General features: G+C 45.1%; 7 protein-coding genes and 2 pseudogenes across 7 annotated transcripts; 2 read left to right on the forward strand and 7 right to left on the reverse strand.

Moving 5' to 3' along the window:
* Window positions 1–56,317: 56,317 nt before the first annotated feature.
* Window positions 56,318–56,406, reverse strand: LOC123423923 (annotated as a pseudogene).
* A 971-nt stretch (window positions 56,407–57,377) lies between these two features.
* On the reverse strand, window positions 57,378–59,466 carry LOC123450647 (eukaryotic translation initiation factor 3 subunit D-like). Its single transcript, XM_045127794.1, has one exon. The coding sequence runs from the start codon at window positions 59,359–59,361 to the stop codon at window positions 57,595–57,597; it is 1,767 nt and encodes a 588-aa protein (XP_044983729.1). The 5' UTR covers window positions 59,362–59,466; the 3' UTR covers window positions 57,378–57,594.
* Window positions 59,467–60,025: 559 nt separating this feature from the next.
* On the reverse strand, window positions 60,026–63,141 carry LOC123450668. The gene is made up of 7 exons (XM_045127809.1): window positions 62,909–63,141; window positions 61,586–61,734; window positions 61,378–61,440; window positions 61,196–61,243; window positions 61,041–61,100; window positions 60,468–60,525; window positions 60,026–60,384 (listed from the first exon to the last, which is right to left on the reverse strand). The coding sequence occupies exons 2-7, from the start codon at window positions 61,706–61,708 to the stop codon at window positions 60,293–60,295; spliced, it is 444 nt and encodes a 147-aa protein (XP_044983744.1). The 5' UTR covers window positions 61,709–61,734; window positions 62,909–63,141; the 3' UTR covers window positions 60,026–60,292.
* Window positions 63,142–64,443: 1,302 nt separating this feature from the next.
* On the reverse strand, window positions 64,444–65,812 carry LOC123450678 (cold-regulated 413 inner membrane protein 1, chloroplastic-like). The gene is made up of 5 exons (XM_045127815.1): window positions 65,667–65,812; window positions 65,407–65,471; window positions 65,238–65,307; window positions 64,849–65,124; window positions 64,444–64,753 (listed from the first exon to the last, which is right to left on the reverse strand). The coding sequence occupies exons 1-4, from the start codon at window positions 65,807–65,809 to the stop codon at window positions 64,959–64,961; spliced, it is 444 nt and encodes a 147-aa protein (XP_044983750.1). The 5' UTR covers window positions 65,810–65,812; the 3' UTR covers window positions 64,444–64,753; window positions 64,849–64,958.
* A 64-nt stretch (window positions 65,813–65,876) lies between these two features.
* Window positions 65,877–68,247, reverse strand: LOC123450657 (cold-regulated 413 inner membrane protein 2, chloroplastic-like). The gene is made up of 6 exons (XM_045127802.1): window positions 68,022–68,247; window positions 67,807–67,947; window positions 66,773–66,868; window positions 66,562–66,626; window positions 66,383–66,452; window positions 65,877–66,241 (listed from the first exon to the last, which is right to left on the reverse strand). Exons 1-6 carry the CDS (start codon window positions 68,129–68,131, stop codon window positions 66,076–66,078), a joined length of 648 nt encoding a protein of 215 aa, XP_044983737.1. The 5' UTR covers window positions 68,132–68,247; the 3' UTR covers window positions 65,877–66,075.
* A 4,204-nt stretch (window positions 68,248–72,451) lies between these two features.
* On the reverse strand, window positions 72,452–72,976 carry LOC123419988. Its single transcript, XM_045107246.1, has one exon. The coding sequence runs from the start codon at window positions 72,800–72,802 to the stop codon at window positions 72,593–72,595; it is 210 nt and encodes a 69-aa protein (XP_044963181.1). The 5' UTR covers window positions 72,803–72,976; the 3' UTR covers window positions 72,452–72,592.
* An 877-nt stretch (window positions 72,977–73,853) lies between these two features.
* LOC123402322 lies at window positions 73,854–76,895 on the forward strand (annotated as a pseudogene).
* A 1,825-nt stretch (window positions 76,896–78,720) lies between these two features.
* Window positions 78,721–82,707, reverse strand: LOC123450688 (FRIGIDA-like protein 3). The gene is made up of 4 exons (XM_045127821.1): window positions 82,455–82,707; window positions 80,508–81,592; window positions 80,149–80,318; window positions 78,721–79,596 (listed from the first exon to the last, which is right to left on the reverse strand). Exons 2-4 carry the CDS (start codon window positions 81,568–81,570, stop codon window positions 78,958–78,960), a joined length of 1,872 nt encoding a protein of 623 aa, XP_044983756.1. The 5' UTR covers window positions 81,571–81,592; window positions 82,455–82,707; the 3' UTR covers window positions 78,721–78,957.
* A 20,829-nt stretch (window positions 82,708–103,536) lies between these two features.
* Window positions 103,537–104,794, forward strand: LOC123402330. Its single transcript, XM_045096235.1, has 2 exons — window positions 103,537–103,542; window positions 103,631–104,794. The coding sequence occupies exons 1-2, from the start codon at window positions 103,537–103,539 to the stop codon at window positions 104,198–104,200; spliced, it is 576 nt and encodes a 191-aa protein (XP_044952170.1). The 3' UTR covers window positions 104,201–104,794.
* Window positions 104,795–144,179: the final 39,385 nt, after the last annotated feature.

A 144,179-nucleotide genomic window follows, 5' to 3' on the forward strand; every position in this document is an offset into this window, starting at 1 on the left:
CATGCGCTGGCTATCTAAATGCATGTGTGTACGGTTTCTACACATGTCACCGCATCCTTTGTTAAGTAGTCAGATGCGTCAGCACATGGACGCGTCGGGTGGATCGCGTGTGCGTACTCGGCTTTGATGAATAGTGTAGCTACACTATCTAGTATTTATAAAAACTTCATGGTGCCCGAGAAGTAGCAAAAGCATCATTTTGTGACATTCCTTAGTAAACTCCCCTCCGAATTCAACCCGGTGAGGACCTTTCCCTAATTCCTAGAACCATAGAATCCCACATAGGCCAGCTCGTTAATCTCATACCATATCATTCATATGGGTACCATGGCTGGTTCAGATACATCCCCACCCGTCTCCCCCCCTTCCACGTAGACTGACTTGGACTAAGGTCGTACCTTGTGTTGTATGTTCCCGCCGCCCTCCTTCCCCTCTTCTTCGCCGATGTTGGCTACCACAATGGGGGTGGAAGGGGGAATTGCTCGTGCGTAGTGGTAGGTTTCTTGTTTCTTTGCTTCGCCCAAACAAATAGTGAGGCATTTGGATCCAGGCATGATGACTCTAGTCCTTTTCTTCTCCCTCGAGTTCCCGTTGAGGGAAACGAGGCGAAGGAAGTATCCTGAGTGATGGCGTTCCCATGTCTTCGTGTCCCTTCCAAATCCATGGCGTTGTGAAACTTCGGTTGCCAACGCTCCCATGTACCCCTTTGTTCTATGTTATAGGTGTTGGAATTATGCCCTAGAGGCAATAATAAATGTATAGTTATTATTATAATTCCTGTATCAAGATAATAGTTTATTATCCATGCTATAATTGTATTGAATGAAGACTCATTTACATGTGTGGATACATAGACAAAACACCGTACCTAGCATGCCTCTAGTTGGCTAGCCAGTTGATCGATGATAATCAGTGTCTTCTGATTATGAACAAAGTGTTGTTGCTTGATAACTGGATCACGTCATTGGGAGAATCACGTGATGGACTAGACCCAAACTAATAGACGTAGCATGTTGATCGTGTCATTTTGTTGCTACTGTTTTCTGCGTGTCAAGTATTTATTCCTATGACCATGAGATCATATAACTCACTGACACCGGAGGAATGCCTTGTGTGTATCAAACGTCGCAACGTAACTGGGTGACTATAAAGATGCTCTACAGGTATCTCCGAAGGTGTTAGTTGAGTTAGTATGGATCAAGACTGGGATTTGTCACTCCGTATGACGGAGAGGTATCTCGGGGCCCACTCGGTAATACAACATCACACACAAGCCTTGCAAGCAATGTAACTTAGTGTAAGTTGCGGGATCTTGTATTGCGGAACGAGTAAAGAGACTTGCCCGTAAACGAGATTGAAATAGGTATGCGGATACTGACGATCGAATCTCGGGCAAGTAACATACCGAAGGACAAAGGGAATGACATACGGGATTATACGAATCCTTGGCACTGAGGTTCAAACGATAAGATCTTCGTAGAATATGTAGGATCCAATATGGGCATCCAGGTCCCGCTATTGGATATTGACCGAGGAGTCTCTCGGGTCATGTCTACATAGTTCTCGAACCCGCAGGGTGTGCACACTTAAGGTTCAACGTTGTTTTATGCGTATTTGAGTTATATGGTTGGTTACCGAATGTTGTTCGGAGTCCCGGATGAGATCACGGACGTCACGAGGGTTTCCGGAATGGTCCGGAAACGAAGATTGATATATAGGATGACCTCATTTGATTACCGGAAGGTTTTCGGAGTTACCGGGAATGTACCGGGAATGACGAATGGGTTCCGGGAGTTCACCGGAGGGGGCAACCCACTCCGGGGAAGCCCATAGGCATTTGGGGGGGGTCACACCAGCCCTTAGTGGGCTGGTGGGACAGCCCACCAATTCCCTATGCGCCAAGAGAGAAAAAATCAAAGGAAAGGAAAAAAAAGGAAGAAGTGGGAAGGGGGAAGGACTCCCTCCCACCAAACCAAGTAGGACTCGGTTTGGGGGGGGGAGAGTCCTCCCCCCTGGCTCGGCCGACCCCTTGGGGATCCCTTGGACCCCAAGGCAAGGTCCCCCTCCCTCCTCCTATATATATGGGGCTTTTAGGACAGATTTGAGACGACTTTCTCACGGCTGCCCGACCACATACCTCCATAGTTTTTCCTCTAGATCGCGTTTCTGCGAAGCTCGGGCGGAGCCCTGCTGAGACGAGATCATCACCAACCTCCGGAGCGCCGTCACGCTGCCGGAGAACTCTTCTACCTCTTCGTCTCTCTTGCTGGATCAAGAAGGCCGAGATCATCGTCGAGCTGTACGTGTGCTGAACGCGGAGGTGCCGTCCGTTCGGTACTAGATCGTGGGACCGATCGCGGGATTGTTCGCGGGGCGGATCGAGGGACGTGAGGACGTTCCACTACATCAACCGCGTTCTCTAAACGCTTCTGCTGTACGATCTACAAGGGTACGTGGATCACTCATCCCCTCTCGTAGATGGACATCACCATGATAGGTCTTCGTGCGCGTAGGAAAATTTTTGTTTCCCATGCGACGTTCTCCAACAATAGGTCGAGAGGTGTGGTGGCGCTTGTCAGCTACGTCTGCTCCTCGTCTTCCCCCTCTACTTGGTATTCTCTAAGGTGGATGGTATCACTGTGTGGAGGATCTAGCGACAACCTATCTAATAATAAGATCTATGGGACCTCGAACCATGAGGGGCATGCTCCGTGTTGGCTCTCTCTTATTTGCATTCGTGGAAGCGGGGGAGGGGAAAGCGGCAGTTCTGCATTCCTGGTCTTTCGAACTTGGCATCAACATCGATTCCTACTGGCATCAGTGCATCTGCTTATTCTTCTTCAACCTATAGATCGAACTTCGTATTGGAGCTGCAGATCAACCATGGTAATGTTTCTAGCGTATGATTTAGGCGGCTGGGTGGTTCGTCGGTTGTTCCTTGCTTTGTTGCCTTTTTCGATACCCCCTTGTTCAACCTCAACTCTGGAGGTCGTGTTCTTCTTACCCAGAGCTGGCAACTGCTACCGGGGAAGGTAGTATTTGCATTTCCGGCGAGATCGCCATGGTGATCGAAACCGAATTGTGGTTTTGCTTTTTCTTATGGGGTTTTAATTGTAGACTGGAGGACCAATGTGCAATTCTCACTTTCTCCAGGGTCCATTGTGAGGAGCTGTAACATTTTTGTTACTCCAAGGCAGACCATGCCCATTCACCCACACTTTAAAATCTATAGAGATCATGTTAAAAAACAAAAATAAAGAAAATATCTATGGAGATCCAAGAGGATCCTACCCAGCTATAGTGTCACCTTCATGCGGTCACTGCATGCTAGGTGGGCCAAAGTATATATCAATGAATGGTAGCACGCACGTCACTAGCAGATCGACCATGCATACGTGTTACACACTTCTTTTTAGGGGCGTGTTACACACTTTTGATTTAACGTTGTAATTCGCCTGGGAGATCGATCACAGAATTCTGGGATTTGCATGTGGCAAGAGCTGCTGCAATGCGCTGGCATGGGCAACTTGGAAAACTCGTAATAGAGCGTGTGTTTTAGCTGAAACGTATATATCCCATATTCCCATGTGCTTGGCCAAAGTGGTCCTTGATGTGTGATGTTTTGTTGTTGTTGCTGCGGGAATCGATCTGTGATATTTATGGGTATGACCATATTTTAGAAAACTGAACCGGTTGCGAGGCCGCCAGTTCAAGTTTGTATCGGTCGGACCGTCAGTTCATTGATTTGATGTCTGGTTTTTTATAACATAAACAATACATCATGTGTACTAGGATCATACTAAATAGTTGTAAAATACAAATATTTGTTTAAATTTGGTAAGAAATTTGGCTAGCCAAGATGGTTATTGGGTCAATGATGTAACTTACACACATATATCTAGCATATTCGGTTTGAATTCCCTTTGACGCGGATTACTTTTATATTTTTGTGTGTGGCATAAGTTGAACCGTCGGTTTTATACCTCCAATTCATGAAAACACCTGTCGGTTTACATGATTTTTCGGTCCAATTGCAGGTTGGTCTTTTTAACTTCAAAAATCGGAATGGGCACTGGTTTTGGATTTTTTCCGGTCCAACCGTCGGTTTGATCCGGTTTTTGAAACTATGGCTATGACAGATCGCTAGCTTTATGGTTGTGTATATTTTCGAGGTTGGAAAATCTTGAATGTGAGATACTATATGGCGCATGCATGCAGTAAATGGTGTAGAGGAAGAAAAGAAAAAGAAGGAGCAATAATGGAAGAATCTATCGTCTTATCCTCACCGGACCATCTTCCTCCGCTGGCTCTTGGAGGCACCGGACTAGCCTTTCATATCTCCATTATTCGTTGCTTGGACGTCGGTCGACGCGTGCCACCCCACGTGTTCAAATCGATGCATGTGTATGCGCTCACTAGCTAGCCGAACACCCGGTACCCGGGTCCAAATTATCAATAAACGGTAGCACGTACGTACGAGCTAGAAGATCATGCATATCCGTGTCACACTCAGTTGGATATATATATGCTGGCCGGAGTATATACCATACGGATACGTACGTATGCCGCGAGGCAGGAACGAGCTGGCTAGCCAGGTCCCAGTGCCTCCATTGATGCATGGCAAAGATAATGTGACAATTGAAAGCCCTATGAGGGACCAATTCGCTTTTTCATACTCGACTAGGTGCAAACCACAAGTAAAAATACAAATTGAAGCATGGGGAGAAATAAACAAGGATCGCAAGCCACAAGTTGGAGACTGTTGGATCTGTTTGCTTCATCATGAAGACATAGGTGTTATTCTGTTTTATGATATTTTACCTAGGAGAGAGGACTAGGTCCTATGAGATAGGAGTTTTTCTGGTTTATATGAACTTGGCATTATCAATTAGGATGATGATGGCATTTTTCTGTTATATGACATTTTAACTTGGTATGATTAAGATGATGATGAGCTCTTAGATGATTAAGAGGATGATGAGTTATTAGATAATTAAAGTGGATGGATGCAAGTGACCAAGTTGAATTAGAGGAAAATATTATTTTGCAATTCGCAACATCATATTCTCCCTCTAACCCAACTTGATCACTTGCACCCATCCACTTTAATCTCATTGTTGTTTTTTGCACACTTATTTTTGTTCTTGTATATTAATACTTATAATCGTGCATAAATACAATATAACTATAAAAAAGTGTGGTTACTAGTGGTGTTGGTCAGAAAAAAGAGCGATGCTACTAACGCAGTTAGCAGTAGCGCTTGGACATAGGTGCTACTACTAAAATGCAGTTGTAGCGTCGTAGCAGTCGTGCAGCTACCCGCGCTACTGCGCTTCTGACTCGCGCTACTGCTAGGGTTTTCCCTAGTAGTGAGGCATTCATATGGAGTTATGTTGTTCTAGGTTTATTGAGTTGTAAGTAAATAAAAGTGTGATGCTCATCATCATTAGAGCATTGTCCCAATGAGGTAAAAGAATGTTGGACACTAATGATTTCTCCAAATAATGAGGATGAGGTTACACTAATGATTTCTCCAAAAAATGAGGATGAGCAGTGTTACAATCCTTTTACCACACTTGTGCTTCAAAGTAGCATCATGTTCTTCATATGGAGAGTCTCCTGATTTTTCACTTTCATATAATAGTGGGAATTCTTCATTATGGAACTTGGCTTGTATATTTCGATGATGGGGTTCCTCAATTGCCCGAGGTCTTCTTGAGCAATCAAGTTGGATGCACACCCACTTAGTTTCAGTTTGAGCTTTCATATACTTTTAGCTCTAGTGCATCTGTTCCATGGCAATCTCAACTCTTCACATTCATATCGATTGATGGGCGTTGATACGTCTCTGTCGTATCTACTTTTCCAAACTCTTTTGCCCTTGTTTTGGACTCTAATTTGCATAATTTGAATGGAACTAACCCTGACTAACGTTGTTTTCGGCAGAATTGCCATGGTGTTATTTTTGCGCAGAAATAAAAGTTCTCGGAATGACCTGGAAATTTACGAGGATTTTTTGTGGAATATATAAAAAATACTGGCGCAAGAATCAACCGGAGGGGTGGAGCGTGGAGCCCAGAAGGCCACCAGGCGCTGCCCCCCTGGCCACTCCTGGCAGGCTTGTGAGGCCCACGTTGCTCCACCGCCTCCAAATCCAGCTCTATTTAGTCCCTTTCGTCCGAAAAAAATCAAGGAGAAGAGTTCATCGCGTTTTACGATATGGAGGTGCCGCCACCTCCTCTTCTTCCTCTGGAGGGTAGATCTGGAGTCCGTTCTGGGCTCCGGAGAGGGGAGATCGTCGCCATCGTCATCACCAACCTTCCTTCATCGCCAATTCCATGATGCTCTTCACCGTTCGTGAGTAATATCATTGTAGGCTTGCTGGATGGTGATGAGTTGTATGAGATCTATCATGTAATCGAGTTAGTTTTGACGGGGATTGATCCCTAGTATCCACTGAAATCATGTAATCGAGTTAGTGTCATGCCTCTCTCTCTCTCTTTATCATAGACTTGAACTGGATAAGTTGACACCCACTGAGATCTCTCTGCAAATGGCCGACAAATCAACTGCTTTCCCTATCGGCATTTGCAAGGATGTGTGTGTTGTGGTTGCTAACTTCACTATCTTAACAGACTTTGTTATTCTAGATATTCCCGAGGATGATGCCATGGCGGTCATCCTTGGAAGACCCTTTTTAAACACTGCACGGGCTGTTATTGATTGCAACAAAGGCAATGTCACTTTCCATGTCAGCGGTAATGAGCATACGGTGCACTTTCCGAAGAAACAATATCGAGTACATTGCATCAATGCTATCGAAAAAACTTCATCGATTCTTATTGAGAGCTTTGAATGCCCTATACCTACTGTCAAGATGAAGTATGATTTGCTTGTTGGGGATATGCACATCCCCATTGAGGTAACCTAGTGGCTATTCGAAAATTCTTCGTTTCCTTTTGCGATTCGAAAAAGTTTGTCAAGGAGACTTGATGAACCTCATTGATGGATTTCTTTCTATGACCATGAGATGGATGAATCGAGGAGTCACAAACCTCTATTCCAAGTTTTCACCTCCGGTTGCTTAGAATAAAATGGTAGTTTTAGCTTTAGTTTTCCCTGTTTTCTGCTTTTTGCATCTCGTAGAAAAGTACCCCGAAAATAAAAGTTCTCCGAATGCCGTGAAAATCAAGTATGATTTTTTCTGGAATTTTTTAAAAATTCTGAGACGGAGAGTTAGTCAGGGGGCCGCACCAGTGGGCCACAATCCCTGGAGGCGCGGGCACCCCCCTAGCCGCGCCTACCAGGCTTGTGGGGCCCACGTGTACCCCCTCCGCTTATTCTAGCTTCCATCTGCTTCTCCTACCTCCAGAAAAAATCGTTTTGCAGCTCAAACCTGTGTTCTTGCTCTTCTTGCTGCGATTTTCGATCTCATTGTGCAAAGCCCCATTCACAAAACTGTTTTGGGGAAATTGCTCCTTGGTATGTGACTCCTCCGTTGGTCCAATTAGTTTTTGCTCTAGTGCCTTATTCGTTACATATTTTTGCTGCCTTGGTGACCCTGTTCTTGAGCTTTGCATGCTAATTTTAGCTGGTCCCAAGTGGTTTTGATGCGTGATATGGCCTCTAGGCACTTGTCGGAGTAGTTGTTATGAGTTTAGTTGAGCCTTGTTCACTTTTCCTTTGTGTCACTGAAAATTTCAGAAAAGGAAGATGTTTAGGAGAAACTATCATGGTGGTTCCTCAAGCAAGAAGGGTCCCCGTCTTGCTATTTGGGAGCCCGATCCTTACCAACAGAGGAACGCACAGGTACAACCATGTGAATGGCCTTCTGATGAATTCATGATTGGGGCAGGTTTCAAAGACGAGTTTGATACACTTCTTCACAACGTCAGACTCGAAGAATTCATCTCTGATAAATGTGAACAGTATGTTACTCTCACTGCCTCTTTTGTTCGTAGATTCAAATTTTCAGCTAGTCGTGATACATCTGTACTGTTTGATCTCTATGACAAATCGTATACCATGGATTTAGAGGATTTCAATAGAACTTGCAAGATACCTGGTTAGGGTAGTCTAAATGATCCTCCTAAATCTTCGGTTAGAGATTTTTTTCTCTAGTATAACTGTTGGAGAAACTAGAGATATTATGCAGGCTACCATGGGGAGCATTCATTTTCCTGCCTTGCATTACTTTGCCCTCTTCATAGTTAGATGTATTAACGGCAAGATCGAGCATTGTCACCTCTGCGCACCTGACCTTAGTATTCTTAAGAGCGCAGTAACGGGTGATAGAAGTTTCAACATGGGAGCTATAATAGCAAGGAGGCTGAATAATAATGCTAATGAAGGGGATTTCTTTGGTGGGATCTATGCCACTCGCATAGCAAATTTTCTTGGAGTACCATCCGCGAAGGAGATCCCCCGCTCCATACAGCTTTCCTTGATCGCGCCGCTATGACACGCTATCAGTTCCTTGAGAGGGATAATGAATCCCTCCTATACCGGTTAATAATTAACCGACATCATGTTTTCCATATTACCCTTCCTCCTCCTGCCTTCTTTGACTTTCAGGTAAAACAGAGATATTACATAACCACAGGAGAGGCAGAGTATGAAAGGGAGGCAAAGGCTGCTCACCTCCGTGAGGCAGCTATTCAGGCAATGGCTACCGCGTTCCCGTACAACCCGCATTATGATTTTGGGTATCGCCCGGACCATCCTTGGGAGTAAACCAACTTAGGCCAAAAGCCTAAGCTTGGGGGAGTACGTGTTTCTCACCGACTTTATATTCTTGCTTACGCTTTCACTTTGTTAGTCAGTGTTCACACTTTGCCATTGTATCATCCATGTTAGTTTATTTCTTTTTCTCGCTTTGTTCTCGTGTGTTTGTCTAGTTTGAGAAAACCCAAAAAGATTTTCCGTTCTTCTTTTGCTTGTTGGGAGCTTTCCCGTGTAAATAGTTTTTTTCTTTGGGTCAAGGTAGAAGACCATGGTTACAATGTTTAGTGGCTCTCGCATGCATATCTGTTTATCTGTCAAAAGAGCCATATTACTTTGTCTTCTCCTTTGTGTTTGCTTGCAGATTCCAGCTTAGAGCATCTCCAACAGCCGCGCTTCGCGCCGCGCCCAAAAAATGTATTTACAGCGCGCGCGCCGGCTGGTTTAGCGCAGGGATAGGCGCTGGCTCCAACAGCCGCGCTATAATGCAGCGTGCGCGCGCCGCTCCAGCACTGCCCAAAAATGCAGCGCACGCAGTAGGCACAAACCACATATACATTTCAAAAAATAGGAGAAAAATGATCAAACAAATAAAATAAATCAACAATAAATAGTTATTACTACTCAAACAAATAGTTTATCGTTCAGTACAACAAATAATGCAATAAACACAACCAATAGTTCATGAACAATACAATACAAGTAATGCAATCAAATCATGCTCTTTGTCGTCCATGCCATGCCCACCACTCTTCAATCAGATCCTTCTGAAGATCATTGTGTGTTGCGGGACGCCGAATGGCATGATACGAGGCAACAAAACGGGCTACCCTTTCAGCCCTCCGTCGCACTCGCACGGGATGTCCCAAGAGCTCATACTGTGAGTAGCCTACATCTTGGCCACCCTCATTCTTGATGATCATGTTGTGCATGATGTACCAAAGCATTTTTTGATCCCAAAATCTAGCCGGTCCTCTCACAATAGCAAATTGGGCTTGCAAAATACCAAATGCTCTCTCCACATCTTTTCTAGCAGCCGCCTGAGCATTGTGAAAATCAAGATTTTTCTTACCTTCTGGCTTTTTCAACGGCTTCACGAAGGTTTTCCACTTTGGATAGATGCCATCCGCTAGATAATAGCCATAGTTGTACGTACGGCCATTTGCTACAAACTGCACCGGTGGCAACTCACCATTCGCAATCTTATTCATCAGTGGTGACCGGTTGACAACATTGATGTCATTCAAAGATCCAGTCATTCCAAAGAATGCATGCCAAATCCAAGTCTCATGATCGGCCACCGCTTCAAGGATTATAGTGGAACCCTTTTTTTTGGCCGTGGAATTGCCCATGCCATGCCTTTGGACAATTCTTCCAACTTCAATGCATGCAATCTATTGAGCCAAGCATGCCAGGAAAGCCGCGAGATTTGTTCATCGCCAGTAGCCTTGCAGCGTCTTCAGCAGTGGGAGATCTCAAATACTCCTCGCCAAACACTTGCACAATTCCCACTGCAAAGCGCTTGACACACATGATGGCTTGGCTCTCACCCATAGCCAAGTGATCATCAACTAAATCAGCCGGGATACCGTATGCCAACATACGCAAAGCGGCTGTCACATTCAGAAAGGTGCTATGCCCGAGCTCTCCGGCGGCATTCCTCCTTTGCTGGAAAAACCGGTCATGGCTCGCTAGTTTCTCTGCAATGCGCTTGAACAAGTCTGTGCTCATCCTAAACCGGCGACGAAAATACGACTCCGGGTATGTGGGATTCTCCACGAAATAGTTCTTCATCAATCTGTTATGGGCATCAATCCTATCTCTCCAAAAAATTTCCCGACCCATAACGGAACCACCGTGCTTTGGTTTTTTATTGATATGCATAGCTATGATCATTGCAAGATCCTCCTCCTCTTCCATATCAAATTCTTCTTCAGAAGAATCATACGATGAACTCGTCTACAATGTTCAATACTATACTATAAAACTACAGTTCAAAACATGCACCAAATTCATAAGTTTGAAGCAATACATACCTTGTAGGCGTTTTGTCGAACACCTTGCGGGCGCGGCGCGGCAGCGAGCGCTCGGGCGCTGTTCCTCGGACGTCGGAGGCGCGCGAGGGCCGGCCGGACTAGGAGGGGGTGGGGCGGAAGCGCGGCGGCGCGGGGAGGCCGGGGAAGCGCCTGAACGGTCGCCGGGGGGCGCGGGCGGCGGCCGCAGCGGAGACAGGCCGGGGAAGCGCTTGAGTGGTCACCGGCGGGCGCGTGCGGCGACGGCGGCGCGGGGATAGGCCGGGGAAGCGCCGAACGGTGGCTCGAGCGGCGGCAGCGGCAGGTCGGATGGGGGCGGCGGAGGGAGCGCAGGAGAGTGTAGAACGAGCGCAGGAGAGTGCAGAGCGAGCGTAGGAGAGAGCAGGAGCGAGCGCGGGAGAGTCGCGCGCGCGGGAGCCGGCGCAGCAAATAATGGGCGCGGGATTGCATTTCGGCCAGCGCGCTGAATTGGAAATGGCGTGCGCGCCGTTTTTGCGTGCCCGCTGGAGCTGCCGCCGCGTTGCGCGCGCGCTAAAAACTGCCTTTTTTACGGCGCGGCGCTTGTATAGCGCGCATGTTGGAGATGCTCTTAGTCCAATCCACGAGCACTCTTATTATTGTTCACATCGTTCGGTTGTGCAAGTGAAAGGCAATAATGACGATATATGATGAAGTGACTGAGCGTGGAAAAGCTGGTATGAACTCAATCTATTTTGTTTTTGTAAATGTGACTAGTTCATCGTTCCTGATTCAGCTTTGTTGTGAGAGAAACATGTTTGCAATGACAACTTAGAGATCATAGTTTCTGATGCCATGCTTAATTAGCTAGGAGCTTATAATGGTTTGTCTTGGATGCCAACATGAATTTTGAGATGACTATGATGTAGTATGATAGGATGGTATCCTCCTTTGAATGATTCAAGTGGCTTGACTTGGCGCATGGTCACGATGTAGTTGAAACAAATCAACATACCCTCTATGATATTCATGTTCACGATGATTTATATCCTACTCATGCTTGCACTCAATGTTGGTTAGTCTCAAAGCATTTTGATAACTGTTGTTGCTCTCTAGTTGGTCGCTTCCCAGTCTTTTGCTAGCCTTCACTTGTACTAAGCGGGAGTACTGCTTGTGCATCCACTTCCATAAACCCAAAGCTGTTCCATATGAGTCCACCATACCTACCTATATGCGGTATCTACCTGCCGTTCCAAGTAAATTTGCATGTGCCACTCTCTACACCTTCAAGAAATAATCTGTTTTGCATCCCGAACCGCTCATGTGGTGACAAGGGGCGATCAGTATCTTCCATGCTAGGCGTGTTATCCTCGATATGTGTTTATTCACTATCATTCATGATAAAGGGGCCGGTAATTGGAATGCCTAGTTCCATGCTCAAATCGAAAAGATAATTGCAAACAAACCCCCCCTGGATTAATGTTGGTATGGACGGCACCCGAGTATTCGGCTAGTCGTGGAGTGTGATTGATCGGTGGTGGGGGAGTCAAAACTTTACTTTTCTGTTTGGGAATCGCCTATAGCATGTGTAGCGTGGAAGATGGTGAAAACTCTTAGTCATTGCGTTGACAATGAAAGCATGCCACCCAAAATTATTATCTGTGTTTACAAAGCTTGAGCTCTGGCACCTCTGCAAATCAATGCTTCCCTCTGCGAAGGGCCTGTCTATTTATGTTTCTATTGAGTCATCCTCTTCTTATAAAAGCACCAATTAGAGAGCACCTCTATCATTTTTATGCTTTGCTTTTGACTGATGTTGAGTATGACTGTGACTGAATCTTCTTTGCCATGAATTACAATGTTTAGTCAGCCCTTGGTCTTTGAAGGTGCTCTGGATTTATGTTTTGCGGTCTCAGAAAGAGCCAGCGAGATACCATCTATTCGTACTGCTTCATGATTGTTTTGATTGAAGTGTTGACGTTTGAAACTTATTATTATTGCTTGCTAGTTGATTATGCCATTGATATGAGTTTATCGTGAGACCTAGATGTCATTTGCTTATGTGGTTAGCTTGTGATCTTGCTGAAATTCTGGATATGAGTTAGACATAGTTGCGACAACAAGATCAAACAGAGTTCATAAAAGTTTTTCTTTTGTCTCTTTCAGTTTGTCAACTGAATTGCTTGAGGACAAGCAAGGTTTTAAGCTTGGGAGAGTTTATACGTCTCCGTCGTGTCTAGTTTTCCAAACTCTTTTGCCCTTGTTTTGGACTCTAATTTGCATGATTTGAATGGAATTAACCCGGACTAACGCTGTTTTCAGCAGAATTGCCATGGTGTTGTTTTTGTGCAGAAATAAAAGTTCTCGGAATGACCTGGAAATTTATGGGGATTTTTTGTGGAATATATAAAAAATACCGGCGCAAGAATCAACCGGAGGGGTGGAGCATGGAGCCAGCAAGCCCACGAGGCGCCCCCCTGGCTGCGTTTGGCAGGCTTGTGGGGCCCATGTTGCTCCACCACCTCCAAATCCAGCTCTCTTTAGTCCCTTTCGTCCGAAAAAAATGAAGGACAAGATTTCATCGCGTTTTATGATACGGAGGCGCCGCCACCTCCTGTTCTTCCTTTGGAGGGCAGATCTGGAGTCCGTTCTGGGCTCCGGAGAGGGGAGATCGTCGCCATCGTCATCACCAACCTTCCTTCATCGCCAATTCCATGATGCTCTTCACCGTTCGTGAGTAATCCCATCGTAGGCTTGCTGGACGGTGATGAGTTGGATGAGATCTATCATGTAATCGAGTTAGTTTTGACGGGGATTGATCCCTAGTATCCACTATGTTCTGAGATTGATGTTGCTACTACTTTGCCATGCTTAATGCTTGTCACTAGGGCCCGAGTGCCATGATTTCAGATCTGAACCTATTATGTTCTTGCCAATATATGTGTGTTGTTGATCCTATCTTGCAACTTGTAGTCACCTACTATGTGTTATGACACGGCAACCTCGGAGTGACAATAGCCGGAACCACTCCCGGAGATGACCATAGTATGAGGAGTTCATGTATTCACTAAGTGTTAATGCGTCGGTCCGGTCTTTATTAAAAGAATAACCTTAATATCCCGTAGTTTCCATTAGGACCCCGCTGCCACGGGAGGGATGGACAATATATGTCATTTAAGTATTTTCCCTAAGCACGTATGACTACATACGGAATACATGCCTACATTACATTGACGAACTCGAGCTAGTTACATATCTCTCCGTGTTATAACTATTGCATGATGAATACCATCCGGCATAATCATGTTGGGGTAACGTAGCATAAATTCAAAAAACATCCTACGCATATTCAGATCTTCCTATGGAGAGACCAGCAACGAGAGAAGGGTGAGAGCATCTTCATACCTTTGAAGATCGCTAAGCGGAAGCGTTGCTAGAACGTGGTTGATGGAGTCGTACTCGCGGCGATTCCAATCGCGGTGTGATTCCGATCTAGTGCCGAACCACGGCACCTCCGCGTTCAACACACGTGCAGCCCGATGACGTCTCCCGCACCTTGATCCAGCAAGGAGGAGGGAGAGGTTGGGGAAGATCTCCGGCAACACGACGGCATGGTGTCGATGGAGAGACGAGATCTCCCGGCAGGGCTTCGCCAAGCACCGCCAGAGAGGAGGAGAAGGAAGTGCAGGGTTGCACCGAGGGAGAGGAAGATTGGTGTCTCCAACAGCCCAAAGTGCCCACTATATATAGGGGGAGGGAGGGGCTGCGCCCCCTTGAGGGTTTCCCTCTCCTGGGAGGGGCGGCATCCCTAGATGGGGGGAGGTGCGGCGACCAGGAGGGGAAGAGGGGTGGCGCACCCTTCTCGTGGGCCTTAGGCCCACCTGCGCTAGGGTCCCCCCCTCTCCCCTCTTCTTGCGCCATGGGCTGAGTGTGGGGGGCGCACCAACCCACCTAGGGGCTGGTTCCCTCCCGCACTTGGCCCATCTAGCCTCCCGGGGTGGTGTCCCCTTCTGGTGGACCCTCGGGGCCACTTCCGGTGGTCCCGGTTGTCCCGGTACGTTACCGGCGACGCCCGAAACACTTCCAGTGTCCAAAACCATCCGTCCTATATATCAATCTTTACCTCCGGACCATTCCGGAGCTCCTCGTGACGTCCGAGATCTCATCCGGGACTCCGAAAAACTTTCGATAACCTCGTATACCAATGCCCTATAACCCTAGCGTCATCGAACCTTAAGTGTGTAGACCCTACGGGTTCGGGAGACAGGCAGACATGACTGAGACACCTCTCCGGCAAATAACCATCAGCGGGGTCTGGATACCCATGGTGGATCCCACTTGCTCCACGATGATCTCATCGGATGAACCACGATGTCAAGGATTCAATCAATCCCGTATACAATTCCCTTTGTTTGTCGGTATAGACTTGCCCGAGATTCGATCGTCGGTATACCTATACCTTGTTCAATCTCGTTACGGGTAAGTCTCTTTACTCGTTCCGTAGCACGTCATCGTGTGACTAACTCCTTAGTCACATTGAGCTCATGATGATGTTCTACCGAGTGGGCCCAGAGATACCTCTCCGTCATGCGGAGTGACAAATCTCGATCTCGATTCGTACCAACCCAAGAGACACTTTCAGAGCTACCCGTAGTGCACCTTTATAGTCACCCAGTTATGTTGTGACATTTGATACACCCAAAGCACTCCTACGGTATCCGGGATTTGCACAATCTCACGGTCGAAGGAAAGACACTTGACATTAGAAAAGCTTTAGCATACGAACAATACGATCTAGTGCTATGCTTAGGATTGGGTCTTGTCCATCATATCATTCTCCCGATGATGTGATCCCATTATCAATGACATCTAATGCCCATGACCAGGAAACCATGATCATCTATTGACTAACGAGCTAGCCAACTAGAGGCTTGCTAGGGACGCATTGCGATCTATTTATTCACACATGTATTATTGTTTGCTGTTAATACAATTATAGCATGAACAATAGACGATTATCATGAACAAGGAAATATGATAATAACCATTTTATTATTGCCTCTAGGGCATATTTCCAACAGTCTCCCACTTGCACTAGAGTCAATAATCTAGTTACATTGTGATGTATCGAACACCCATAGCATTATGGTGTTGATCATGTTTTGCTCGTGGAAGAGGTTTAGTCAACGGGTCTGCAACATTCAGATCCGTGTGTACTTTACGAATCTCTATTACTCCACTCTGGACATGGTCCTGGATGGAGTTGTAGCGGCGTTTGATGTGCTTCGTCTTCCGGTGAAACCTGGGCTCCTTGGCTATGGCAATAGCCCCAGTGTTATCACAGAAGAGTGTCATTGGACCCGAAGCGCTTGGAACCACTCCAAGGTCGGTGATGAGCTCCTTCATCCAAATTCCTTCATGAGCCGCTTCTAAAGCATCTATGTACTCCACTTCACATGTAGATGCTGCCACGACTTCTTGCTTGCTGCTACACCAGCTCACTGCACCACCATTCAAAACATATACTTATCCGGTCTATGACTTAGAGTCATCCGGATCTGTGTCGAAGCTAGCGTCGACGTAACCCTTTACGACGAGCTCTTCGTCACCTCCATAAATGAGAAACATTTCCTTAGTCCTCTTCAGGTACTTAAGGATATTCTTGACCGTTGTCCAGTGTTCCATACCGGGATCACTTTGGTACCTCCCTACCAAACTTATGGCAAGGTTTATATCAGGCCTGGTACACAGCATGACATACATTAGAGAGCCTACGGCTGAAGCGTAGGGGAAAGTACTCATCTTCTCTCTATCTGCTGCCGTGGTCAGTGTCTGAGTCTTACTCAATCTCATACCTTGCAAAACTGGCAAGAACCCTTTCTTTGAGTTTTCCATATTGTACTTCTTCAATATCTTGTCAAGGTATGTACTTTGCGAAAGACCTATGAGGCGCCTCGATCTATCTCTATAGATCTTGATGCCTAATATGTATGCAGCTTCTCCAAGGTCCTTCATTGAAAAACTCTTGTTCAAATAGGCCTTTATGCTCTCCAACATCTCTATATTATTCCCCATCAATAATATGTCATCCACATACAGTATGAGGAAAGCTACAGAGCTCCCACTCACTTTCTTGTACAGACAGGATTCTCCGTAAACCTGTATGAACCCAAACGCTTTAATCACCTCATTAAAGCGAATGTTCCAACTTCGAGATGCTTGCGCCAGCCCATAGATGGAGCGTTGGAGCTTGCACACTTTGTTCGCACCCTTAGGGTCGACAAAACCTTCTGGTTTTATCATATACAACTCTTCCTTAAGGTTCCCGTTAAGAAACGCTGTTTTGACGTCCATTTGCCAAATTTCATAATCATAAAAGGCGGCAATTGCTAACATGATTCGGAGTGATTTCAGCTTCGCTACGGGAGAGAAAGTCTCTTTGTAGTCAATTCCTTGAATTTGTCTAAAACCCTTTGCGACAAGTCGAGCTTTATAAACGGTTACATTACCGTTTGCATCAGTCTTCTTCTTGAAGATCCATTTATTTTCTATGGCTCGCCGGTCATCGGGCAAGTCCACCAAAGTCAACACTTTGTTCTCATACATGGATCCTATCTCGGATTTCATAGCTTCAAGCCATTTGTTGGAATCCGGGTCCGCCATCGCTTCTTCATAGTTCGAAGGTTCACCATTGTCTAACAACATGATTTCCATCACACGGTTACCGTACCACTCTGGTGCGGAGCGTGCCCTTGTGGACCTTCGCGGTTCAGTAGTAACTTGATCCGAAGCTTCATGATCATTATCATTAACTTCCTCTTTAGTTGGTGCAGGCACCACAAGAACAATTTCCCGCGTTGCGCTACTTTCCTGTTCGAGAGGGGGTGTAATTACCTCATCAAGTTCTACCTTCCTCCCACTTACTTCTTTCGAGAGAAACTCTTCCTATAGAAAGGATCCGTTCTTGGAAACAAAGGTTTTACCTTCGGATCAAACATAGAAGGTATACGCAATAGTTTCCTTAGGGTATCCTATGAATACACATTTCTCCGCTTTGGGTTCGAGCTTTTCTCGTTGAAGTTTCTTCACATAAGCATCGCAGCCCCAAACTTTAAGAAATGACAACTTAGGTGTCATGCCCAAGATGCGACCCTATCCTCAATTTGGTACGGGGGCCTCATCAGGGATAGAAGCGCATCTCGTCGTATCGCAAGAATGGATATCGTCATAAGTACATGTACTGAAAAGAAGAGATATATAATAGAATTGGCTTACACTCGCCACAAGCTACATCAGAGTCACATCAGTACATTACATAATCATCAAGAGTAAGAGCAGGGTCCTACTACGGACGAAAACAAACGACAAAACAAGAACGACGTCCATCCTTGCTATCCCAGGCTGCCGGCCTGGGACCCATCCTAGATCGATGAAGAAGAATAAGAAGAAGCAACTCCAAATGAACAATCAACACGCTCGCGTCAAGCAACCTTTACCTGTACCTGCAACTGGTGTTGTAGTAATCTGTGAGCCACAGGGGACTCAACAATCTCATTTCCAAAGGTATAAAGACTAGCAAAGCTTAATGGGTGAGGCATGGTTAAGTGGTGAGGTTGCAGCAGCGGCTAAGCATATATTTAGTGGCTAACTTACGAATACCAGAAATAAGAGGGGGAAGATCTACGCAAAACGGACGTGACTACTGATGATCAAATGAATGATCCTGAACACCTAACTACGTCAGACATAACCCCACCGTGTCCTCGATCGGAGTAAGAACTCACGAAAGAGACAGCCACGGTTACGCACACAGTTGGCATGTTTTAATTAAGTTAACTTCAAGTTATCTAGATCCAGTGTTAAACAAAGTTTCCACGTTGCCACATAACCGCGGGCACGGCTTTCCGAAAGATTTAACACTGCAGGGGTGCTCCAACTAGTCCATCACAAATTACCACAAGCCGCATGGAAATCCTCAATCACGAAGCTCGCGATCTCGTCTGATTCCCTAGTGGAAAACCTCAACTCTGAGATAACCCAAAGCATCACCGGAATCCCGATGCACAAGATATCTCGTCAAAGGTAAAACTAATCCAACAAGGCCGCCCGACGTGTCGACGATCCCGATAGGAGTCGCGTACCTCGTTCTCAGGACACGACGGATAAGCGACGTGTACAAGTGCCAAACCTTGAGTTTCCTCGCGGTGGACCCGCACAGTGCTCTGTTTTGGACCAACACTCATGAGGAGCACTGGCCCGGGGGTTGATTAAAATAGTCCGCGGGTGCCGGCGGGTCCCTATGCATTAGTATTAGGTTATTAGGCAAATGTAGTACCAAAGTTGGGCCTTGCCAGACCAGCTTTAATCTAAAACGAATTATCAAGGGGGTCCCCATAACAACCCCGATCGTGTTAGGAGCGCTCAATTATGGAACATAACACCGGTAGCCGGTAACTAAAGGGGGCACAGGTGGAACAAAACACCAGGCTAGAAAGGCCGATCCTTCCACCTTTTACCAAGTATATAGGTCCATTAAATTAAATAGCATTAATATGGTGATATAACAAGGAACCCATGTTTCACATGGAAGCAACTGCACCTGCAACTAGTAACGCTATCATCAGGGTTAAGCAAGCAGTAACATGGCCAATCAGTGGTTTGCTAGGTTGAACAGGTTGAAGGTTATCATGGCATTGTTGAGAGGCTGATATTTAACAGGTGGTAGGCAACGAGACGTAATCGACAGAAGCGATAAAACTAGCATGGCAATGATAGTAATGGTATCTGGGGAAATGATCATCTTGCCTGAGATCCCGCTTGGAAGAAGTATGCCTCCGTGAAGCAGACGAACCGACGTAGTCGAACGGGTCCTCACAATCCGGCACGCGTGCGGAGCTCTATTGAGACGAAGCAAACCGGAAACACAAATCATCACACGGAATTCACCACACGATGCACAACACAAATGATGCATGAGCAGCTGAAAACATGCAAGTCACGGCATGACAAATCACACAATCAAACACTACACATTAAGTGAAGTTCAATATGCAACGAGTTGCATATTGACGAAACTCCACATATGAATTATTTAGTTCACTCCCGGTTATTTACACGGCAATATTAATGTTGTCAAACATGCAAGAGGTGAAGCGGAAATTAAAGTACCTATCTAGACATTTTAAATGAGGTCGGAAACGACATATAGCATCTCCGAAATGACCCCACGTGTTAAAACTTAATTCTGTCAAGATTTTTCCTAATCACATTTTAAGTTTGTTAAACATCAAAACAAAGTGGTTCACGTGATTCTACGCGATGTGCTGGTCCATTTACATATATGGCACAACTCCAACGGAACTACGGACAAATAGTTACGTCGTAAACCGTTTTCAACACGTCGAGGCACAAACCGATGCACACATCATACTAAACAGATCTAATTATGCATGAGAGTTGGTTTTTGTGAAACTACATAAAATTCTAAGCAACTTATATGTTAAAATCATTTTAATCCGATGCACGGTTTAGAAACTACTCTCGTTTGAAAAACAACCCTTTTTCTGAAATTAACAAAATCCCTGAGAATTGGAAAAATCACACGACGTTTTAAAAAAACATAATGGGCCGAATTGCACCATAGTGCAGTGGCCCAGGGATGAAATAGGCCCAAGAAAGCTGTGTGCAAGACAGAAAAAAATAAACCCACAGCCAGCAAAAATTTTGGCACTCATGGGATTTGATCCCACGACCTCCTGGACCAGGGAAAAATAGTCCAACCACTGGCTCGGATTCGAACCCCAGATCGCTTGGTTTAGGTGTGGATCGGCTACCAGCTAGGCTAGCAATCTACTTGTGAAACAAAGCAGTAGTATCCTAACAACACATGACACCGAACGGCTCTGAAAACTAACACACGAGGTTCAGATACGGGAATCTCACAGCACGGGAAGATGCCGGCGGCCATGGCAGGGGAACAGCGACCACAAGCCAGCCCGGCGTCGAGGAGGGGGCCTGCGCAGGCTGGAATGGCTGGATCCAGGGCAAGGGACTCCATTCCCAGCGGATCTGGTGCTGGTGGCAGAGCGGTTAGTCCCTGCAGAGAGATGAAGAAGAAAGCATGAGAGAGAGAGAACGATTTACAGGAGGGAGAGGGGCGAGGTCCCAGAGGGAAGCGGAGGCCTTGGACTCGCCGGATCCGGACGAGGCATAGCCAGATCCCGCGATGTGTGGACGACTTCAGAGGCCCTGAGGTTGAGGCAGCCATGGGCGAGCTCCACCTCCTGCAGGTGCTGCTGCTGCAAGACAGAGAGAGAAATGAAACAAGGGAGAGAGAGACCTGAGAAGAGGATACGGAGGGTAGGAGGAAAACAGGGGCGCGGACATGACCTCGTGGTGCTACTGCTGTTGTTGACCTACATGGCTTGGACGCGGATGAGATTTATCGAGGCCGACGAGGAGCTCGGGCTCCTGGCTGCTGCTACTGCGCACGGACGAAGGGAGCTACGGGCATCCGCACACGTTCAGGAGGCAAGGGAGGAGGTTGGCTCGACGACTAGCGAGGGGTTGGACGCGAACTGGATCTTGGGGATCCCGAGGAAGGAGGAGGTTGGTCGGGTGGCGGCTACGAGGGAATGGGTGGATGGGACCGGGGTAGGATTAGGGTTTGACTGCTTAAATAAATAGGTGGATTTAGATAAGGCTGATCCGGACCCTCCGATTCGATCGGACGGTCGAGAAAAAAAATAAGTTAGGGTATCTAATTATAAAACCGATGACGGTTTGCGGTAAAACGGGGTTGATCCGGACCCAATGATTACGACTGTGTGTTTCGGGTACCGGCAGGTTTTCGGACTGGATTGCGCGCAGGTCGGTGCACTGTGCGGAGAGGCTAGCCGGAGATGAGAGGGAAAACGGGCAGCCCGGCATCAGGGTTTCAAACACCGAAAGACGCCCGACGATAGACCGAATACGGTGCCGCTATGGTCGACCGTTCGGGTACCAGACGGACTTCGATTGCGACGAAACTCAACAGGCGGTCTACCTATATTAAAATAAGATCGCACGTCAAATTCCAGCTCAATCGGAGAAAGTTCTATACACGCTTTAAAAACAGAGTTACGACGGTGCCGCGGGCGCGTGCGTGTGCGGTTAGGCTCGGAACGAACAACGACGTTAACCGGCAACTAACAACGGATGCAAGTTTTGAAAACGGGCGGCAACGGAGATGCCGATGCAATGCAGATGATGTGCATGATGCGATGATGACGCGACAAAAGAAAATAGACACACGACGAAAACGGAAAGAGAGGGGAATCTTCTGGAACGTCGACATCGGGCTATCACATTAGGCTTCTTGCCAAACCATAGTTCATACGGTGTCGTCTCAACGGATTTAGACGGTGCCCTATTTAAAGTGAATGCTGCAGTTTCTAATGCGTATCCCCAAAATGATAGCGGTAAGTCGGTAAGAGACATCATAGATCGTACCATATCTAATAAAGTGCGATTACGACATTCAGACACTCCGTTGCGTTGCGGTGTGCCAGGCGGCGTTAGTTGTGAAATGATTTCACACTTCCTTAGGTGTGTGCCAAACTTGTGACTCAATTATTCTCCTCCACGATCAGATCGTAGACACTTAATTTTTCTATCACGTTGATTCTCGACCTCACTCTGAAATTCCTTGAACTTTTCAAACGTCTCAAATTTGTGCTTCATCAAGTAGATATAACCATACCTACTCAAATCATCGGTGAGAGTGAGAACATAACGATAGGCACCGCGAGCTTCAACGTTCATTGGACCACACACATCAGTATATGTATTATTTCCAATAAGTCAGTCAATCTCTCCATTATTCCTGAAAATGGATTCTTAGCCATCTTGCCCATGAGGCACGGTTCGCATGTGTCAAATTATTCAAAGTCAAGAGACTCTAATAGTCCATCTGTATGGAGCTTCTTCATGCGCTTAACACCGATATGACCAAGGCGGCAGCGCCACAAGTATGTGGGACTATCATTGTCAACCTTACGTCTTTTGGTATTCACACTATGAATATGTGTAACATCACGATCGAGATTCATCAAGAATAAGCCATTCACCAGCGGAGCTTGACCATAAAACATATCACTCATATAAATAGAACAACCATTATTCTCTGACTTAAATGAGTAGCCGTCTCGCATTAAGCAAGACCCTGATACAATATTCATGCTCAAAGCTGGTATTAAATAACAATTATTAAGGTTTAAAACTAATCCCGATGGTAGATGTAGAGGTAGCGTGCCTATGGCAATCACATCGACTTTGGAGCCATTCCCGACGCGCATTGTCACCTCGTCCTTGGCCAGTCTCCGCTTATTCCGCAGTTCCTGCTTTGAGTTGCAAATGTGAGCAACAGCACCGGTATCAAATACCCAGGAGCTACTACGAGCGCTGGTAAGGTACACATCAATATCATGTATATCACATATACCTTTAACGTTGTCGGCCTTCTTTTCCGCTAAGTATTTGGGGCAGTTCCGATTCCAGTGACCTTTTCCCTTGCAATAGAAGCACTCAGTCTCAGGCTTGGGTCCATTCTTTTTCTTCTTCCCGGCATCTGGCTTACCGGGCGCGGCAACGGTTTTGCCTTCTTTCTTGAAGTTCTTCTTACCCTTGCCCTTCTTGAAACTAGTGGTCTTGTTGACCATCAACACTTGATGCTCTTTCTTGATTTCTACTTCTGCAGACTTGAGCATCGAGTACAACTCGGGAATGGTCTTCTCCATCCCTTGCATGTTGTAGTTCAGCAGAAAACCTTTGTAGCTTGGTGGGAGAGACTGGAGGATTCTGTCGATTATAGCATCATCCGGAAGTTCGACTCCAAGTGAAGTCAGACGAACGTGTAACCCAGACATTTTGAGTATGTGCTCACTGACACAACTGTTCTCCTCCATCTTACAACTAAAGAACTTGTCGGAGACTTCATATCTCTCGACACGGGCATGAGCTTGAAAAACTAGTTTCAGCTCTTGGAACATCTCATATGCACCGTGTTGCTCAAAACGCCTTTGGAGCCCCGTTTCCAAACTGTATAACATGCCACACCTAACCAGAGAGTAGTCATCACTCCGCGTTTGCCAGACGTTCAGAATGTCCTGGGCTGCTGCGGGAGCGGGAGGGTCACCTAGCGGCGCATCAAGGACATAAGCCTTTTTAGCTGCTTCAAGGATGAGCTTCAAGTTGCGAACCCAGTCCGCATAGTTGCTACCATCATCTTTCAGCTTGTTTTTCTCTAGGAATGCGTTGAAATTGAGGTTGACGTTGGCCATCTACAATATTTATAAAGACAACTTTTAGACTAATTTCATGACAATTAAGTTCATTTAATCAAATTAAGTATGAACTCCCACTTAAATCGACATCCCTCTAGTCATCTAAGTGATACATGATCCATGTTGACTAACCTGTGTCTGATCATCACGTGAGACGGACTAGTCACCATGGTGAGCAACTTCATGCTGATCGTATTCAACCATACGACTCATGTTCGACCTTTCGGTCTCTTGTATTCGAGGTCATGTATGTACATGCTAAGCTCGTCGAGTCAACCTAGGTGTTTCGCGTGTGTAAATCTGGCTTACACCCGTTGTATGCGAACGTTAGAATTTATCACACCCGATCATCACGTGGTGCTTCGAGACAACGATCCTTCGCAACGGTGCACACTTAGGGGAATACGTTCTCGAAATTTTAAGAGGGATCATCTTATTATGCTACCGTCGTTCTAAGCAATAAGATGAAAAACATGATAAACATCACAATGCAATCATATAGTGGCATGATATGGTCATTATCATCTTTGCTCTTTCGATCTCCATCTTCAGGCATCGCATGATCATCATTGTCACCGGCGTTTCACCATGATCTCCATCATCGTGTCTCCGTGAAGTCGTCACGCCAACTACTACTATCACTACTACTATAGCTAACCGTTAGCAATGAAGTAAAAGTAGTAAGCACATGGCGTTGCATCTCATACAATAAATTAAGACAACTCCTATGGCTCCTGCCGGTTGTCATACTCATCGACATGCAAGTCGTGAAACCTATTACAATAACATGATCATCTCATACATCATACATGCAACATCACAACTTTGGCCATATCACATCACATATCAAACCCTGCAAAAAAAGGTTAGACGTCCTCTAATTGTTGTTGAAAGTTTTACGTGGTTGATTTGGGCTTCTAGCAAGAACGCTTTCTGTTGGGGAACGTCGCAAGGGAAACAAAAATTTTCCTACGCGCACGAAGACCTATCATGGTGATGTCCATCTACGAGAGGGGATGAGTGATCTACGTACCCTTGTAGATCGTACAGTAGAAGCGTTAGTGAACGCGGTTGATGTAGTGGAACGTCCTCACGTCCCTCGATCCGCCCCGCGAACAATCCCGCGATCAGTCCCACGATCTAGTACCGAACGGACGGCACCTCCGCGTTCAGCACACGTACAACTCGACGATGATCTCGGCCTTCTTGATCCAGCAAGAGAGACGGAGAGGTAGAAGAGTTCTCCGGCAGCGTGACGGCGCTCCGGAGGTTGGTGATGATCTTGTCTCAGCAGGGCTCCGCCCGAGCTCCGCAGAAACGCGATCTAGAGGAAAAACTATGGAGGTATGTGGTCGGGCAGCCGTGAGAAAGTCGTCTCAAATCAGCCCTAAAACCTCCGTATATATAGGTGGGAGGGAGGGGAGGAGGCAGCCTCAAAACCTAAAGGTTTGGCCGAAATTGGAGGTGGAGGAGTCCTACTCCAATCCTACTTGGAGTAGGATTCCACCTTCCCACTTGGAAACTCTTTCCACCTTGTGTTTTTTTCCTTCTCAAACCTTATGGGCCTTAGTGGGAACTTATTCCAGCCCACTAGGGGCTGGTTTATCTCCTCCCATAGCCCATGAGACCCCTTGGGGCGTGACACCCCTCCCGATGGTCCCCGGCACCCCTCCCGGCACTCCCGGTACACTACCGATGAGCCCGAAACCTTTCCGGTAATGCACGAAAACCTTCCGGTAACCAAATGAGGTCATCCTATATATCAATCTTCGTTTCCGGACCATTCCGGAAACCCTCGTGACGTCCGTGATCTCATTCGGGACTCCGAACAACATTCGGTAACCAACCATATAACTCAAATACGCATAAAACAACGTCGAACCTTAAGTGTGCAGACCCTGCGGGTTCGAGAACTATGTAGACATGACCCGAGAGACTCCTCGGTCAATATCCAATAGCGGGACCTGGATGCCCATATTGGATCCTACATATTCTATGAAGATCTTATCGTTTGAACCTCAGTGCCAAGGATTCATATAATCCCGTATGTCATTCCCTTTGTCCTTCGGTATGTTACTTGCCCGAGATTCGATCGTCAGTATCCGTATACCTATTTCAATCTCGTTTACTGGCAAGTCTCTTTACTCGTTCCGTAATACAAGATCCCGCAACTTACACTAAGTTACATTTCTTGCAAGGCTTGTGTGTGATGTTGTATTACCGAGTGGGCCCCGAGATACCTCTCCGTTCACACGGAGTGACAAATCCCAGTCTTGATCCATACTAACTCAACTAACACCTTCGGAGATACCTGTAGAGCATCTTTATAGTCACCCAGTTACGTTGCGACATTTGATACACACAAAGCATTCCTCCGGTGTCAGTGAGTTATATGATCTCATGGTCATAGGAATAAATACTTGACACGCAGAAAACAGTAGCAACAAAATGACACGATCAACATGCTACGTCTATTAGTTTGGGTCTAGTCCATCACATGATTCTCCTAATGATGTGATCCCGTTATCAAGTGACAACACTTGCCTATGGCCAGGAAACCTTGACCATCTTTGATCAACGAGCTAGTCAACTAGAGGCTTACTAGGGACAGTGTTTTGTCTATGTATCCACACAAGTATTGTGTTTCCAATCAATACAATTATAGCATGGATAATAAACGATTATCATGAACTAAGAAATATAATAATAACTAATTTATTATTGCCTCTAGGGCATATTTCCAACAGTCTCCCACTTGCACTAGAGTCAATAATCTAGTTCACGTCACCATGTGATTCCAACGAATCCAACACCCATATAGTTATGGGGTCTGATCATGTCTTGCTTGTGAGAGAGGTTTTAGTCAACGGTTCTGAAACTTTCAGATCCGTGCGTTCTTTACAAATCTTTATGTCATCTTATAGATGCTCCTACTACGTGCTATTCAGAAATGCTCCAAATATCCACTCTACTATATGAATCCGTTTCACTACTCATAGTTATTCAGATTAGTGTCAAAGCTTGCATCGACGTTACCCTTTACGACGAACTCTTTAACCACCTCCATAATCGAGAAAAATTCCTTAGTCCATTTGTTACTAAGGATAAATTTTGACCGCTGCTAGTGATTCAAACATGGATCACTCTCTGTACCTCTCAACATACTTTGAGTCAAGGCACACTTCAGGTGCGGTACACAGCATGGCATACTTTAGATTCTACGGCTAAGGCATAGAAGACGACCTTCATCTATTCTCTTTATTCTGCCGTGGTCGGGTTTTGAGTCTTACTCAAATTCACACCTCACAACGCAACCAAGAACTCCTTCTTTGCTGGTCTATTTTGAACTCTTTCAAAAACTTGTCAAGGCATGCATCTTGTTGAAACTTCTATTAAGCGCTTTCGATCTATCTCCATAGATCTTTGATGCTCAACCTTCAAGTAGCGTAATCCAGGTACTCCTTTGAAAACTTCTTTCAAACAACCTTGTATGCTTTACAGAAATTCTACATTACTTCTGATCCACAATATGTCAACCACATATACCTATCAGAAATTCTATAGTGCTCCCACTCACTTCTTTGGAAATACAAGTTTCTCATAAACCTTGTACACACCCAAAATCTTTGATCATCTCATCAAAGTGCTTATTCCAACTCCGAGATGCTTGCACCAGTCCATTGAAGGATCACTGGAGCTTGCATACTTGCTAGTATCTTTAGGATCGACAAAACCTTCTGGTTGTATCACATACAATGTTTGCTCAAGGAAACCGTCGAGGAAACAATGTTTTGACATCCTACGTGCAATATTTCATAAATAATGCAGCAACTACTAACATAATTCTAACAGACCTTTAGCATCGCTACGAGTGAGAAAGACTCATCATAGTCAACTGTTTGATCTTGTCGAAAACATCTTTGCGACAAGTCGAGCTTTTCTTAATAGTGACTTATCACCATCATCGTCTGTCTTCTTTTAAAGATCCATTTTACCCAATAGTCCCATGACCATCAAGTAGTTATACCAAAGTCTACACTTTGTTTTCACACATGGATCCTCTCTTGGATTTTATGGCTTCCAGCCATTTGTCGGAATCTGGGCCCACCATCGCTTTCTCCATAACTCGTAGGTTCACTGTTGCTCAACAAAATGACCTCCAAGACAGGGTTACCGTACTACTCTGCAGCAGTACGCGACCTTGTCGACCTACGAGGTTTGTAGTAACTTGATTCGAAGCTCAATGATCATCATCATCAGCTTCCACTTCAATTGGTGTAGTCGCCACATGAACAACTTCCTGCGCCCTGCTACACACTGGTTGAAGTGATGGTTCAATAACCTCATCAAGTTCTACTACCCTCCCACTCAATTCTTTCGAGAGAAACCTTTCCTCGAGAAAGGATCCGTTTCTAGAAACAAACACTTTGCTTTCGGATCTGAGATAGGAGATGTACCCAACTGTTTTGGATATCCTGTGAAGATGCATTTATCCGCTTTGGGTTCGAGCTTATCAGACTGAAACTTTTTCACATAAGTGTCGAAGCCCCAAACTTTCAAGAAACGACAGTTTAGATTTCTCTAAACCTCAGTCTATACTGTGTCATCTCAACAGAAATACGCGGTGCCCTATTTAAAGTGAGTGCGGTTGTCTCTAATGCATAACCCATAAACGATAGTGGTAATTTGATAAGAGACATCATAGTATGCACCATGCCAAATAGTGCGTGGCTATGACGTTCAGACACATCATCACACTATGATGTTCCAGGTGGCATGAACTTGCGAAACAATTTTCACATTGTCTTAACTGTGTACCAAAACTCGTAAGTCAGATATTCATTTCCATGATCATATCGTAGACAGTTTATCCTCTTGTTACGACGAACCTCACTCTGAAACGGAATTGAACTTTTCAACATTTCAGACTTGTGATTCATTAAGTAAATACTCCTGTATCTACTCAAATCGTCAGTGAAGTAAGAACATAATGATATCCACTGCGTGCCTCAGCACCCATTGGACTGCATACATCAAAATGTATCACTTCCAACAAGTTACTGTCTTGTTTCATCTCAATGAAAACAAGGCCTTGCTCATGTGGTATGATTTGCATGTCACTAGTGATTCGAAATCAGGTGAGTACAAAGATCCATCAGCATGGAGCCTCTTCATGCAATTTATACTAACATGACTCAAGCGGCAGTGCCACAAGTAAGTGGTACTATCATCATTAGCTCGTATCTTTTGGCACAAATATCATGAACATGTGTAACACTACGATCGAGATTCAATAAACCATTGAAGGTGATTATTCAAGCAAATAGAGTAACCATTATTCTCTTTAAATGAATAATCGTATTGCAATAAACACGATCCTATCATGTTCATGCTTAACGCAAGCACCAAGTAACGATTATTTAGGTTTAACACCAATCCCGATGGTAGAGGGAGCGTGCGACGTTTGATCATATCAACCTTGGAAACACTTCCAACACGTATCGTCACCTCGCCTTTAGCTAGTCTCCGTTTATGCCGTAGCTTTCATTTCGCGTTACTAATCACTTAGCAACCGAACCAGTATCCAATACCCTCGTGCTACTAGGAGTACTAGTAAAGTACACATCAACATTATGTATATCAAATATACTTCTCTCGACTTTTGCCAGCCTTCTTATCTACCAAGTATCTAGAGTTGCTCCGCCTCAGTGACTGTTCCCCTTATTACAGAAGCACTTAGTCTCGGGTTTGGGTTTAATCTTGGGTCTCTTCATTAGTGCAGCAACTGTTTTGCCGTTTCACGAAGTATCCCTTCTAGCCCTCGCCTTTCTTGAAACTTAGTGGTTTTTCAAACCATCAACTATTGATGCTCCTTCTTGATTTCTACTTTCGCAGTGTCAAACGTCGCGAATCTCTCAAAGATCATTGTATCTATCCTTGATATGTTATAGTTCATCACGAAGCTCTCAAAGCTTGGTGGCAGTGACTTTTGGAGAACCATCACTATCTCATCTGGAAGATTAGCTCCCACTTGATTCAAGTGATTGTCGTACTCAGACAATCTGAGCACACGCTCAACGATTGAGCCTTTCTCCTTTACTTTGTGGACAAAGAATCTTGTCGGAGGTCTTGTACCTCTTAACAAGGGCACAAGCATGAAATCACAATTTCATCTCTTTAGAACATCACTCATGTTCCGTGACGTTTTAAAACGTTTTTCGGCGCCTTGCTTCTAAGCCATTTAAGTATTTTGCACTGAACTATCGTGTAGTCATCAGAAACGTGTATGTCGGATGTTCACAGCATCCACAGACGACGCTCGAGGTGCAGCGCACCGAGTGGTGCATTAAGGACATAAGCCTTCTGTGCAGCAACGAGGACAATCCTCGGTTTTACAGACTCAGTCTGCAAAGTTTGCTACTATCAACTTTCAACTAAATTTTCTCTAGGAACATAAAAAAACAGTAGAGCTATAGCGCAAGCTACATCGTAATTCGCAAAGACCATTAGACTATGTTCATGACAATTAGTTCAATTAATCATATTACTTAAGAACTCCCACTCAAAAAGTACATCTCTCTAGTCATTTGAGTGGTACATGATCCAAATCCACTATCTCAAGTCCGATCATCACGTGAGTCGAGAATAGTTTAAGTGGTAAGCATCCCTATGCTAATCATATCAACTATACGATTCATGCTCGACCTTTCGGTCTCATGTGTTCCGAGGCCATGTCTGCACATGCTAGGCTCGTCAAGCTTAACCCGAGTGTTCTGCGTGTGCAACTGTTTTGCACCCGTTGTATGTGAACGTTGAGTCTATCACACCCGATCATCACGTGGTGTCTCGAAACGAAGAACTGTCGCAACGGTGCACAGTCGGGGAGAACACAATTTCGTCTTGAAATTTTAGTGAGAGATCACCTCATAATGCTACCGTCGTTCTAAGCAAAATAAGGTGCATAAAAGGATTAACATCACATGCAATTCATAAGTGACATGATATGGCCATCATCACGTGCTTCTTGATCTCCATCACCAAAGCACCGACACGATCTTCTTGTCACCGGCGCCACACCATGATCATCCATCAACGTGTTGCCATCGGGGTTGTCGTGCTACTTATGCTATTACTACTAAAGCTACATCCTAGCAAAATAGTAAACGCATCTGCAAGCAAAAACGTTAGTATAAAGACAACCCTATGGCTCCTGCCGGTTGCCGTACCATCGACGTGCAAGTCGATATTTCTATTACAACATGATCATCTCATACATCCAATATATCACATCACATCGTTGGCCATATCACATCACAATCATACCCTGCAAAAACAAGTTAGACGTCCTCCAATTTTGTTGTTGCATGTTTTACGTGGTGACCGAGGGTATCTAGTAGGATCGCATCTTACTTACGCAAACACCACAACGGAGATATATGAGTTGCTATTTAACCTCATCCAAGGACCTCCTCGGTCAAATCCGATTCAACTAAAGTTGGAGAAACAGTCACTTGCCAGTCATCTTTGAGCAAAGGGGGTTACTCGTAACGATGAAACCAGTCTCTCGTAAGCGTACGAGTAATGTCGGTCCAAGCCGCTTCAATCCAACAATACCGCGGAATCAAGAAAAGACTAAGGAGGGCAGCAAAACGCACATCACCGCCCACAAAAACTTTTGTGTTCTACTCGAGAAGACATCTACGCATGAACCTAGCTCATGATGCCACTGTTGGGGAACGTCGCAAGGGAAACAAAAAATTTCCTACGCGCACGAAGACCTATCATGGTGATGTCCATCTACGAGAGGGGATGAGTGATCTACGTACCCTTGTAGATCGTACAGCAGAAGCGTTAGTGAACGCGGTTGATGTAGTGGAACGTCCTCACGTCCCTCGATCCGCCCCGCGAACAATCCCGCGATCAGTCCCACGATCTAGTACCGAACGGACGGCACCTCCGCGTTCAGCACACGTACAACTCGACGATGATCTCGGCCTTCTTGATCCAGCAAGAGAGACGGAGAGGTAGAAGAGTTCTCCGGCAGCGTGACGGCGCTCCAGAGGTTGGTGATGATCTTGTCTCAGCAGGGCTCCGCCCGAGCTCCGCAGAAACGCGATCTAGAGGAAAAACTATGGAGGTATGTGGTCGGGCAGCCGTGAGAAAGTCGTCTCAAATCAGCCCTAAAACCTCCGTATATATAGGTGGGAGGGAGGGGAGGAGGCAGCCACAAAACCTAAAGGTTTGGCCGAAATTGGAGGTGGAGGAGTCCTACTCCAATCCTACTTGGAGTAGGATTCCACCTTCCCACTTGGAAACTCTTTCCACCTTGTGTTTTTTCCTTCTCAAACCTTATGGGCCTTAGTGGGAACTTATTCCAGCCCACTAGGGGCTGGTTTATCTCCTCCCATAGCCCATGAGACCCCTTGGGGCGTGACACCCCTCCCGATGGTCCCCGGCACCCCTCCCGGCACTCCCGGTACACTACCGATGAGCCCGAAACCTTTCCGGTAATGCACGAAAACCTTCCGGTAACCAAATGAGGTCATCCTATATATCAATCTTCGTTTCCGGACCATTCCGGAAACCCTCGTGACGTCCGTGATCTCCTCCGGGACTCCGAACAACATTCGGTAACCAACCATATAACTCAAATACGCATAAAAAAACGTCGAACCTTAAGTGTGCAGACCCTGCGGGTTCGAGAACTATGTAGACATGACCCGAGAGACTCCTCGGTCAATATCCAATAGCGGGACCTGGATGCCCATATTGGATCCTACATATTCTATGAAGATCTTATCGTTTGAACCTCAGTGCCAAGGATTCATATAATCCCGTATGTCATTCCCTTTGTCCTTCGGTATGTTACTTGCCCGAGATTCGATCGTCAGTATCCGTATACCTATTTCAATCTCGTTTACTGGCAAGTCTCTTTACTCGTTCCGTAATACAAGATCCCGCAACTTACATTAAGTTACATTGCTTGCAAGGCTTGTGTGTGATGTTGTATTACCGAGTGGGCCCCGAGATACCTCTCCGTTCACACGGAGTGACAAATCCCAGTCTTGATCCATACTAACTCAACTAACACCTTCGGAGATACCTATAGAGCATCTTTATAGTCACCCAGTTACGTTGCGACGTTTGATACACACAAAGCATTCCTCCGGTGTCAGTGAGTTATATGATCTCATGGTCATAGGAATAAATACTTGACACGCAGAAAACAGTAGCAACAAAATGACACGATCAACATGCTACGTCTATTAGTTTGGGTCTAGTCCATCACATGATTCTCCTAATGATGTGATCCCGTTATCAAGTGACAACACTTGCCTATGGCCAGGAAACCTTGACCATCTTTGATCAACGAGCTAGTCAACTAGAGGCTTACTAGGGACAGTGTTTTGTCTATGTATCCACACAAGTATTGTGTTTCCAATCAATACAATTATAGCATGGATAATAAACGATTATCATGAACTAAGAAATATAATAATAACTAATTTATTATTGCCTCTAGGGCATATTTCCAACACTTTCTTACCTACGTGACAGCCACAAAGATGATATGCCAAAGCTATTTACCCTTCATAAGGACCATTTTCATCAAATCCAATCCGACTAGAGTAGGAGAGACAGACACCCGCTAGCCACCTTTATGCATGGTGTGCATGTCTATCGGTCGAACCAGTCTCACGTAAGCGTACGTGTGATGTCGGTCCGAGCCGCTTCATCCCACAATACCACCGGAAAAGAATAAGACTAGTAGCGGCAAGCAATTGACAAATCATCGCCCACAACCTTTTGTGTTCTACTCGTGCATAGAATCTATGCATAGAAAACCTGGCTCGGATGCCACTATTGGGGTAACGTAGCATAAACTCAAAAAAATTCCTACGCATATTCAGATCTTCCTATGGAGAGACCAGCAACGAGAGAAGGGTGAGAGCATCTTCATACCTTTGAAGATCGCTAAGCGGAAGCATTGCTAGAACGCGGTTGATGGAGTCGTATTCGCGGCGATTCAGATCGCGGTGTGATTCCGATCTAGTGCTGAACCACGGCACCTCCGCGTTCAACACACGTGCAGCCCGGTGACGTCTCCCGCACCTTGATCCAGCAAGGAGGAGGCACCGGCAGAGAGGAGGAGAAGGAAGAGCAGGGCTGCACCGAGGGAGAGGAAGATTGATGTCTCCAACAGCCCAAAGTGCCCACTATATATAGGGGGAGGGAGGGGTTGCGCCCCCTTGAGGGTTTCCCTCTCCTGGGAGGGGCGGCAGCCCTAGATGGGGGGGAGGTGCGGCGGCCAGGAGGGGAGGAGCGGTGGCGCACCCTTCTGGTGGGCCTTAGGCCCACCTGCACTAGGGTCCCCCCTCTCCCCTCTTCTTGCGCCATGGGCTGAGTGTGGTGTTGGGGAACGTCGCATGGGAAACAAAAAATTTCCTACGCGCACGAAGACCTATCATGGTCATGTCCATCTACGAGAGGGGATTTCCGATCTACGTACCCTTGTAGATCACACAGCATAAGCGTTAATGAACGCGGTTGATGTAGTGGAACGTCCTCATGTCCCTCGATCCGCCTCGCGAACCGTCCCACGAACCATCCCGCGATCCGTCCCACGATCAAGTGCCGAACGGACGGCACCTCCGCGTTCAGCACACGTACAGCTCGACGATGATTTCAGCCTTCTTGATCCAACAAGAGAGACGGAGAGGTAGATGAGTTCTCCGGCAGCGTGACGGTGCTCCGGAGGTTGGTGGTGATCTAATCTCAGCAGGGCTCCGCCCGAGCTCCGCAGAAACGCGATCTAGAGGTAAAACCGTGGAGGTATGTGGTCGGGCTGCCTTGAAAAGTTGTCTCAAATCAGCCCTAATAGCTCCATATATATAGGAGGAGGGGAGGGGAGGCTTGCTTTGAGGCTCAAGGAGCGCCAAGGGCTGCACCACCAAAGAGTAGTTGGAGTCCTCCTCCAATCCTGGTCCAACTAGGATTGGAAGGTGGAGTCCTTCTCTTCTTTCCCACCTTTCCCTTTTTTTTCCTTTCTCTTCTTTTATTTTTTCTTTCTCTCTTCCGCGAGACAGCCTTGGCCTCACCCCACCTACCTGGTGCGCCACCCCCAAGGTCCTTGGGGCCTCCCGGGTGGGTGGCCCCCCCTCCCGATGAAGATCCAGAACCCATTCGTCATTCCCGGTACATTACCGGTAATGCCCGAAAACCTTCCGGTAACCAAATGAAGTCATCCTATATATCAATCTTCGTTTCCGGACCATTCCGGAAACCCTCGTGACGTCCGTGATCTCATCCAGGACTCCGAACAACATTGGGTAACCAACCATATAACTCAAATACGCATAAAAAAACGTCGAACCTTAAGTGTGCAGACCCTGCGGGTTCGAGAACTATGTAGACATGACCCGAGTGACTCCTCGGTCAATATCCAATAGCAGGACCTGGATGCCCATATTGGATCCTACATATTCTACGAAGATCTTATCGTTTGAACCTCAGTGCCAAGGATTCATGTAATCCCGTATGTCATTCCCTTTGTCCTTCGGTATGTTACTTGCCCGAGATTCGATCGTCAGTATCCGTATACCTATTTCAATCTCGTTTACCGGCAAGGCTCTTTACTTGTTCCGTAATACAAGATCTCGCAACTTACACTAAGTCACATTGCTTAAAGGCTTGTGTGTGATGTTGTATTATCGAGTGGGCCCCGAGATACCTCTCCGTCACACGGAGTGACAAATCCCAGTCTCGATCCATACTAACTCAACGAAAACCTTCGGAGATACCTTTAGAGTATCTTTATAGTCACCCAGTTACGTTGCGACGTTTGATACACACAAAGCATTCCTCCGGTGTCAGTGAGTTATATGATCTCATGGTCATAGGAACAAATACTTGACACGCAGAAAACAGTAGCAACAAAATGACACGATCAACATGCTACGTCTATTAGTTTGGGTCTAGTCCATCACATGATTCTCCTAATGATGTGATCCCGTTATCAAGTGACAACACTTGCCTATGGTCAGGAAACCTTGATCGTCTTTGATCAACGAGCTAGTCAACTAGAGGCTTACTAGGGACAGTGTTTTGTCTATGTATCCACACATGCACTGTGTTTCCAATCAATACAATTATAGCATGGATAATAAACGATTATCATGAACAAAGAAATATAATAATAACTAATTTATTATTGCCTCTATGGCATATTTCCAACAGTCTCCCACTTGCACTAGAGTCAATAATCTAGTTCACATCACCATGTGATTCCAACGAATCCAACACCCATATAGTTATGGGGTGTGATCACGTCTTGCTCGTGAGAGAGGTTTTAGTCAACGGTTCTGAAACTTTCAGATCCGTGTGTTCTTTACAAATCTTTATGTCATCTTATAGATGCTCCTACTATGTGCTATTCAGAAATACTCCAAATATCGGCTCTACTATATGAATCCGTTTCACTACTCATAGTTATTCAGATTAGTGTCAAAGCTTGCATCGACGTAACCCTTTACGAGAACTCTTTAACCACCTCCATAATCGAGAAAATTCCTTAGTCCATCAGTTACTAAGGATAAATTTTGACCGCTGCTAGTGATTCAATCATGGATCAATCTCTGTACCTCTCAACAGACTTTGAGTCAAGGCACACATCAGGTGCGGTACCCAGCATGGCATACTTCAGATTCTACGGCCAAGGCATAGAAGACGACCTTCATCTATTCTCTTTATTCTGCCGGGGTCGGGTTTTGAGTCTTACTAAAAATTCACACCTTACAACGCAACCAAGAACTCCTTCTTTGCTGATCTATTCTGAACTCCATCAAAAACTTGTCAAGGCATGCATCTTGTTGAAACTTCTATTAAGCATTTCGATCTATCTCCATAGATCTTGATGCTCAACGTTCAAGTAGCGCAAACCAGGTATTCCTTTGAAAAACTCCTTTCAAACAACCTTGTATGCTTTACAGAAATTCTACATTACTTCTGATCCACAATATGTCAACCACATATACTTATCAGAAATTCTATAGTGCTCCCACTCACTTCTTTGGAAATACAAGTTTCTCATAAACCTTGTACAAACCCAAAATCTTTGATCATCTCATCAAAGTGTATATTCCAACTCCGAGATGCTTGCACCAGTCCATTGAAGGATCGCTGGAGCTTGCGTACTTGCTAGTATCTTTAGGATCGACAAAACCTCCTGGTAGTATCACAAACAATGTTTGCTCAAGGAAACCGTCGAGGAAACAATGTTTTGACATCCTGTGTGCAATATTTCATAAATAATGCAGCAACTACTAACATAATTCTAACAGACTTTTAGCATCGCTACGAGTGAGAAAGTCTCATCATAGTCAACTGTTTGATCTTGTCGGAAACATCTTTGTGACAAGTCGAGCTTTTCTTAATAGTGACTTATCACCATCATCGTCTGTCTTCCTTTTAAAGATCCATCTTTACTCAACAGTCCTATGACATTCAAGTAGTTCTTCCAAAGTCTACACTTTGTTTTCATACATGGATCCTCTCTCGGATTTCATGGCCTCCAGCCATTTGTCGGAATCCAGGCCCACCATTGCTTTCTCCATAACTCGTAGGTTCACTGTTGCTCAACAACATGACCTCCAAGACAAGGTTACTGTACCACTCTGCAGTAGTACGCGACCTTGTCAACCTACGAGGTTTGTAGTAACTTGATCCGATGCTCGATGATCACCATCATCAGCTTTCACTTCAATTGGTGTAGGCGCTACAGGAACAACTTCCTGCGCCCTGCTACACACTGGTTGAAGTGATGGTTCAGTAACCTCATCAAGTTCTACCACCCTCCCACTCAATTCTTTCGAGAGAAACCTTTCCTTGAGAAAGGATCCGTTTCTAGAAACAAACACTTTGCTTTCGGATCTGAGATAGGAGATGTACCCAACTGTTTTGGATATCCTATGAAGATGCATTTATCTGCTTTGGGTTCGAGCTTATCAGACTAAAACTTTTTCACATAAGTGTCGAAGCGCCAAACTTTCAAGAAACGATAGTTTAGATTTCTCTAAACCTCAGTCTATACTGTGTCATCTCAACGGAAATACGCGGTGCCCTATTTAAAGTGAAAGCGGTTGTCTCTAATGCGTAACCCATAAACGATAGTGGTAATTCGATAAGAGACATCATAGCATGCACCATACAAAATAGTGCGTGGCTATGACGTTCAGACACATCATCACACTATGATGTTCCAGGTGGCATGAACTGTGAAACAATTTCCACATTGTCTTAACTGCGTACCAAAACTCGTAACTCAGATATTCATTTATGTGTTCATATCGTAGACAGTTTATCCTCTTGTTACGACGAACTTCACTTCGAAACAGAATTGAACTTTTCAATATTTCAGTCTTGTGATTCATTAAGTAAATACTCTTGTATCTACTCAAATCGTCATTGAAGTAAGAACATAATGATATCCACTGCGTGCCTCAGCACCCATTGGTCTGCATACATCAAAATGTATCACTTCCAACAAGTTACTATCTTGTTTCATCTCAATGAAAACAAGGCCTTGCTCATGTGGTATGATTTGCATGTCACTAGTGATTCAAAATCAAGTGAATATAAAGATCCATCAGCATGGAGCCTCTTCATGCAATTCATACCAACATGACTCAAGCGGCAGTGCCACAAGTGAGTGGTACTATCATCATTACCTCGTATCTTTTGGCACCAATATCATGAACATGTGTAACACTACGATCGAGATTCAATAAACCATTGAAGATGATTATTCAAGCAAATAGAGTAACCATTATTCTCTTTAAATGAATATTCGTATTGCAATAAACACGATTCAATCATGTTCATGCTTAACGCAAGCACCAAATAACAATTATTTAGGTTTAACACCAATCCGAATGGTAGAGGGAGCGTGCGATGTTTGATCATATCAACCTTGGAAACACTTCCAACACGTATCGTCACCTCGCCTTTAGCTAGTCTCCGTTTATGCCGTAGCTTTCATTTCGTGTTACTAATCACTTAGCAACCGAACCGGTATCCAATACCCTCGTGCTACTAGGAGTACTAGTAAAGTACACATCAACATCATGTATATCAAATATACTTCTTTCGACTTTTGCCAGCCTTCTTATCTACCAAGTATCTAGAGTTGCTCCGCCTCAGTGACCGTTCCCCTCATAACAGAAGCACTTAGTCCCAGGCTTGGGTTTAATCTGGGGTCTCTTCATTAGTGCAGCAACTGCTTTGCCGTTTCACGAAGTATCCCTTCTAGCCCTTGCCTTTCTCGAAACTTAGTGGTTTTACTAACAATCAACTATTGATGCTCCTTCTTGATTTCTACTTTCGCAGTGTCAAACATCGCGAATCGCTCAAGGATCATTGTATCTATCCTTTATATGTTATAGTTCATCACGAAGCTCTCACAGCTTGGTGGCAGTGACTTTGGAGAACCATCACTATCTTATCTGGAAGATCAACTCCCACTCGATTCAAGCGATTGTCGTACTCAGATAATCTGAGCACACGCTCAACGATTGAGCTTTTCTCTCCTTTACTTCATGGACAAAGAATCTTGTCGGAGGTCTCATACCTCTTAACAAGGGCACAAGCATGAAATCACAATTTCATCTCTTTAGAACATCTCTTATGTTCCGTGACGTTTCAAAACGTCTTCGTCCCCTTGCTTCTAAGCCATTAAGTATTTTGTACTAAACTATCGTTTAGTCATCAGAAACGTGTAAGTCGGATGTTCACAACATCTATAAACGATGCTCGAGGTGCAGCACACCGAGTGGTGCATTCAGGACATAAGCCTTCTGCGTAGCAACGAGGACAATCCTCGGTTTTACAGACTCAGTCTGCAAAGTTTGCTACTATAAACTTTCAACTAAATTTTCTCTAAGAACATATAAAAACAGTAGAGCTATAGCGTAAGCTACATCGTAATTCGCAAAGACCATTAGACTATGTTCATGACAATTATTTCAATTAATCATATTACTTAAGAACTCCCACTCAAAAAGTACATCTCTCTAGTCATTTGAGTGGTCCATGATCCAAATCCACTATCTCAAGTCCGATCATCACGTGAATCGAGAATAGTTTCAGTGGTAAGCATCTCTATGCTAATCATATCAACTACACGATTCATGCTCGACCTTTCGGTCTCATGTGTTCCGATGCCATGTCTCCACATGCTAGGCTCGTCAAGCTTAACCCGAGTGTTTCGCATGTGCAACTGTTTTGCATCCGTTGTATGTGAACGTTGAGTCTATCACACCTGATCATCACGTGGTGTCTCGAAACGAAGAACTGTCGCAACGGTGCACAGTCGGGGAGAACACAATTTCGTCTTGAAATTTTAGTGAGAGATCACCTAATAATGCTATTGTCGTTCTAAGCAAAATAAGGTGCATAAAGGATTAACATCACATGCAATTCATAAGTGACATGATATGGCCATCATCATGTGCTTCTTGATCTCCTTCACCAAAACACCGGCACGATCTTCTTGTCACCGGCGTCACACCATGATCTCCATCATCATGATCTCCATCAACGTGTCGCCATCGGGTTGTCGTGCTACTCATGCTATTACTACTAAAGCTACGTCCTAGCAATACTACTAAAGCTACGTCCTAGCAATATAGTAAACGCATCTGCAAGCACAAACGTTAGTTTAAAGACAACCCTATGGCTCCTGCCGGTTGCCGTACCATCGACATGCAAGTCGATATTAACTATTACAACATGATCATCTCATACATCCAATATATCACATCACATCGTTGGCCATATCACATCACAAGCATACCCTGCAAAAACAAGTTAGACGTCCTCTAATTGTTGTTGCATGTTTTACATGGTGACCATGGGTATCTAGTAGGATCGCATCTTACTTACGCAAACACCACAACGGAGATATATGAATTGCTATTTAACCTCAACCAAGGACCTCCTCTGTCAATTCCGATTCAACTAAAGTTGGAGAAACCGACACCCGCCAGTCATCTTTGAGCAATGGAGTTACTCGTAGCGATGAAACCAGTGTCTCGTAAGCGTACGAGTAATGTCGGTCCGAGCCGCTTCGATCCAACAATACCGTGGAATCAAGAAAAGACTAAGGAGGGCAGCAAGACGCACATCACCGCCCACAAAAACTTTTGTGTTCTACTCGAGATTACATCTATGCATGAACCTAGCTCATGATGCCACTGATGGGGAACGTCGCATGGGAAACAAAAAATTTCCTAAGCGCACGAAGACCTATCATGGTGATGTCCATCTACGAGAGGGGATTTCCGATCTACGTACCCTTGTAGATCGCACATCAGAAGCGTTAATGAACGCGGTTGATGTAGTGGAACGTCCTCACGTCCCTCGAACCGTCCCACGAACCGTCCCGCGAACCGTCCCATGAACCGTCCCACGAACCGTCCCGCGAACCGTCCCACGAACCGTCCCGCAATCCGTCCCACGATCAAGTGCCGAACGGACGGCACCTCCGCGTTCAGCACACGTACAGCTCGACGATGATCTCGGCCTTCTTGATCCAGCAAGAGAGACGGAGAGGTACATGAGTTCTCCGGCAGCGTGACGGTGCTCCGGAGGTTGGTGGTGATCTAATCTCAGCAGCGCCCCGCCCGAGCTCCGCAGAAACGCGATCTAGAGGTAAAACCGTGGAGGTATGTGGTCGGGCTGCCTTGAAAAGTTGTCTCAAATCAGCCCTAATAGCTCCATATATATAGGAGGAGGGGAGGGGAGGCTTGCCTTGAGGCTCAAGGAGCCCCAAAGGCTGCGCCACCAAGGAGGAGTTGGAGTCCTCCTCCAATCCTAGTACAACTAGGATTGGAAGGTGGAGTCCTTCTCTTCTTTCCCACCTTTCCCTTTTTTTCTCTTCTTTTGCTTTTTCTTTCTCTCTTGTGCAAGACAGCCTTGGGCTAACCCCACCTACCTGGTGCGCCACCCCCAAGGTCCTTGGGCCCTCCCGGGTGGGTGGTCCCCCCTCCCGGTGAAGATCCGGAACCCATTCGTCATTCCCGGTACATTACCGGTAATGCCCGAAAACCTTCCGGTAACCAAATGAAGTCATCCTATATATCAATCTTCGTTTCCGGACCATTCCGGAAACCCTCGTGACGTCCGTGATCTCATCCGGGACTCCGAACAACATTCGGTAACCAACCATATAACTCTAATACGCATAAAACAACGTCGAACCTTAAGTGTGCAGACCTTGCGGGTTCGATAACTATGTAGACATGACCCGAGAGACTCCTCGGTCAATATCCAATAGCGGGACCTGGATGCCCATATTGGATCCTACATATTCTACGAAGATCTTATCGTTTGAACCTCAGTGCCAAGGATTCATATAATCCCGTATGTCATTCCCTTTGTCCTTCGGTATGTTACTTGCCCGAGATTCGATCGTCACTATCCGCATACCTATTTCAATCTCGTTTACCGACAAGTCTCTTTACTCGTTCCGTAATACAAGATCCCGCAACTTACACTAAGTCACATTGCTTGCAAGGCTTGTGTGTGATGTTGTATTACCGAGTGGGCCCCGAGATACCTCTCCGTCACACGGAGTGACAAATCCCAGTCTCGATCCATACTAACTCAACGAACACCTTCGGAGATACCTGTAGAGTATCTTTATAGTCACCCAGTTACGTTGCGACGTTTGATACACACAAAGCATTCCTCCAGTGTCAGTGAGTTATATGATCTCATGGTCATAGGAACAAATACTTGACACGCAGAAAACAGTAGCAACAAAATGACACTATCAACATGCTACGTCTATTAGTTTGGGTCTAGTCCATCACATGATTCTGCTAATGATGTGATCCCGTTATCAAGTGACAACACTTGCCTATGGTCAGGAAACCTTGACCATCTTTGATCAACGAGCTAGCCAACTAGAGGCTTACTAGGGACAGTGTTTTGTCTATGTATCCACACATGCATTGTGTTTCCAATCAATACAACTATAGCATGGATAATAAACGATTATCATGAACAAAGAAATATAATAATAACTAATTTATTATTGCCTCTAGGGCATATTTCCAACATGTGGGGGCGCACCAGCCCACCTAGGGGCTGGTTCCCTCTCGCACTTGGCCCATCTAGCCTCCCGGGGTGGTGCCCCCCTTCCGGTGGACCCCGGGGGCCACTTCCGGTGGTCCCGGTACGTTACCGGCGACGCCCGAAACACTTCCGGTGTCCAAAACCATCCGTCCTATATATCAATCTTTACCTCCGGACCATTCCGGAGCTCCTCATGACGTACGAAATCTCATCCGGGACTCCGAACAACTTTCGATAACCTCGTATATCAATGCCCTATAACCCTAGCGTCATCGAACCTTAAGTGTGTAGACCCTACGGGTTCGGGAGACACGCAGACATGACCGAGACACCTCTCCGGCCAATAACCATCAGCGGGGTCTGGATACCCATGGTGGCTCCCACTTGCTCCACGATGATCTCATCGGATGAACCACGATGTCAAGGATTCAATCAATCCCGTAAACAATTCCCTTTGTCTGTAGGTATAGAACTTGCCCGAGATTCGTTCGTCGGTATACCTATACCTTGTTCAATCTCGTTACCGGTAAGTCTATTTACTCGTTCCGTAGCACGTCATCGTGTGACTAACTCCTTAGTCACATTGAGCTCATGATGCTGTTCTACTGAGTGGGCCCAGAGATACCTCTCCGTCACGCGGAGTGACAAATCCCGATCTCGATTCGTACCAACCCAACAGACACTTTCAGAGGTACCCGTAGTGCACCTTTATAGTCACCCAGTTACGTTGTGACAACTGATACACCCAAAGCACTCCTACGGTATCCGGGAGTTGCCCAATCTCACGGTCGAAGGAAAGACACTTGACATTAGAAAAGCTTTAGCATACGAACAATACGATATAGTGCTATGCTTAGGATTGGGTCTTGTCCATCACATCATTCTCCCAATGATGTGAGCCCGTTATCAATGATATCTAATGCCCATGACCAGGAAACCATGATCATCTATTGACTAACGGGCTAGCCAACTAGAGGCTTGCTAGGGACACATTGCGATCTATTTATTCACACATGTATTACTGTTTCGTGTTAATACAATTATAGCATGAACAATAGACGATTATCATGAACAAGGAAATATGATAATAACCATTTTATTATTGCCTCTAGGGCATGTTTCCAACAAATCATCCATCACCGATCCAATGCCTACGAGTCTTTTCCTACTGGTCCTTGCTACGTTACTTTACCGCTACTGCTGTCACTTTGTTGCTAGTGGTTACTGTTGCTACTGTTGCTATCACACTACTCTGCTACTGATACTTTTCTGTAGATACTAAGTCTTTCAGGTGTGGTTGAATTGACAACTCAACTGCTAATACTCGAGAGTATTCTTTGATTTCCCCTTGTGTCGAATCAATAAATTTGGGTTGAATACTCTACCCTCAAAAACTGTTGCGATCCCCTATACTTGTGGGTTATCAGGCGTCTCCATTTCCCATAGATCTAGTACTTGCGATCTGTGTTGGTTTTTCCCAGAAGAGGAGGGGGATGATGTAGCACTGTACAAATAAGTATTTCCCTCGGTGAGAACCAAGGTTATCGAACCAATAGGAGGACCATGCTACTGAAAATATTCCCTAGAGGCAATAATAATGTGGTTATTATTATATTTCCTTGTTCATGATAATCTCTTATTATCCATTCTATAATTGTATTGATTGGAAACTCAAATACATGTGTGGATGCATAGACAACACAGTGTCCCTAGTAAGCCTCTACTCGACTAGCTCGTTGATCAAAGATTGCTAAGATTTCCTAGCCATAAACATGAGTTGTTATTTCATAACAGGAACACATCATTAGGAGAATGATGTGATGGACAAGACCCAAACCGTAAGCATAACATTTGATTGTATCACTTAGTTTATTGCTATTGCTTTCTACATGTCAATGTGTCTGTTCCTAAGACTATGAGATCATGCAACTCCGTGACACCTGAGGAATGCCTTGTGTGTATCAAACGTCACAACGTAACTTCATGATTATAAAGAATCTCTACACATGTCTCCGAGGGTGTTTGTTGAGTTGGCATGGATCAAGACTGGGATTTGTCACTCCGTATGACGAAGGGTATCTATGGGACCACTCGGTAATACAACATCACAAGAAGCTTGCAAGCAATGTGACTAAGGAGTTAGTCACATGATCTTGTATTACAAAACAAATAAAGAGGCTTGTCAGTAATGAGATAGAATTAGGTATGGGGATACCAAAGATTGAATCTTGAGCACGTAATATACCTATGGACAAAGAGAACTCCATACGGGATTGACTGAATCTTTGATCATGGTTTGATCGATATAGATCTTTATAGAATATGTAGTAACCAATATGGGCATCTAGGTCCCGCTATTTGTTATTGACCAGAGAGGTGTCTCGGTCATGCTTCATAGTTCTCGAACTCGCAGGGTTTGCACACTTAACGTTTGGTGAAGATATAGTATTGTTTAGTTGTTATGTTGGTGACCGAAGGTTGTTTGGAGTCATGGATGAGATCCCAGACATGACGAGGAGCATCAGACTGGTCCGGAGGTAAAGATTGATATATGGGAAGTTGGTATTCGAGTTTCGGAAGAGTTTTGGAAAGTTGCCGGTTTTGTGATGGAGGTTTTCGGAAGTGTTTCGGGAGTCCATCGGGAGGGTCCACCTGCCTCGTAGGGCCCCATGGACTATGACACGTGGCGCACGAGCCCCTGGTGGGTTGACCGCCTCTCGCACCTAAGGCCCATGCGGACAAGGAGGTGGGTTGGCCCAAAGGTGGTCGCCGCCCGACTCTCCTTGGGGGCCATGGCACCTTGGCCGCCGCCCCACCCCAGGGGAAACCCTAGGGCGCCACCCCTCCTCCCTTCCCCCTATATATACACTAGAGGGGAGGGAGGGTAGCCGCACCCAAGTGCCATCGTACAACTATCTCTCTATCTATCTATCTGTCTATCTATCTATCTATCCCTCCCTCCCCCCTCTCTCTCTCTCAGCATTTCTCCCTCATGGCAACACTTGAATAACTCCCCATGCGAGGGCTTGAGGTATTGACGGAATTATTCTCACATAAATCTCAACTATATGTTGAGAGGCCAATGATGTATGTCGGGTGGTGATATCGGTATGCAACCGAATTATCGTAGATGGGAAATACTTCATAGATTTCCATGTATCAAAGATAGAAGGGAATAATATTATGCAGTTATGTCATGAGCGTGTAAAATTGCATGACTCTAACGTAAAGTTGGTAAGTTGCAATTCCAAAGTAAAGATAATGCAATGAGCTTGACTCTTTGGATAAAGGATTCTACCAAACCATTTTGATTCTAGAAATTAGGACAAATTGCTAAACTTCAATCCGAGGGCCATAGAGAAGGCACTCAAGGAGAATTATGCAATGTTATCCATTCGATTTGCTTGAAATCGGTGCCAGGATAATGAGCCAATGGTTTCGTGTGAATAAAGCGCACACTTAAGACCATCATGTAGATATGTCTTTTAAAACCATGGAATACCTGAATAGACTACTCAAATGGTTGGGAAGAGCCACTTACCTCGACTTAATGCATTCAAGGAGTCTGAGTGGTTCAACATAGACTTTAAAGTGTGCGGACCTTAAAATTAGCTTTCGTGTGTCACATGTAGTGCACACAAAATCCAAATATTGTTAGAATTTAGCATCATCATAAAGCAGTGGAATTGATGATAGTTTCAATTTCAACCCAATGTCTCAATGACCAAGGCAAATATGCCAAGTTTCTCATGTACACGACACTCTGGAAAACTATCTTGTACGCAACATGTGCTACGACTTGTGTTGTATGTGTAGTACAAACCAGATGATACATAGAGAATGTGTTTGCCATATGTGTTGCATATGGTAAAGAGAAGGTATTTCACTTTGTTGTCATCATAAGTTTCTCTATGAAAACTATTTTGACGGGTACCTCTATAGTTTAGTAGGGTACGAGTTAAACCTGGGAAGCAATAAAGCATCCCGACGCTACTCGAGTATCCACCGGGATAGTAAATATGACTCGAGTTGATCCAGCAAATACCTCATCACGTCTAACGATTTTAAAATATCTCCTTTCTATCAACGAGTGTGAAAACATTGGACATGCCTGCGTACAGAGTTTGTGGTGCATATGTCGACAAGGCACATACCATCTTTCATCAGATTGACTCTCGCAGAAATCTATATATAGACATGCAGATTCTCAATATGAAAATCACTGTCAAAAATACAAAGTGTTGATACAATGTATTGTGATATACAATATATGATGACAACAATATTTATATTGTTAATGCAACATCATAAATGGACATAAATAAATATTAACCACTCAAGAGATTGATAGACTATTCATAGTCTCCAAACATGACGGTTGAGGCATATTCAACCATCACGTTCTCTGTGCCCATAGTGTCCCATCATCACTCGTGATGTAGGGTTGAAGGTTGAAGTGAGCTTCAAACCTTTGCCCTTGAGGTTCATTGTGTCCCAGGAATTGCTGATACGGAATAATCAGATGCTGAGATATGAATCAATATAGTGTCTTATTATGTATAAGACAACATTTTTCTGTTAGCGATGTAATCCTGACTAGAGATGAATCATACGGTCTTCGATTTCACACATTGTCCCACGAGACACAAGAGTGGTCATGTTGTCCTTGGCCTAGGAAAGGCAGTGGTGACGACCATTGAGGACGAATGCCTCAAATTCTCTATCCATCGGTTACCAGAGATAATTAATTTATGGTTAGTAAATTAAAGATCGTCATGGTTGATGTTGTAATGAACTTAGCAAAATTAATGGGTATTTCAAGAAGTTATCTTGAAACCATTAATGTGGATCTCATATTGCTAAGTATGACACCTTGAAGATAATCTTTAAAATGGAGTCGATCTTGGAGCACTAGAGAGTATAATCTGATGAAATCAATAGATACCCACTCATAATGCCTTATGTCATGACTTAGAAAAATGTGTGGGAGAGCACTTCGTAAAGTAATCATAATGTGAAACAATAAAATGCAAGTTTTATCAGTAGTAATCGATAATCTGCGTACGCAATAGATCCATATGACTACCTTGTGATCCCAAGCATCAATTTAAAGAAATCTTTACCTATTAATAAAGCAATTAGTGCTTCTGTCATCCGTCATTAATATTACCCTTAAAGTTGACATAAATTACCCATTGTGCCACCCATAAATAAAGAAAACGCTTCGTTTTTCTTTTTTAAATTCGCCGTCCAGTGGCTTTGGTTCATCTAGCGCTCGGCCCCTTTATATACAAAAGATTGACAGTAGCCCGAGTGGCTTGAGCCTTCAACTCCCACCAAGGATACCCAAGTTTGACCCCCACCGCCACCCAGTTTTCTTTTTCTTTTCTCTACTTGATTTCAGGCTGGTGTAAGTTAGAGCTGCATTGTTGCAACTTCGGCTTAATTTTTTTAATGTTTCTATTTTTTGCATATTCAAATATATTTTTAAATATTCATATCTTTAAAACTCTAACTGTAAATTTCAAAAAGTTATATATGAAATAGCTTAAAATATGTAGACCTCAAATATAATATTATCTTTCATGATAATTATTTCTGAAATTGTCTTTACATCCTTAACTAATACCTTTTTATATGGGGCATTTTAAAAACTTTGGCCCAAGTATTTTTTTTAACGTTTCTATTTTTTGCAGTGTTTCGAGAAAATGTTAGTCAAATACAAATCTTCACAATTTTGAAAAAATGATCGATGTATTCAAAAAACATTTGGTAATTTGAAATAAAATGTCCATCAAATTCTTTAAAATGTTGACAAAAATTAAAGCGGATACGTAAATAACAAACAAAACAAATTGTCTCTTACGTACAGATTATATTAGAAGATTTGTAGATTTCGTTTTATACTTTTATTAAGTCCCTCACGCGCCGCGTAAGAAAAAAGTTTTCATGTTTTGTACGACGTTGTGCCTCAAAAAATTGACACAACTTTCTATGGGTTAGTTTTTGTAAGTTATATGAAGATGACTAAAGGTTTATTTCGCCTCCATAGACAACTATGTTTATTCTGATGTCATCGTTTTTATTGGTTATGAAGAACACCACTACGCTAGGTCAAAGCGACATATCATTCATTAATCTAGCTCACACATGGTTCATTAATGCAGTTTGCTCAGCTAAAATATATTTTGTTGTGGTTAAGAAAATGTTCGTGAATTGAGTTCACGATTTCAAATATGTTCATGATTTTCAAAAATTGTTCATGATTTTATGAACATGAAAGTGATAGTGTATCTGGATGATGCAGTAAAATATGGTCATTGCCATTAGAGAATAGGATTGTTTTCTCCCGTTGCAATGCACGGGCCGTTTTGCTAGTCACTTTATATTTTGTATGTGCATTTGCAAGAAATTGAAAATCTCAATTCATAATCAATACCTACATCAATTTTCTTCTCGAAACAGAATTGAGAACAACAAGGTAATGAAACACAGAGCAAGTATTGTAGCACAAGGGTTTACGCAGATACCCAACTATTCTCGAGAGGTGAAATCGGTTTCCGATAACTTATATCATTTGGGAGTACAAGAGCCGACCGCCTGAGGGGCAGGTCGACGCGATCGCAGTCGTGGGCTCTGCCACGCCGGGGCCGTGCCACGGCCACCGGTGGGATGCGAGTGCTACCTCGCTGCCCCGCCGCTGGTCGGAGGAAGGAGCGCCGCGTCAAGAGGCGCCACTTCCGTTAGCCATGTGCCCTCGACCGATGGAATGGGAAGCACCGACCGACTGTCTGATCGTTGTCCCGATCAACAACGACGAAGAAAAATATGCAGTACATCAGTTCATCCGCCGATGACGGGAGCCGATAAGGCTACATGTTGTCGCTGTTCAGGCAGACACCGCTAGGAGATGCGGTGTAGCATGACTGCCGCTACCGTGTACAGTCAGCGGACCTCACGTAGAGACGACTCAAAGGGGCGCCGGTGTTATCACTGAGGATCGAATGAAACTAAGTCCGATGAACTAATCGATCAGTGGACAGTGGTTTTTGTGTTGCCTGAACTGCAACTTTTCTGTCTGTCTATTCCATCATCTTATTCACAGTACAAAAAACAGGAGCTGAGCTCCACGATCCGTAACTCTCGTGCCATCCCACGAGTGGGTCGTGTGCCCGCTGGAATCGGTCCTGGTTTGTTAGGCAAAGACCAGGACAACTAACCCTATCGCTAATTAACTAACCTGGCCGAGAAATGAGGATCTGAACTGACTGCAGTCCAGCAGCGACAACAGCCTGAAACGCTACAGTAAAGTTCAGAGAAAGGAAACTAACTATCTAGCAGCAAGAGATGCACTAGGATTTATTCAACATTCACTCCCTAAACCTTGTGCATTCTTGTGATCTCCACCATGCCGATCTTCGTGCGCTGCTCCTGGAGCTTCCCACGACCGAGTGCCTTGGTGAGCAAGTCGGCCATCTGCTCTTTGGTCCTCAAAAATTCGATCTGCATCTTCCCGTTCTCCACACACTCTCTGATATAATGATACTTAATATCGATGTGCTTGCTTCGCTCATGGAAAACGGGGTTCTTGCACAATGACATTGCTGATTTGTTGTCCATGTTGAGCACCACCGGTTTCACTGCCTCCACCTTGATCTCACTGAGAAGGCGTGCTAGCCACACGCCCTGGCAAGCTGCTGTTGCTGCTGCAACATACTCAGCCTGGCAAGAAGAAAGGGTCACAATGCTCTGTTTCTTCGATTGCCAGCTCACCAGGTTGCTTCCATAGAAGTACATGAGCCCTGTGGTGCTTCTGCGCGTGTCCATACATCCACCATGATCACTGTCACTGTATCCTATCAGGGGAGCATCGACTGCGCCACGGGAGTAATGCACTCCCCAATTCAGAGTTCCTGCAATATAACGCAGGATGTGCTTCAGTGCAGCCAGATGTCCCTGGGTAGGTGCCTCCATGAACCTTGACACGAAGCCAACTGAGAAAGTGAGATCAGGCCTTGTGTGAATGAGATAGCGCAGCATACCTACTACACTTCTGAATTCTGTTGTATCAACTGGTTGCGCAGTGTTGTCTTTGCTTAACTTGAACCTCGGCGGCATAGGAACAGGGCAAGAGTTGCAACCTGTCATATCTGCCCTTTCAAGAATCTTGGCAGCATAACCAGCTTGGCAGAGATCAATTCCCCCACTGTGCTGGTAAACTTCTATCCCCACGTAGTAGTTCAGATGCCCAAGATCACTCATTTTGAACAGCTTCTGCATCTCACCCTTGAACCTTCTGATCTCTTCCTCATCTGATCCAGTGATGATCAGATCATCTACGTAGACCCCAACTACCAGCCGAGATCTAGCACTTCCTCTTGCATAAATCCCATGCTCAGAGGGACACCTTTTGAACTCTAACCCAATGAGACAGGTGTCTAACTTGGTGCTCCATGCCCGTGGGGCCTGTTTCAACCCGTACAGTGCCTTGTCGAGCTTCAGCACTTTGCTAGTTTGTCCAAAGATGATGAACCCTGGTGGTTGTGTCACATACACTTCTTCTCTGAGCTCACCGTTTAGGAATGCGGACTTTACATCCATATGATGCACTGTCCAACCTGCTCTGGCTGCCATGGCGAGAAGCAAGCGCACTGACTCCATCCTTGCCACAGGTGCAAACATTTCTTCGTAGTCGACACCATGCTTCTACACATATCCCTTTGCTACCAAACGAGCTTTGTGTTTTACTATCTCACCATCTGCATCTTTCTTCACCTTGTAAACCCATTTCAAACCGATCGGTCGATGCCCTCGAGGGAGGTCAACCAGGGCCCAAGTGTGGTTGGCCTCGATCGATGCCATCGCCAGCTACCAGCACTCGTGTTGTTGTGCTTCTTCAAACGAGCTTGGCTCTTCTCCTTGCAGCAGGCCCAGCTCGTAGTCTGGGTCCTCCTCGTTGTCGTCTACCTCTGGTGACTGGGGTGATGAAGAAAGTGTAGGTGACTTGACACTGTCATTGTATTTAGGGTTTGGAAGGAAGATATCGTCTTGTGCCCGAGTCCTCATCGCGTGTACTCGTGTGACGGGTACTGGCGAAGTGTGCTCCCTTCCCGGGCTTGGAGGAGCGCTAGGTGCAGCGGCAGGTGGTGATGTAGAGCCGTCGCGGCCTGCACTCCCTGCTCCTGGCGTCATGGATGTGGTGGGCGAAAGCGATCGCCCCGGGGCCGTGCTGGGCGAGGCTGATGTCGTCGTCACGGGGAGGCAACCGGAGAGGGTCGACAAAGGGTCTATCGAGAAGCTCACAGCTTGCACCGCCGGCTGGGTCTGCTCCCAGTCCCACGCCCTCTCTTCCTCGAACACGACATCCCGGGACACGACGATCTTCTCTGCATCTGGATCATACAAACGTAGGCTTTGCTCCCGCTCTCATAGCCGAAGAACACCAAGCGCTTGCTGCGGTCTTCTAGCTTGCTCAGATGAGGCCGTGTGCTCTTTGCGTGCGCGACACACCCGAACACACGGAGGATGTCGACGTTCGGCTTCCTCCCGTGCCATGCCTCGAACGAGGTCTTCCCCTGCACGCTCCTAGTGTATGCGCGATTCAGCACAAACACAGCTGTGGTCACTGCTTCTCCCCAGAACCGGGCAGGAACGCTCATGGCCTTCATCATGCATCTCGCTGCTCCTACCACTGTCTGATTCCGTCGCTCCACTACGCCATTTTGCTCTGGCGTGTAGGGAGAGGTGAGGTGTCGTTCGACCCCAAGATCAGCAAGGTAGCCCGTGAGGTCATTCGATGTGAATTCCCCTCCCCGATCTGTCTGAAGCGTCTTGATCTTGCGTCCTGTCTCGCGCTCCACCTTTGCCTGGAATCTGCGGATACACTCCGCAGCTTCGTCTTTGCCGTGCAGTAGGGATAGCCACATGTATCTGCTGTAATCATCCACCAGGAGGACGAAATACCTTCTTCCACTCGGCGTCGCCGGTGAGATCGGTCCGCACAGATGTCCGTGGATCAGCTCCAACGGTTCTGACGCGCGAAACCTTGCCTGCTTCGGGAAGGGAAATCGACGCTGCTTTCCGACAAGGCAGGCGTCACAGACCTGCTCATGGTGCTCGATCAGTGGCAGCCCGTGCACCATGTTCTGACGCGCCAGACGTGCAAGCCCATCGAAGTGCTGGTGGCCATAGCGAGCGTGCCAACGCCATGCATCCTCAGTGACGTGCGCCGTCAGACACACAGGCCTGACCAGGTGGAGATGGAGGACGTAGAGCCTGTTGCGCGCACGAGGCACCTTGGCGAGGATGCGTTGCTGATGATCCCGAACAGTCATGAAACCGTCCTGGACAAGTGTCGGGCACCCGATCTCGTCCAGTTGGCCGATGGAGATGATGTTGGTCTTCAGCCGGGGAATCCAATACACCTGCGTCAGGGCCCTGTGATCTTCTCCGCCGACGGTGAACAGAACAGTTCCGCGGCCGTGGATCTCCACGAGGGAGCCGTGACCGAATTTCACGGTGCCAGCCACTCCCCTGTCCAGCTCGGCGAAGGAGGCCTCGTCGCCCATCATATGGTTGGACGCGCCAGTATCCAGGTACCAGGCCAAGTCGACGTCGTCAGAGGAGCGTCGGAGGACCGCGGCAACTCGCTCTTCGTTGAGGAAGACGTGCTCGCCCGTGCCCGCGGCCGACAGCGATACCTCCTGTATCATGAACATGGTGGGGTCTCCGTCGGTCTCATCGGGTGCGGCCTGCACGAGATTGGCCTCTTCCCGCTTCCCCTGGTCGTTGCGCTCGCGCTTCGCCTTGCGGCACTCGCGCGCCCAGTGGCCTTCGTAGCCACAATAGTTGCACTTCCCTTTGCGATGCGGTGGGTTCCCGCCGCCGTCAGTCTTGCCTGCGCCATCCTTGCTCTCCGGATGGCCTTGTGGCTTCTTCCCTTTGCCTCCGGATGTGCCGCTGCCGCCGTGGTGATTTGCGTCGCGGGCTCGCCACTCCTCCGCGGTGAGGAGCAGCCGCCCACTTGCATCTTGTTCCGGCGCGCCACGCCCTTCTGACGCCGCAAGGCGCCCGCTCAGCTCGTCGATGGAGAGGTCCTTGAGGTCCAGTAGCGTCTCTATGGAGCACGCCATCTGGGAGTACCTCGGTGGCACGACGCGCAGAATCTTCTGCACGCCGTCGAGCTCGGAGGTGGTGTCCCCAAGGGATTGCAGCTCTGTGACTACGCTCGAAACACGGAGAGAGAAGTCCTCGACGTTCTCTCCTGCTTTGAACGCGAGCACGTCGAAGCCCTTCCGAAGCCTCTGCCGGCGCGCTTCTCGGACGCGATCCACGCCGACGCGAAGTGTCTTGATGGTGTCCCAGGCCACCTTGGCGTCATCCTTGGCGGCCAGGATCTGGACCATCTCAGGTGGCACCGAGCTCAGGATGGCCCCTAGGGCCTGTCTCTCCTGTCGCTCCGGAGCGTCGCCGGTCTCGATCGCCTCCCAGAGGCCTGCACCTTGCATCTTGACGCGCATCAGGATGGCCCACTCGGTGTAGTTCGTCTTCGTGAGGAGAGGCCACGAGACGGCACCCCCGCCGCCGGTCTCCCTTACGATGGTTTCCCGAACCACCACTTCACCGCCGCCAGTTCTCCGAGTCCTGCTCCGCCCGCGGCTCGGCGAGCGCACACGACGTCCCCGCCTGCAGGCGACCTCGATCTGGCGACCGCCGCCGGTGGTTGCGTCCCGACCATCGTGATTTCAAGAGGCTCTGATGCCAATTGTTATCACTGAGGATCGAATGAAACTAAGTCCGATGAACTAATCGATCAGTGGACAGTGGTTTTTGTGTTGCCTGAACTGCCACTTTTCTGTCTGTCTATTCCATCATCTTATTCAGAGTACAAAAAACAGGAGCTGAGCTCCACGATCCGTAACTCTCGTGCCATCCCACGAGTGGGTCGTGTGCCCGCTGGAATCGGTCCTGGTTTGTTAGACAAAGACCAGGACAACTAACCCTATCGCTAATTAACTAACCTGGCCGAAAAATGAGGATCTAAACTGACTGCAGTCCAGCAGCGACAACAGCCTGAAACGCTACAGTAAAGTTCAGAGAAAGGAAACTAACTATCTAGCAGCAAGAGATGCACTAGGATTTATTCAACAGCCGGCGCATGAGCGGCAGAGATAGCCGCTACGGGGCCTTCAGTCCATGCGGTAGCAGGGGCCGAGTCAAGAGCCGAGAGCGGCCGGACCAGCACCACCGCTCGGCAGATCCGATCAAGAAGACAACCAAAGTTAGCATCTGATGATTAATATCCTATACGAATGGATGTTGTTAATATCCTATACGAATGGATGTTGCCGCCGCCAACATCACCGTTACTTAATGGCGTTGCGTTACCGCACCAGAAGAAGAGGTGTTGTGGCCGAGCGTCTCCACGGCCACGCGATGTTTCCCAATTGCTTAGGACGGATTTTATGTGCTGATAACGTATTCAAAGTAAAACGAAAGACCATAGAAAAGATGTGAAGTGAATCGTTGTCTTTTATTGATGATTGAGTATAAATACATATAGCTCCAAGGGGATGCATCCACCAGATGCAAACAGTCGCAGCCCTCACGCATGGTGGTTAGGGATAATAAAGATTTTCTTAATTAACACATGTGTCAATTAAATCTCAACAGAAGCAAGGGCAAAGGCTGAAAAAGAAACGTTTTCTTTTGCAACTTCCGGTTTGGCTTGGGTCGTAGTTCATTTTCTAGAACTGATTCTGCAAGCTATGTAAGAATCTGATATGTTTGTTTGAGATTCTGAATTTAGAAGGTCTAGAATCTGAGAATCAGCTAGCTGGAGCCCAAACAAAGCCCACTCTCACTGATGCTCTTCTTTTCTCAGGGGTTAGAAGAGACCGCCTGGCAGCGTGCAGATCGGGGACTAGCCAGCGCGTACAATTCATGGACAGACGGCGGCACGCATGCTAAGGAGACAGGGCGCGGTCCGCGGCGCGCATGTTTAGGACGGCTCCGAACAGAGCAATGGTATCTTTACCCTGGACGAACCAAACAGAACAATGTTAACGTTGCCTTTACCATTCCTGTAGCCAAACAGATTAAGAAACGAGCAAGATCACTGGCCTCATAGAGAAGATTAGATCGTTCCCTGGACTCAGGTCGTAATATAACAGAATGGTCGGCAGGGAAAGAAGATGCCAGTTACGACGAACGGGATCAAACATCATTTCTCACCGTGCTCAAACCCGATGCAAAATTGCCCAAGAAGAATGAACAAATGACAGGTTGACAAACAAGCACACAGAATTGCAGCATGCTCCAGACAAAATCCTGCAGTTCCTAGTGAAAGCAAGCATGCTTTGTACACTGGAATGAGGTAGTCTCAACTACAACAAACCACAATGTCCAGAACTTGAGAAATGCATAATTGACAATATGGAATGACTGATTCCCTCCTCTTGCAGAATTCACACACAAAAAAAATGGTGATAAGAGATGTAGGAAAGATGGTAAGTTGGTTGCCCATTAGCAATGGGTAGGCCGACCAGATTTCCTTCACTGGTACTTTGACTACAGCCGAATCTGGCAAGCAAGAGGATTGTACAAAGAACACAGGACTTGGTACAATGCAGCCCTGATGCTCATGCTTTAATAGATGAACAAATGGCTCTGGAGTGCAATGGTGAGCGATCAGACAATGCTTTCTAGGCAAATGCATCTCCATCAAATATTAACTAGCACAAACCATGCTAGTCCTGCACGCAGAGCTCAAAAGACGCAGAAATCTTAAGGCGGAGAATAAGCTTCCAGGCATCACATAGTTTCCTAAATTTTCATCAAAAGAAAAGCATGCAGATACCAAAGGCATAAAAATAACAATGAGATGCATTTGAAATGAGAGGAAAATGATTGTTGGCGAAAGAGATTATCAAGCTCAACCCAATTGCCCACTTTCCAATTGTTGTTCTAAGTGGATACTGGGTATACAGGTTTAAAAGCGCTCTCAACCCATATACAATTGCAACAAAGACAGAACAAACAGCAACAAGCCTAGCCATTGCGGCACAGCATGGAAATTGCAAGACAACTCAGGGTACTCTCAAGTTACTAAGTGCCACAAGGTTTTCATGATGCATTTGGCGGCAAGGCTTAAAAAACAGATGTGCATACACAATGGACAAAACATACACAGCAGATCAACCACATAGAATAAATATTCAACTACCAGCATAGTCATTAATCCAAAGCAGTGCGTGCTAAGCTTAGCACATCCAAGCACAAAATTTAAGAGTAACAAGTTTTCTCATGGACCAAAATAAGACCACTGTATCAAGACAAGGCAGATCAACTCTTTAATCCACAAAAACAGATCATAAAACAGAAAAGACACATTATCTAGATAAAAGCAAGATGACCCATTATACCCTTCAAGCAGCGGCAGCATCTGCAGTCTTCTCACCGTCACCACCCTGGGTAGTTGCTTTATTAGCCTCTGCCTCAGCAGCAGCATCCATCTCCTGTGCAGTAGCATCGACATCATCTGTAGCCGGGCGAACCTGCTCCTCCTCTGGAAGTGGCTCTTCAACATAATCGTTCTCAAACGCATCATTAGGAACCTGATAGATCCTCATCTGTGGCTTGGCAGGATCTTTCACAAGCACATACTTGCCCTCTTCAAACTTCATGCATATGTCCACAATCGACTTGACAATTCCCCACATGTTTGCAGTGTTGAGGTTGATCTGGGTAGCAAAATCTCTTGGCTTGTAGCCCATGACAGTGAGTATGGAGTGGTTGAAGTGGTCGCGGGGGTGCACACGAGACACATAACCCAACTTCATCATGTCCGCGCCAGATAGTAAAGCCTGGGCAGTCCAGCGAGCGAGCTTGTTGGCATTGTTCTTGAGCTCTGTAGCAAGCACGGCACCGCGCTGGGACTCGAGCTTCTGCTTCCAGTCAACACCAGTAATCTTAGGATCAAACTCATTAAGTGCATTAAGAGTGAGGAACTGGCGAGCACCACTCGGATCAACACCAGCAGCATGCACTTCACAGCGAGCAATGATGCTAATATCATCATCCAGCTTCCAGCGGCGATAACGGTAGCAAACAGGCGCCGCCTCCTCATTCTCAGAGGCAAACGGGTTAGGCTCATCAAAGGTAACCTTCTCGCCATCACGTACCAGCACCTGCTGCGAGAAGTTCTGGTTGATGTAGGTGGCCTCAACAGCAAGAGCCGGCGCCGAGTTGATGTCATCCTTGTTCTCAGGGAGCTGCTCCTGCGCAGTCTCGTTGACAGTGAGCAGATCGAGCTGAGAGCCCTCGCGCTTGTCGAAGAAGAGCTTGTTGCCGACCCGCTGCACGACAATGTCCCAGGAGAGGATGCTGCGGGGCGTGCACATGAGGGCGGCGAGGATGGCGTCGGTGGCGAAGACGGTGGCCTTGTCCTCCTCGGCGAGGCGGCGGATGATGGGGTCGTCGGTGGTGGTGATCTTGAAGAACTGGCGGTTCTTGAAGCGCTCGAGGCGGCGGGCCGTCTTGGGGTTGACGCGGTCGTAGGCGCGGTCGTACGAGTCGACGGCGCCGCAGACGAGGAGGTCCTCGGGCTGGTCGTTGACGGCGAAGGAGAGCTTGGTGAAGTTGGCGAAGGGGATCTGCTCGAGGATGGTCCAGTCGGGCTGGATGTCGACCGAGGGCTTGGCCGAGGACTGCTGGTTGCCGCGGAAGCCCTGGTGGTGGTGGGAGCGGTGGTTCTGGTAGTGGCGCTCGCGGCGGGCGCGCTCCTTCTCGGCCTCGCGGCGCTTGGCCTCGACCTCCTCGTCGCGGCGCTGGGGCAGCTGGGGGCGCTGGTTGAAGCGCCACTTGGGGCCGAAGCGCGGGTGCTTGGGCGGCGGCTTGGCGTCCACGAGGCTGAAGGACGAGTCCTCGGCGGCGGCGGCGAGCGAGTCGTCGGCGGACGAGAAGTCGAAGACCGAGTCGCGGGACGCGGCGGCCGCGTGGTGGCCGTGCGCGCCAGGGTGGCCCGGGTTGCGCGTCCAGTCGGCGATGCGGCCCAGCTTGTCGGAGCGGGAGAAGGGCGCGAAGGGGATGGAGGCCGTGGCGACGGCCCCGCCCAGGAGCGGCGCCGCGCCCGGCGCGTCGGGAGGGCCCCAGCCATCGGGGTTGAAGGGGACGACGCCCACGTCGAAGCCCATGATCGCGGCGGCAGCGGCGCGTGTGGATCCGGAGGGAGGTGGCGGCGCGAGGGGCTGGGTGGGTTAGGGTTGCGTGGGACGCGATGGAGGAGGACGGGACGATGGGGCTTTAGGGATTGTGTAAGCGAATATTTATTTTCTAAGGGGCCTCTACCGGGCCTATGGCCTGAGCGTGTGCTCCGTGGACTCACGTGTCAGCGTCCGATCCCGGCCCGTTAAGAACCTATCAGATCTCTGTTATATAGGAGTACTGTATAAGAATTAAGAAAGAAATCAGATCTCTCAACGTTGGGCTATGATCTTTAAAAAAACATATTTGAAGTGATTGGCAGTGCTTGGATTTCCTATAAGTTCAGAAGAAACGTTCTCCAGTTAATATCGTATACGCTAGTTCAGAACATTTTTTGAAATCATGTCATCAACACATTTGGAATTCAGCAATTTCAAACGAAGCCGCTAGGGTTCCAAGGCACCATAGACTAACACACCAAACCGGACTACAGGACTCCATGAAACCACGCAGAATTCAAACAGACAATCTTACATAGAGGAGAAAACATCACAGGTTTCAGACAGCAGGGAGCAGACGGTTCAGCACGGTACCATCAGCGCTGCACCGCACTGCAGGAAGGAGAAACTAGCACAGCACAGCACAGCACCAGCATAAATTTCAGGCTCTCACGCTTTTATTCTGTCCGACTCTGGACAACACTCGGTGCGACACCATAATGTTCCCGGTCCCATATACCGAATTCGTTACAGGCATCGACAGCCATGGAATGGCATAGCACGGTGGATAACGGCATGTCTGCGACACTTCAGTTCAAAATTCAGCAGGCGTTACACGACGTCCGGAATACTTATTGCTAGAGCAATGAGGCGGCATGGGCATAGCAAATGGCAGAGTTCCGTTCAAAAAAGGACATGGGAGCTACTCGGTGGATTCCTTGTTCTCGGCTGCCTTGGCCTCCTCGGTGGACTCCTGGTTCGGGGTCGTAGCCTCCGTGGGCGAGTTGGCGCCCTCTGGAATGGCAAAGCGATGCTTGTGAGGATGGCAAGATAAATGTTCAGGATTGCTTGCTTGGTATCTTGTAATATTAAATTACCTTCGCTGTCAGTAGATGCATGAAGGAATCGGCGTGAACGGGCTTGCTGCTGGGTAGGCTGCAAGAAGATCCGAGAAAGATGTAAGCGACCAAGTAAATTCAGTGTAGCATGCAAGTTAATTTCATAATTATTACCAGTCAGCTCCACAAGCAAAGACTTGCTAACAAGAATGAGGTGACAAAACGTGCAATTGACACTGAATCCAGTTTAAATACTGGGCCAAAAAACTGGATATGTGATCTATTGGATTGCTAGAAAGACCCCCAAATGCGCAAATGGAACAAATATCAGCTGGTGCCAAACAGAGAAAATATCAACAGTAGTAGTGTCGTACGTTTGATAGCAAAATCAGCTCCACGAGCAAAGAATTACTAACAGAACTATGGGGGGCCGGTACCTTAAACTGAGTTCAGTTTAAATACTAGGCCAAAAGATGGATATGTGATCTATTGGGTTATTAGAAAGACCATCAATGAAACAGCTAGCAGCTGATGCTAAACAGATAGAGTATCAACAGTGGTATAATACAAGGTAAGCACATTCTTGCAAACAATGACTGTCAGTTTTAGCACCTGTAATTTCGGTCGAAGTGCTTCAAGCGGCCCTTTAGGCTTTTGAGGATGTCCTCCTTGCTGCAGGAAACCAAACGATCAGGTGAGCAAGATCGCATAGGAGTTGCACTGCTTCCTCAAAATCCATTTAGCTTTCGAAAAGAACAGTACAATACCTTTCCCAGAGCCCAATCAGCAGAATCAAAGTAAGCTCGCTCATGGTCCTGATAGACATTTTAACACAGATGAAACTAATGGACATGGAGCTAAAATTGATCTAACTTCCCTGACTGCTCTATACATAGACGACATAATAAAATGACTAATATATTTAAGGCTTTCTTGTTGTTGTTCATACCTTGGATATGAGTGGTGACTTTTTGGGCAGTACTCCTCCATACTTTTTCTTGATCACTGCTTCCTGCAAATATTCGGTCAAGTCGGATTGTGCTTGTGAAATATATTTTTGACAATTTTATAGTAGAACGTAAATTCGTAAAATCGTACAGATGGAAACATGCAAGCACGCAAGGTTAAGCATTACACTTGTTAACAAAAGAAGATACCTCTTGCTGTGCTGATGGCATCTCATTTCCTTTATTCTGGTTGGCAGTTTCCACTTTCACATCAGAAACATCTCCTTCAGGCCTCACCTGGCCAGTCGTATCATCAGATGGCTTCTCCGACATACTGTAAGAACGGACGCTCAAACAAGCTACAACGAGATAGATTTCTTATCAGATAAATTCATCTCAATGCCATCAAAATTAGTAGCCATAAAACACACCAGGGCATATACAAACTAGGAATGAATCTGAAGCATATTCTGGGAAATATATTGACATTTCAACCATAATAGTGTAGCAGTACAAAGAACATGTTTACATAAATAAGTACTGGGAAGTCAATGTAATAAGACATGCACAAAATTTACTTTGAAAAAATGGAGAGGTAAATAAAACTGTGTAAAACATCCCGGGGTATCTTCATTTTGGAAAAGGGAACCAGACAGCAACTAAAACTGGTCCAGTTCTTTAACAGGTCTTGCACAAGTGTTTCTTCTAAGTCATAACGTCGAACCTAACACCGGCATGCCATCTTGAACAGGGTGACAAGCAATAACTGCAAAAGTGGCAAAGTTCTGAACAAGGCTATTGTCCTTGACAGGACTGGATGAAGGCAGTCAGCCTGAGCCCAACAAATGCACATAAGTATGCCCCAGGACTTCAACAGAAGTACCCAAAGCCAATAAGTAAGAAAGTACAGCATCGGCCGATTTAACCTCTCTATGGCAAATTAACAGTTCAAGAGTGCTAAATGATGTAACTGCAAAAGTAGCAACGTTCTGGACAAGGCTATTGTCCTTCACAGGACTGGATGAAGGCAGTCAACCTGCACTTGATAAATGTTTGGAGCCAACAAGCAACAAAGTACATCACCAATGATTTAACCTCGCTATGCATGGCAAATCAACAACCAAGAGCGCTAGACGATACCATGACAAGATCTGCAATCGTTTGCGTCTGATGCATGACCTGCCACACAATCCAAGTGCAGAAAACAGCGGTACCGCGCACACGACGAGTCGAGCTATGTACGACCTATGAGCTACTCTATCGGCGGCACGGGCAAGGCCTTCTAGCACAGACGTGATGAATCAAGCTCTGGGGCGTAGCGTGGTAACTCTGCCGAGATACCGCCGGTCGAGGGAATTTATGGTGCCCCAAAATTCCGCCCGCCCGTTCCTGGCGAGGCGCTGGAAGAAGGCAAGGCACGCGGCCGGAGCTACCGCCGCTCGTCTGAGTGAGGTCTACCGGGGGCAGATCTAGGCGGCGCGCCCGAGATTCGCGGGCGGCGGCGAGGGCCTAGCTAATCGCTGCAGCTCGTACCTCGGGATCGGACAGGGTGGGCGGGCGCGATGCCGCGACGACGCAGGACGCGGACGCGCGTGAGATGCGGGGGAGGGAACGAGGGTCCGGAGCGCGAGGCCGCCGGGGGCGAGGCCGGGCTAGGGCACGGCGGTGGCGAGGCGGTGGTAGGTCGCCAGGGGAGGGGAGGGCGACGAGGAGGAATCGGCGAAGAAATGCGAGGGACGGTGGAGAGAGGAGGGGGGGAGCCGCGGTCTATGAGTGGTAAAACTGAATCTGATTCCACCTTTTTTTTTGGCCACGAATGGAATGGAATGGAAAAGATGAAATTGTTCGAGGGACCATCCTGCATTTTTATTTTCCCTCCTTCAGAAAAACTCCTTTCCTACTGTAAACAAAAAGTCCTTTTTCTTTTTGGATTTCGGTCGCTTTTGAACCCGATGAAGCGCAAGACGATGATCCATTTTTTGTTTTTGTCCGAATCGATGCAAAAGTCGTCAGTTTGTATTTAGGAATGGAGGGGTAGATTTTCTTTTTTCGAATTTGTAGATTTCAACTTTAAATGATGACTTCTTAATGCCGGTATAAATCTTACAGGGGTGGTTTATGGAGTTTAAAATTGGTTCTAGCTACCTTGTGGGCGACGACGCGACCGTCATAGGTTCTCCATAGCCCCCTCGCCGTCGGTGGACATGGAGCTCGGAGCCCTGCTCTCCTGTGGTGCCCCCCCCCCCCCTTCCCTCTCCCCAAGAGGCTCGTCGTCATCCTCGGACTCCCCTGCGTGCTGCCGGTAAGTGGATTGGGCGGACATCGCCAAGGCAACGACTGTGATTGTGGTCGTTGGTATCCCCCTCTTGATGTTCTTTTTTTCCAGGGCTTGTTGAGTTGTCCCTTCAGCAAAACCGTTACTTGTACTCTCTATGTGTGCCCATTATGAGCATGGTATTTTCGTTTCTGTATTCTTGTGGCAATGATGGTTTGTTTTATATATAAAGCGGTCAAAAGCCTTTTTCTGTCAATGAAGACATTTATCAAACTACATCATATCTTTGTTTCTGCACCTTTTCATCGAACTACGGCTCATATCATAGAGCATAAAATACACGGATTCAAGATTTCGACAATAAGGTGCGGAAATGGAATTTCAAGTAGCGTTCACCATCAATCATCAGCGGTCCAAGATGGTTTACCAGAGTAATCGAATAGCTCCTCACAAAGAAAAAAAAAGAGTGATAGAATAACTCATCTTCAATTGATCACTCAAAAAGTAAAACTCATATTTCATTGACAATTTATTCTTTTATATTAAAGAAAAGGAACTACACACGTATGAGGACATCTGTAGTAAAAAAAAAACTCTTCTTTTTGGTTTGCAAAGGCATACACAATTTTGTCTCAGGTCAAACGCTTTAAAGTTTGACCAAAATTATCGCCACCAAATCATATTATCAAATACATCATGAAATGTATATTTATAAATGTTAAATATATTTTTTCCATGGACTTGGTGAAACCATGAAAGTTTTCACTTCAGACAAAATGTTAGGACATACAGGTATTATGTACCACATTCTTTATATACTCTTCCATAAATTTGGTCAAATCTTTGAAAATTTTGGCTTGGGAGAAAATTGTATGCCAAATAGGGAGTACATTCTTATACCAAGGGGCATCCTCGATTCCGAAGATTTGTTCGTCCTTCAAGTTTGATTGTACCCGAGTCGACAAAAAAAGCTGCCGTCAAAATACAACAGATGGCTGTGAAATTGCTATGAACCAAGGAAAATCCAAAATTGAAGCCCCATCCCTATCTGCATGACTCCATCGCGCACGAACAATCTGCTGAGATCTGTTGATACCAAAGTTCTGGTGAAAAGATACACAAAAAAGGATCATCAACAAAGGGGATCAGGGATAACTGAACACCAACACACAACCACTGTGCAAAATGCAAACCATACCGTACACGAAGATATATATATATATATATATCAGTAGATTGCACTCTGGAGTAGCTCCTCCTCTTCCCCTCGACAGCGAGGCTTATAACAAGGGGTTAACTCTTGGCAACTCACAACAGCAGCATGACGTTGATAACTGTGATGCAGATGATGGCCAGGGTCGCGACTATCGATCCCGGGCGGAAGGCTCTACCCAACCCTCCGGTCCTGGTGAAGTACTGAAAGGCGAGATACACGGCTAGTGCCAAAGACAATATCGTGCCAGCTTGGGTTCCCCTGTACACATGAGGTAGGGATCAAAGCGAATGAGCAAAAGATAAGACCCTAACAGATACAGCAGTAGCGGTATAATAGCTAATATCTTTCAAAATAGGTATGATGTTTCATACCTCAGATTCATCAGCTGGTAAGGAGCAATGCTGATAAGCAGCATTGTTGACAGTGGAAGCTCCAGCTCGCCTGCAACAGACAGTATCATGTGCATAAGTAACATATCTCAGTTGTATGATTATCCAACTTAATGGAAGCATGATGTTTGAATCTTCCTTCTCACTCTACCTGGAGTGGGTAAGAACAAGCGCACGAAAATCGCAAGAAAAGCAGTCCACGGTCCATATTCTCTCCTAACATTAGGAATCGATACCATTGTATAAGCAGGGCAAAACACAGTATTCTTATGTCAAACAAACGGGAAATGTACTCCCTCCGTAAAGGAATATAAGAGCGTTCAGATCACTAAAGTAGTGATCTAAACGCTCTTCTATTCCATTACGGAGGGAGCATCAGATAATTCTTTGCACCAAATAGCAGCGTCTTACTTGATCCATGGGATTACACTTCTAGGTGCTTGCTGAGCAAACCATGGCATGAGCAAAGATTTGGGTATGCCTGTCTCTTTAGAAACCAATAGCACACTGCAAAAGGCAAAAGAATAACAAATAAACTGCTGTGCTCCGTTCATACCAAAGTTTTGGTTCCAAGATGAGCAAGAGGATCGACAAAGGGGAAGAGAAACTGGCCATCAGGAATAACTGAACACTAACACTTTATCACACAAAGACACAACTAGTGCGCAAACCACACCATACATGGAGATATATACTATCAGTCATGTCACAACTTCACAGGTCATTCTTATTACGATAAAACAAGCTACAAAGTCTGACAGGATGATGCACTACAAGGTCTCTCTTTATTTATCTGCACTCTGGAGTAGCCCTTGGCAACTCAGAACAGCAGGATCACATTGATAACTGCGATACAGATGATAGCCATGGTTGCAACTATCGATCCCTGATCGAAAGCTTTTCCTATTCCTCCGGTCCTGGTGAAGTGCTGAAAGGCGAGGTACGCGGCTAGTACCAACGACACTATCGTGCCACCTTGAGTTCCCCTGTAGATAGGAAGTAGGACCGGAGAGAATGAGGAAAAAGTAACAACCAGGACATAAACTGAAAGGCTAAGAACCTAACGTATGCAGCAGTAGGCTAGCAGTACAGCTAATGTCTTTCAAAATGGCGAGAATGTTTCATACCTCACATTCATCACCTGGTAAGGAGCAACGCTGACAGCCAGCATTGTTGACAGTGGAAGCTCTAGCTCACCTGCAATAGACAGACGCACGTGCATAAGTAACATATATCTGTTCCATGTCTTATCAAATATCATACTTGATTTTAAGCAAGACGTATGGATCATCCTTTGTTACTCTACCTGGAAAGGGTAAGAACAAACGCACCGCAAGCGCAAGAAAAGCAGTCCACAGCCCATATTCGCTCCTAAAATTAGGAATAGACGCCACAGGATAAGTAGGCCAAAAGTAAGTGTTCTTGTCTCAAAAAGAATAAACATCCAGTAGCTATAGCAAGGAAAGGGGGAAAAGGTATCATCAGATAATTCTTTGGGCCAAATGGCAGAATCTTACTTGATCCACGAGATTACGGCGGTAGGTGCTTGTAGAACAAACAATGGCACGAGGAAAGATTTGTGTATGCCGGTGCCTTTAGCAAGCAATAGCACTCTGCAAGAGGCAAAAGAGTAATAAATAAATGCTCAAATACTAATATGTTGCAGAATTAAAAATCTACAAGGTGAATAGTAGGAGTTGAGTTTTCGAAGAATGTATCACTTTCAGTTATACAAGATTGCCCGTCCTCAAGAAAACAATTACAATTTGGAGTCATGGCCTGAACAGCCCCAGTAAGTCATCCAAGATCTGAAGCAAGATCACCACCTTGGCGTTGACAGTTATCGTCGCAACATGAATACGCTAGTACTTACGATACATCAGAAGCATAAAGTAGATATACTACGGTTGTGCGGCAAGCCAAGCAAGTCACCAACTGGACCGAAACCCCTGTAAGTTATGTTCAACCCCTGCAAGCAGACTGGAAATCCGGCATTGTTCGTCATCACACCGTATTGTGCTGTAAGTAAACTATGTGTCTGGTTTATTAAACACATGGTGCTATGTTCAGGTGTAAACAGACTGAAAAATCTGTCATCATTCGTCATCGCAGCGTATGGTACTGCAAGTACATTGTCTATCTAGTACTTGTAACACTAAGGGTTGTGAAATCACATGATGCGTTTTGTACTCGCCATGAGAATATGAGCGCAAAGCCCGTGGTTGTTGATCACGAAACCAACTCTATGCAACAGTTGTTGTAATGTCCTGTGATCTCTTCTCTGAACGAGTAACAATCAGCAGATTGCGGGAAGCTGTGTGACAGGGATGGCGCATCTCACAATCTGGCACCGGTTACTACCGAGCAGTCCAGCGTCGGCAGGAAACCAACACCTGCGCATGCAGTTCCTTGTATCCTCGCGGGCAAAAGCGCGAACAGATTCGGAGCGTGGAAAGGCTCACGCGTTTCTGCACGAGCAAATCGCGGCGGAGAAAGGTACTTTATGGGTTGGGTAGCGAGGAGGAGACGGAGGGGGGAGAAAGGTACTCACGCGGCGGCGGCGACGGAGACCCACTGCGTGGTGGGCGGGCTGAGGTACGCCGACGCGCTGCACACGATGCCGCTCCCCCGGCTCCGGCACGGCCGAACCGCGCCCAGGGGCCGCGGCCTCAGCGGCAGAGCGGCGCATCCCCTGCGTACACGGACACAGGGATCAGCCGACGGCGCGGTGGGTAGATACGGAAGGCGGGCGAGCAGCCTCCTCACCTGAGCGCGGCGGGGGAGAAGGCCGCATTCCCGGCGGGCCGGGCTGTCCGCGGCGGCAGCACGGGGCAGGGCGCCGCGGCGGGGATCGCGAGGCGCAGCGAGATGGACATGGTGTCGTACCGGTGGTGGATGATGGTGGCCGTCTCTGGAAGATTGTCGAACTGTGGTGGTACTGGAGTGATGAGGGAGGGAGGGAGGGGCGTGCGCGAGCGGAGGGAGCGCGTGTGCGTGTGCGTGTGCGTGTGCGTGCGCGAGTAAATCGATCAGATCGGCGGGCGGGGCCTCGATGGACGCGGGCCTCACGTTGGGTGGGCGTGGGGGCGGGTGCCGACTTGGCGTGCGGTGACCGCGTCCACGGCTTGGCCGCGCCAAGCGCGGGCCGGTGAGCGCACCGCGAGGGGAGGTGGTCGGCAGGCACGCCCACGGCCCACGGACGCCGCGGTGATTGTTGCACCATTGCAGGCAGCGCGGTCACGGGACAGGGCGAGGGGACGCGTCGACGCTGCGGTCGATCGACGGTACCTGCTAATCCTGTACATGTACTTCCTTCCTTCCACGGCACCTTGGGAAAAGGACAATCGCCTCTTGGGCATCGTACCCACGAGAAGCCACGTTACGATCAGGGCCGGTTATCTCGTCATGAGAGCGTACGCACACGAAGCCACGTTACGATCACGGCCAGTTATCTCGTCGTCGTGAGACCATCTCCAGCCGTTTGTCCCCAGCATACCAGCCAATGCATTTGTACGTTTGCGTCTGTTTTTTTAAGCGGAATAATGTAATAATAGTACTCCTTTCGTAAACTAAATGACCAAACCAAATCAATAAATCGTAGAAGAAATACGAGGATATAACAATCATGCATAAAAGAGTTTAAAGAATACAAAAAATAATATTCATGTATAGATCAAATCAAAAACTCATAAATCATCAAATCCCAACAAACATACCGCAAAAAAGAGTTATACCAAATAATTCTCCACAAACATCGAAGAGAACATTGTATTGAAGATCAAAAAGAGAGAACAAGTCATGTAGCTACTAACTACTGACCCGTAGGTCTGTGGTAAACTACTCACAGATCATCAGAGGGACAAGAAGGATGATGAAGAACCCCCTCCGTGATTGTCGCCCCCTGCGATAGAGTGTCGGAAAAAGACTCTAGATTGGATCTTGTGATTCTGGAACTTGCTGTGGCGAAAAACGTATTTCGTCGGCTCCTCTAGGGTTTCTGAAATTTTAGAGTATTTATAAAGTCGAAGGTAGATCAAGGTGGTTCCCGTGGGCTCCACTACCTACTAGGGCACATCGGAGGCCCGTGGCACGCCCTGGTGCCTAGTGGGCACCATGGGCCTCCTCTTGTGGCCTCCGGAAGCTTCTAGGGTCTCTTTTTATCAGAAAAAAATCTCCAAAAAGTTCCTTCTCATTTGGACTTCGTTTGGTATTGATATTCTGCAAATTAAAAACAGGCAAAAAAACAACAACTGGCACTAAGTTAATAGGTTAGTTTAAAAAATGATACAAATTTGCTAGTAAATGTATATAAAACATCTTAGAATGATAATATAACAACATGAAACAATAAAAAAATTATAGATACGTTGGAGACGTATCGCGCGACGCTCTGCAGGCTACTCCACGCGCCTTGTCGGTACTGGCACGTCTTTTGAGGCGGAAGGATCTAGCGCTCGTTTTCCATGGTCGCGCGAGACGACTCCTCCTGTTCCATCGCCGCATCCCTGGCCTTCTTCATGTTGAGACAGTTTCGCCCATCACTCGTGATCGCCGCCCCGCGATCAACAAGCCTTCCACAGAGTGTTCGTTAAGCCGAGGGCCTTGGCATTGGCGCCCTCAGTTTCCTCGACTTTGGCTAAGCGGGATCGATTGCTAGGCGAGGGGCCGCGTACTTCTTTGACGGCATGACAGGTGGATCTAGGAAGAATGGCGGAAGCTGTGCGGGAGATGGGGGTGGTAGGGAGAAAAGGGGAGGGAAAAGCGAAAACCTGCAAGAAAATCAACCGGTGTTGCCGATAGTGCGGGTCCACATGCCTATTCGCTTCAATCGGTGCCCAAGGGAGCCCCCGAGCGCGCTGGGTTCGGTTTGGGTTCGCTGGATGTAATTTGATCAAAACAGGCAAAAAACGAGGATCTAGGGGCGCTGGGACATTTTCGTTCGCCTGACGAAAAAAAGACGCCGTGAGGGACTGTTGAGGGGGGGGGGGGGGTGTGGAAATGCTTTAACAAAAAGGCATGCATGCACAGGAAAAAATAACCAACTATCTCGTACAGCCACGGAGATGTACGTATATGGTCCTTGAACTTGGTGGGGATGTCCGTAAAGGTTCTCAAACTTAGAAACTGCTTCGATGCGGTCCTTGAAGAAGAACTTGAGAACACCACTTTAATACGATCCTTAAACTTGACGAGCCTGTCCTATGATACACCTCACATATGTTTCGTGTATGTTGTTAAGTTTTTTCTTTGTGTGCGCACAAAACCGCTTGAGATTTCATTTAATTGCATATAAGAAACACTAAGAAATTAAAATGTGGGAAATGATTTTGGAAAATGTTTCACGTGTATTAGAAACTTCTAAAAAATGCTCATCATGTTTTAGTTTATTTGGCAAAATGTATTTCAAAAAATGCTCCACCTGAGTCAAAAGTTGTTTGTGTAAAAAAAATCCTTACATTTCCACAAACATGTTTAACACATTTTATTACATTTCAAGAATATATCATTATGATACAATAATTTTAAATACATGTTGAACAGTTCTCAAAATACATCGTTGCCATTTTTTTAACAATTGTGCATTTTGAACAATATAATATTTTTAATAGACGGTGTAAAAAAATTTAATGCATGATGAACATTTTCCAAAAATCATGTTTGCAATTTGTTAATACATGTGAAACAATTTCCAAAAACATATTTACAATTTTTTTAATATCCCTGAAGCATATTCCAAAAACTTTTCGGACATTTTTGGAAATGCACTAACACTTTTTTAACACTAACACTTTATATATATATACACATGTTTTTAAATATTATTAGCTTATTAACCCACATTTCTAATTTATGTTTTCATGTAATTAAATAAAAGCTGAGACGTTTTTTTGTAAAAGAAAAAGAACTTCGCGACGAACATGAAACACATATGAGGCGTATTGTAGGACCGATTCATCAATCTTAAGGACCGTAATGAAGGGTTATTCTGAGTATTGAAGCAGTTTATGAGTTTGCGGACCATTGTGAACATCATCACCAAGTTTAAGGATTACATGCATTTTATTCTACACGCATATCACAGAAGTATCTACCGAGACCAATATTTTAAACAATTCAAAATGTAATTTTGAATAAAATAAACACGTGCACATGGGGATGTTGTCTACAAAGGTGTAGATTTACGTAAGCTATAAACGGCGTTTTGAGGAGTTAATACATCTCCAACGCAAATTCTCCCACATCTGTCAGACACGGATGCCACAGCTAATCATCCAATACTATTCACATACATTTTAAACACGGTTTAACTAAACCCGACAAAATTGATGCAAATAAGACGGGGTTTATATAAATCGAACGAAGTTCATTACATTTTACACATTTTCCATATAAATAAGATGAAATTCATTCCATCCTGGACAATTTTTATTAAAACTAATATAAATAACTACCGATGCCTGTTTTCATGTGCGGCCATGAGCTCCGGCTCTGACCTGAACTATCATGCACTACTCTTCCTTGGTGACTAGCAATGCGGACTTCCATTAGCAATGATCACTATGGATCAGGAGCAAAGCGGATAAGGAATTCCCGTCTTATCCATCCACTTTGTTGCTCACAAAGGCCAAAGGAAGCTTTGAAAGAAGCTTTAGGTCATCTTTGATTTAAAGGAATTTCATAGAATGTTTGGAAAATTGAAATCCTTAGAAACTTCGGTTCTTCGATTCATTGAATTGGTTCCATAGTCTTTTTTCCTATGAAATCTTTTATACTAAATAGGAAATATAATATTCACTCCAGTCTGTTTTTACAATTCCTTAGTTTGTCACGTGACATCAAGCACTCTTTGCTGATTCTGTAGGGTTCAAATCAACATGCCGCTTCAACCCTATATTTTTTCCATCCCTGCAACTTTAAAATCCCACGAATCAAGAGGCCCTAGTGGCTTTGATGAGCTGAGGGATATATATTTATATATATATTCCCTTGCGCAGAAAGTCGAAAATAATAATCGGAAGGTGGATGATAACAGACTCCAGTAGCATGCCCAGCGACTAATTGAAACGCACATCGAATCGATGATGATGGGCTGTACTACTACTACTACCACCGCTGAAGCCAGTCGCAAATCAACTTGTTGCAACAGATGGATCGATCCCCAGCCGACGACAAGTAGGAGTACAACATCAGTGAGATAAACAAACAGACAGAGCGCAGCAGCTTCAATACGCTTCTTCAACTGATAGCAAGCAGCAGTACAGATCTGGCGAGCACGGACCCATTACATGCACACAAGTATAGCTAGCTAGTTGAAGTACAGTAGTATGTACATGAATCTAGCCGGCGTAGATGTGGATGTGGAGGGCGAGGGTGAGGATGGTGAAGGCGGCGAAGAAGAGGATGGTGTGGACGAAGATGGCCTTGCCGTTGGTGTGGAGGCCGCCGAAGTCGACGCGGTGGTGCGACCCCGGCATCTCGAACAGCAGCCCCGGCGTGAGCAGGATGAAGAGCACCACCCCCACCACCACCGGGCCCCAGTCCGCCATCCGCTGATCCTCCCTTGCCTTCTCCTTCTTCTTCTTCCTTCGATCTGATCTCAGGAGTGCTCGGGAAGGCTCGGGAGGGAGGAGGAAGGAGGGGAGTGGATTGATTCTTGGCGCGCTATAAAGAAAGGAGGCGAGCGACGGGGGAAGGGAAAGTAGGAGGGGAGGAGTGGACAGTGGAGTGGGGAGGGAACAAAGGAGCAGCCGTCACGCGGACGCGTTGGCGCGATTCGATGCCTTGCATCGGATGGGATGCAAGCGGCGCCGCCCGGCCGACACCCGTGCATGCAGATAACTTTTTCCCTCCCGTGCGTGCGTGCAGCGTTGTCGTCTAGGTGGTGGCGGTGACAAAGGGGAACGTATCCAGTGACACGGTCCTTTTCCCTGCTACAGAGCAATGACAGCCATTGGATTCATATATAATATCAAACCAACATGAGTGATGTCTGTTTTGAACCTTGAGATTGTAGAGCGAACATTCACCTTTCAATCCTGAAATCTATACCATGTACTCAAGAATCCCGGCCTATCTCAACCCTTCACCCGTTTGACACACAGGGAAAAAGATGATCCCCATCAGGATCAAGCTCTACAACTGATATGCGCAGTCTCCCATCACACCAGAGCCAGACAACTCGCCATGTGTGAACGGCGGCAACATGTTGATGGTGGAACACACATTGCAGTTGCTCATCGTGGTGGAGAGCCCGACTACTACTACGTCGGAGGTAGCCACGCGTTTTGTCGATGGCGACGCCGTTGCTGGCGGTCCGGTCACAAAGTAGTCGGGGTTCCTGGCGAAGGGCTGCCAGAGTGGGACGCCGAGCATCGTGATGGACAGTCGGTCCGCTAGGGGCACGAGGAAGAACGCGCAGCCGGCGAAAATGGCCGCGCCCACGCCGTCGATGTTGAACCCGGTCCTGCCGTTGCTCGGGAGGCAAAGCATGATTGAATTCGCCACCTTCTATGTCTAGCCACCGGGATCGAGAACGAGGCCCTGGAGCGAGCGACCCCGACGACGCCGTGCTGCTCGCCATCTACGGTCGGGCACAACATGGTGGTGGCCAGACGTCCTCCCTCAGGCAGCTCTCAGTGCCCGGCCGTGCTCCAGGCTAGCCGCAGCTGCGAGCCGCCGGAGCAGTCGCCGCCTCCCTCCAGATGTGTGCGTGCAACGGCCACCTCCCTCCGACCGCCGGTCGGGTGTGTGCATGCTGGTTGCTTTGCTACTGTTGCTTCGCTGCGTTGCTTGATTGCGCCATTGGTAATCGGGCTGCAGATATGATCCACACCAGGAGAGAGGATGCCTCGTGCAGCGGGGCGGCCCATGGAGGCGGCGGCCGGGCTTTGATGGTTGGAATCGATGATGTGAAGAAAGGCACGTACGGGATTGATCATGCAAGCGTGCTTTGATGGTTAGCTATACATTGCATGCATGTATGCGTTCTACTGTTTCTGTGTTTGCACATTCGTACTCGGCTGTAGCATTGCGAACGGGCCGCTTTGCATATAGTAATATCCAAGAGCTAGATCAATGTGGAGAACTGGAGATCAGATGGACGACACCTCCTCTCGAGCGCTCCTGCATGTGGCCGATACACTCGCCCAGTCCGCGCACAAGAACCAACTATGTTGCATTGTTGTCCGGTTTGCATGGGCTCACGCCAAGGGAGAAAGAGAAAAGGAGACATAGATGAAGAAGATGGAGATGACACATAGGCCCATGTTGTCATTCAGAGAAATGAGCGATCCTGATCGGGATTGTTCTTACAAACAGGTCTAGGATTGGCTGAGGGTTGAAAAGAACCGGGATTAAAGAGAACAGGGTATAAACTTTAGGGATTTAGAGGTGAGGGTTCATTTTCGACGAGCTTTACAATCTAAAGGTTCAAAACAGACTTCACCCAACCAACATAAACAGTGTGCAAGCATCCACCTAGCTGATGCGCACAAGCCACCCTAGAAAAGCGAGGTAGTATTGCTTAAGGGGATTCCCGTTCCACGGCTGTGGCATTGCTGCTGCGGGCATGGAGCCAAGGGCCCATGAGAATGTTTCCAAGTTCGTTCCTTCATCTCAAGTTCTTTCCAAGGCGAGCCGTCGTAGTTAAGCCCAAGAGGGAGGGAAATGGCTGCCACAGGGGGGCTGGGTGGCGTCGCCGGAGAGCAGAACATGCACTGTCGGTCTATCCGGTTGAACCAACATCGGTTTGCAGCTCCATCTCCCTTGTTGTTTTAGGCCCAATTCTTTTGATCCGATTATGATGATTTTCTGTGTGAAAAATCAAAAGCTGAAAAAACTCATTTTGATTCTGTAGAATAATTAAAATCACACAAAAATCGGGAGTGTAAGTGAAAAGCCGCGTAAGAGGTCGATTATGGTAATTCTGGACATCCCACAAAAGAAAACGTTTCAGTTTTCAGGCTATACCCCTATTTCTATTTCAACAAGAAATTACGGGCAAACTACCCTTCACACCCCGCGGTCGAGCCCCTGCCCTCGCTCGATTCCTCCCCCACCCCCGACCCCAACCCCATTCCTCCAGCCACCACCTAGGGTTGCTGGACCCGTCGCCCCTCCCCCCCTCGATGAACGGTGACCAGGCCGAAGCCGACAAGCGCGGCCCCGACGTGCTCATCCGACCAGTGCTTCCCGACGCCTCCTCCGACCCCCATTCCGGCAGGCCCCGAAGTCCTCCGCCTCGCCGGCTCCGACGGCCCTCCCTGCCTTCTTCATCCTCCGCCTCCTCTACCTGCTGACTCCCACCGCCCTCCCCGCCTCCTCCGTCCTCCGCCGCCCCGACAAGCCCATCCAGCCGTCTGCCGTGGTCTTCTGTCCGCTGCCATAGGCGAGCCTCTCTTTTTGTACATGGAACAATGGATTCTTCTCTGTACATGGTGGAGTGGATGGATAGATGGGTGTAGATGTTTTGTAGCTCTTCTTGTACATGGAACAATGGATTGGTAGATGGATGTAGATTATTGGCTTGATTGATGAATGGATGATGCTAGTTTATTTGTTAGATTATCCTCTGTACATAGAACCAAGTTCTTCTCTGTACTCATGATTATGCTACTTGTGAATGGTTTTGTTTCGCTAATGCTATGGGCTAATGAATAGACATTGTAAATGGAGAAACAAAAGAAAATCAAGGCACCTAAAGCAAACTCGGACAGTATGACCCATACTATTTTTATGGATGCGTGTGTAGAAGAGGTGCGAGCTAGTAACCGTGGCGGCACCACTTTGACTGACTTAGGAAAAGCAAATTTGGTCAGGAAGTTCAATGAACGCTTCGGTGGAAATTATTCTTTCGACCAACTGAAAAATAGATGGGATATATGTAGAGCAGACTACAGTGTGTGGAAGACATTGACTCAAAAAGTATCTGGCATTGGTAGAGATGAATATACGAAGACCATCGTAGTTTCGGATGAGTGATGGGCATTGGAGATAAAGGTATGTTGTTGTCATACCAGTTATTCAAATAATGTGTGATACTATTGTTTCATTATTTAACCATGAGTTCTGGTATTTGATTGCAGGCAAATCCGGTGGCTGCCAAGTTCCTATATGCTCCACTACCAGAGGAGGAAAAATGAGAGAGGTGTTTGATGCTTGTTGTGTCACAAATGAGCATGCTAGGGTACCAATTCCCACATATCAGAGTGGTTCATCTCGCTTAAATATGGATGATGATTCAGGTTGTGTAAGCCATGATGTCGAAGCTACACCTCGCCAAAAGCGTGCCAAGAGTGGGAAGAGATGCCATGTTCTTATTCACCAAGTCCTGGGATGAATGAGAAACGGTCAAATGAAACTGTTAAAACGGATTGACTTGTGCGTATGGTTAACCTCTTTGGTGCAAGGAAAAAGAGAAAGGAAAACTCTGGATAGGATACAACAAGAAAGGAGATTGTAGACATGATGGCCATGGTGATTGAGGATGGTGCTAAACCTGGGAGTGATGTGCATTTCTATGCTTCCCATATTATGCTGGAAAAGAAATATCATGATATTTCCATAACCTTCAAGGATCACGAACCTAGTGCAAGGCTTCGATGGATAGAGAGGACATGGGAGCTCAACAAAAATAAGTAGAACCATTTGCTTGTAATGTTGTGAACCTATATGTACCATTTGCTTTTAACAATTTGCTTTGAAACTGAAATGCGTTGAACCCCAACTATTTGCTTTGAACATGTTGTTTGCTCTCATATTGTAATGTTGTGAACCTATATGAACCTGAAATTGTGATGTTATTTTTCTATGTTGTTGCTCAACTCTCATGTGTACATTTATGTGGCAGATGGACACTTTAGATGAATTGGACACTTCAGATGAATCAGATGAGGAATGGGATTTGGCCATGTATGCATGTGCTATGGAAATGGAGTCATCAAGTCAGAGATTGTCGTATGCACCAAGAAAGTTACACCTTGTCACGGGCCTCCAATGGGTGGAACAGAAGGAACATGATGCAAAGCTTTCTACTCTATATTCAGAATGAGGAGGTTAGTGTTTTACTCATTGCATGAATTGTTGGTTCAGAAATACAGGCTTAAGTCAACTTGCAACATATCATCGAAAGAAGCATTGGCACATTTTTTATGGACTTTGGGGACATGCCAAACACGTGATAATGTAGCAGATCGGTTTGGACATAGTCGTTCTGTCATTTACAAAAAATTTCATGAGGTTTTGGAGTGTGTAGACCACATGGCTAGTGATTTCGTTAGGCCTATTGATCCATCATTCTCCGAACCACACCCCATACTAAGAAAAACAAAGTTCTGGACTCATTTCAAAAAATGCTATTGAAGCCATAGATGGAACACACATTGAAGTGATTGTTCCTAAGGAGTTGGAGCCACAACACAAGGAATAGGAAAGGGGTTAGAAGTGAAAATGTCATGGCAGTCTGTGATTTTGGTATGAGGTTCACTTTTGTTGTTCTTGGATGGCCCGGATCTGTTCATGGCACACGTGTATGGAGCGATGCTATAGTTCATTATGATCATTTTCCATAACCCCCCACAGGCATTCTCTTGTATGTCTGTGTTTTCTTATATACATAATGGTACGTAGATGATTTCTAATATCTTTTCGTGTCTTACAAGATAAATATTACCTTGTGGACTCCGGATATCCAAACAAAGTTGGATATCTAGCACCTTACAAAGGGCAACGATACCATGTACCGGAGTTCCAACAACACCCACCCATTGGTAGACACGAGACGTTCAACCATCGTCATTCTTCTTTGCGAAATGTCATCGAAAGATCATTCGGTGTTCTCAAGATCAAATGGCGAATTCTCGAAGGCATACCACGATACAAACCAAAGGCCCAAAAGATGATTGTCACTGCATGCATGTGTCTCCATAACTTCATTCGTGATAGCAAGTTGCATGATGAGCAATTTGACAAGTTTGATAATGACGCCTATGTGCAACCCCAATTGTCATTTACAGGCGCCAACTCTCTGTCACCCAAAGATGATGGTACCATGACCACAACACGTGAGGCTATTGCTACCAGTCTTGTACCATGAGATTAGTCAATCTATTTGTACTTGAACTTCTTTTAAATTGTTCGAAACATCTAAGTATTAGCAATCCACAAACATTTCAAACAACTTGCCCCATAATCTCGGACCATAATCTCAGAAAAGAACTCGATGGCTGATTCTGGAGGAAGTTTTCCAAACGCTGATTCTGAAGAATCAAAAGCGATTGGGCCTTATTCACAAAGACTGCTAAAAAGAATTGGGCGTTATTCACAAAGATTTGCAGTTGGCACATCAAACAAACACACAAACGATTCACTTAGAAAGGCAAACCAACACATGTACGGCAGCCTTGTGTGGGCACAGGTCCAATCAAGCAACCACGGCAACAGCTAATGCAGACAGAAAGACAGGGGCTACTGGAAGTTAAGTAAGATGCATGTAGCAACAGAAAAATCTCTTTATGATTTCTTACATCCACAAGATTTGGGGAAAAGAAAAAAAACAAGTTACAGCACCTACAAGATGCACTAGGAGATGGATGGTAAACAGCTCCACCGCTCCACTAGGGAGGGAGGGTGGTTCCAGGGAGCCAAGTACACATTGCATACAAGAGCAAACGCCTACCAGGGTAAGCTCAGGCTACATCATCGTCTACTGCTGCTGCGAAGGGCGGTAGCCGAACCCGGCAGCGTAGCTCAGGTAGCCGCCCGACGAAGCGGCAGGCTGCGGCTGCTGCGCCGCCGCGCCGTAGGCAGCGAAGCCGCCTGCCGCGGACGGCTGGGCGCCCGGGCCGCCGTACATGACCTTATACTGGGGAATGTTGTTGTACGACGCCGCCGCGGCCGCTGCTGATCCTGGGTTGTACTGGTACGGCTTCGGGGCAGGGGCCCTGTACTGCTCGCTGCCGCCGCCGCCGCCATAGGCGGCATAGGTGGCCGCTTCATACGCTGCGGCAGGAGGCGGCGCGTAGTGGTACCGGTCGGCGGCGACTCCGTACCTGTCAGGGTAGGCGGGCACCGGCGGAGGGGCACGCTGCTGCCATGCGCCGACTGGAGCTGCGGGCCTGCGGGGAGCTGCGGCGGTGGGCCTCCGGGGCGCTGAGAAGCCGGAGACCCGCGGCTTCTTTGCGTAGCCACGGATAGCAGAACCTGATCTTTTCGAGCCCTTTGGTTTCAGCTCGTTGATACGTTTCTGGAGAGGTCCAAGTGGACACTCCTTCTGGAGCTTGTACTCCTCGATGCACTTGATTATGGCCCTCAATGCAAGTAGCTCGCGGTTCTTCAAGTCATCCTGCACATGCGATTTTTTTTACCAAATCACAACACAATTAGCTCAAAATTCTCAACATAAACGGAAACTGGATAAGATGATAGGAAAACTAAACATGCAACTATTTAAGCACAGAACGCAATAGACAATAATCCACCATGCACATTAACTACTCTGGATTCTAAAACAAGGGAATGACACGAGACAGTTTGGTGCTACACAACCTAATAATTCAGTCTTGTATCATTCACAGACAGCAGCACCATGTAAGCAGACTATGAAGCAATTTTCCAACTGCCTCGACGAAAGTGTTTTGGGGGCTAAATACAACAGCAGATTTCTCAATTATGACTCCTCAATTTAAAAGTTCACAAGATTACTGATAGCTCGTGCATACCAAATACATCCTGATATATCAACATGAACAATCCTTATAGCAAGAAAATAAAGAAGAGTATTTTAACAGCGAATTCCCAAAGCAAGAAGTGTGGAGTTGATAAATCCTGGGCTACCGATAACAAACATGTACTGGACAATCATCAACGTGTCAAAAAGAAAGTAGAGAGAACAGACCGCTGAAGGAGTTGCACCGGCATCCCCCTTATTGTTAAGTGAGACTTTTAGATCATCTACATATGCCTTCAAGAGAGGAGCAGGAGGAAAAGCCTCTGACAACCCAAAGGCTTGAATGAATTGAACTGCATCAATTTGCCTGTGTTTCTTAATCAACTCCTCAATAACACCTGCAGAAACAAATGATCATCACTAGGATCATAAAACACCGCATATACACATAACACCTACGGCGTTCACATAGTAGTAAGATATTTATTCCCTAAATGGTTGAGGGGCCTGTCAGTAAATCATGACCGGCACCAGCCTGGCAAATTAAGGGATGATAATGCCTTGCGGCATTCTGAGTGGATACCAACCTGGTATTCTCTCAGCAAAACCAAGAGAGCGACATAGCTCAGCAGCCTGCTTGCGACGAGAGACGGCAACTACAATCTTGCATAGTTCATCTTCGTCAAGCACCAAATCAATATTAAAAGTTGCAAGAAGCTGCAGGAATGCCTGTGCTTCCAATGAGTAGCCATCAGAAGCATCAAGGTCAACCTCAGCTATCTTACTCTTCCACTCTTCGGCAATTGCCTTGGCTTGCTCCATAATTTCAGAGCTCCAAAGGTGTTTGCCACCCGGCTCCTTCATTCCTAGTGAATGTGCTATAGCCTCCATCAAAACAATACAGCTTCTGCGCTGCCCCTGAACGGAGTGATTTTTATCCCCAGGCAGTTGGTCTGGGAAGAAACCCTCCAAGGAATCAAGTACGAAGCGCGCAGGGTCAGTTGCACATTTTAATGCAACACAAAGTTCATCACGAAAGCCAGCAAGTTTTTTCGAGTTTTCTGAAATGTATTTCAGAAGGCCTTTAGCATCCATCTGCTCACAGAGTTGCTTCAGTGCAGGGCGTGGCTTAGCCTCAACTGGTGAAGGTTCAGATGGCTTGCCCGACTCTTTAGCAGAGGTATGCTCCTCTGAAGGAAGCGATGCACTGGTGTCGTTGGTTGGGGTTTTTACCTTTTTGTCTTTGCTTCCATTGGCCTCAAGTATCTCAGAAAGCTCGACATTATATTTGTTGCGCACCTCTGCTAGGGTAGAGACGGCAGCATCCCTCAGCTCCTGAAGCTTGTTCACAGAAGCACGCTCTTTGGCAGAAAGATCAGCTTCTTTCTCAGCAATCAGCCTACGGCCTCCAGCTTTATGTTCTTCTAATGCCTTCTGCTTTTCTTCCAGTTCATCACACTTGCTTCTGTATGACTTCTCAAGGTTCACGAAATGTACTTTGATATCTTCCCACTGAATGCCACTTTGCAATTGTAGGGATGCTTCCGTGTGGGACTTCAGCTTGCCAAATACTTCAGCGAGCTGTTCAAGCAACGGCCCCGTTGTTGACTCTGAACCGCCAGAGATGTGAGAAGCTGCTTCAGTCGCCATTTGCAACCAAAACAATGACAAACTGTAGAGACACAGTATTAGATCCCAACATCTAAAACGAGCAGTATTATAAGCAGTAACTTATGACAAATGTATCGATCATGCATAAGCAGTATGAAGACTGCATTCAAGTGCAAAATAGAAACCATGAACAGAAAAAAGAAGTCAGTGCTACACACAACCTAGTGCGATCAAGGGATATTAAAAAGGGGAAAAGTTCTGAACAACTAGGTACCAAAAGAAAGACCATGTTTGGCTTCTCTGAGATGTACTCCTAATAGGAAACCCATTGGAAAGAACATGTGGCATAACGTAAGCGATGGACTAACGAGAACTCGAGCAGTGCTCGGATGGCTAGCAGTATCCGTGCCATGCTCGCCCACCCTCCTTCGAGGCACAGCCTCCTCAGGCGCTTTCCATATACTACTTGCTAATAAAAGAAAATGTCCATGGGTCAAATTTAATTTAACGTGATGGACCAAAGATAATCGGAACAAACGAATGCGGCAAACCCATCCCCTTGATTCACCCCGACATGCTCACATTCTGGGAGAATTTCTGATTTTGTCAGTGTAAGAAAAAACACCTGCAACGAACAACCCACACCGCGCCTAACCAACAAGAACAAATCGCACTGAATTCTAGGCTTCCTGCTACACATAACTTCAGAACTTCCCAGTAGATCCCAATAAGAATAAACCCCATTGGACTCAAACAAGACCGCTGACCCAATTCAGACCTCGGCCTATTTGCAAAATCGGATTGGCTACTTATCCTCAGGGGCGGATCTAGATGGTGTGCACCGAGAAATTGCGGAGGCCTCCTCCCAACCGGGAGGTATTTAACCAAGGGGAATCGCTGGATGGAAACGGCCTGGATCATACCTCAATCAAAGGAGACCCGACGGCCCGAGACCGGGGGGCGGACGCGGCGGAGACGGCAGGGGCGCGGCGTCCCGGCGGGGAAGGACGGGGAGTTCTACGCGGGCGGGGGCGGGGGCGCCTGAGGTACGGCGGGACGGCGGCGGTGGCGGCGGTTGCGGAACGGCGATGGGTGGCGACGACGGACGAGGCGGAGATTTAGGGTTGGCCAGCCTGTGGTCGACAAGGTAGCCTTTGCGAGGAGAGGAGGATTGCTGCGCCAGCGACTTGTGGGCCGTCCGATGGGAGAAGGAGGGGCGAGATCCGGCGCCGGGGCGGTGCTGCAGTGCGGCCTGGCAGATTTGCGGAAGGCACCCTGCCGCTTTTTTGTACTGGTCCTCGTATTTTTCAGGATAGTGCGAAGGGGGACAAAGAATTACTCATATTTTTTTATTTGAGGATCTAATTCAGCATTTTTGAGGGGTAGGATCTAGTTCAGTTCATGGCAAAGGGGGACAACGGGCTGGCCCAGGCACGACACGACACCGCACGCGAAGGCCCGTTTATAAGCGGATCGTGCCGTGTTGGTACACGGGTCTAACATCCAGAGACAGGCACGCATTAACAAAACACGATAACTAGCCTAAAAAGCCTAAACGTGAAGACTTGTCTAAAAATACTAAACATACGAACTGATATCTCGTTTACATCGAGTATAGTGTGTGTCTCTCGTCTGACCCTCCCCCCCCCTTGTGTAGCTACTCTCGACTATACCCGGCCTTCTTTCGGATCGGGCCTACCAAAGCCCGATGCAAAAAACCTAGGCCCAAAACTGGCCCGACCAGATGTCGGGCCTAAAGATCAAGCCCAAACGCGGCTCATTGGTCAAAAATCCTGTCGGACCTCGGGTCGGGCCTCTTCTTTAAACTGCAAAATTGCTAGGCCCGACCTTGGCCTGGACCTGCCATCGGGCACAAGATCTAGGCCCATGCCCGACCCATGGGCAACATTGGGTCGGGGTGGGTCGAGGCCGATCGGGCCGGGCTGTCCATGTCTAGATCTACCGTCGAACCATTTTTTGTGTTTTTATTTGTTTGGTTTTGGCTTGTTTTTTTTCTCTCACTTTGGTTTCTTTGTTTCTATACTCGTTTTCTTTGGTTTTCTATTTTATTTGTTTATCCACGGGGTTTCTTTGTTTCTTTTGGTTTTCATAGTTTTTTTCCTTTTCTTTATTCTTTTTTCATACTTTCTTCATTTTTCTTGTTTGTTTCTTTGTCGATTTTCATTGGTTCTCCTCTTTTTAACATATGTCTATTGTCTTCGGTACACAATATACATTTTAGTGTATACGCCACATTAACTAAACGCGAAGACTGTACCTTGCTTATAGCAAGAATAGTGGATTTGATTGAGACACATATGGTTTTGTTTGGTCGATGTACTGGCTTTGGCTCCTTTTCGTATTTTGTGGATTTTTTCTTTCTTTTTCTTCTTTTGGTTTTCCTTATTTCTTCACTCGTTTTCTTTGATTTTTCTATTTTCTTTGTCTTTTCATCGGATTTTTTTCATTACTTTATAGATATCACTAGTTTTTCTTTTCTTTTCTTTTTCAATGATTTTCTTTGTTTCTTTCCCATTTGTTACTATATTTTTCTTTTTTTTTCGTTCTTCTTCATTTTTCTTTTTTTATTTCTTTGCGGTTTTTCATTGGTTTTCATTTTTAACATACCTATTTCTTTAGTACACAATATACATTTTAGTGTATACATGTAACACTTTTATATACACGCTGAATATTTTTGAAATAGTTGATACCCATTTTTATTTTCATATATGATTTTGTAAACCTTCTAGAAGACATGGTCAACATCTTTCAAGTACACATTCAACATTTTTTTTAAAATACACATATTTTCAGAACAACAGTTTTTTATTTTTATATATTTTTTTTAAATTACATGAACTTTTACGGAAACACGTGAAATATTTATTTTAGTTTTCACATGCATTCTTAATGACAAAAAATATTTTGTACCAATGCAATTATTTTTTTACATTGTATGAACATTTTTTTGTTCACATCTTTTATATTTTGACGTCACATATTTTATGCACATTGTACTTTTTACGAACACACAAAGAATATAAGATTTTGTTTATATGCATGTCTCACATTTCTAAATACAAGATTAACATTTATTGAACCAATTTTTTATATATAATTTTTTACATTATACATTTTCATATACGTCAGTAATATTTTTATATACACCTTTAATATTTTTCATATAGACACGTAACATTTTTTCATTATATGTTTTGATGTCTACTTGTTTCCATACACATTAGAAACATTTTTCTATACATCACAATTTTCATATTAGTAATAAAGAGATATTTGTAACAGTTTTTTTCTAAATATTCCAAAATATAAGCAAAAGTAAAAAAAAGGCAAAAAAAAGAAATAGAAAAGTGAAAAAGGGATGAAAAAGAGCGCCGAAGGCATGTGGTCCACGCTGGGCCGGTCCACTCTGGCGCCTGTTTGTGGCAAGCTGTGCTACTATCTCGCGTCGAGCACGCCACAGTCGCACCCTTAACCAAAGGGGCGCCCCAACTGGGCCGGCCCAGTTTTGTTTCTTTTTTTGTGTTTCTTTTTTCCTTCTTTGTTTATTTTCTTTTTTTGATTTGTTTTCTCTTTTCTTTTTTTATTCGAGGAAAAAACATTGTACGAATTTGAATAACAATTTTCAAAAACGTGAACAAATTTGGAAGCGTAAACAATTTTTTCAAACACGAATATTTTTTAAATCTTGAGAACAAAATTTTGAAAAGGAAAATAATTTTGAAAAACCCTTAACCAATTTGAAAGTGCAAACAAATTTTTTAAACACGAACATTTTTTGAATTTTGAGAACAAATTTTGGAACTGTGAAATTAAAAAAAAACACAAACAAATTTGTAAGCGTGAACAATTTTTTAAAGCATGAACATTTTTTTAATCTTAAGAACAAATTTTGGAAAAGGTGATTTTTTTTTAAATCCCAACCAAAATTTGAAAGCGTGAACAAAAGCACGAACATTTTTTCAATTTTGTGAGCAAATTTTGAAACCGAGTACATTATTAAAAATCACGAGCAAATTTAGAAGGGAAAAGATTGTGTTCAACCGGCCGATCGCGCTCACTCGTTCGCCGGCTTGGCGATCGTCCGATCTTTTCTTTATTAGACGGACAAGACCGGATCAGTTTCCGTGTGAGCTGTGACCGTTTTTCTAAAACGTTTCCTGCAGCTCCTCCCGAGTGCCCTTGCCCGATACCGCGCCGCTGTTTGCCATCGCCCGCTCCAGCCCGCATCGGCCGGCCTCTCCGGAGTAGGGCCACCGCGCATGCACCTCCCCGCCGCCTGGAGCCTCCCGAGCCTCTGCCCGAGCGAGCCGTTGGCTCCCTCCTCCTCTCGAGCGCTGCCCGAGCACGGTCCCGCATGCCCCGCCGTGGTGCGCCGCCGCCGGCCGATCCTGCTGCCACCGGAGCCCCAACCACCGGCGCCAAAGCCCCCAGCCATCGCCATCGCGTTCCTGCCGCCGGCCGACCCGCGTCGGCCCTGCCTCCCCCCGCCAAACCGGATCTGGATCGATGCCTCTGCCAGCCATGGTTGTGCGTCCTCCACAGCTCCATACCTCCCTGTGTTTTTCGTCTGAAGGAAGAAGATGGAGTTTCTGCAACATGAACTTTTGTTGCAAAAAATTATTTTCGCAGCAATACTTATGTTGCGGAAACACGAAGGAAAAAACTGCAACAAGGCGATTGTTTCAGAAACTCGAGCGTTGTCTCAGGAATTATCCGGTGTCCATGAAGCGCGCGCGAAGAAAAAAAAACTGCAACAAAGCGATTGTTTCAGAAACTGAAGCGTTGTCTCAGGAATTACAAGGTGCCTATCTGAAGTGTCGCGCGCGGATCAGACGGCTATCAAGGTGAATGATATTTTCTAAACATCACCCGGCGGATACGTAGCAGCCCCCAATTTAGAAGTATCAACATTTTTTGAATCTTGAGAACAGTTTTGAAAAACCCTGTTCAAACTTGAAAGCACAAATAAAATTTTAAAGTACGGACATTTTTTGCATTTTGGGAACAAATTTTGAAACCGAGAACAATTAAAAAAAACGTGAACAGATATGAAAGCGCGAATTTTTTTTAAATACATGAACAATTCTTGAATCTTGAGAACAAAATTTTGAAAAGGATAACAATTTTGAAAAACCCCGAATTTTTGAATGTGCAAACAATTTTTGAAAAGCATGAATATTTTTTTAATTTCGAGAACAAATTTTGAAACCGAGAACAATTTTAAGAAAACATGAACGAATTTCAAGAACGAACATTTTTTTAAATACACAATTTTTTTGGAAAACATTAACAATTTCTTAGTCTATTAACAAATTTGAAAACTAGAGCATTTTACAAATATACAACATTTTTTTGTAAAAAAGATTTTTTTTGGAAACGGGAACATTTTTGAACTTATGTACACTTTATAAAACAGAAACATTGTTTGAACTTACATACATTTTTTGATACAGCAAATATTCTTTTGAAAATGAAGAATATTTTTTAAACTTCCCGAAAATTTTACAATAATGAATAGTTTTAGAATTGACATACAAACTTTTAACAATTTTTCAATTTGTGAACAAATTTTCAAAAAAGAGAAACTTTTTTCGTAAAACAGGAATATTTTTTATAAAAATGCGAAAAGAAGAACATGTTTATAAAAATTGTGAACAATATATGAAAAACGGAACAGTTTTTGAAAAATCGTGCAGTTTTTTGAATACGAGAACAATTTTTGAAACAAGGACATTTTTAAAAAGATGAACACATTTTGGAAGCAGGAACATTTTTTGAAGCACGGACATTTAAATATAAACTGTGAATACGAGAACATTATTTGAAATTCAAAACCAAAATTATAAAATGTCAAACAGAAAAAAGGAAAAGTAAAAAAGGAAGAAACGTGAAGGAGAATTTGAAAAGTAACAATTACATATTTTTGAAAGAAAAGAACATTTTTTAAAAATGGCGAACATTTTTCAAAATGTCGGACGTTTTTCTACAATCCAGAGCATTTTTTGAAGCTATGAATGTTTTTGAAAAAGGCTAATATTTGAAATTTAGAACATTTTTATAAAATCTAGAACATTTTCGGAATTTCAAGAACAGTTTTAAAACATGAACTGAGGTTAAAAAATAACCATAGAAAAAAAGAAAAAAGAAACAGAAGCGGAAAAAGAAAAAAAAGAAAAAAAGGAAAAAAATAACAGAAAACCGAAACTGCGTGCAGAGGGAGATGTGCCGAACCAATTGATCGCTTCCCTGTGCGTTTTCCCGACTATTTGACACTAAGAGCGTTAAATAGGGTTTTCGTTAACCAAATGTGTCGAGTCAGGCCTGTGTGGCCTTTATGGCCCATGACTCGTGAGCCTTTTTGGCCCAAATATTTTAAAAATAGAAAAATATGTAAAAATCTAGAAAGCACAACATGCTAATTAGCGGTTTATGTCGTGCTTGCCATGTTGGCCTTGCCTAGGTGGATGAGCAGGGCACACAATGTGTACAGACATGGTCTATTTAGTCCCGTGCCGAGTCAAGCCGTCGTGCACACGTGCTACAGGACCGGCCCGTGATATTCGGCCCGATGGCTATCTTTGGGTTCGTGATTGTGTGGAATTTGCATCACACATTAGTAGAAAATTACACATTTATACCAGTTTCAGAGGCCCATTAACCCTGATTTTTGAACCGGGACTAAAGACTAAAACCTTTAGTCTCAGTTCCTTTACCAACTAGGACAGAAGAGCCTTCATGTGGTCTTTGCGGGGAGCCCAGACAGGAGGGCCTATAGTCCCGGTTGGTAATACCAACCGGGACTAAGAGGTGTTTTTTTTCTTCCGAATGGGGGTGTGTTGGGGGGTTTGAAGGGTTAATTTAAGGGTTTCGTATTGTGTTAGCTAGCTAATAGAGAGAAGTGTCTCCCTCTTTCTCCGTGATGTAGAAGTAATTGTGATAATACAGATTGATCGAAGTATCTCTTTCATTGATGATCCAAGGATTATATACATAAGGAACCGTCGTCACGAAAAGACACGTCCGATCGTGGGGGCGCGGGCGTGTCGAACGGTTGCCATAAGCAACCGACAACAATTTACACAAGGGAGGATTATCCCTAATTATAGAATTAATTTAAATCCTAACACTCCCCCTAATCCTCGCTTGTCTTTGAGACTGATCATCCTTGAAATATTCTTCTCCAAAAACCCTGTGGGAACAAATTAAGAAGAAAATATATAATATGTCATGAAAAACTCCTTCTAAAACCCAGTGGAAAAATAAGGAGAAAACGACATATATCGTCCATGCTTGCATTGATATTGCCTCATTAAAAACCTCATGTGAGAAATCATTTGGAAAAACTCACAAAGGAAAAGAGTGCAATACTAAAGATCTCATGATCTTTACAGGTTATATCCTAGGAGATTTCTCCCCCTGAATTTTGCAAGTCTCGAAGTCGTCTCATACCAATTCCATTTACATACTTATGAAATAAAGAACTTGGTAAAGATTTAGTAAATAGATCAGCGAGATTATCGCATGACTTCGTTTGCAAAATACTTATCTCCCCCTTCTCTTGCAGATCATGGGGATAAAATAATTTAGGAGAAATATGCTTTGTAATATTGCTCTTAATATAACCCGTTTGCATTTGTGCAATGCAAGCAGCATTATCTTCGTAGATAATAGTGGGTGATTTTACCGAACCAATCCCACTTGAACTTTGGACAAAGTTCATCATTCTGCGAAGCCATACACATTCACGTGATGCTTCGAACAAAGCAATTATCTCAGAATGATTGGTGGACGTTGCCACTAAGGTTTGCTTTGTTGACTTCCAAGAGAAGGCCGTACCTCCATGTAAGAAGACAAAACCAGTCTGCGATCTGGCATCATGGGGATCTGACAAGTATCCAGCATCGCAATACCCCACCATGGTTCTCTCTTGATTTTTCTGATAGAATAAACCAAGAGCTTTGGTGCCTTGAAGATATCTGAAAATATTCTTCACACCAACCCAATGCCTTTTTGTTGGTGATGCGCTGTATCTAGCCAGTAAATTAACTGCAAATGCTATATCAGGTCTAGTGCAGTTTGCTAGATACATTAGTGCACCAATGGCACTGAGATATGGAAATTCTGGTCCTAATATCTCTTCATCATCACCCTTAGGCCTAAAAGGGTCCTTGTCTCTGTCAAGCGACCTGACGACCATAGGTGTTTTTGATGGGTATGCTTTATCCATATTGAACTTTTCCAGTATCTTTTGGATGTAAGCAGACTGATGAACAAGTATTCCTGAAGAAAAATGTTCAAGTTGCAAACCAAGACAAAATTTGGTTTTACCCAAATCTTTCATTTCAAATTCCGTCTTGAGATGATTACTTGCCTCATGTATTTCACGTGTAGTTCCAATGATGTTCAAGTCATCAACATACACGGAAATTATACAAAATCCATCAGTGGATTTCTTGATGAACACACATGGGCAATCATTGTTGTTTGAGTAACCCTTCTCCAGAAGGAACTCACTTAGTCGGTTATACCACATTCTACCTGACTGTTTCAAGCCGTATAACGACTTCAGTAGCTTTACGCAATACATGTTGCGGTTAGCTTTTGGATCCGGAATCTTCAGTCCCTCAGGAACTTTCATATAGATATCCGTCTTAAGTGACCCATATAAATATGCAGTCACAACATCCATCAATTGGATATACAAATTCATTTGCACTGCCAGTGATATCAAGTATCGGTACGTGATTCCACTCATCACAGGAGAATATGTTTCATCATAATCTATGCCGGGTCTCTGTGTAAACCCTTGTGCTACAAGCCTCGCTTTATATCTCACCACCTCATTGTTTTCGTTCCTTTTACGAACAAAAACCCATTTTGCCCTCACGGGGAAAATATTATGAGGAGTAGGTATTACTGCAGTAAATACCTCTCTCTTGGCAAGCGAGCGCAATTCATCCTCTATTGCAACCTTCCAATTGGACCAGTCTGAGCGTTTCATACACTCTGCCATGGACTTAGGTTCACGATCCAATGCCAGGTCATCTGTAATCTTTGAGGCGAAAAATATGTCGACAATTGTAGTCTTTCTGTTGAATGATTCTCCTGATTCAACATAGTTGATGGAAATCTCATCAATACCTTCTAACTCATTGTGATTTTCCACAATAGTCGAGTCAAGGTGTACCGATGTCCCAACACCAATATTTGTGTGCACAGTGTTGGGGAACGTCGCATGGGAAACAAAAATTTTCCTACGCGCACGAAGACCTATCATGGTGATGTCCATCTACGAGAGGGGATGAGTGATCTACGTACCCTTGTAGATCGTACAGCAGAAGCGTTAGAGAACGCGGTTGATGTAGTGGAACGTCCTCACGTCCCTCGATCCGCCCCGCGAACAATCCCGCGATCAGTCCCACGATCTAGTACCGAACGGACGGCACCTCCGCGTTCAGCACACGTACAGCTCGACGATGATCTCGGCCTTCTTGATCCAGCAAGAGAGACGGAGAAGTAGAAGAGTTCTCCGGCAGCGTGACGGCGCTCCGGAGGTTGGTGATGATCTTGTCTCAGCAGGGCTCCGCCCGAGCTCCGCAGAAACACGATCTAGAGGAAAAACTATGGAGGTATGTGGTCGGGCAGCCGTGAGAAAGTCGTCTCAAATCTGCCCTAAAAGCCCCATATATATAGGAGGAGGGAGGGGGACCTTGCCTTGGGGTCCAAGGGATCCCCAAGGGGTCGGCCGAGCCAGGGGGGAGGAATCTCCCCCCCCCCAAACCGAGTCCTACTTGGTTTGGTGGGAGGGAGTCCTTCCCCCTTCCCACTTCTTCCTTTTTTTTCTTCTTTCCTTTGATTTTTCTATCTTGGCGCATAGGGGATTGGTGGGCTGTCCCACCAGCCCACTAAGGGCTGGTGTGACCCCCCCAAATACCTATGGGCTTCCCCGGAGTGGGTTGCCCCCCTCCGGTGAACTCCCGGAACCCATTCGTCATTCCCGGTACATTCCCGGTAACTCCGAAAACCTTCCGGTAATCAAATGAGGTCATCCTATATATCAATCTTCGTTTCCGGACTATTCCGGAAACCCTCGTGACGTCCGTGATCTCATCCGGGACTCCGAACAACATTCGGTAACCAACCATATAACTCAAATACGCATAAAACAACGTCGAACCTTAAGTGTGCAGACCCTGCGGGTTCGAGAACTATGTAGACATGACCCGAGAGACTCCTCGGTCAATATCCAACAGCGGGACCTGGATGCCCATATTGGATCCTACATATTCTACGAAGATCTTATCGTTTGAACCTCAGTGCCAAGGATTCGTATAATCCCGTATGTCATTCCCTTTGTCCTTCGGTATGTTACTTGCCCGAGATTCGATCGTCAGTATCCGCATACCTATTTCAATCTCGTTTACCGGCAAGTCTCTTTACTCGTTCCGTAATACAAGATCCCGCAACTTACACTAAGTTACATTGCTTGCAAGGCTTGTGTGTGATGTTGTATTACCGAGTGGGCCCCGAGATACCTCTCCGTCACACGGAGTGACAAATCCCAGTCTTGATCCATACTAACTCAACTAACACCTTCGGAGATACCTGTAGAGCATCTTTATAGTCACCCAGTTACGTTGCGACGTTTGATACACACAAAGCATTCCTCCGGTGTCAGTGAGTTATATGATCTCATGGTCACAGGAATAAATACTTGACACGCAGAAAACAGTAGCAACAAAATGACACGATCAACATGCTACGTCTATTAGTTTGGGTCTAGTCCATCACGTGATTCTCCCAATGACGTGATCCAGTTATCAAGTAACAACACCTTGTTCATAATCAGAAGACACTGACTATCATCGATCAACTGGCTAGCCAACTAGAGGCATGCTAGGGATGGTGTTTTTTCTATGTATCCACACATGTAAATGAGTCTTCATTCAATACAATTATAGCATGGATAATAAACTATTATCTTGATACAGGAATTATAATAATAACTATACATTTATTATTGCCTCTAGGGCATAATTCCAACAGTCTCCCACTTGCACTAGAGTCAATAATCTAGCCCTCACATCACCATGTGAATTACATTGTAATAAATCTAACACCCATACAGTTCTGGTGTCGATCATGTTTTGGCCGTGGAAGAGGTTTAGTCAGCGGGTCTGCTACATTCAGATCCGTGTGCACTTTGCATATATTTACGTCCTCCTCCTCGACGTAGTCGCGGATGAGGTTGAAGCGTCGTTTGATGTGTCTGGTTTTCTTGTGAAACCTTGGTTCCTTTGCTAAGGCAATGGCACCAGTGTTGTCAGAGAACAAGGTTATTGGATCCAGTGCACTTGGCACCACTCCAAGATCCGTCATGAACTGCTTCATCCAGAAACCCTCCTTAGCCGCCTCCGAGGCAGCCATGTACTCCGCTTCACATGTAGAATCTGCTACGACGCTTTGCTTGGAACTGCACCAGCTTACTGCACCCCCATTAAGAATAAATACGTATCCGGTTTGCGACTTAGAGTCGTCCGGATCTGTGTCAAAGCTTGCATCGACGTAACCTTTTACGGCGAGCTCTTCGTCACCTCCATACACGAGAAACATCTCCTTAGTCCTTTTCAGGTACTTCAGGATATTCTTGACCGCCGTCCAGTGATCCACTCCTGGATTACTCTGGAACCTACCTGCCATACTTATGGCCAGGCTAACATCCGGTCTAGTGCACAGCATTGCATACATGATAGAGCCTATGGCCGAAGCATAGGGGACGGAGCACATATGCTCTCTATCTTCATCAGTTGCTGGGCACTGAGTCTTACTCAATCTCGTACCTTGTAACACTGGCAAGAACCCTTTCTTGGACTGTTCCATTTTGAACCTCTTCAAAACTTTATCAAGGTACGTGCTTTGTGAAAGTCCTATCAGGCGTTTTGATCTATCTCTATAGATCTTAATGCCTAGAATGTAAGCAGCTTCTCCTAGGTCCTTCATAGAGAAACTTTTATTCAAGTAACCTTTTATGCTCTCCAAAAGTTCTACGTTGTTTCCAATCAGTAATATGTCATCCACATATAATATTAGAAACGCCACAGAGCTCCCACTCACTTTCTTGTAAATACAAGATTCTCCAACCACTTGTATAAACCCAAATGCTTTGATCACCTCATCAAAGCGTTTGTTCCAACTCCGAGATGCTTGCACCAGTCCATAAATGGATCGCTGGAGCTTGCACACCTTGTCAGCATTTTTAGGATCGACAAAACCTTCGGGTTGCATCATATACAACTCTTCCTTAAGGAAACCGTTAAGGAACGCCGTTTTGACATCCATTTGCCAGATTTCATAATCGAAAAATGCAGCTATTGCTAACATGATTCTGACGGACTTAAGCATCGCTACGGGAGAGAAAGTCTCATCGTAGTCAATTCCTGGAACTTGTGAAAAACCTTTTGCCACAAGTCGAGCTTTATAAACGGTCACATTACCGTCGGCGTCCGTCTTCTCCTTAAAGATCCATTTGTTCTGAATAGCCTTGCGGCCTTCAGGCAGTATCTCCAAAGTCCACACTTTGTTCTCATACATGGATCCTATCTCGGATTTCATGGCTTCTAGCCATTTGTTGGAATCCGGGCCCACCATTGCTTCTTCATAATTTGCAGGTTCATTGTTGTCTAACAACATGATTGACAAGACGGGATTACCGTACCACTCTAGAGCAGCGCGTGATCTCGTCGACCTGCGTGGTTCAACAGAAACTTGAACTGGAGTTTCATGATCATCATCATTAACTTCCTCCTCAACCGGCGTCGCAATGACAGAGGTTTCCCCTTGCCCTGCGCCACCATCCAGAGGGATGAGAGGTTCGACAACCTCGTCAAGTTCTATCTTCCTCCCACTCAATTCTCTCGAGAGAAACTCCTTCTCGAGAAAAGTTCCGTTCTTAGCAACAAACACTTTGCCCTCGGATTTGAGATAGAAGGTGTACCCAACTGTCTCTTTTGGGTAACCTATGAAGACGCACTTTTCCGCTTTGGGTTCCAGCTTTTCAGGCTGAAGCTTTTTGACATAAGCATCACATCCCCAAACTTTAAGAAACGACAACTTTAGCCTTTTGCCATACCACAGTTCGTATGGTGTCGTCTCAACGGATTTCGATGGTGCCCTATTTAAAGTGAATGCAGATGTTTCTAATGCATAACCCCAAAACGATAACGGCAAATCAGTAAGAGACATCATAGATCGCACCATTTCTAACAAAGTACGATTACGACGTTCGGACACACCATTACGCTGTGGTGTTCCAGGCGGTGTTAACTGCGAAACAATTCCACATTGTCTTAAGTGAGTATCAAACTCGAAACTCAGATATTCACCCCCACGATCAGACCGTAGGAACTTGATCTTCTTGGTACGATGATTTTCCACTTCACTCTGAAATTGCTTGAATTTTTCAAATGTTTCAGACTTGTGCTTCATCAAGTAGACATAACCATATCTACTTAAATCGTCAGTGAAGGTGAGAAAATAACGATATCCGCCGCGTGCCTCCACGCTCATTGGACCACACACATCGGTATGTATGATTTCCAACAAGTCACTTGCACGCTCCATTGTTCCGGAGAACGGAGTCTTAGTCATCTTGCCCATGAGGCATGGTTCGCACGTGTCAAGTGAATCAAAGTCAAGTGACTCCAAAAGTCCATCAGCATGGAGTTTCTTCATGCGCTTTACACCAATATGACCCAAGCGGCAGTGCCACAAAAATATGGCGCTATCATTGTTTACTCTAACTCTTTTGGTCTCAATGTTATGTATATGCGTATCTCTATCAAGATTCAATATGAACAATCCTCTCACATTCGGTGCATGACCATAAAAGATGTTACTCATAGAAATAGAACAACCATTATTCTCAGACTTAAAAGAGTAACCGTCTCGCAATAAACAAGATCCAGATATAATGTTCATGCTTAACGCAGGCACTAAATAACAATGATTTAAGTTCATCACTAATCCCGATGGTAGTTGAAGTGACACTGTGCCGACGGCGATTGCATCAACCTTGGAACCGTTTCCTACGCGCATCGTCACTTCGTCTTTTGCCAGCCTTCGTCTATTCCGCAGTTCCTGCTTCGAGTTGCAAATGTGAGCAACAGAACCGGTATCGAATACCCAGGCACTACTACGAGAGCCGGTTAAGTACACATCAATAACATGTATATCAAATATACCTGATTTTTCTTTGCCCGCCTTCTTATCTGCCAGATACTTGGGGCAATTGCGCTTCCAGTGACCCATACCCTTGCAATAGAAGCACTCTGTTTCAGGCTTAGGTCCAGCCTTGGGTTTCTTCGGCGGATTGGCAACAGGCTTGCCGCTCTTCCTTGAATTTCCCTTCTTGCCTTTGCCGTTTCTCTTGAAACTAGTGGTCTTGCTCACCATCAACACTTGATGCTCTTTACGGAGTTCAGACTCTGCGACTTTCAGCATCGCAAACAACTCGCCGGGAGACTTGTTCATCCCTTGCATGTTGTAGTTCAACACAAAGCCTTTATAGCTTGGCGGCAGTGATTGAAGGATTCTGTCAGTGATAGCTTCTTGCGGGAGTTCAATCCCCAGTTCAGCTAGACGGTTTGAGTACCCAGACATTTTGAGCACATGTTCACTGACAGACGAGTTTTCCTCCATCTTGCAAGCATAGAATTTATCGGAGGTCTCATACCTCTCGATCCGGGCGTTCTTCTGAAAGATGAACTTCAACTCCTGGAACATCTCAAATGCTCCATGACGCTCAAAGCGACGTTGAAGTCCCGGTTCTAAGCCATACAAGACTGCACATTGAACTATTGAGTAGTCCTCCTTACGCGCTAACCAAGCGTTCTTAACATCCTGATCAGCCATAGCGGGTGGTTCATCTCCTAGCGCAGCATTAAGGACATAATCCTTCTTTCCAGCTTGTAAGATTAGCTTAAGATTACGAGCCCAGTCTACAAAGTTGCTTCCATCATCTTTCAACTTAGCTTTCTCTAGGAACGTATTAAAATTGAGGATGACACTTGCGTGAGCCATGATCTACAACACAAATATATTCAAAGTGGACTTAGACTATGTTCAAGATAATTAGAGTTCAACTTAATCAAATTACATGCTAAACTCCCACTCAAAAAGTACATCTCTCTAGTCATTTGAGTGGTTCATGATCCACCTACACTATCCCAAGTCCGATCATCACGTGAGTCGGGAGTAGTTTCAGTGGTAAGCATCCCTATGCTAATCATATCATCTATATGATTCATGATCGACCTTTCGGTCTCATGTGTTCCGAGGCCATGTCTGCACATGCTAGGCTCGTCAAGCTTAACCCGAGTGTTCCGCGTGCGCAACTGTTTTGCACCCGTTGTATGTGAACGTTGAGTCTATCACACCCGATCATCACGTGGTGTCTCGAAACGACGAACTGTAGCAACGGTGCACAGTCGGGGAGAACACAATTTCGTCTTGAAATTTTAGTGAGAGATCACCTCATAATGCTACCGTCGTTCTAAGCAAAATAAGGTGCATAAAAGGATTAACATCACATGCAATTCATAAGTGACATGATATGGCCATCATCACGTGCTTCTTGATCTCCATCACCAAAGCACCGGCACGATCTTCTTGTCACCGGCGCCACACCATGATCATCCATCAACGTGTTGCCATCGGGGTTGTCGTGCTACTTATGCTATTACTACTAAAACTACATCCTAGCAAAATAGTAAACGCATCTGCAAGCACATATGTTAGTATAAAGACAACCCTATGGCTCCTGCCGGTTGCCGTACCATCGACGTGCAAGTCGATATTTCTATTACAACATGATCATCTCATACATCCAATATATCACATCACATCATTGGCCATATCACATCACAATCATACCCTGCAAAAACAAGTTAGACGTCCTCTAATTTTGTTGTTGCATGTTTTACGTGGTGACCAAGGGTATCTAGTAGGATCGCATCTTACTTACGCAAACACCACAACGGAGATATATGAGTTGCTATTTAACCTCATCCAAGGACCTCCTCGGTCAAATCCGATTCAACTAAAGTTGGAGAAACCGTCACTTGCCAGTCATCTTTGAGCAAAGGGGGTTACTCGTAACGATGAAACCAGTCTCTCGTAAGCGTACGAGTAATGTCGGTCCAAGCCGCTTCAATCCAACAATACCGCGGAATCAAGAAAAGACTAAGGAGGGCAGCAAAACGCACATCACCGCCCACAAAACCTTTTGTGTTCTACTCGAGAAAAACATCTACGCATGAACCTAGCTCATGATGCCACTGTTGGGGAACGTCGCATGGGAAACAAAAATTTTCCTACGCGCACGAAGACCTATCATGGTGATGTCCATCTACGAGAGGGGATGAGTGATCTACGTACCCTTGTAGATCGTACAGCAGAAGCGTTAGAGAACGCGGTTGATGTAGTGGAACGTCCTCACGTCCCTCGATCTGCCCCGCGAACAATCCCGCGATCAGTCCCACGATCTAGTACCGAACGGACGGCACCTCCGCGTTCAGCACACGTACAGCTCGACGATGATCTCGGCCTTCTTGATCCAGCAAGAGAGACGGAGAGGTAGAAGAGTTCTCCGGCATCGTGACGGCGCTCCGGAGGTTGGTGATGATCTTGTCTCAGCAGGGCTCCGCCCGAGCTCCGCAGAAACACGATCTAGAGGAAAAACTATGGAGGTATGTGGTCGGGCAGCCGTGAGAAAGTCGTCTCAAATCTGCCCTAAAAGCCCCATATATATAGGAGGAGGGAGGGGGACCTTGCCTTGGGGTCCAAGGGATCCCCAAGGGGTCGGCCGAGCCAGGGGGGAGGACTCTCCCCCCCCCAAACCGAGTCCTACTTGGTTTGGTGGGAGGGAGTCCTTCCCCCTTCCCACTTCTTCCTTTTTTTTTTTCTTCTTTCCTTTGATTTTTCTATCTTGGCGCATAGGGGATTGGTGGGCTGTCCCACCAGCCCACTAAGGGCTGGTGTGACCCCCCCAAATACCTATGGGCTTCCCCGGAGTGGGTTGCCCCCCTCCGGTGAACTCCCGGAACCCATTCGTCATTCCCGGTACATTCCCGGTAACTCCGAAAACCTTCCGGTAATCAAATGAGGTCATCCTATATATCAATCTTCGTTTCCGGACTATTCCGGAAACCCTCGTGACGTCCGTGATCTCATCCGGGACTCCGAACAACATTCGGTAACCAACCATATAACTCAAATACGCATAAAACAACGTCGAACCTTAAGTGTGCAGACCCTGCGGGTTCGAGAACTATGTAGACATGACCCGAGAGACTCCTCGGTCAATATCCAACAGCGGGACCTGGATGCCCATATTGGATCCTACATATTCTACGAAGATCTTATCGTTTGAACCTCAGTGCCAAGGATTCGTATAATCCCGTATGTCATTCCCTTTGTCCTTCGGTATGTTACTTGCCCGAGATTCGATCGTCAGTATCCGCATACCTATTTCAATCTCGTTTACCGGCAAGTCTCTTTACTCGTTCCGTAATACAAGATCCCGCAACTTACACTAAGTTACATTGCTTGCAAGGCTTGTGTGTGATGTTGTATTACCGAGTGGGCCCCGAGATACCTCTCCGTCACACGGAGTGACAAATCCCAGTCTTGATCCATACTAACTCAACTAACACCTTCGGAGATACCTGTAGAGCATCTTTATAGTCACCCAGTTACGTTGCGACGTTTGATACACACAAAGCATTCCTCCGGTGTCAGTGAGTTATATGATCTCATGGTCATAGGAATAAATACTTGACACGCAGAAAACAGTAGCAACAAAATGACACGATCAACATGCTACGTCTATTAGTTTGGGTCTAGTCCATCACGTGATTCTCCCAATGACGTGATCCAGTTATCAAGTAACAACACCTTGTTCATAATCAGAAGACACTGACTATCATCGATCAACTGGCTAGCCAACTAGAGGCATGCTAGGGATGGTGTTTTGTCTATGTATCCACACATGTAAATGAGTCTTCATTCAATACAATTATAGCATGGATAATAAACTATTATCTTGATACAGGAATTATAATAATAACTATACATTTATTATTGCCTCTAGGGCATAATTCCAACACACAGTTGTGCTGGGTTCCGGATGCATAACATCCTTTAGGTGTCTTTCAACACTAGGTTGAATATCAACACGCGGTTGACCTGCATTTACTATTTGAGGGATCCTCACTTCCCGCGGACGCTTCTGAGAAGCCTTGTCCTTTTTGTCCAGTTTTCTCCCCCTCTTGGGCAGTTGAGTGGTCTTATGAGATATCTCAACTCTCTCTGGAACATTCATAGCGGGAACATGGGATTTAGTTACACCTTTATAATCAGTAAATGCATCTGGCAGATTATTTGCAATATTTTGCAAATTAATAATCTTCTGAACTTCCAGTTCAGATTCATTCGTACGTGGATCTAAGGACTGAATGCCTTTGACATTCCAATCTATTTCCTGGCATTCTTTGTGGTTCTTTTCTCCCCCTAATTCCGGAAAATTGTCCTCATCGAAGATGCAATCAGCGTACCGGGCTGTAAATAAATCCCCTGTTAGAGGCTCCAGGTACTTTATGATCGACGGATAATTGTACCCCACATAGATCCCCATTTTTCTATGTGGACCCATCGATGTACGCTGAGGTGGTGATATCGGTACGTAGACAGCGCAACCGAATCTTCGAAGATGGGAAATACTTGGTTGATTTCCACGTACTAACTGCAGCGGGGAGGCTGTATGATATGCAGTTGGTCGAATTTGTATCAACTCTGCGGCATGCAATGCCGCATGTCCCCAACAAGAAGTTGGAAGATTACAATTCTGTAGGAGTGGTCTTGCTATCAACTTGATCCTCTTGATAATTGATTCCGCAAGACCATTTTGTGTGTGTACATATGGTACAGAATGCTCCACAGTTATGCCTAAAGCTAGGCAGTAATCATTGAATGCTCGTGAACTAAATTCAGCAGCATTATCCATTCTGATGGATTTTATCCTGTGTTCAGGATGATTTGCCCTCAGTTTAATGATTTGAGCGATCAGCTTTGCAAAAGCATGGTTCCTTGTTGATAATAAACACACATTGGACCATCTTGTTGATGCATCAATGAGCACCATAAAATATCTAAATGGTCCCGATAACGGTTGAATTGGACCACATATATCTCCTTGAATGCGTTCAAGAAAATTAAGTGGTTCATTCTTGATCTTCAGATATGAAGGTCTTGTGATTAATTTCCCAGTTGCACATGGAGTGCATATGAAATCCGAGGATTTAGGGAAATTAGCAACCGTTATGTTGTGTCCAATTGAACCGTCAATAATTTTTCTCATCATCCCCACACCAGGATGACCCAGGTGATCATGCCATATCTTGAACTTGTCAAGATTCTGAAAAATTATTTTGTATGCCAAATGTTGCTCTGGCTTGATGTATGTGTAATACAATCCAGAAGATAGAGCAGGCAGTCTCTCCAGGGTTTCCTTGTCGGATCCCTTCTGCTGAGTTATGAGTAGGCTTTCAACCGCATTGTCTTCATGAGTTTCAATGTGGTAGCCATTCATACGGATATCCTTAAAACTCAACAGGGTACGAGTTGAATCCGGATACAATAAAGCCTCCTGGATTTCAAGTTTTGTACCATTCGGGAGGGTAAATGTGGCTTGACGAGAACCAACAATTACCGTGTCATGACCATCAATTGTCATAACACTTCCCTTACTCTTTTTGAGACTTTGGAAGTATTTAACCTCCCGTAGAATTGTGTTAGAGGCACCACTGTCCACTAAACAAATTTCCTCCTCCATTGGATTGTTTCTCGAAGTTTTCTATAGAGTAAAAGAATAAAATTCATTATTTATCCAATCTCATATAGAATTAACACATATATTACATATTATGTATATCTGCTTACAAATTATAATACATTATGTTTAAGGACATAATTATTACAATACCATATGTCTGAGGACATAATTATTTTACAACACACAATATAACTAAGTACATCATCACAACACTTATGACATTATTGGAAGATCAAAGCATATCTCCATATATGTCATTAGTAGAAGTGAAATCCACCAACATGTGATCAACATTAAGTGGCGGTCCTTCCTTTTGCTAAGCCTGGTCTTGGTTCTCCATGTTGTCATGAACTGCGTTCTGATGAACGTCTTGAGAACTTTCAATCATTGGACCAGTGAAGTGAGCTTCGTACTGGTTCCCTTGAGCCTTCTTGCCCTTGCCAATTGATTGCTAATACAACGTCACCAAATGCTTTGAAGTAGTACACTTCCTTGCATGATGAGTAGTACAACCACATCTGTAGCAAGCTTGAGAGCTGCTACCCTTATCATTTTTCTTAAAATGATTCTTACTCTTTTGTACTCCATTGCTATTCTGATTCTCATTGCGTCTCCACTTTCCTTTAAACTTCCTATGGTTCCTTTTGGGATCACGGGACTTCTGAGTATTCTGAGAATTAAAATGTGCTTCAGGCAGCGGCAGTGTTCCCGTTGGACGGGACATATTATTCTTAACGAGAATTTCACTGTGCTTTTCTGCCTGAAGGAGTGCATATATCAACTCAGAATGCTTCTTGTATTTCTGCTGACGATGTTGTTCAGCAAGAATCCTCATATTAGGATGGAAAGTAGAGAGTGTCTTTTCAATGAGATCCGCATCCGAAACTGCACTATTGCAGAATCTCAACTTAGAGTTGATTTGATGCACGACAGAATTGTATGCTGCAACGGACTTAAAATCCTGGAAACGGATAAGAGCCCATTCTCTTTGCGCTTCAGGCAACATCACCGACCTTTGTTGATCATAACGCTCCTTCAAGGAGTTCCACAATGATAGAGGGTTTTCCTCCATCATATACTCTTCTTTTAGAGCAGGATCAAGGTGGTGTCGAATGAACTGCAAAGAAGCATACTTTGCCGTATCTGCGATAGCAGGAGTACCTTGAGTAGGTGTGGTTATAGTGCTGATCAGATTCCTGGCCGCCAAGTTAATCTTGACATCCATGGCCCAGGTCAGATAATTTCTGCCATCAATGGCAAGCTCAGCAAATTCCTTCTTGGATATGTCAGCCATATCCTGCATGAAAAATATCATGCGCATTAATTTACACTCATGTAAATTAATTGTGTGTAAAATAAAATGCTTGATTAAATATAAAGGTCTAGGAAAAGCCTAAACGACCCAAAATATGACTGTATACAAAAGATAATCACCATAAAATGGCGTAGATCTTTGTTTTGTAGAACACATAGAGGTATTCACCATGAAGTGGCGTAGACACTCGTATGGCTATTTTCATGCCATAATATGTGTGCTTTCATTTTTGCTTTGAGGTAATCACTACCAAGTAGTGCATACCTTAATCTCATGGTACTTTGTACAACCTTGTGTTATTTAAAACACTTTGAAGGTAATCACCATGTGGTGTAGACCCCACAGTCGTGAACAAAGCATACATTGCATTAGATGCAATTCATAAGATATGTGCAAAAACTGAAAGTAGTCATACAATTTTCAAGCATAATCAACATGTAGCAATTTAAAAAAAAATTGCACACATACACATGTTGACATTTCAATAAGCAGATATTACATGATACTATGTTAGAAAATACTAACAAACACATATGTACAAAAAACTGAAAGCTAGAAGCTAATCAGAAAAGAAAACTAAAGAAATGACAGTATGCCAAATAAAGTAGCCTACTACCGTGGCCAAGCCATCATTTTTTTTTGCTTTTTTTTGTTGTTGCATGACCAACTAGCCAACTAGGCCTAGTGGGATAACACATGCGTGTACTGTGTCGGTGGAAAGTAATTAAGAGCCATTGCCCAAGCGGTGGTGGGCTGCTGCATGTGGTGGCACGTGGTGATGTTGGTGGGTGGTGGATGGATAGCTAGTGGATGGAAAGCGTGGTGGGTTGGTGAATGGATAGAGGACGCCATCCCATCTTCTTCTCCATTAGTACTACACAATACACTGCAGCCTTCCTTTCTTCTCCATTAGCACCACCACCACCAAACTCCACCGTCGGTCACTGCCTCACCGACGCGAGGTCGAAGGCCCCGGCGCAGCATCTTCCTCCTCTGAAGAAGTTCCTCCACGCAGGTGCGTCCCGGGAGCAACTCCATTGGAGTGGCCATTGGCCAGCCCAAGGTTCACCGGGCTCCATCATCCCGGCCGACGGCCGGCGTGCTGTAGCACGACGCGTGGCACTTTGTGCCAGCGGCGGGGCGCCGATGGGCCAGTGGAGCTGCTCGCCCAGTTGTCGAAGACGTCCCCGAGTGCAGCAGCCCGCGCGGGGAGGCGTAGCCCGAGGCTAGCGCTCGACGAAGAAGCACCAGTGTACGCGTTCATGGCGCGTGCACCAATCGCCGAGGGCAGGTGCATCCCGAGCCCAAAGCTTGCTGCAGAAGCCCCAACGGCCACTGTCTCGTGCCCCGGAGTCGGTGATGGAAGGCGCGGCGAGTCCGGTTGTGCGGGCTCCGCGGGCAACGCCGGTGGCGCGGGCTCGACCTCCTCCTGGACCTCGTAGTTTAGTGGAAGAGACGACGACGGGGTCGGGCATGGCCCCCATCCGTGCACAGGGCATGGATGTGGTGGTGGAGGCGCTGCAAGTTCCGGCTCAACGGCGTTGACGTCCATTGCTCCGTCCACAGGTTCAAGTACTTCGTCCGCGTACAGGTTCGGAGGAGCCGGTCCGGCGAGAATCCAGGCCGGGAGCGGCGCCGGCGTCGGTTCACGCGAAGCACCGGAAGGCCCAGCACGTGGCGACCACGGGCGCCATGCCTAAGACGTGGTGCACGGCGGCGGAAACCGTTCCGGCGGCCACCGAACCGGCGAAGATCACGGGCGTGGCGGTTGTGGCGGCGAAGTCCGCCAACACCATGGCGATGGCGACGGCTCTGTCGACTTCGACCGCCGTCACGAACGAGGTGCAGGAAGAAGGATAGGAGACCACGAGGCATCCTCTTACCTTCTTCTTTCCTCCCTTCTTTCTTCTTTTCCGGCGACTCTCGCCGGAGTTGTTTTACCTTTTCTCTGCTCTCGGTAGAGTTACGTGCTGATAACGTGTGATAATACAGATTGATCGAAGTATCTCTTTCATTGATGATCCAAGGATTATATACATGGGGAACCGTTGCCACGAAAAGACACGTCCGATCGTGGGGGCGCGGGCGTGTCGAACGGTTGCCATAAGCAACCGACGGCAATTTACACAAGGGAGGATTATCCCTAATTATAGAATTAATTTAAATCCTAACAGTAATGACTTTAACAACTTATCCTCGGTCTCTTATGTATTGTGGCGTACCGACCATTCATTTACAACATCTGGGCTAATGAACCCAACGTCGAAGATTCATCCACACATGAATCTAATCCGCTTTCCTTCCCCTAATGATATAATAACCAATCATAATTATAATAAAAAATCATCATGATAATCATGATCAACATCATCATCATATTAATATAAACACTCTTGCATCACCATAGCTAATAATCATCGTAAGTCATTACCACCAACACTATTTAATCATCATTTTCGTCAATGAGACATCATATATATAACAAAAGTTGGTCACTAGTCATAATCACAACTCCTCTTCCTCATCATCAACTATAACACATTGTAGCACATAATAACACATTGTACCTAGGATCTACTCCTCTCTCATAGGACCTACTCTACCCTCTCTTAGGTAGAATATCATAAAACAAGATAGGCCCTGACTCTCCATTATGGAGAATGGAGATCATCTTTTCTCCAATTCTTGGCCTACTCACAATGTTGCTTTCAAGTAGCTCTCTACGATTGACCAAACATTTTTTTTCCAATCTTTGATTGTCATTTCATCGGTTTTAGAAATCCGGTATGGCAAGAGTGATGCAGATACCTAGGCTGACCTGGCCGTGCTGGTCGTATGCTCATAACATCAATGTGACCTCTTGAAAACATCAGATGAGGCACACAATCTTGCGGGATTTTCTGTTAAAAAACATAGTATTAACTTTGTGGCTAGCAATGTAGTTTAGTTTTACAAGAATGTATGCAAAAGATGCACGGATGTCGTAATAGTAGAAAATCTTATCATGCAATCTCCATGCATGTTACCGTAGTTCACCACGTGCACTAGTGGCACGTAGTGACCATAATGTGGGGGAGTTTGCCGATAGGTATTGTAATTCTCAAGATCATTGATAAATGCGACAAGATGATGTTTCTCCTTACAAGTTAATTCCGCTTCATTATTGTAGTAATAGGTTCTGTCTACCATCTTCCGTACATTTTTTGAAGAACGAAAATAAGCTGTCAATGAAAATAAGTTGTCAACTATTTTTAAATAAACAATATAAATTACTTAATAAATATGGTTAATAAACTCACATAATGGTAGGACTGGAGGAGTCTGCACATCGACCCAGATGTCGATATTACCTTTAATTTCATTTTCCGGACGAATATCAAAGGTGATAAGCATATTAGGCTCAAATTCATAAGCCTTGCATAGTGCTTGCCAATTTGTGCATTCAAAATAGGAGTAGGTGTGTGCATTGTACAACTTTACGACAAAAGCATAACCATGCTTGGTCCTCAAGTGAACTCTCTTTACCTTCATAGTTTTTTCAGTACTAAAACCAACATTATCCAAGACATAAATTCTTGCATGGCAGGGGATACGCTAGTAGAATAGTAAAAAATAAAAATTATAAGTCGAAGCAAAAGAAGTCATGCTTAATTACGAAAAAAGACTTATCGTTGTGACTTACTGTATCCACTTCGAAGTCCTCATCCAGCATGATGCTGAAGCGCCTATCATCAATTAGGTGAGGTGTGTCGCACAGGCCGCGTTCGTCTTGGCAGTATTCACACATAGCGAATTTCCTTTCGTCGTCAGACATTTCCTTCCTAAAACTGGTCAACACACAGATCACTATTACTCAGTATGCAACGGGTTGACTTTAGGTCTGTCGAGTCTTTCCTTCCTAAACTCTCATCTCATGTATATGGTGGACAGTCCCTCTAATATTTCGACCGCCGCTGATGGTCGCTACTCCTTCTTTCCCTAGTGCATTACAAATATCTAGCCCAAGGAAAAGAAGGAGAAGCGACCCCACGACAACAGTCGGGATTCTTCCTCTATCTAGCACACAAGGAAAAGAAGGAGAAGCGACCCCATGACACCTAAAGTCAACCCGTTCCATACATAAAATAAATGACATATAACTAATCATCATCCTTACTCATTCAACAACTCATGAAAGTCATACAAGGAGCAACGACAAACCGAAAAATAATCGATACTATCACTAATACATATCGAATATTATCATACAATATCATTGATAAAAACCCAGTTCACGTCTCACGGTGCAGGCGGTGGCAACCCAAAGATAAGGAACCATCACCGGATCATAGCTCGGGTGATGTCCCTGGAGAACCTGCCAGGTATTGGAGAGCCTCGCATCCAACACAACCATGTAGCGACCGACGTGCTCGTCCTCCTCCCTGACACGGCGACGTACCACCTCCGTGGGGGCCAGCTCCCTCGGCACCGATAATGGCCCACGCGACCACCACCAAAGAAGCTCCGGGTCAATGATGAGACCCGGATTCCTCACCAAGGTGCGCCCTCCGGAAGGTAGCACCTCCCAGTGCCAGCCCGGCAGAGCCCAGTCCCGGACATGCTAGCACCTATCAAGCAGGCTCTCGCTGACCACTCGACGACGAGGATGCGGGCCGGTCATCGTCGACGTCGAGACAAATTCCTCTGAGAAAATTTTCTTATTGTTTAATGTTTTACTTTCTAGTTATCATTTATACAATAATCATCTGATTTGAATTTAGCTAGCGCCCACTACCTATTTTTCTCAACATGCAAATATGACACCAAATATACAATAATAAAACACAATATATATATTTTGCAAATATTTCCGCAACAACATTCGAGGCTTGAGAAAATATTTTGCAAATATACAAGAATCATATCCTAGCAAGAACCCTAGGCATGGGGATATGGGGATGTCTCACCAGAGGTTTGCTCGGTGTTAGGATCGAGGTCGGCGACGGGCTCGGGGCGGCGACGGGCTCGGGGCGGGGACGGCGACAGCGACGGGCTCGGGGGCGGCGACGACGACGGGCTCGAGGCGGGGGCGGCGATGGCGACAGGCTCGAGGGCGGCGACGACGACGGGCTCAGGGCGGGCGCGGCGACGGCGACGGGCTCGGGGGCGGCGACGACGACGGGCTCGAGGACGGCGGCGATGATGAGGAGTAATGGATCGGCCGCGGCGGCGTGGGGCAAATGGGAGAGGTTGGGGAAAATTCGACAACTCCCGCCTTATATGCAAAAATGTCTTGTCCCGATTTGAGGAACAAACCGATACTAAAGGTCAATTTTCAACAGCCTAACGGGCGGGAAGAAGAGACCTTTAGTCCCGGTTTGTGCCGCAAACCGACACTAAAGGCGGTCTTTGGTCCCGGTTTGTACCACCAACCGACACTAACGGAAGTCTTTGGTCCGGGTTGGTGCCACAAACCGACACGAATGTCCTGTGCCTGCCACGTCCAAAGTGCTTGGTGAAGTACCACCAAAAACAAGATCTATTCTTCACATGATTCGGCGAAACCCTAGCACTGCCAACCCTATATAATCTCCTCCCCAACCACGCCGCCAGCTTTCTCCCGCCCACAGCCTCCAACCCCTCCCCCAACCCGAAACCCATCGGCAGCGACGCAACGCGAGGAGAGGAGAAGGAAGATGGTGAAGTTCTTGAAGCCGGGCAAGGCGGTGATCCTGCTGCAGGGCAGGTACGCCGGGAAGAAGGCGGTGATCATGTGCATGTTCGAGGAGGGCACCCGCGGCCGCCCCTACGGGCACTGCCTGGTCACCGACCTGGCCAAATACCCGAAGAAGGTGATCCGCAAGGACTCGGCCAAGAAGACCGCCAAGAAGTCCCGCGTCAAGGTCTTCCTCAAGCTCGAGGATAGGTTCAAGACCGACAAAAACAGGTGGTTCTTCACCAATCTCCGCATGATTCGACATGATTCAAGAAGTGCCAACAAGATCTATTCTTCACATGATTCGACATGATTCAACATGATTCAAGAAATTCTAACAAGATATATTCTTCACATGATTCGACATGATTCAAGAAATTCCAACAAGATCTATTCTTCACATGATTCAACATGATTCGACATGATTCCACATGATTCGACATGATTCAAGAAATTCCAACAAGATCTATTCGTCACATGATTCGACATGATTCGACATGATTCCACATGATTTGACACGATTCAAGAAATGCCAACAAGATCTATTCTTCACATGATTCGACATGATTCAAGAAATGCCAACAAGATCTATTGTTCTTCACATGATTCGACATGATTCCACATGATTCGACATGATTTTTTGGAGCTAAATGACCCAAAAATTGAAAAGCACTACAAATAAACTCTTAATAGATTGAAATGTGGCATGGTATCATCATTTCACCCACATAGTATGTGCTAAAAAATTGTGAGGGTTGCCGCAAAAACTGGATGCACTTCGTGTACAAATCGTACAATCTCTTTCGAAGTATGAGGGTTTCATACGAAAACTCATATGTTACAAAAGACATTTCATTTTTTCAAACTTATTTGAACTCCAGACTTTGTGTGTGTTCAAAATGAACCATTCAAGGCCACATCATCAATTTTCAACACTTTCTGACTTCTTTGGTATTTTTCATGCTTTTACTGATTTTTTGGAGCTAAATGACCCATAAATTGAAAAGCACTACAAATGAACTCTTAATAGGTTGAAAGTTGGCATGGTATCATCATTTCACCCACATAGCATGTGCTAAAAAGTTGAGAGGGTTGCCGCAAAACCTGGATGCACTTCGTATACAAATCGGACAATCTCTTTCGAAGTATGAGGGTTTCACACGAAAACTCATCTCTTACAAAAGGCATTTCATTTTTTCGAACTTATTTGAACTCCAGACTTTGTGTGTGTTCAAAAAGAACCATTCAAGGCCACATCATCAATTTTCAACACTTTCTGACTTCATTTTGTATTTTTTAGGCTTTTACTGATTTTTTGGAGTTAAATGACACATAAATTGAAAATCACTACAAATGAACTCTTAATAGGTTGAAAGTTGGCATGGTATCATCATTTCACCCTCATAGCATGTGCTAAAAAGTTGAGAGGGTTGTTTCAAAAACTGGATGCACTTTGTGTACAAATCGGACAATCTCTTTGGAAGTATGAGGGTTTCATACGAAAACTCATCTGTTACAAAAGGCATTTCATTTTTTAGAAGTATGAGGGTTACAGAGGTGACCAAATTAATAGAAATTCATCATCACATTAAAGCCAAAGTACAGTAGTGATCAAAATAAATACATAACGTTCTTACATAGTTCTCATTATTGAATAACATATAGCTCTCTAGAGCATGTAATTAGAACATATATTGAAACTACTACATTTAAATGCAGCAACAAATGCGATCATAACCGCAACTAAGGTACAAATTTATCCAACAGCATAATGATATCAAGCCTCAGTATGAATGACATATTTTCTAATGTTTCTAATCTTCAAGCGCATTGCATTCATCTTGATCTTGTGATCGTCACGCACCTCGGCAACATCCAACTCCAATATCATCTTCTCGTCTTCAACTCTTTGTAATTTTTGTTTCAAGTAATTGTTTTATTTTTCAACCAAATTTAACTTCTCGACAAGAATTTTTATGTGGGTTGGAATTTCCGGTTCATATACGTCCTAGATTAAAAAATATATGCCACGTTGGTCGTCATAATTGTCATAAACACTAAATAAAATAAATAGTTATAAAAGATAATATATACCATATCCAAATCATAGCCAGGACGAGGGCCGAGGGAGGCGGATACCAAAACCATCCCACTATATAATAACAAACAATAATAGAAGCAAGAAAATTACACAAGTATCTATCTATATCATACAAGTAAGAACTTTTTTCGTTTAGAAAGAAGATAAGAAGAAGAGACTAACCACGATGGTGCCGACGCCGAGATGGGCGCGGGCGATCGACGACGGTGAGGACGGGGACAGGACACGGATGGACCGCCAAAGCTACACAAAACTAGAGGAAAATGAAGCTTGGACAAGGAGCTTCAAGAGGAGAAAGCTTAAGTGTGGCTTGGACATTTCATCGAACACCTCATGTGCATAGTAGGTGAGCTAGAGCGCAACAAAGCTCTCCCACGGCCGGCCAAAAAAACAGAGCAGTGGACTGCTCTGCTCGCGGTCGGGTGGTATATATAGGCCAAGCATTGGTCCTGTTTTGAGGACGGAACCGGGAGTGAAGGACAACATTTGGTCCTGGTTCCAGCCTAAAACCGGGACCAATTATTATGAGCCAGGAGCGAGGCACATTCGTCCTAGTTCGTGTCTGGAACCGGGACCAAAGGGGCCAGACGAACCGGGACCAATGGCCCACGAGGCCCGACCGGCGCCCTGGCCTCACGAACCGGGACCGATGCCTCCATGGGTCCCGGTTCGTAAGTGAACCGGGACTAATGGGATTTCATCAGGTGGACCAAAGCCCTCTTTTCTACTAGTGATAATAGCATCTTGAATAGATGGTCCATATGTAAAAATAAAGAATTACATCTCCGCCTTCTGATGATGTAAATTTCAACACCTCGCGGTGTAAATTACATCTTCGGAGGCAGGAGATGTGAAACCGCGGTCGCGCCCCAACCACCAACCGCTCTTCATTTGCTTTCCCCCTTTCTTCCTCCCGCCCACCGCCGCCCCGTCGCCGCCGACTCCACCCCGCCGCGTCCGCCTCCGTGCAGCCCCGACCCCCTCCTCCCCGCTCCGGCTGCCTCTGCCCCGTCCCCGTACGCCTCCTTTCTGGTCGCCTTCGCCTCCGGTCCGGCCTCCGCCCGCCCTGCCCGCACCGCATGCCTCCATTCGCCTCCGCACCGTGCTGCACGCCGTCGCCCGCTCCCCGATGGTGCCGAAGAAGACGTCGAAGGGCAAGTCCGGTTTCTTTGGGCCGAGCTGGAACACTACTGGAAGCGCGACGTCGAGGCAAAAAAGAAGGGGTTGAAGAAGGAGGACGAGGCCGGCCCCTCGACTATGATCCCTATCGAGTCGTCGAATAAGGACTGGTGTGACTCTGACAAGGAGGATGAAGGGTTCAATGACCAGGACAAGGAAGAGTTCTGGGAGCAGTCCCGCAGCTCCGATGACGAGGAGTAGTTTCATCTAGTAGTTATGTATGAAACTATGTTGAATTTGATGTTGAACTATGTTGAGATGAAGTAGTACTTGGTCGTTTTACATCTTCGTTCTGGACCATCTGTTGGAGTTGCTCTTTTTTTACATCTCCATTTTAGACCATCTATTGGAGTTGAACCTTTTTCGGAGATGTAAAAATCACTTTTGGTGCTTCAAATTTGGACCATCACCGGTTTGGAGCACCAAAATATACATCATCTATTGGAGATGCTCTAAATTGTTGGTTGTTTTCCCCCCGTAAAACATCAGGATTCCTCTCGCGACATATTACAAAGAAAGAAGTTACAAGCCTACGACATGATAGAAAATAAAGGAAACAAAAATGAAAAGGTATAACAAAGCATTGATTTAGTGGAATGCGAAAATCAATTGTGATGATTACAAAATTTCTTCCTTTTTGTACGTAGCTTGATTTCTTCTTGAACTTTCTTCCACAATTGTATAAGCTCAGATGAATGCCTTTAAGAATTAAGTCATTCCTTATCAACCACATAGCCCAAGCAGTGAAAATGAAGATCTTCGGGGTGAAAGAAATTGACATCATCCCCTTGAAATGCTTGATATTTTTTTAAATACTTCCATGAGGGGGATCCCAATGTGGGAAAATATTAGTCCAACGATGGTTGGCAAATGGATGGTGGAGGAAGAGGTGTCTCTAGTTTCCAAAGTGTACATTCCACACATGGCATAGGCATAATCAAGAATGATTAACCATTTTTCCTTTGAACAATGCTCTAGGGCTCTATCTATTATTTTCCAACAAGTAGAAGAAAACTATGTGTTTCATATGGAAAACCTTTTTCTAAACCCATTCATTTGCTTGGATGTGATTATGGGAAACAATTAGAGTCATATGTGCTTTGGCAACACTGGAAGTGCATGGGTACCGAAGTAACTCCAAATATCTTTGTTGTCGGGATGGCCAACCTCGTCTCTCCAAACTTGTAGTTGGATAAATGGAGCATAGGCCTCCTCACACAAGGGAAGATCAAACAAACCATTAGGTGAATAGCTAACCCTAACATAGCAATTCTAGTTGATGTCAAATAAAAACATGTCACATCAAGATTTACCAAAGAAACATCTCTCAAGGATCAAACCAAAACAAACTGGAGGTATCTGAACTGATATAAACCCGACATATTGCTTATAAATTGGAAGAAGTTTTACGCAGACTCTTCACCAAATTTTGGTATCAGGCAAAGTTGATGCATGAATTCAGTTGTTACCTATGCTATATACTCCGATTGCATACTTTACAACAATCATTAAGTGCAGAAAATGTACTTATGACAAGTGGTACTTCATTTTCTACAACTAGATTAAACCCCTTCCCATTAGTCACAACTCAAATGACATGATTGTTACAAATAGGGAGAGGGAAAGAAAAGGAATATCGCAATGGTGCACTAATAGAAACCTACCGTGAATGTCAACACTACCATGCTGATTCATTGAGAAAAATGCACTAAGTTTCATAAGCCATTAGAGCTCATAGTCTTCATCCATTATGGGGGACAAAGCACTGATAGCACCAAAGCATAGTGTCACACCCAACTTATTACAGATCAAGAAGAAAATTATCACAATATTCAAAAGAAGCCTCCACAACACACGCAAAAGGTGTGCACCATTAATCATGAACGAGCCCTCTCTCTACGGTTCAGGTGCTCACTCCCAACACTTCCATCATCTTCTTCATGCCTCAACGTCATCGCCTTATGCATAAACTTGGACATCCCATACTCCAGGCTAGATATGTCCTCTTTCTTCCACGGACACGTCCACGAAAGAAGGAACACACACCTAGAATAAACTCCTCCAATGACGATCCCCCATGTAGGGGAACCAAGCCAATTGTATATAAAATTCTCTAATTAAGATGGAACTAAGGAGAAATATTATTTGCAGTATGTATTAAAAGCACATAGTAATGTTAATTCTCTGATTAAGATGCAACATATTTTATTTATAGAAGAATGAATGAAATCACACTTATGTTCTAAGTCCTTTTACATGGTTTTATATATGTGTACTAACCTCCTTATGGATAATATGAAGCAAACATTGATGCTAAATTGGAAAATTTGTCAGTATAATGTAGATTATGATATTAATGTAACATGTGGTGTATGGTTATATTTCTGGCCAAACATTGTTTGTAACAATATATCACACTACATTAAGTTCTTCTCTACCATCTGCCTTTGGTGATGCAGATTTATATATCTTATAAAGACGATCCCCACTAGCGAAAATCTAGAAAATCACCACTTACGTTCAACTCTAAGGGAAAACACAAAAGGTTAAAGGATTTAGCCAAAATGCTCATAGTAAAGAGAGAAGTGATTTGTTGTGATGACATATTATATCTAGTCTGCACTAAGAAATTTTCATGATGCTCATGTCATGTTTTTAGGTTGACTTCGAAATATTTGGTGTGGCTTAGCTAGAAAATATTGTCATGAAATAAAGGTAACATAAGACATGTTCTGTAAATAATTCATTTTGTGAACTAAGTTAAACATTTCTACGATGGTACGTTAAGTCTAGGGGTGTAAGTTTAGTACCTTATGTAGATGAAGACTCATTGGCTAAACCAAGAGTTTTCTATCTCCCAATAATGACATAAAGGATTTTGGTGATTTCTCATGCATGAATTGTATGGAGAATCACAATACATTAGTCCAAGAGGATTATAAGTCCTATTATGATGACTTACATCAATGGAGTGCAGAGGAACACATTGTGCATTAGTGCTCTACCTAAGTTGCTCCTAAAATCAAGGGCAATTAAGTTGGACATTTAAGTGTTTGAGGAACATTTAAACTCATCATATAATATTGGTTCCTTATGCTTCAAATGTCAGAAGCGTCATATGTACTAAAGTATGAACACACCCTCCTATTTATGATCGGAATACTTGGTAACAAACCATGTGTTTAATCCAGAACTAGACCACTAGAAAGCCGATATCAAGTTTTTGCAATATATTCAAAGCAGTAAAGATAACCTCAAATTCGTGGGTTATTCAGAAATTATTTTGTAAAGATGTGTAGATATTAGTAATTTCATGTAATGTTATGTAAGGTCTAGAGCTAGGAATCATCAAATTTCATTCATCTCCATAGAAAGTGGCTACAAGTTCAAACCCATGAGAGGGTCGAAGGAGAGGAGAGGAGGAAGAACACGCAATGCACACGCTCGCCAGGTTCGAGCCGCGAGCCACCACACCCGATCCGCTGGAATGACTTAAGTAACAGCTGGCCTCAGGCCCACTCGTCACCCGCAAGTCGGGCCAGCTTGCGGGTCTCTCTCTTGGGCCAGCCCGCACGAGGATGCTCTGCTTCTGGGTCGCTGACAATCCCTCCTCCCTTAGAAGTGGCTTGTGTTGGGGAACGTCGCATGGGAAACAAAAATTTTCCTACGCGCACGAAGACCTATCATGGTGATGTCCATCTACGAGTGGAGATTTGGATCTACGTACCCTTGTAGATCGCACAGCAGGAAGCGTTAAGAAACGCGGTTGATGTAGTGGAACGTCCTCATGTCCCTCGATCCGCCCTGCCAACCGTCCCACGAACCGTCCCGCGATTTGTCCCACGGTCCGCTCCGATCTAGTGCCGAACGGACGACACCTCCGCGTTCAGCACACGTACAACTCGATGATGATCTCGACCTTCTTGATCCAGCAAGCAAGACGGAGAAGTAGATGAGTTCTCCGGCAGCGTGACGACGCTCCGGTGGTGGTGAAGGATCTACTCCTGCAGGGCTCCGTCCGAGCTCCGCAGAAATACGATCTAGAGGAAAAACCGTGATGTTTTGTGGTCGGGCTGCCGTGGCAAAGTTGTCTCAAATCAGCCCTAGACCTTCACTATATATAGGAGGAGGGGTGGGGAGACTTGCCTTGGGGTCCAAGACCCCAAGAGCCCGCCGGCCAAGGAGGTGGAGGAGTCCACCTCCAATCCTAGTCCAACTAGGATTGGAAGGTGGAGTCCTTCCCTTCCTTCCAACCTCTTTTTTTTCCTTTGATTTCTTCTCTCCTGCGCATAGGACCTCTTGGGCTGTCCCACCAGCCCACTGAGGGCTGGTGCGGCACCCCTAAGGCTTATGGGCTTCCCCCGGGTGGGCTGCCCCCCCGGTGAACATCCGGAACCCATTCGTCACTCTCGGTACATTCCCGGCAGTGCCCGAAAACTTCCCGGTAATCAAATGAGGTCATCCTATATATCAATCTTCGTCTCCGGACCATTATGGAAACCCTCGTGATGTCCGTGATCTCACCCGGGACTCCGAACAACATTCGGTAACCACACATATAACTCAACTATACTAAAACATCGCCGAAACTTAAGTGTGCAGACCCTGCGGGTTCGAGAACTATGCAGACATGCCCCGAGGTACTCCTCAGTCAATATCCAATAGCGGGACCTGGATGCCCATATTGGTGTTGGAAATATGCCCTAGAGGCAATAATAAATTAGTTATTATTATATTTCTTAGTTCATGATAATCGTTTATTATCCATGCTATAATTGTATTGATTGGAAACACAATACTTGTGTGGATACATAGACAAAACACTGTCCCTAGTAAGCCTCTAGTTGACTAGCTCGTTGATCAAAGATGGTCAAGGTTTCCTGGCCATAGGCAAGTGTTGTCACTTGATAACGGGATCACATCATTAGGAGAATCATGTGATGGACTAGACCCAAACTAATAGACGTAGCATGTTGATCGTGTCATTTTGTTGCTACTGTTTTCTGCGTGTCAAGTATTTATTCCTATGACCATGAGATCATATAACTCACTGACACCGGAGGAATGCTTTGTGTGTATCAAACGTCGCAACGTAACTGGGTGACTATAAAGATGCTCTACAGGTATCTCCGAAGGTGTTAGTTGAGTTAGTATGGATCAAGACTGGGATTTGTCACTCCGTGTGACGGAGAGGTATCTCGGGGCCCACTCGGTAATACAACATCACACACAAGCCTTGCAAGCAATGTAACTTAGTGTAAGTTGCGGGATCTTGTATTACGGAACGAGTAAAGAGACTTGCCGGTAAACGAGATTGAAATAGGTATGCGGATACTGACGATCGAATCTCGGGCAAGTAACATACCGAAGGACAAAGGGAATGACATACGGGATTATACGAATCCTTGGCACTGAGGTTCGAACGATAAGATCTTCGTAGAATATGTAGGATCCAATATGGGCATCCAGGTCCCGCTGTTGGATATTGACCGAGGAGTCTCTCGGGTCATGTCTACATAGTTCTCGAACCCGCAGGGTCTGCACACTTAAGGTTCGACGTTGTTTTATGCGTATTTGAGTTATATGGTTGGTTACCGAATGTTGTTCGGAGTCCCGGATGAGATCATGGACGTCACGAGGGTTTCCGGAATGGTCCGGAAACGAAGATTGATATATAGGATGACCTCATTTGGTTACCGGAAGGTTTTCGTGCATTACCGGAAAAGTTTCGGGCTCATCGGTAGTGTACCGGGAGTGCCGGGAGGGGTGCCGGGGACCATCGGGAGGGGTGTCACGCCCCAAGGGGTCTCATGGGCTATGGGAAGAGATAAACCAGCCCCTAGTGGGCTGGAATAAGTTCCCACTAAGGCCCATAAGGTTTGAGAAGGAAAAAACACAAGGTGGAAAGAGTTTCCAAGTGGGAAGGTGGAATCCTACTCCAAGTAGGATTGGAGTAGGACTCCTCCACCTCCAATTTCGGCCAAACCTTTAGGTTTTGAGGCTGCCTCCTCCCCTCCCTCCCACCTATATATACGGAGGTTTTAGGGCTGATTTGAGACGACTTTCTCACGGCTGCCCGACCACATACCTCCATAGTTTTTCCTCTAGATCGTGTTTCTGCGGAGCTCGGGCGGAGCCCTGCTGAGACAAGATCATCACCAACCTCCGGAGCGCCGTCACGCTGCTGGAGAACTCTTCTACCTCTCCGTCTCTCTTGCTGGATCAAGAAGGCCGAGATCATCGTCGAGCTGTACGTGTGCTGAACGCGGAGGTGCCGTCCGTTCGGTACTAGATCGTGGGACTGATCGCGGGATTGTTCGCGGGGCGGATCGAGGGACGTGAGGACGTTCCACTACATCAACCGCGATCTCTAATCGCTTCTGCTGTACGATCTACAAGGGTACGTAGATCACTCATCCCCTCTCGTAGATGGACATCACCATGATAGGTCTTCGTGCGCGTAGGAAAATTTTTGTTTCCCTTGCGACGTTCCCCAACAGTGGCATCATGAGCTAGGTTCATGCGTAGATGTCTTCTCGAGTAGAACACAAAAGTTTTTGTGGGCGGTGATGTGCGTTTTGCTGCCCTCCTTAGTCTTTTCTTGATTCCGCGGTATTGTTGGATTGAAGCGGCTTGGACCGACATTACTCGTACGCTTACGAGAGACTGGTTTCATCGTTACGAGTAACCCCCTTTGCTCAAAGATGACTGGCAAGTGACGGTTTCTCCAACTTTAGTTGAATCGGATTTGACCGAGGAGGTCCTTGGATGAGGTTAAATAGCAACTCATATATCTCCGTTGTGGTGTTTGCGTAAGTAAGATGCGATCCTACTAGATACCCTTGGTCACCACGTAAAACATGCAACAACAAAATTAGAGGACGTCTAACTTGTTTTTGCAGGGTATGATTGTGATGTGATATGGCCAACGATGTGATGTGATATATTGGATGTATGAGATGATCATGTTGTAATAGAAATATCGACTTGCACGTCGATGGTACGGCAACCGGCAGGAGCCATAGGGTTGTCTTTATACTAACATATGTGCTTGCAGATGCGTTTACTATTTTGCTAGGATGTAGCTTTAGTAGTAATAGCATAAGTAGCACGACAACCCCGATGGCAACACGTTGATGGATGATCATGGTGTGGCGCCGGTGACAAGAAGATCGTGCCGGTGCTTTGGTGATGGAGATCAAGAAGCACGTGATGATGGCCATATCATGTCACTTATGAATTGCATGTGATGTTAATCCTTTTATGCACCTTGTTTTGCTTAGAACGACGGTAGCATTATGAGGTGATCTCTCACTAAAATTTCAAGACGAAATTGTGTTCTCCCCGACTGTGCACCGTTGCGACAGTTCTTCGTTTCGAGACACCACGTGATGATCGGGTGTGATAGACTCAACGTTCACATACAACGGGTGCAAAACAGTTGCACACGCAGAACACTCGGGTTAAGCTTGACGAGCCTAGCATGTGCAGACATGGCCTCGGAACACGTGAGACCGAAAGGTCGAGCATGAATCGTATAGTTGATATGATTAGCATAGGGATGATTACCACTGAAACTATTCTCGACTCACGTGATGATCGGACTTGAGATAGTGGATTTGGATCATGTACCACTCAAATGACTAGAGAGATGTACTTTTTGAGTGGGAGTTCTTAAGTAATATGATTAATTGAACTAATTGTCATGAACATAGTCTAATGGTCTTTGCGAATTACGATGTAGCTTGCGCTATAGCTCTACTGTTTTTTTATGTTCCTAGAGAAAATTTAGTTGAAAATTGATAGTAGCAACCTTTGCAGACTGAGTCTGTAAAACCGAGGATTGTCCTCGTTGCTGCGCAGAAGGCTTATGTCCTTAATGCACCACTCGGTGTGCTGCACCTCGAGCGTCGTCTGTGGATGCTGTGAACATCCGACATACACGTTTCTGATGACTACACGATAGTTCAGTGCAAAGTACTTAATGGCTTAGAAGCAAGGCACCGAAAACGTTTTAAAACGTCACGGAACATAAGTGATGTTCTAAAGAGATGAAATTGTGATTTCATGCTTGTGCCCTTGTTAAGAGGTACGAGACCTCCAACAAGATTCTTTGACCACAAAGTAAAGGAGAAAAGCTCAATCGTTGAGCGTGTGCTCAGATTATCTGAGTACGACAATCACTCGAATCGAGTGGGAGCTAATCTTCCAGATGAGATAGTGATGGTTCTCCAAAATCACTGCCACCAAGCTTTGAGAGCTTCGTGATGAACTATAACATATCAAGGATAGATACAATGATCCTTGAGCGATTCGCGACGTTTGACACTGCGAAAGTAGAAATCAAGAAGGAGCATCAATAGTTGATGGTTTGAAAAACCACTAAGTTTCAAAAAAGGGGAGGGCTAGAAGGGATACTTCGTGAAACGGCAAAACAGTTGCTGCGCTAATGAAGAGACCCAAGATTGAACCCAAACCCGAGACTAAGTGCTTCTGTAATAAGGGGAACAGTCACTGAGGCGGAGCAACTCTAGATACTTGGGAGATAAGAAGGCTGGCAAAAGTCGAGAGAAGTATATTTGATATACATAATGTTGATGTGTACTTTACTAGTACTCCTAGTAGCACGAGGGTATTGGATACCGGTTCGGTTGCTAAGTGATTAGTAACGCGAAATGAAAGCTACGGCATAAGCGGAGACTAGCTAAAGGCGAGGTGACGATACGTGTTGGAAGTGTTTCCAAGGTTGATATGATCAAACGTCACACGCCCCCTCTACCATCGGGATTGGTGTTGAACCTAAATAATTGTTATTTGGTGCTTGCGTTAAGCATGAACATGATTGGATCGTGTTTATTGCAATACGATCATTCATTCAAAGAGAATAATGGTTACTCTATTTGCTTGAATAATCACCTTCAATGGTTTATTGAATCTCGATTGTAGTGTTACACATTGGTGCCAAAAGATACGAGTTAAATGATGATAGTACCACTTACTTGTGGCACTGCCGCTTGAGTCATGTTAGTATATAAATTGCATGAAGAGGCTCCATGCTGATGGATCTTTACTCACCTGATTTCGAATCACTAGTGACATGCAAATCATACCACATGAGCAAGGCCTTGTTTTCATTGAGATGAAACAAGATAGTAACTTGTTGGAAGTGATACATTTTGATGTATGCAGTCCAGTGAGTGCTGAGGCACGCAGTGGATATCATTATGTTCTTACTTCACTGACGACTTGAGTAGATACAGGAGTATTTACTTAATGAATCACAAGTCTGAAATATTGAAAAGTTCAATTCTGTTTCAGAGTGAAGTTCGTCGTAACAAGAGGGTAAACTGTCTACGATATGATCATAGAAATGAATATCTGAGTTGCGAGTTTTTGGTACACAGTTAAGACAATGTGGAAATTGTTTCACAGTTCGTGCCACCTGGAACATCATGGTGTGATGATGTGTCTGAACGTCATAGCCACGCACTATTTAGTATGGTGCATGCTGTGATGTCTCTTATCGAATTACCACTATCGTTTATGGGTTATGCATTAGAGACAACCACATTCACTTTAAATAGGGCACCGCGTATTTCCGTTGAGATGACACAGTATAGACTGAGGTTTAGAGAAATCTAAACTGTCGTTTCTTGAAAGTTTGGGGCTTCGAAACTTATGTGAAAAAGTTTCAGTCTGATAAGCTCGAACCCAAAGCGGATAAATGCATCTTCATAGGATATCCAAAACAGTTGGGTACATCTCCTATCCCAGATCCAAAAGCAAAGTGTTTGCTTCTAGAAACGGATCCTTTCTCGAGAAAAGGTTTCTCTCGAAAGAATTGAGTGGGAGGGTAGTAGAACTTGATGAGGTTATTAAAACCATCACTTCAACCAGTGTGTAGCAGGGCATAGGAAGTTGTTCCTGTGGCGCCTACACTAATTGAAGTGGAAGCTGATGATGGTGATCATTGAGCTTCGAATCAAGTTACTACAAACCTCGTAGGTCGACAAGGTCGCGTACTGCTGCAGAGTAGTACGGTAACCCTGTCTTGGAGGTCATGTTGTTGAGCAACAGTGAACCTACGAGTTATGGAGAAAGCGATGGTGGGCCCAGATTCCGACAAATGGCTGGAAGCCATGAAATCCGAGAGAGGATCCATGTGTGAAAACAAAGTGTAGACTTTGGTAGAACTACTTGATGGTCATGGGACTATTGGGTAAAATGGATCTTTAAAAGAAGACAGACGATGATGGTGATAAGTCACCATTAAGAAAAGCTCGACTTGTCGCAAAGATGTTTTCGACAAGATCAAACAGTTGACTATGATGAGTCTTTCTCACTCGTAGCGATGCTAAAGGTCTGTTAGAATTGTGTTAGTAGTTGCTGCATTATTTATGAAATATTGCACGTAGGATGTCAAAACGTTGTTTCCTCGACGGTTTCCTTGAGCAAACATTGTATGTGATACAGCCAGAAGGTTTTGTCGATCCTAAAGATACTAGCAAGTATGCAAGCTCCAGTGATCCTTCAATGGACTGGTGCAAGCATCTCGGAGTTGGAATAAGCACTTTGATGAGATGATCAAAGATTTTGGGTGTGTACAAGGTTTATGAGAAACTTGTATTTCCAAAGAAGTGAGTGGGAGCACTATAGAATTTCTGATAGGTATATGTGGTTGACATATTGTGGATCAGAAGTAATGTAGAATTTCTGTAAAGCATACAAGGTTGTTTGAAAGAAGTTTTCAAAGGAGTACCTGGATTACGCTACTTGAACGTTGAGCATCAAAGATCTATGGAGATAGATCGAAAGCGCTTAATAGAAGTTTCAACAAGATGCATGCCTTGACAAGTTTTTTGAAAGAGTTCAAAATAGACCAGCAAAGAAGGAGTTCTTGGTTGCGTTGTGAGGTGTGAATTTGAGTAAGACTCAAAACCCGACCACGGCAGAATAAAGAGAATAGACGAAGGTCGTCTTCTATGCCTTAGCCGTAGAATCTAAAGTATGCCATGCTGTGTACCGCACCTGATGTGTGCCTTGACTCAAAGTCTGTTGAGGGTACAGAGAGTGATCCATGATTGAATCACTAGCAGCGGTCAAAATTTATCCTTAGTAACAAATGGACTAAGGAATTTTTCTCGATTATGGAGGTGGTTAAAGAGTTCGTCGTAAAGGGTTACGTCGATGCAAGCTTTGACACTAATCTGAATAACTATGAGTAGTGAAACGGATTCATATAGTAGAGTGGATATTTGGAGCATTTCCGAATAGCACGTAGTAGCAGCATCTATAAGATGACATAAAGATTTGTAAAGAACGCACAGATCTGAAAGTTTCAGAACCGTTGACTAAAACCTCTCTCACAAGCAAGACATGATCAGACCCCATAACTATATGGGTGTTGGATTCGTTGGAATCACATGGTGATGTGAACTAGATTATTGACTCTAGTGCAAGTGGGAGACTGTTGGAAATATGCCCTAGAGGCAATAATAAATTAGTTATTATTATATTTCTTAGTTCATGATAATCGTTTATTATCCATGCTATAATTGTATTGATTGGAAACACAATACTTGTGTGGATACATAGACAAAACACTGTCCCTAGTAAGCCTCTAGTTGACTAGCTCGTTGATCAAAGATGGTCAAGGTTTCCTGGCCATAGGCAAGTGTTGTCACTTGATAACGGGATCACATCATTAGGAGAATCATGTGATGGACTAGACCCAAACTAATAGACGTAGCATGTTGATCGTGTCATTTTGTTGCTACTGTTTTCTGCGTGTCAAGTATTTATTCCTATGACCATGAGATCATATAACTCACTGACACCGGAGGAATGCTTTGTGTGTATCAAACGTCGCAACGTAACTGGGTGACTATAAAGATGCTCTACAGGTATCTCCGAAGGTGTTAGTTGAGTTAGTATGGATCAAGACTGGGATTTGTCACTCCGTGTGACGGAGAGGTATCTCGGGGCCCACTCGGTAATACAACATCACACACAAGCCTTGCAAGCAATGTAACTTAGTGTAAGTTGCGGGATCTTGTATTACGGAACGAATAAAGAGACTTGCCGGTAAACGAGATTGAAATAGGTATGCGGATACTGACGATCGAATCTCGGGCAAGTAACATACCGAAGGACAAAGGGAATGACATACGGGATTATACGAATCCTTGGCACTGAGGTTCAAACGATAAGATCTTCGTAGAATATGTAGGATCCAATATGGGCATCCAGGTCCCGCTGCTGGATATTGACCGAGGAGTCTCTCGGGTCATGTCTACATAGTTCTCGAACCCGCAGGGTCTGCACACTTAAGGTTCGACGTTGTTTTATGCGTATTTGAGTTATATGGTTGGTTACCGAATGTTGTTCGGAGTCCCGGATGAGATCACGGACGTCACGAGGGTTTCCGGAATGGTCCGGAAACGAAGATTGATATATAGGATGACCTCATTTGGTTACCGGAAGGTTTTCGTGCATTACCGGAAAAGTTTCGGGCTCATCGGTAGTGTACCGGGAGTGCCGGGAGGGGTGCCGGGGACCATCGGGAGGGGTGTCACGCCCCAAGGGGTCTCATGGGCTATGGGAAGAGATAAACCAGCCCCTAGTGGGCTGGAATAAGTTCCCACTAAGGCCCATAAGGTTTGAGAAGGAAAAAACACAAGGTGGAAAGAGTTTCCAAGTGGGAAGGTGGAATCCTACTCCAAGTAGGATTGGAGTAGGACTCCTCCACCTCCAATTTCGGCCAAACCTTTAGGTTTTGAGGCTGCCTCCTCCCCTCCCTCCCACCTATATATACGGAGGTTTTAGGGCTGATTTGAGACGACTTTCTCACGGCTGCCCGACCACATACCTCCATAGTTTTTCCTCTAGATCGTGTTTCTGCGGAGCTCGGGCGGAGCCCTGCTGAGACAAGATCATCACCAACCTCCGGAGCGCCGTCACGCTGCTGGAGAACTCTTCTACCTCTCCGTCTCTCTTGCTGGATCAAGAAGGCCGAGATCATCGTCGAGCTGTACGTGTGCTGAACGCGGAGGTGCCGTCCGTTCGGTACTAGATCGTGGGACTGATCGCGGGATTGTTCGCGGGGCGGATCGAGGGACGTGAGGACGTTCCACTACATCAACCGCGATCTCTAATCGCTTCTGCTGTACGATCTACAAGGGTACGTAGATCACTCATCCCCTCTCGTAGATGGACATCACCATGATAGGTCTTCGTGCGCGTAGGAAAATTTTTGTTTCCCTTGCGACGTTCCCCAACAATTGGATCCTACATATTCTCTGAATAACTTATCGGTTGGACCTCAGTGTTAAGGATTCAGGCAATCCCGTATGTCATTCCCTTTGTCCTTCGGTATGTTACTTGCCCGAGATTCGATCATCGGTATCCGCATACCTATTTCAATGTCATTACCGGAAGTCTCTTTTCTCATTCCGTAATACAAGATCCCGTGACTTACACTTAGTTACATTGCTTGCAAGGCTTGTGTGTGATGTTGTATTACCGAGAGGGTCCCGAGATACCTCTCCGTCACACGGAGTGACAAATCCCAGTCTTGATCCATACTAACCCAACGGACACCTTCGGAGATACCTGTAGAGCACCTTTATAGTCACCCAGTTACATTGTGACGTTTGATACACACAAGGCATTCCTCAGGTGCCAGTGGATTATATGATCTCATGGTCATAGGAACAAATACTCGACACGCAGAAAACAATAGCAATACAATGACACGATCAATATGCTACGTTCATAGTTTGGGTCTAGTCCATCACATGATTCCCCTAATGTTGTGATCCAGTTATCAAGCAACAACACTTTGCACATAGTGAGAAAACCTTGACTATCCTTGATCAACTGGCTAGCCAACTAGAGGCTTGCTAGGGACATTGTTGTGTCTATTTATCCACACATGTATCTATGTTTTCATTCAATACAATTATAGCATGGATAATAAACGATTATCTTTAAACAGGAAATATAATAATAACTATTTATCATTGCCTCTAGGGCATATTTCCAACAGTCTCCCACTTGCACTAGAGTCAATAATCTAGTCCTCACATTGCTATGCGATTTACATTGTAATAAATCGAACACCCATACAGTTCTGGTGTTGATCATGTTTTGCCCGTGGAAGAGGCTTAGTCAGCGGGTCTGCTACATTCAGATCCGTGTGCACTTTGCAAATATTCATGTCCTCTCCTTCGACGTAGTCGCAGATGAGGTTGAAGCGTCGTTTGATGTGTCTGGTCTTCTTGTGAAACCTTGGTTCCTTTGCTAAGGCAATGGCACCAGTGGTGTCACATAACAGAGTCAATGGATCCAGTGCACTTGGCACAACTCCAAGATCTGTCATGAACTGCTTCATCCATACCACCCTCTTTTGCGGCCTCCAAGGCAACCATGTACTCCGCTTCACATGTAGAATCTGCTACGACGCTCTGCTTGGAACTGCACCAGCTTACCGCACCTCCATTAAGAATAAATACGTATCCAGTTTGAGACTTAGAGTCATCCCGATCGGTGTCAAAACTTGCGTCGATATACCTTTTACGACGAGCTCTTTGTCACCTCCATACACGAGAAACATTTCCTTAGTCCTTTTCACGTACTTCAGAATATTCTTGACCGCCGTCCAGTGATCCACTCCTGGATTACTCTGAAACCTGCCTGCCATACTTATGGCCAAGCTGACGTATGGTCTAGTGCACAACATTGCATACATGATAGAACCTACGGGTGAAGCGTAGGGGACGAAACTCATTGTCTTTCTATCTTCCTCAGTTGCTGGGCACTGAGTCTTACTCAATTTTATACATTGTAATACTGACAAGAACCCTTTCTTGGACTGATCCATTTTGAACTTCTTCAAAACTTTATCAAGGTATGTGCTTTGTGAAAGTTTGATACGTCTTCGTCGTATCTACTTTTCCGAACTCTTTTGCCCTTGTTTTGGACTCTAATTTGCATGATTTGACTGGAACTAACCCGGACTAACGCTGTTTTCAGCAGAATTGCCATGGTGTTGTTTTTGTGCAGAAATAGAAGTCCTCGGAATGACCTGAAAATTTACGGAGAATTTTTCTGGAATTAATGAAAAATACCTACGCAAAGATCCACCGGAGGGGGTGTACCAGTGGGCACAAGCCCACTGGCCGCAGGCACCCCCTAGGCCGCGCCGTGAGGGCTTGTGGAGCCCACGAGGCTCCACCGCCCCCAAACTCAGCTCTATATATTCCGCTTCGCCTGGAAAAAAATCAGGGAGAAGGATTCATCGCGTTTTACGATACAGAGGCCCCGCCACCTCCTCTTCTTCATCTGGATGGCAGATCTGGAGTCCGTTCTGGGCTCCGGAGAGGGGAAATCGTTGCCATCGCCATCATCAACCTTCCTCCATCGACAATTCCATGATTCTCTTCACCGTTCGTGAGTAATCTCATCGTAGGATTGCTGGACGGTAATGAGTTGGATGAGATCTATCATGTAATCGAGTTAGTTTTGACGGGGATTGATCCCTAGTATCCACTATGTTCTGAGATTGATGTTGCTACTACTTTGCCATGCTTAATGCTTGTCACTAGGGCCCGAGTGCCATGATCTCAGATCTGAACCTATTATGTTGTCGCCAATATATGTATGTTTTAGATCCTATCTTGCAAGTTATAGTCACCTACTATGTGTTATGACCCGGCAACCCCGGAGTGACAATAGCCGGAACCACTCCCGGAGATGACCATAGTATGAGGAGTTCATGCATTCACCATGTGTTAATGTGTTGGTCCGGTTCTTTATTAAAAGGAGAACCTTAATATCCCATAGTTTCCATTGGGACCCCGCTGCCACGGGAGGGATGGACAATAGATGTCATGCAAGTTCTTTTCCCTAAGCACGTATGACTACATACGGAATACATGCCTACATTAGATTGACGAACGGGAGCTAGTTACTTATCTCTCCATGTTATAGCTGTTACATGATGAATCACATCCGACATACTCATCCATCACCGATCCACTGCCTACGAGTCTTTTACTACTGGTCCTTGCTACGTTACTTTGCTGCTACTGCTGCTACTGTTACTTTGCTGCTACTGCTGTTACTCTGCTGCTACTGCTATCACTACTGCTATTACTTGCTACTTTGCTGTTACCTGTTGCAACACTTTATTGGCGCCATTGATACGACAAGTTAGGAATAGTCTGCCGTCAACAGACCTGTTTCCGGCACCGTTGCTATCATACCACTTTGCTACTGATACTTTGCTTGCACACACTAATCTTTCAGGTGTGGTTGAATTGACAACTCAGCTGCTAATACTTGAGAATATTCTTTCGCTTCCCTTTGTGTCGAATCAATAAATTTGGGTTGAATACTCTACCCTCGAAAACTGTTGCGATCCCCTATACTTGTGGGTTACAAGACCTTTTTCTGGCCGTTGCCGGGGAAGCACAACTATATTCTCTGAGTCACTTGGGATTGACGTCTGCTGATCACTATGAGGAATCCGGAAGATCCAAGAACCGAAATCTTGCCTCCCACTACGAGGACAGGTAAGTAACTGCCATCTAGCTCTGCACTTGATTCACCTTCAGTTATGAGTAAGTTTGCGACATCGCCTCCTGCTAGAAATCTTGATATGTCGCCTGTGCTTGATACTAGTGTGCTTGATGATGCTACTTCTGCTGCCCATGATTCTTATGATGATGCTATGCTTGATACCATGCCTGATGATGCTATGCTTGATACTATGCCTAATGATGCTATGCTTGATACTGCTTTGCCACTAGGTGCATTCCTTGATGCACAAATTGCTAGAGTTGTTGCTAGATGTGATGATACTTCTGAAACTGGTGATACTATTGAAGTAGAACCTGCTAATATGCCTGAACTGCCTGTTATGCCTGAGCGTTATGTTATGGAGGGAGAGATAGCTGAGGACTTTCTTGCGTGTAAGGATAGCTATGATGTTGAGAAACTACTGCGCAAGTGGAAAGAAAAATCTCTGAACGCTAGGATGAAATACAACCCGCAGTTTGCTACTTCGCCTATCTTTGTGACCGATAAGGATTATGAATTCTTTGTCGACCCTGAGTTAATCACTCTGGTCGAATCTGATCCTTTCACAGTTATGAGTCTGAAACGGTTGTAGCCCATCTTACCAAACTGCACGATATAGCCACCGTATTCACTAGTGAGGAAAAGTTCCGCCACTACTAGACCCTCAAGCTGTTTCCTTTCTCGCTAAAGGATGATGCTAAGACCTGGTTCACTTCTCTTGCTCCTGGTTGTGTGCGTAACCCCCAGGATATGGTCTAATACTTCTCTAAAAAACATTTCCCTGCCCATAAGAAGCAAGCTGCCTTGCAGGAAATATACAACTTTGCTCAAGCTGCAGAAGAGAGTCTCCCACAAGCTTGGGGGAGGCTCATCCAGCTACTGAATGCTTTGCCTAAGCACCCTCTTGAGAAGAATGAAATACTTGATATCTTCTATGATGGACTTGCCGATGCTTCCAAAGACCACCTAGATAGTTGTGCTGGTTGTGTTTTTAGGGAACGAACTATAGAACAAGCTGAGATTCTATTGAATAATCTCTTGTGCAATGAGAATGCTTGGACTATTCCCGAAACACCTCCTAAGCCAACTCTGAAGAAAAGAGGTATTCTATTCCTCAGTCCTGAAGATATGCAAGAAGCCAAGAAATCTATGCGAGAGAAAGGCATTAAATATGAAGATGTCAAAAATCTACCACCTATCGAAGAGATCCATGGTCTTGATAACCCAATATAGGTAGTAGAAGTAAATTCTATGCGTAGGTTTGATGAGAGTGATATTCCTTTTGATAAACCTGCTAGCTTATGCATGGATGATTTTGATAACTTCGTCGCCAAACAACAAAGTTTCAATGATTATGTTAGCAGACAATTGGAACAAAATGCTTGTATGCTTAGTCATTTACGTGCTTGTGTGGACAAAAATTTCAATGATCTTAAGCTTCTGAGTAAACATGCCTCTATGATTACTACTCAGGTAGAACAAGTACTTAAAGCTCAAAATGACTTGCTCAATGAGTTGAATGACAATTTCATTAGAGTCGTCACTAGAGGCGGTAGAATGACCCAGGAACCTGTGTATCCTGAGGGTCATCCTAAGAGAATTGAACAAGATTCTCAAGGAGTTAGCACTGATGCACTTAGTCATCCTAGAAAGAAGAAGAAAGATGATAGGAACCTGCACGCTAGCAACCCTGTTGCTGCTACCCCCGAGAGTCCAAACGATGCCTGTGTCTCTGATGCTGAAACACAATCTGGTGATGAACATGAGCCTAATGATAATATCAATAGTGATGTTCATGAAGATGCTCAACCTAGCAATGATAAGGATGTGGAGATTGAACCCGTTGATCTTGATAACCCACAACCTAAGACTAAGAGATACGATAAGAGTGACTTCACTGCTAGGAAGCATGGTAAAGAAAGGGAACCATGGATTCAGAAACCCATGCCCTTTCCTCCCAAACCATCCAAGAAAAAGGATGATGAGGATTTTGAGCGATTTGTTGAAATGATTAGACTTGTCTTTCTGCAAATGCGTTTGACAGATATGCTCAAAATGTCCCCGTATGCTAAGTACATGAAAGATATTGTGACTAATAAGAGGAGGATACCTGGGGTTGAGATTTCCACCAAGCTCGCTAATTATACCTTCAAGGGTGGAACTCCTAAGAAACTAGCTGATCCCGGTGTGCCCACTATACCTTGCTCCATTAAAGGTAACTACGTTAGAACTGCTTTATGCGACCTTGGAGCCGGTTATAGTGTTATGCCTCTCTCTCTTTATCGTAGACTTGAACTTGATAAGTTGACACCCACTGAAATCTCTGCAAATGGCCGACAAATCAACTGCTTTCCCTATCGGCATTTGCGAGGATGTGCCTGTTGTGGTTGCCAATGTCACTATCTTAACAGACTTTGTTATCTTGGATATTCTCGAGGACGATGCCATGGTGGTCATCCTCGGAAGACCCTTTTTAAACACTGCAGGGGCTGTTATAGATTGCAACAAAGGCAATGTCACTTTCCATGTCAATGGTAATGAGCATAAGGTGCACTTTCCGAAGAAACAATATCGAGTACATTGCATCAATGCTATCGAAAAAACTTCATCGATTCTTATTGGGAGCTTTGAATGCCCTATACCTCGTGTCAAGATGAAGTATGATTTTCTTGTTGGAGAGATACATATCCCCATTGAGGTGACCTTGTGGCTATTCGAAAATTCTCCGTTCTCTTTTGCGATTCGAAAAGCTTTGTCGAGGAGACTTGATCAACCTCACTGACGGATTTCTTTCGATGACCATGAGATGGATGAATCGAGGAGTCGCAAACCTCTGTTCCAAGCTTTCACCTTCCGTTGCCTAGAAGAAAAACGATAGGTTTAGTTTAGTTTTCCCTATTTTCTGTTTTAGCGTCCGGTGGAAAAGTACCCCGAAAATAAAAGTTCTCCGAACGTCGTGAAAATCAAGTATGTTTTTTTCTGGAATTTTTGAAAAATTCTGAGACAAAGAGTTGTCTGGGGGCTGCACCAGTGGGCCACAAGCCCTGACGGCGCGGGCACCCTCTGGCCGCGCCACCCAGGCTTGTGGGGCCCACAGGCACCCCCTCCACTCATTCTTGCTCTCATCTGGTTCTCCTACCTCCAGAAAAAATCGTTTCGTAGCTCAAACCCGTGTTCTTGCTCCTCTTGCTGGGATTTTCGATCTCCTTGCTCAAATCACCATTCTCCGACCTATTTTGGGGAAATTACTCCTTGGTAAGTGACTCCTCCATTGGTCCAATTAGTTTTTGCTCTAGTGCCTTATACTCCGCGTATTTTTGCTGCCTTGGTGACCATGTTCTTGAGCTTTGCATGCTGATTTTAGCTGGTCCCAAGTAGTTTTGATGCGTAATATGGCCTCTAGGCACTTGTGGGAGTACTTGCTACGAGTTTAGTTGAGCCTTGTTCACTTTTCCTTTGGGTCACTGAAAATTTCTCAAAAGGAAGATGTTCAGGAGAAACTTTCATGGTGGTTCCTCAAGCAAGAGAGGTCCCCGTCTCGCGATTCGGGAGCCCGATCCTTTCCAACCAAGGGATGCGCAGGTACAACCATGTGAATGGCCTTCTGATGAATTTATGATTGAGGCAGGTTTCAAAGACGAGTTTGATGCACTTGTTCGCAACGTCGGACTTGAAGAATTCATATCCGATAAATGTGAACAGTATGTTGCTCTCACTGCCTCTTTTGTTCGTAGATTCAAATTTTCAGTTGGCCATGACACATCGGTACTGTTTGATCTCTATGACAAATCCTATACCATGGATTTAGAGGATTTCAATAGAATTTGCAAAATACCTATTTGGGGTAGCCTCAATGATCCTCCTAAATCTTCGGTTAGAGATTTTTGCTCTGGTATTACTGTTGGAGAAACTAGAGATATTACGCAAGCTACCATGGGGAGTATTCATTTTCGAGCCTTGCATTACTTTGCCCTCTTCATAGGCAGATGTATTAATAGCAATATTGAGCATTGTCACCTCTGCGCATCCGACCTTAGTATCCTAAAGAGCGTAGTGACGGGTGAGAAGAGTTTCAACATGGGAGCTATAATAGCAAGGAGGCTGAATAAGAATGCTAATGAAGGGGATTTCTTTGGTGGGATCTATGCCACCCGCATAGCAAATTTTCTTGGAGTACCCATCCGCGAAGGAGATCCCCCGCTCCATACAGCTTTCCTTGACCGTGTCGCTTTGACACACTACCAGTTCCTTGAGAAGGATGATGAATCCCTCCTATACCGTTTGATATTTAACCGGCAGCGTGTTTTCCATATTACCCTTCCTGCTCCTGCCTTCTTTGACTTTCAGGTAAAATGGAGATATTACATAACCAGAGGAGAGGCAGAGGAGTATGAGAGGGAGGCAAAGGCTCTTCGTCTTCGTGAGGCAGCTATTCAGGCAGTGGCTGCAACGCTCCCGTATAACCCCCATTATGATTTTGGGTTTCGCCAGGACCATCCTTGGGAGTAGACCAACTTAGGCCAAAAGCCTAAGCTTGGGGGAGTACGCGTTCTCACCGACTTTACATTCTTGCTTATGCTTTCACTTTGCTCGTCTGTGTTCACACTTTGCCACTGTATCATCTATGGTAGTTTATTTTCTTTTTCTCGTTTTCTTTTCGTGTGTCTATCTAGTTTGAGAAACCCAAAAAGATTTTCTTTTTCTTCTTTTGCTTGTTGGGAGCTTTCCCGTGTAATTAGTTCTCTTTTTCTTTGGGTCAAGGTAGAAGATATTGGTTACAATGTTTAGTGGCTCTTGCATACATACCTGTTTAGCTTTCAAAGAGCCATATTACTTTGTCTTCTCCTTTGTGTCTGCCTGCAGATTCCAGCGTAGTCCAATGCACGAGCACGCTTATTATTGTTCACATCATTCGATCGTGCAAGTGAAAGGCAATAATGACGATATAGGATGAAGTGACTGAGCCTAGCAAAGCTGGTATGAACTCGATCTATTTTGTTTTTGTAAATATGACTAGCTCATCATGCCTGATTCAGCTTTGTTGTGAGAGAAACATGTTTGCAATGACAACTTAGAGATCATAGTTGCTTATGCCATGCTTACTTAGCTAGGAGCTTATAATGATTTGTCTTGGATGCCCACATGAATGTTGAGATGACTGTGTTGTAGTATGATAGGATGGTATCCTCTGAATGATTCAAGTGGCTTGACTTGACGCATGTTCACGCATGTAGTTGAAACAAAATCAACATAGCCTCTATGATATTCATGTTCATGGTGATTTATGTCCTACTCATGCTTGCACTCAATGTTAGTTAATCTCAATGCACTTTGATGACTGTTGTCGTTCTTTAGTTGGTCGCTTCCCAGTCTTTTGCTAGCCTTCACTTGTACTAAGCGGGAATACTGCTTGTGCATCCACTTCCTTAAACCCAACCTTGTTCCATTTGAGTCCACCATACCTACCTATAAGCGATATCTACCTGCCGTTCCAAGTAAATTTGCATGTGCCACTCTCTAAATCCTCAAGAAATAATCTGTTTTGCGTGCCCGAACCGCTCATGTGGTGACAGGGGGCTATCAGTATCTTCCATGCTAGGCGTGTTATCCTTGATATGTGTTTATTCACTATCATTCACGAGAAAGGGGCCGGTAATTGGAATTCCCAGTTCCATGCTCAAATCGAAAATATAATTGCAAACAAAACTCCCCCAGGATTGATGTTGGTATGGACTGTACCCGAGGATTCGGCTAGCCGCGGAGTGTGATTGATTGGTGGTGGGGGATTCAAAACTTTACTTTTCTGTTGGGAACCGCCTATAGCATGTGTAACGTGGAAGATGTTGAGAACTCTTAGTCATTGCGTTGACAATGAAAGCATGCCACCCAAAATTATTATCTCTGTTTTCAGAGCTTGAGCTCTGGCACCTATGCAAATCAATGCTTCCCTCTGCGAAGGGCCTGTCTATTTATGTTCCTGTTGAGTCATCCTCCTCTTATAAAAGCACCAACTAGAGAGCACCTCTGTTATTTTTATGCTTTGCTTTTAACTATGTTGAGTATGACTATGACAGGATCTTCTTTGCCTTGAGTTACAATGTTTAGTCAGCCCTTGGTCTTTGAAGGTGCTCTGCATTTATGTTTTGCGGTCTCAGAAAGAGCTAGCGAGATACCACCAGTTCGTACTGCTTCATGTTGTTTTGATTGAAGTGTTGACATTTGAGGCTTATTATTATTTGCTCGCTAGTTGATTATGCCATTGATATGAGTTTACCGTGAGACTTAGATGTCATTTGCTTATGTGGTTTGCTTGTGATCTTGCTGGAATTCTGGTTATGAGTTAGACATAGTTGCAACAACAAGATCAAACAGAGTTCGTCAAAGTTTTTCTTTTGTCTCTTTCAGTTTGTCAACTGAATTGCTTGAGGACAAGCAAGGCTTTAAGCTTGGGGGAGTTGATACGTCTCCGTCGTATCTACTTTTCCGAAATCTTTTGCCCTTGTTTTGGACTCTAATTTGCATGATTTGAATGGAACTAACCCGGACTAACGCTGTTTTTAGCAGAATTGCACTGGTGTTGTTTTTGTGCAGAAATAAAAGTTCTCGGAATGACCTGAAAATTTACGGAGAATTTTTCTGGAATTAATGAAAAATACGTGCGCAAAGATCCACCAGAGGGGGTGTACCAGTGGGCCACAATCCCACTGGCCGCGGCCAGCCCCGAGGCCGCGTTGTGAGGGCTTGTGGAGCCCACGAGGCTCCACCGCCCCCAAACTCAGCTCTATATATTCCATTTCGCCCGGAAAAAAATCAGGGAGAAAGATTCATCGCGTTTTACGATACGGAGGCGCCGCCACCTCGTGTTCTTCATTTGGAGGGCAGATCTGGAGTCCGTTCTGGGCTCCGGAGAGGGGAAATCGTCGCCATCGTCATCATCAACCTTCCTCCATCGAAAATTCCGTGATACTCTTCACCGTTCGTGAGTAACCTCATCGTAGGCTTGCTGGACGGTGATGAGTTAGATGAGATCTATCATGTAATCGAGTTAGTTTTGACGGGGATTGATCCCTAGTATCCACTATGTTCTGAGATTGATGTTGCTACTACTTTGCCATCCTTAATGCTTGTCACTAGGGCCCGAGTGCCATGATTTCAGATCTGAACCTATTATGTTGTCGCCAATATATGTGTGTTTTAGATCCTATCTTGCAAGTTGTAGTCACCTACTATGTGTTATGACCCGGCAACCCCGGAGTGACAATAGCCGGAACCACTCCTGGAGATGACCATAGTATGAGGAGTTCATGCATTCCCCACGTGTTAATGCGTTGGTCAGCTTCTTTATTAAAAGGAGAACCTTAATATCCCGTAGTTTCCATTGGGACCCCGCTGCCACGGGAGGGATGGACAATAGATGTCATGCAAGTTCTTTTCCCTAAGCACGTATGACTACATACGGAATACATACCTACATTGGATTGACGAAGGAGAGCTAGTTACTTATCTCTCCGTGTTATAGACGTTACATGATGAATCACATCCGACATACTCATCCATCACCGATCCACTGCCTACGAGTCTTTTACTACTGGTCCTTGCTACGTTACTTTGCTGCTACTGCTGTTACTCTGTTGCTACTGCTGTTACTTTGCTGCTACTGCTGTTACTGCTGCTGCTGTTACTCTGCTGCTACTGCTGTCACTACTGCTATTACTTGCTACTTTGCTGTTACCTGCTGCAACACTTTACTGGCACCATTGATACGACAAGTTAGGAATAGTCTGTCGTCAACACACCTGTTTCTGGCACCGTTGCTATCGTACCACTTTGCTACTGATACTTTGCTTGCAGACACTAATCTTTCAGGTGTGGTTGAATTGACAACTCAGCTGCTAATACTGGAGAATATTCTTTCGCTTCCCTTTGTGTCGAATCAATAAATTTGGGTTGAGTACTCTACCCTCGAAAACTGTTGCAATCCCCTATACTTGTGGGTTATCAAAGTCCTATCAGGTGTTTCGATCTATCCCTATAGATCTTAATGCCTAGAATGTAAGCAGCTTCTCCTAGGTCCTTCATAGAGAACTTTTATTCAAGTAACCTTTTATGCTCTCCAAAAGCTCCACCTTGTTTCCAATCAGCAATATGTCGTCCACATATAATATTAGAAACGCCACAGAGCTTCCACTCACTTTCTTGTAAATACAAGATTCTCCAACCACTTGTATAAACCCAAATGCTTTGATCACCTCATCAAAGCGTTTATTCCAACTTCGAGATGCTTGCACCAGTCCATAAATGGATCGCTGGAGCTTGCATACTGTCTTCTTCTTATAGATCCATTTGTTCTGAATAGCCTTGCGGCCTTCAGGTAGTACTTCTAAAGTCCACACTTTGTTCTCGTACATGGATCCTATCTCGGACTTCATGGCCTCCAGCCATTTGTTGGAATCTTGGCCCACCATTGCTTCTTCATAATTCGCAGGTTCATCGTTGTCCAACAACATAATCGTCAAGACAGGATTACCGTACCACTCGGGAGAAGTACGTGATCTTGTTGACCTGCGAGGTCCGACAGTATCTTGATCCGAAGTTTCATGATCATCATCATCAACTTGTTCCTCAACCGGGGCCACAGCAACACGGGTTTCCCCTTGCCCTGCGCCACCATCAAGAGGAATTAGAGGTTCGACAACCTCATCAAGTTCTATCTTCCTCCCACTCAATTCTTTCGAGAGAAACTCCTTCTCAAGAAAAGCTCCATTTTTAGCAACAAACACTTTGCCCTCGGATTTGAGATAGAAGGTATACCCAACTGTCTCTTTTGGGTAACGTACGAAGACGCACTTTTCCGCTTTGGGTTCCAGCTTTTCAGGCTGAAGCTTTTTGACATAAGCATCACATCCCCAAATTTTAAGAAACGACAACTTTGGTCTTTTTCCATACCACAGTTCGTATGGTGTCGTCTCAACGGATTTTTATGGTGCCCTATTTAAAGTGAATGTAGCTGTTTCTAATACATAACCCCAAAACGATAACGGCAAATCGGTAAGAGACATCATAGATCGCACTATCTCTAATAAAGTACGATTACGACGTTCGGACACACAATTACGCTGTGGTGTTCCAGGCGGTGTCAACTGTGAAACAATTCCACATTGTCTTAAGTGAGTACCAAACTCGAAACTCAGATACTCACCCCCACAATCAGACCGTAGGAATTTGATCTTCTTGTTGCGATGATTTTTGACTTCACTCTGAAATTGTTTGAACTTTTCAAACGTCCCAGACTTGTGCTTCATCAAGTAGACATAACCATATCTACTCAAATCGTCAGTGAAGGTGAGAAAATAACGATATCCGCCGTGTGCCTCCACACTCATCGGACCACACACATTGGTATGTATGATTTCCAACAAGTCACTTGCACGCTCCATTGTTCCGGAGAACGGAGTTTTAGTCATCTTGCCCATGAGGCATGGTTCGCACGTGTCAAGTGAATCAAAGTCAAGTGACTCCAAAAGTCCATTGGTATGGAGTTTCTTCATACGCTTTACACCAATATGACCTAAGCGGCAGTGCCATAAAAACATGGCGCTATCATTGTTAACTATAACTCTTTTGGTCTCAATGTTATGTATATGTGTATTATCACTATCAAGATTCAATATGAACAATCCTCTCACATTGGGTGCATGACCATAAAAGATATTACTCATAGAAATAGAACAACCATTATTCTCTGACTTAAACGAGTAACCGTCTCGCAATAAACAAGATCCAGATATAATGTTCATGCTTAACGGAGGCACTAAATAACATTTATGTAAGTTCATAACTAATCCTGATGGTAACTGAAGTGAAACTGTGCCGACGGTGATTGCATCAACCTTGGAACCATTTCCCACGCGCATCGTCACTTCATTCCTTCGCGAGCCTTCACTTATTCCGCAGTTCCTGTTTCGAGTTGCAAATATGAGCAAGAGAACCGGTATCAAATACCCAGGCACTACTACGAGAGCTGGTTAAGTACACATCAATAACATGTATATCGAATATACCTGATTTTCCTTGGCCGCCTTCTTATCAGCCAGATACTTGGGGCAGTTGCGCTTCCAGTGACCCATACCCTTGCAATAATAGCACTCCGTTTCAGGCTTAGGTCCAACTTTGGATTTCTTTGTCAGATTGGCAATAGGCTTGCCGCTCTTCTTTGAATTACCCTTCTTTCCTTTGCCGTTTCTCTTGAAACTAGTGGTCTTATTCACCATCAACACTTGATGTTCTTTACGGAGTTCTGACTCTGCGACTTTCAGCATCGCGAATAACTCGTCGGGTGACTTGTTCATCCCTTGCATGTTATAGTTCAACATGAAGCCCTTATAGCTTGGTGGTAGTGATTGAAGAATTCTGTCAGTGATAGCCTCTTGCAGGAGTTCAATCCCCAACTCAGCTAGACGGTTTGAGTACCCAGACATTTTGAGCACATGTTCACTAACAGACAAATTCTCCTCCATCTTGCAAGCATAGAATTTATCGAAGGTCTCATACCTCTCGATCCGGGCGTTCTTCTGAAAGATAAACTTCAACTCCTGGAACATCTTATATGCTCCATGACGCTCAAAGCGACGTTGAAGTCCCGACTCTAAGCCATACAAGACTGCACATTGAACTACTGAGTAGTCCTCCTTGCATGTTAACCAAGCGTTCTTAACATCTTGGTCAGCCGCGGCAGGTGGTTCATCTCCTATCGCAGCATTAAGGACATAATCCTTCTTCCCAGCTTGCAGGAGCAACTTAAGATTACGAGACGAGTCTACAAAGTTGCTTCCATCATCTTTCAACTTAGCTTTCTCTAGGAACATATTAATCTTCAGGGTGACTGTCGCGTGAACCATTGATCTACAACACAAATATTTTCAAAGTGGACTTAGACTATGTTGAAGATAATTAGAGTTTAACTAATCAAATTACTTGCTAAACTCCCACTCAAAAAGTACATCTCTCTAGTCATTTGAGTGGTTCATGATCCAATTCCACTAGCTCAAGTCCGATCATCACGTGAGTTGAGGATAGTTTCAGTGGTAAGCATCCCTATGATAATCATACCAACTATATGATTCATGATCGACCTTTCGGTCTCATGTGTTCCAAGGCCATGTCTGCGCATGCTAGGCTCGTCAAGCTTAACCCGAGTGTTCCGCGTGTGCAACTGTTTTACACCCGTTGTATGTGAACGTTGAGTCTATCACACCCGATCATCATGTGGTGTCTCGAAACGACGAACTGTAGCAACGGTGCACAATCGGGGAGAACACAATTTCGTCTTGAAATTTTAGTGAGAGATCACTGATGACCCACAAGTATAGGGGATCAATCGTAGTCCTTTCGATAAGTAATAGTGTCGAACCCAACGAGGAGCAGAAGGATCTGACAAGTGGTTTTCAGCAAGGTAAAATCTGCAGGCACTGAAATTGTCGGTAACAAGTGATTGTGTGGTGAGATGATTCAAAGCAAGCAACAAGTAACAAAAGTAGCAATGATGCAGCAAAGTGCCCCAATCCCTTTTGTAGTAAGGTACAAGCCTGGACAAAGTCTTATAGGAGGAAAAACGCTCCCGAGGACACACGGGAATTTCTGCCATGCTAATTTTCATCATGTTCATATGATTCGCGTTCGTTACTTTGATAGTTTGATATGTGGGTGGACCGGCGCTTGGGTACTGCACTTACTTGGACAAGCATCCCACTTATGATTAACCCCTCTCGCAAGCATCCGCAACTACGAAAGAAGAATTAAGACTAAGTCTAACCATAGCATTAAACTAGAAGATCCAAATCAGCCCCTTACGAAGCAACACATAAACTAGGGTTTAAGCTTCTATCACTCTAGCAACCCATCATCTACTTACTACTTCCCAATGCCTTCCTCTAGGCCCAAATAATGGTGAAGTGTTATGTAGTCGACGTTCACATAACACCACTAGAGGAAAAACAACATACAACACATCAAAATATCGAATGAATACCAAATTCACATGACTACTATTAGCATGACTTATCCCAATGTCCCCAGGAACAAAAGTAACTACTCACAAAGCATAATCATATTCATGACCAGAGAGGTAATGAGTAGCATCAATGATCTGATAAACTCTTCCACCAAGTAATCCAACTAGCATCAACTACAAAGAGTAATCAACAGTACTAGCAACCTTACAAGTACCAATCGGAGTCGCGAGACAGAGATTGGTCACAAGAGATGAACTAGGGTCTGGAGATGAGATGGTGCTGATGAAGATGTTGATGGTGACGAGTCCCCTCCGATGAGAGGAGTGTTGGTGATGACGATGGCGACGACTTCCCCCTCCGGGAGGGAAGTTTCCTCGGCAGGATCGTCCTGCCGGAGCTCTAGATTGGTTCTGCTCAATTTCCGCCTCGTGGCGGCGGCGAATCCACGAAAAAGCTCCTCCTTGATTTTTTCCTGGACAAAACCCTTCATATAGAAAAAGAGGGGGGCCAGTGGGCCAACAGGCTGCCAACAAGCCCTCATGGCGCGACCTGGGGGGGGGGGGTGGCCGCGCCGTGCAGGCTTGTAGCCACCTGCACGCGCCCCTCTGGCGCTTCTTCGGCCCAGTATTTTTTATAAATCCGGAAAAAAATCCTTGTTGATTTTTATGGCGTTTGGAGTTGCGCAGAATAGGTATCTCAACTTTGCTCCACTTTCAGGCCAGAATTCCCAGTTGCCGGTATTCTCCCTCTTCATGTAAACCTTGCAAAATAAGAGAGAAAAGGCATAAGAATTATATCGTGAAGTGAAATAACAGCCCAAGAAGCGATAAATATCAACATGAAAACATGATGCAAAATGGACGTATCAACTCCCCCAAGCTTAGCCCTCGCTTGTCCTGAAGCGAAAGCCTAGCTCAATAAATATGTCCACATGTTTAGGGAGAGCGGTGTCGACAAAACAAGATACGAACATGCATGCATCATGATCATGATCATGATCAGAACAACAATACCAACATATAATATCTCATGCTAAAGTGATAATTCCTTCACAAAGGAAAGCATGGATCAAGAACCTTACCGAGAAGTAACAACCGATAGCCTTTAGTCATTGAAGCAATTGCAATTTATCACAACATCAGAAAGAGTCAAATAAGAGCTTGTAAAGCAAATCCACATACTCAATCATTCTTTCGTTCTCTACAATTGCTACAACTCACGTGGTACTCATGAGATCAAAGTTTCAGCTGGACACAGAGAAAGATAGGGGCTTATAGTTTTGCCTCCCAACTGCTTACCTCAAGGGTAATGTCAACAATAATAATTCATGAATACTTACTTCCAAGTTGACATATGAATATAGATCTTTCCCAAGCATATGACGTTAGCCAAGATAAAGGCGAGATAAGGAATTGGTGAAGATCACCATGACTCTTTCAAGGGCAAAAAGTAAAGGTACAAGATAGGCCCTTCGTAGAGGGAAGCAGAGGTTGTCATGCGCTTTTGAGGTTTGGATGTGTGTCCTCTTAGTGCAGAGGAATGTCACTTTATATTGCCTCCTGTGATAAAGAATTTATTATGCAGTCTGTCGCTTTTATGTCTTCCTCATCACAGGTTCGTACAAAGCTTATTTTCCACACACTAATAGATCATACATATTAGAGAGCAATTTTTATTGCTTGCACCGATGACAACTTACTTGAGGGATCTTATTCAATCCATAGGTAGGTATGGTGGACTCACATGGAAAAACTGGGTTCATGGTTTATGGATGCACAAGTAGTATCTCTACTTAGTGCGGGAGGTTTGGCTAATATGAGGTGGAAGCAATCGTCACATGCTAAGGGATCTCTAATCATATAACATTATTCGGAACCAAGCAAACACAATTCATTATGTTTTCTTCCTTGTCCAACATCTACTTCTAGGCATGCAATAGTTTAGTGAGTGTTCACAATCATAGATGGTGTCAGAGATGATATATTTATATGTGAACCTCTCCTTCTTTATCACTTCCTATTAATTGCAACCATGACCAAGTCTACGTTTGCCTACCCTCAACAAGTTTCAATCCTCATTCTTTTTATATGTGAAGCCATCACTTCCCATAAGATCATTACATGATCTTTCATACTTTTGTTCTATTCTCACTCTTTTGATCATGACAAGAGGCAAAACCCTTCAACTAAGACACTCTTTATTATAAGGCTCACGAGATCGAATAGAACGGGGGTAACACAAAGCAAAACTCAAGAATAAAACACTAAGACTTTTAATCTACTAGAGAAAGAGAAAACTGAAAAGGAAAACTAAAACAAAGGTAAAAGCAAAAGATGTGATGGTGATACGATACCGGGGCAACTCCCCCAAGCTTGGCACAAGCCTAGGGGATTGCCCATACCAATGCTCAGTTGTCTTCCTTTGGCGGTGGTGGAGGAGTTGTTGCAACATGGGTTTGATCCTCCATCTTCCAAGTCATAGGTGCTCCATCATGGAAAGATGAACGAGTCTCCGGAATCCTCAAATCTGCAGCCAACCGTATTGATTTAAATCTATACTCATACTCACCGTTTTGGTTCTGCAGGTCATAGATCTTGGCCTGGAGTTGATCAATCCTGTCATAGAGCCCGGAGAGGTGCTTCCCAATGTCATTGGCATCAATCCTGTGCTTGCTGGTGAACTCCGTGATCATCATGTGGTTGGCCTTGAGTCCACGCTCCACCATCCCTTGGCACTTGAAGACTTGTTGCTCTATTGCTTCGAGCCTCGTCTCCATGCTTCCGGTCTTCTTGGGCCCCTCAACATCACAGATGTGCAACATCCCCTCACGCATCTCGATAGATTGAGGGTGTTGCAGCACTCCCATGAGGTAGGGATTGATGACCTTATCAAAGCTCTTGTTCTTCGGAGCTTTTGGAGAAGTCATAGCGATCTAGATCTGCAACACAAACAGTCTCGAAACGAAAAACAGAGGAAATCTGCGTGATGTAGGGGTCAGACCAAATGGGAGTATATATAATGATTTTTTTCAGACCAGAAGGAGTACCCCGCACGAAAACGGAGTCCGTGAGGCGCACGAGGTGGCCACAAGCCCTCACGGCGCGGCCATGGCGTGGGCCCGTGCCGTGCAGGCTTGTCGCCTCCTCGCGCACTTTCCGGACTACTTCCAATTTTTGTATTTTTTCAAATATTCCAAAACGGAGAAAATTTCCTATTGGAAAAGTGGACTCTGTTTTCTTACCGAATCACATACCTCTTCGTTTTCGGAGTCTGAAACAGGCTGATAAATATCCCTTAGGTATTCTTCCGGAGTTATGGTATTGATAATATTGCTTTCAACATTTATGGGAGTACGTGAGATATAATGCTTGATTCTCTGCCCATTTACAACTCTCGAACAATTACCTTCCATGTTGTTGATCTTGATAGCACCGGAACGATATACTTCCTTAACAACATAGGGACCTTCCCATTCAGAGAGAAGCTTGCCTGCAAAAAATCTTAAACAAGAGTTATATAGCAAGACATAATCACCTACATTGAACTCACGCTTTTGTATCCTCTTATCATGCCACCTCTTAACCTTCTCTTTGAACAACTTGGCATTCTCATATGCCTGAGTTCTCCATTCATCAAGCGAGCTAATGTCAAACAACCTCTTCTCACCAGCAAGTTTGAAATCAAAGTTGAGCTCTTTGATTGCCCAATAAGCTTTATGCTCTAGCTCAAGAGGTAAATGACATGCTTTACCGTACACCATTTTGTACGAAGACATGCCCATGGGATTCTTATAGGCAGTTCTATAAGCCCACAATGCATCATCGAGCTTCTTAGACCAATTCTTTCTAGACCTG

The sequence above is a fragment of the Hordeum vulgare genome, chromosome 1H (assembly GCF_904849725.1).
Source record: "Hordeum vulgare subsp. vulgare chromosome 1H, MorexV3_pseudomolecules_assembly, whole genome shotgun sequence".
NCBI lineage: Eukaryota > Viridiplantae > Streptophyta > Magnoliopsida > Poales > Poaceae > Hordeum > Hordeum vulgare.

What these genes read in the sequence shown, in the direction of transcription:
- LOC123450657 (XM_045127802.1), bottom strand. Translation starts at nt 68,131, where the DNA reads ATGTCCATCTCGCTGCGCCTCGCGATCCCCGCCGCGGCGCCCTGCCCC. An exon ending in GTCTCCGTCGCCGCCGCCGC is followed by an intron (nt 66,869 to 67,806) that starts GTGAGTACCTTT and finishes TGCCTCTTGCAG; the next exon opens with AGTGCTATTGCTTGCTAAAG. An exon ending in TACCAGGTGATGAATGTGAG is followed by an intron (nt 66,242 to 66,382) that starts GTATGAAACATT and finishes TCCTATCTACAG; the next exon opens with GGGAACTCAAGGTGGCACGA.
- LOC123450688 (XM_045127821.1), bottom strand. Translation starts at nt 81,570, where the DNA reads ATGGCGACTGAAGCAGCTTCTCACATCTCTGGCGGTTCAGAGTCAACA. An exon ending in TTTTGCTGAGAGAATACCAG is followed by an intron (nt 80,319 to 80,507) that starts GTTGGTATCCAC and finishes TTGTTTCTGCAG; the next exon opens with GTGTTATTGAGGAGTTGATT. An exon ending in CCGGTGCAACTCCTTCAGCG is followed by an intron (nt 79,597 to 80,148) that starts GTCTGTTCTCTC and finishes TCGCATGTGCAG; the next exon opens with GATGACTTGAAGAACCGCGA.
- LOC123419988 (XM_045107246.1), bottom strand. Translation starts at nt 72,802, where the DNA reads ATGGCGGACTGGGGCCCGGTGGTGGTGGGGGTGGTGCTCTTCATCCTG.
- LOC123450678 (XM_045127815.1), bottom strand. Translation starts at nt 65,809, where the DNA reads ATGAACGGAGCACAGCAGTTTATTTGTTATTCTTTTGCCTTTTGCAGT. An exon ending in CTTGTTCTTACCCACTCCAG is followed by an intron (nt 65,308 to 65,406) that starts GTAGAGTGAGAA and finishes TGTCTGTTGCAG; the next exon opens with GCGAGCTGGAGCTTCCACTG. An exon ending in TACCAGCTGATGAATCTGAG is followed by an intron (nt 65,125 to 65,237) that starts GTATGAAACATC and finishes TCATGTGTACAG; the next exon opens with GGGAACCCAAGCTGGCACGA.
- LOC123450647 (XM_045127794.1), bottom strand. Translation starts at nt 59,361, where the DNA reads ATGGGCTTCGACGTGGGCGTCGTCCCCTTCAACCCCGATGGCTGGGGC.
- LOC123450668 (XM_045127809.1), bottom strand. Translation starts at nt 61,708, where the DNA reads ATGTCGGAGAAGCCATCTGATGATACGACTGGCCAGGTGAGGCCTGAA. An exon ending in TGCCATCAGCACAGCAAGAG is followed by an intron (nt 61,441 to 61,585) that starts GTATCTTCTTTT and finishes GAATATTTGCAG; the next exon opens with GAAGCAGTGATCAAGAAAAA. An exon ending in CTGATTGGGCTCTGGGAAAG is followed by an intron (nt 61,101 to 61,195) that starts GTATTGTACTGT and finishes GGTTTCCTGCAG; the next exon opens with CAAGGAGGACATCCTCAAAA.